This window comes from Ursus arctos, unplaced genomic scaffold (assembly GCF_023065955.2).
Source record: "Ursus arctos isolate Adak ecotype North America unplaced genomic scaffold, UrsArc2.0 scaffold_27, whole genome shotgun sequence".
Lineage (NCBI taxonomy): Eukaryota > Metazoa > Chordata > Mammalia > Carnivora > Ursidae > Ursus > Ursus arctos.
The window spans coordinates 7,573,314-7,714,354 of record NW_026622952.1 but is presented as its reverse complement, the minus strand read 5'-3'; the positions used below and the strand labels follow the sequence as shown (position 1 = coordinate 7,714,354).

General features: G+C 50.2%; 5 protein-coding genes and 1 non-coding gene across 8 annotated transcripts in view; 3 read left to right on the top strand and 3 right to left on the bottom strand.

The window, feature by feature from the left end:
- ERLIN2 (ER lipid raft associated 2) overlaps nucleotides 1–1,592 on the top strand; it is a 15,249-nt gene extending 13,657 nt beyond the window's left edge. For both annotated transcript variants that reach the window (XM_026508354.4, XM_026508355.4), the window contains exon 12: nucleotides 1–1,592. This exon is cut by the window's left edge and continues 1,854 nt beyond it. The gene's annotated coding sequence lies outside the window, so the exon portion shown is untranslated.
- Nucleotides 1,593–6,479: 4,887 nt separating this feature from the next.
- Nucleotides 6,480–24,140, top strand: PLPBP (pyridoxal phosphate binding protein). Its single transcript, XM_026508352.4, has 8 exons — nucleotides 6,480–6,648; nucleotides 9,123–9,230; nucleotides 9,309–9,344; nucleotides 9,963–10,038; nucleotides 18,946–19,080; nucleotides 20,765–20,907; nucleotides 21,322–21,420; nucleotides 22,788–24,140. Exons 1-8 carry the CDS (start codon nucleotides 6,550–6,552, stop codon nucleotides 22,917–22,919), a joined length of 828 nt encoding a protein of 275 aa, XP_026364137.1. The 5' UTR covers nucleotides 6,480–6,549; the 3' UTR covers nucleotides 22,920–24,140.
- TRNAE-CUC (transfer RNA glutamic acid (anticodon CUC)) lies at nucleotides 13,458–13,530 on the bottom strand. The gene has a single exon. It is a non-coding gene; the product is annotated as a tRNA-Glu (tRNA).
- Nucleotides 24,141–39,371: 15,231 nt separating the features above from the next.
- On the top strand, nucleotides 39,372–79,020 carry ADGRA2 (adhesion G protein-coupled receptor A2). Its single transcript, XM_026508350.4, is given in 21 exon segments — nucleotides 39,372–40,051; nucleotides 52,910–52,981; nucleotides 62,509–62,580; nucleotides 62,858–62,929; nucleotides 63,108–63,179; nucleotides 63,461–63,624; nucleotides 64,041–64,254; nucleotides 64,802–64,966; nucleotides 65,500–65,698; nucleotides 66,187–66,336; nucleotides 66,463–66,624; nucleotides 67,401–67,625; nucleotides 67,797–68,013; nucleotides 68,611–68,819; nucleotides 69,545–69,672; nucleotides 69,986–70,109; nucleotides 70,569–70,714; nucleotides 71,213–71,302; nucleotides 71,530–72,628; nucleotides 72,630–77,405; nucleotides 77,891–79,020. Coding segments are annotated over 20 exon segments (4,011 nt in total). The 5' UTR covers nucleotides 39,372–39,788; the 3' UTR covers nucleotides 72,798–77,405; nucleotides 77,891–79,020.
- On the bottom strand, nucleotides 74,318–78,152 carry BRF2 (BRF2 RNA polymerase III transcription initiation factor subunit). The gene is made up of 4 exons (XM_026508351.4): nucleotides 77,999–78,152; nucleotides 77,230–77,289; nucleotides 76,461–76,782; nucleotides 74,318–75,639 (listed from the first exon to the last, which is right to left on the bottom strand). The coding sequence occupies exons 1-4, from the start codon at nucleotides 78,150–78,152 to the stop codon at nucleotides 74,919–74,921; spliced, it is 1,257 nt and encodes a 418-aa protein (XP_026364136.1). The 3' UTR covers nucleotides 74,318–74,918.
- A 6,180-nt stretch (nucleotides 79,021–85,200) lies between the features above and the next one.
- On the bottom strand, nucleotides 85,201–116,064 carry RAB11FIP1 (RAB11 family interacting protein 1). 2 transcript variants are annotated; one of them, XM_026508348.4, is made up of 6 exons: nucleotides 115,628–116,064; nucleotides 100,312–100,754; nucleotides 98,536–99,319; nucleotides 95,599–97,467; nucleotides 94,722–94,830; nucleotides 85,201–88,369 (listed from the first exon to the last, which is right to left on the bottom strand). In XM_026508348.4, exons 1-6 carry the CDS (start codon nucleotides 116,002–116,004, stop codon nucleotides 88,151–88,153), a joined length of 3,801 nt encoding a protein of 1,266 aa, XP_026364133.2. In that variant the 5' UTR covers nucleotides 116,005–116,064; the 3' UTR covers nucleotides 85,201–88,150. The 2 variants fall into 2 exon arrangements, with proteins under 2 accessions (XP_026364133.2, XP_026364134.2); XM_026508349.4 differs by lacking the exon at nucleotides 95,599–97,467.
- Between the last annotated feature and the right edge of the window lie 24,977 nt (nucleotides 116,065–141,041).

Below are 141,041 nucleotides of genomic sequence, written 5' to 3'. Positions count from 1 at the left end.
ATTGCTGGGACTTAGAATTCTCAAACCACTGGTCCTGGTCACACTTTGTGCAAGCAGCCGGCCGTTCATGGGCATGATGGATTTTAATGTGCTCAGAAGTGCTTGCAGAAGACAGTCAGTCTCCCAAGGCCAACATAGGCTATCCATTGTTCAGATACACTCACCCTCCCATCCCAGTGCCATTAACCACTTGTAGGAGAACACGACCCATGACATCCGGCATCCCCGATTTTCGTACTTGCTCCCTGTACTCCGAGACTTGCTGCCTGGGCCTCAGAAAACACTACTTCAGTAGAATAAAAAGCACGCTGTCTCCGCCTCTGACTAGCACGTTTGCTCAGGCTCTTCGCTTGAAAGCCCACTACTAACATCCTGTGATGGCTTGTCCCTTGCACTAGATACACTCGAACCACCAAAGAGCCTCAATAAAGTAAAATCGCACTGCCCCTGCCTCCCTCAATGCTAATGTTGCCCCCTCTTGGAACAAAAAACAGAAATGTCATAGTGCCCCCTCAGTTTAAATTCCATGGTTATCTGTTCCTGCCTGAGTCGTCAAATCATGGAAGTCAGCGGTTTCCTCAGCATGGGACAACTAACGAATCTGTGCGACTCTGTGTCTTCAGCACTCACTAGAAAATCTGATCTTCAAACATTTGAATTCTAAACACGTAAAATGTGACAGCCTACACTTTTGTAGGTAGTAGTGTCATGGCTGCTATTTGTAAACAGAACTTCTATCAAAACAAGTAACTGTTTATAAAATTCAGTTTTTGTAGGATTTTTCCAAGGAAAAGTCACCTTGGTTGAATGTTTCTCATTAAACTTTACAGAAGTGGTTCATACTTAGTACTGTTTTTAATCACTTTTTTAATATAAGGACAGAATATTTGCAAGGAAGCCAAAGTTTGTTAATAATTTTTATATGACTAAAATAAAATAAATTTGAAGGGATCTGTGGTCATATTAACTTGAAGGAGGAAAAAAACATAATTGAAAGAATTTTGGCAATATATTGATCCCAAAAAAAGTTGTTTTCTAAATGATCTGTTGTAATTACTGTGGGTCTATGTATCTTTCAGCACTGATGACTTTGCCATTTCCAGAGAGTAAGTAGTGAAAGTAAGATCGTCGTCTTTACTGACTTACCAATTTAAGTTTGGTTGAAGATAATCCTCAGTTGAGAATAAACCTGTGTGTTGGCTGGTGGCTGCTCTGTGTCTGTGAACTTAACTGGCTACTTCATTAGTTCTGCTCAGTAGGGTTCGAGCCACTATTTCTATTGCTTCCTTAGAAAAGAGGTAATAGCCAACCAGTTTGTGTTTGTATTTCCATTTCTTTTTATTTCTGCTTTTGTGTAAGCTGGTGATTGAACAGTCAAAATCAGTTCTACTTTCAAAGAGCCCCAGCAGGTTAATGACCCCCTTTGTAAACGAGAAGTGATTTTTGTTACATTAATCACTCTATAAAAAATATGCTGGATTAATTACCTTGGGTTGATAGCTGGAGGAATTGTTTTAGACGACATGAAAGGTGTGAATTTATATCTCAGTTTTATTTTCAGTCTTGCTAAATAAAATCATTCTTCTTTGTAATTTACTTTTTTATTAAATGAAATTTAGCAACAGCTAATATTAGGATAGGTGATATAGAGAAATAAAATGTCCCTCCCTAGCGAGTGGAGTGCAAGATCACCCTAAAAATATATTCAGATGAATATCCCCATTATCAATGTAGAAACAATAAATAATTTGTAAACATGGCATGAGTCTTGGTAGGTGCTATGGAAATCGATCATTCTAAAGAAGCCATTCACTGCTGCAGTTCTGGCCCCAAGGGTAGAGACACTTTCACTTGACCCAAACTTTTTGATATCAATTCAGTGAGAAAGTCCCAGTCTCTACCCTGGAAAGATGCCCAGCCTAAAGCTGCCAAGTAAAATACACGACGCTCGGTTCAATTTGAATTTCATATAAACAACTAATAAATTGCAGTACAAGTATGTCTCAAATACTGCAGGAGACATACGAGAAAATTATTTGTTATTTATATGACACACACACATTGAACTGAATATCCTGTATTTTTATTTGCCAGATGTGGCAACCCAAGCCCAGGCTTTCTCAGATTTTTTAATGGTGCTCTCAAACTTTCTCTATTGGTCTGAGAGCCACTACCAAATAATACAAACTTACAGGTGAATAGGTAAGTTAAGAATGTAGTCCCTGAGGTTAGCCTGCCATGATTCAGATCCCTGCTCAACTACTTCCTATGTATATGGTCTTAAATAAATTATTTAACCTCTCTGAACTTCAGTTTCTGCACCTATAAAATGGGTTGAGTGGATTCAATGAAATCGTGCGTGTGAAGGGGTTAGCTCTGGGCCTGCTGTGTATAACGTTTTCAGTCATCTGGGAAAACAAGCTAAAAAGCGCACAGCTATTAAGCGGGTACCGCTAAGTGGAAAATCAAAAAGATGTGATAACACGGAATAAGATTACAGATTGCATAGCGCAGAGAGAGAAAAGGGAACTATTGGAATGCAGCACACAGTATTGAGAATACGTACATATACAGAAATGTCATATGTACAAAATAAGCAGATTTGTCCCTCGTGAGAGGAATTCCCAGTTTGGGGCTCCAGTTTGAAAAGAAAGACTTTTAAAAGGAGGCTAGCAAAACAAAAAGTAAAAAAATAAAGCCAGGGGCACCCGGGTGGCTCAGTTGGTTAAGTGTGTGCCTTCGGCTCAGGCCTAGATCATGTTCCCAGAGTCCTGGGATGGAGCCCTGTGTCCCCTGCATCAGGCAGGGGACGGTGGGCTCCCTGCTCAGGGGGGATTCTGCTTCTCCCTCTCCCTTTGCTCCCTGCCCCCCTCCCCCGCTCATGCTCTCTCTCAAATAAACTCTTTTAAAAATTAAGAAAAAAAAATGAAAGCCCATGGGTTGACCCCATAAAAGGCAGAAGGGGAATTTAATGACTTCACTTTATAAAAGTTGCATAAGGGTTGGCTAGGTATTCTCTAGCTCCTCCGAGACCAATGAAGAGGAAATTAGCTTGCAGAATAGAGCATTTTAAAAGATTTCACTTAAGATTGGCTAAAATTTGAAATCAGGGGAAGTAGTTGTGTGCAAATAGAAAATAAATCCAGGGATTAATATGAATAACATTTCCTTCTCTGATGGTCTTCAGAAATTGGAGAGAGTCTATGCTGTTTGGAATAGTTTAAATGTCATTCTTTCTATATGAAAGACCAAATGATCTCTGAAGGTCCTCCCCAGGTCTGTGGTTCTAGAATCTATATTCACATTTCAAAAGCCAAATGTGACAGCATGTTTGCTGAGGGATTGTTGTCATGGCTTCTCTACCTCAATTCATTTAAACTGGGACATGGGCATTATTTCTCCATTTCTCTTTAGAGCCAAGTAACCAAGCAACTGTAATTTTCTATTATTTTATCTTCTTTTATCCCCCAAAAGAATCACAGTAAGCTCAGAAGGAAGCAGTTTTAAAATCCATGAGTGTTTTTCTCATAATTCAGGGCCTCAGACAACAGAGGTGAATGTTTTAAATGCTTAATGGCATCTATGGGGAATAAGTATACTAGATTTTTATAAAAGTATACAATCTGTTCCTCTGGGTATTTGGCTTTTTAATCTTTCCCTCTTCCTCTTTGTCCTTGCAAACTGTTGGAGCAATTTGAAGACAGTTACAGGTGATGAAGTGATTGTGGACCTCCATTCCCAAGGATTAGGGAAGAATGAGGTATTAAATTAGATGGTTGATGTCCCAGGAAGTGGAAGAGAAGAAACTAAAAAAATAAGGAGAAAAAAGTGGAATAAAATTCATTCAAAAGGATAGCTGAGAAGTAAAGACATTGGAAAATGTGAAATGATGAGACCAGGGTCACCTTCATCTTTCTGTCTTTACTTTCATTTTCATAAGATTATAGAATGTTAGAGGTGAAAAGCATCTTAGAAGTGAATCCACAGTAAAGCCTGTCTTATTCATCCTGGTCTCCTCCCAAGTTATCTTTATAGAGAAATGCCCCTATGTATGTTGACTGAATAGATAGGGTGGGGGAACTAACATTTGTTGAACATTTGCAACTTGCTTTGGGGGAGCACTCTGCTAAGTGTCTTACACATGTTATCTTGATTGATCCCCACTGCACCTCTGAAGGAGATATTGACTTGGTTTTATAAAGGAAAAATTGAGTACTTCAGTAACTTACCCAAGATCACAGTTTAGGGAGGAAACCAAGATTCAATGTGTGTCAGTCCTATGCCACCACTACCCAGTCTTGGCACCACTGTCCTTATTAGCTTGAAATCTTAAGTCACTCTTCTGATGCCTTTCTGGGAGCCACACACCCATACAATATGGGGAATGGGGGTGGGGGAGGATGACCTTAAAATTCAAAGAAGACACCTGACCTATTAATTGAAATTAATTGAAGATTCCTGCTTGTTGTCATAATAACCCATCCCCTGGATTGTATGTACATTCTTTAGATCTGTTGAGGTATTTATGGTTTTTAAAATGTTTTCCAGGGGTGCCTGTGCGGCTCAGTCAGTGAAGCGTCCGACTCTTGATTTTGGCCCAGGTCATGATCTTAGGGTCATGGGATAGAGCCCCGAGTCAGACTCTGTGCTGGGTGTGGAGTCTGCTTAAAGATCCCCCCCCCCCACTGCCCTTCCCTGCTTGTGTACTCTGTCTAGAATGAATGAATGAATGAATGAATGAATGAATGTGTTTGAAGTACCCTGTCACTTTAAGTATCTCATGTTCACCCCATCTTTCTCTATACATCTCTTCACCATGGTCCTGGTCGCTGTAATCCCCTTTGCTCCTCCCACCGCTGACTGCTGCCTAGTGCCTTTCAATTTGCTATCTCTACAGCGAACTATTCACACCATGAAAGGCTGTTCTAGTCATTTTTTAATTGTTATCAGTAGAAATTATCAAGTGCAGAGCCATTTTATTTGAGCACAATTACTACTAATGTCTTTGGCAACCCAAATTTACAGATAACCCAGTTACCTCTACCTGGTAAAGAGAAACTTCCCAAAAAGTGGCCCTTGATGGCAAACACCCTAGGTTCTGCTCAAAAGTGATTTTCCCAGAGCACAACATATGAAATTTTATCTCAGTTCCTGGGGTCTGGGAAGATTGTGAGAGAAGAAAGAATATTGCCCTTTATTTCCTGAAGATTGGAAGTAAGCCAAGTCACCCCAAGACAACTTGAGGAACAAACTTTGGCCTTTTCTCCAACATAATAGCATCCCACTTCATTAAGTTGAAATGTTTGAGAATCTTTAAGCAGTACAGCCAAAAGCGCTTTCCTTTACACAATCCATCTCTTTCTACCTACCCACAGCACCTACTTTTTCACCATCTATCAAACTTTGCATTTTACTGTGTTAGACTTTATATTGTTTGGCTCCTGCTCACGTTTATGGCCTTCACATTGCCCAGAGCTGAACACATAGGATATTCCAAGAATTAGACTGAATGTGTGCCGAGGTCATGCTAGACCATTTAAGCTGTCTGTGCTCTCCGATAAGGGAGGGCTAGCGGCAGGTGGCTACGGAAACACGGATAGCCGGAACTGAGGCATGCTGTAAATCAAAATGACACACTGTTTTGTAAATTAAGTACAATAAAAAAAATCTCATGGCTCCTGGCTGACTCAATGGGTAGAGCATGCGACACTTGATCTTCGGATTCTTAAATTCAAGCCGCACTTGAGTGTAGAGATTACTTTAAACAAATCTTAAAAAAAAAAAAAAAAAAAAAACCTCAGTAAGTTTTCCTATTGGTTACATAGTGAAACCTTATTTTGGAGATACTGGGTTAAATGTATTCATTAAGACGTTTTACTTTTTACGCGCCTATTGGAAGTTCTTTAATTACTTGTGTGAATCGCATATTCTCATCGGACAGTACTGGTTTCAAGGACGACGAGAAGAAATAACCCTACATTTGAATCATGCTGTGTTCTTTAGAAACAGTTTTCATTTCTATCTCTTAACGGTTCCTCACGAGGCTCATCTGAGGCACTAAGAGCCAAGTCTCCCGCTCTAGCAGCTTCGAGTCCTGGTCCTCGCGCAGAAATCTCAGTTCACAGTTCTTTGAACGCCAGGGACAGGCAAATCTGTGGGGCATTTGGAAGAGGACGAGGACCCAGGAACAGGCCTATTTTTTTTTTCGTCAGAAAGCTCCCACAGGGGCGGGGGCGGGGGTTCAGGCAGCTGGACGTGGAAGGCTCGCCGGCCGGCAGCGGAACCACTTTACTGGGGCCTCCACACCGCGGACGCAGCGTCCAGAGCCCGGCCAGGTTGTCCCCAGCAAGGCCCCAGGGGCTCTCCTCGACATGGCCGCCGCCGCGAGGCGGGGCCGCCCGCCGTCCCGCCCCCGCCCCAGTGTCGATTGGGTGAGACGACTGGGTAGTGAACGGCGATTGGACCACACGAGACGCGAGCTGGGCGGGACCGGAAAGTGGTCTCAGCCCGGGGGTTCGGAGGGTCAGGGCTCGGCGTAGGTCCCTGGGGATGTGGAGAGCTGGCAGCATGTCGGCGGAGCTGGGAATCGGGTTCGCACTGCGGGCAGTGAACGAGCGCGTGCAGCAGGCGGTGGCACGGAGGCCGCGGGTGAGGAAGGAGACAGCGTGGGGACGGTGGGCGGCTGCTTTGAGGGGGGACACCTGCGTGGGAATGGGTCGTCACGGTGACGCAGAGGGGGCTCCCGGCGGGGCGGGAGCCGTCCTGCCGCCTTGGCTTCCGCGCGGCTTGCAGAGCCCCCAAAAGGCTAGGGAAGGGTTTCCTCCGCGACCTTGCGATGAGTCTGCCGGGTTTTCTGGAGGTTGGCTCACTTGGAGCAGAAGGTGTCCACTGCCCGAGAAAATGACCTGCCCCCCGACATCGCGACCATTGCCCATCCCACCTCGTGTAGGGGTCAACAGCCTTAGCGGACGGGAGCAGCGCCAGTCCTGTGCCCAGAGGGTGCAAGAGAAGACGTCTACTATAAGAGCACCCAAAGGAGGCCAGGTCGCCAGAGATCACCTGTGTGGCAGCGTCTCACAGCTAGTAGTTGCTCAGTAATTGTCGGCTCCACTTGTAGGTGAGAGAGAAGGTGAATTGGCCAGACTCTGGAGACACCAGAGCTGCACTAGGACGTTTGGGGCGGGAGGGAGCTAACATCCAATCCCAAGCAGTTTAAAGGGAGACTCCCCCCCCCCTTATATTCTGTCTCCTCTTGGAATTTAATAAGATCAAGGGTCGATATTTGCTCCCCTCCTTGTAAGTTTAAGCTGAATGGTGTGGAGTGAGACACAACTGAACAGAAAGGGCAAAGTTTCTCTGATCAAGCATTTATGGTGTCGGAATTCAGAATGCTGTCCTGGAGACAGAAGAGGTAGATTAGTGTAGTCTTTCCTTGGCTACAAATTAGATGTTACCTTGATCTAAGTCACTTAACTACTCTGGCTCGGAGTTTCCTCATCTGCCATAGGCAAGGAAATAAGCTCTGATTGCTTTAAGCTCACTGCTGGCGTTGATGTTCTATGATTCTCAGTGATTCTCCCTAATAAATGTCATTCTGGAAGGTTCTCCCAGCATAACTCCTCGGGCGGGTGAGCTGCCAGTTCACTTTTCTCTCTGGAAATCATCAATTCATCAACAGAATCATAGGAGTTATGACATAGTCTCGTAAGAGGCTGCTAAATGCATCCCTCAGAAGGAAGAGGAGACTTCTTGCTAATAGACCTGAGTCTTCAGGGCCTTTGAAAATACAGTGATTCTCATAAAATTAGCCATCACAATCATATTCGAAAAAAAGCATTCAAGGTTTCTTCGATGTCATGTTCAGAGACATGAGGTTATGTCTGTTTTAAGCCTGTTCAGTTATGGGTCTTTCTAAGCAGCAAAGTAATCCACATGAATGGGGGACCCACTGTGCCTGACATGACGTGTCCCTCATTCATTTCTACTGAATCACTCTGAGTGTATCATTGCTGCCCTCTCAGAAAAATGAGTCTCTGCTTGGTTTTATACACAGGCAATGAAAAAGATCTTTGGGGGAGAAAAAGAAAAAAGGAAATACAGTGATTCTGTAAAAATTGCAGAGGGTGATGGGGTACATGAAAACTGAGCTGTATGAGGGTAGGTGGATCTCTTGTTGCCTTTGTATAGATTTGGTTGCGGCAGAATGCAGGGAAGCCCTGCGTTTTATGTGATGGCCGTAACAGGGGTGTCATATGGGCCTAATCCTGAGTCCAGAGTTTTTGGTGTTCCTGCCTCAGTCCTGCTACTGGTTCTCGATTGGATTGCATGGAAAATTACATAGCTACCCCACAAAGGCCACTTTTGAAAGTGGGGGGGCAATATTAATGAATATACTAGGATCAGAATGAGTTTCCAAAACTAAACTTTGGAATTTCAGAAGCCAGAAGGAGCATCCGCTCTAGTCAGAGGGTAATGCCTTCCTTTAATGAAGTGATTCTTAAACCGCCAACCTTGGTATGCAAGAGCATCTTCTGGAGAGTTTGTTTACGAGGCAGATTCTCAGACTCTAGCCCCAGAGATTCAGATTCAGTAGGTCTGGAGTGGTACCCAGATGATGCTGATGCAGTTGGTCAAAGACCACAGTTTAAGGAAATACTGTTTTACTTACCTTCCCAGTTCTCCTGAGAGAGACTAGATATTAAAGTAGCTCACACAGGGCGCCGGGATGGCTCAGTAGGTTAAGTGTCTGCCTTCGGCCCAGGTCATGATCCCAGGGTCCCAGGTTCGAGCCCCACAGCCGGCTCCCTGCTCAGCAGAGAGTCTGCTTCTCCCTCTTCCTCTGCCCCTCCCCCTGCTTGTGCTCTCTCTGTCTCTCTTTCAAATGAATAAATAAAATCTTTAAAAAAAATAACGTAGCTAACGCACTAGATTTGGATGCCATACATTTGAACGACATCCGATCAACATTATTTGATACTGGTCTCCCTCCAGTATTGGAATAATGGAGCTTACCCAATGTCAGGTTAAGACCTATGCCGATTGATTCGATGGGATCTATCTTATAGAACTTATTGGGATAATATTCCTAAACATTCACTCATTTGGCTCTTTCCTCTTGGCAGGATCTCCCAGCCATCCAGCCCCGGCTAGTAGCAGTCAGCAAAACCAAACCTGCAGACATGGTGATGGAAGCCTACAGTCACGGCCAGCGCACTTTCGGGGAGAACTATGTAAGAGGCCTTTTCCAGTCTGCCTTTGAAAGAGTCATGATTGCCAGACTTCTGACTCATTCTGTTTTTACCCTTTAGGTTCAAGAGCTGCTAGAAAAAGCATCAAATCCTAAAGTAAGTGGATATCTGAACTCTTGAGTTTGTATCTAATCTTGGCCCTTCAGCTGAAAGTTAGACTCATTTTGGTGGTTGAGTTTTACAGGAGGATCAACTAGCGGTAGAAATGTCTACACTCACCTTGAGCTCCAAATATTTCTCAGCTACATTTTCTTCCTTTATTAAAACTAAGACTATAGTTTTCTCCTTTGCAGCTTTTTGGATGTGGTAATTTAGGAGCCTGCTATAATCCTGGGTCCTTTTGAGATTTGAAAGCTTTAATCAGTTCATCTTTTTTGGTTTGTTTTTTAAGTAAGCTCCACATTCAATGTGTGGCTTGAACTCATGACCCTGAGATCGAGAGTCACGTGCTCTGCCGACTGAGCCAGCCAGGTGCTTCATAATCAGTTCATCTTTAATGGATGATATCTAAAAGATGGAGGGAGCTGATGGGAACAAGGAAGAGAAACAGAGTAGAAACCTTAGGTCTTTCTCTAAGTATCCTTAGCCTGGCTGAAGATGGTGATAATGGTTTGTTGCATAGACATGAAAAGACAGAAGGGAGTGTGTAAGGTGTCTGGGCCAACAAGGCCTTCATAAATTCTAAGTCAAACATGGTTACCTTTTTCTCTTCAGATTCTGTCTTCATGTCCTGAGATCAAATGGCACTTCATTGGCCACCTACAGAAACAAAACGTCAACAAATTGATAGGTAAGATAAAATTCTAAATATGATGACAAAAATCTATCATTATATTACTTACACTACTTTCTGTGGAAAAGGGAATAGCTTTTAGAATGGTCCTAGTTCACCATTTGTGTTTTGGAGTATTTTGGGAAAAGAAATCTTAATTCTTAGTATAAGGAAAAAGCGTCATACGCAGAACAGAATGAATTCACTGTTGACTGGGTTGTTTATACTTGGAAACCTACCCTACTTGGAAATGTTAGGTATTATTTGGAGGTCTTTCAAATAAATTATAAGGAATTGTAGCCCACAAAATTTTTCACTTGACAAGGAAGACGTTTTTGTCCTTTCTCCTTTAAATGTAAAGCTATAGGGGTTCCTTGGTGGTTCAGTTGGTTGGGCGTCTGCCTTCAGCTCAGGTCGTGATCCCAGGGTTCTGGGATCGAGCCCCACGTCGGCCTCCTTGCTCAGCAGGGAGCCTGCTTCTCCCTCCGCTTGCTACTCCCCCTACTTGTGCTGTCTCTCTCTGTGTCAAATAAATGAATGAAATCTTAAAAAAAAAAAAAAAAAAGCTCTGTAAATAAAATACAATAAAATATAATAAAACAAATACAGTACATAATGATAAAATACAATATACAGTAAAATACAGTAAAGTAAATTAAGAATTAACTACATAAGGATTTAACCATCTGCTAATGACATGTGGAGGTCTGTTTGAGGAACTGAATACATATTCCTCTCAACATGTCAAAATTAAGATAACCTTTATTTTTTTAGGCAGCTTTATTGAAGTATAATTGACCTACAGTAAATTGTATATATTTAAAGTGCACGATTTGATTCGTTTCAACATATGATTGTACCTGTGACAGCATCACAGCAGTCAAGATAGTAAACACGTCCGTCACCTCAAAAAGTTTCCTCTTGCCCTTTGTAACTCCTTCCTCCCGTTACTCCCCCATCCCTCCTGCCGCACTCTTATTTTTTTTAAGATTTTATTCATTTATTCATTTATTCATTCATTCATTCAGAGATAGCGAGCATGAGCAGAGGGGAGGGGCAGAGGGAGAAGCAGACTCCCCACTGAGCAGGGAGCCTGATTTGGGACTTGATCCCAGGACCCCGGGATCATGATTTGAGCCGAAAGCAGACACTTACCCGACTGAGCCACCCAGGTGCCCCCCTCCTTCAGCACTACATACCTGCTTTCTGTCACTGTAGATTAGTTTACTTGTTAAGAGTTTTCCATAAGTGGAATCATGAAGTAGGTACTTTTTTGGTCTGACTTCTTCCACTGAGCATAATTATTTTAAGGTTCATCACGTTGATTTGTGCATCAGTAGTTCACTCCTTTTTGTTTAACCATTCACCTGTTGATGGCCATTTAGGTTGCTTCTAACTTGGGGTTATGACAAATAAAATGGTTATGGAGGTGAGGGGGAAAATTGTTAAGAACATCTTTGTAGGAATTATTTTTTTAAGATTTTTATTTATTTATTTATTTGAGAGAGAGAGAGCATGTGAGCGGTGGGGAGTGGGGGGGGAGGGAAAATCATACTCCATGCTGAGCCCGATGTGGGACTCGATCTCACAACCCTGAGATCATGACCTGAGCTGAAATCAAGAGGTAGATGCTTAACGGACTGAACCACCCAGGCACCCCTGGACTTTTTCTTACCTCTTGGAATAAATACCTAGGAGTAGAATGGCTGAATCACATGATAAATATATGTTTAACTTTTTTTTAAATTCTGATAAAATACACATAACATAAAATTTATCATCTTAACTATTTTTAAGTATACAGTTCAGTGGCATCAAGTACATCCACATTGTTTGCAACTGTTACTACTATCCATCCTCTAGAATTCTTTTCCTTTCTCAAAACTGAAACCCTCTACCCATCATGTATGTTTAACTTTTGAAGAAACTGCCAAACTGTCTTCCAAAGTGGTTGTGCCATTGTACATTCCCACCAGCAATGTATATTCATTTTCTATCCTGCCACTTTGTTAAACTCATGTTAGTAGTTCCACTTATTCTAGTAGCTTCTTAGTACTTTTTTAAGTTCTGCTTATTCTAGTAGGGTTTTTTTGTTTTTTTGTTTTTTTGTTTTTTTTTTTTTGCAGATTCCATATAATTTTCTACATAGACAATTATGTTACCTATGAACACAGACAATTTCCAGTCCGGATGCCAGATGCCTTTTATTTCTTTTTCTTGCCTTATTATACTAGCTCATACCTCTAATACAGTAATGAATAGAAATGCTACGAGTGTACATGCATGTTTTTCTTGATGTTCTTTATCAGAAGGAGGAATTACCCTTCTAATCCTAGCTTTCTGAGAGGCTTTATCAAGAATCAGTGTTGGATTTTGTCAAATGCCTTTAGTGCATCCATTGAAATGATCCTACAGTTTTTTCTTTTTCAGTTTATTAACATGTTGAATTACGTTTATTGATTTTTCAAATGTTAAACCAGCCCTACATTCCTAGGAATAAGCTCACTTGGTCAGGCAGTATTGTCCTTTTACTGTAATGTTGCATTCGATTTGTTAAGTTTTGCTTAGAATGTTTGCATCTACATTCATAAGGGACATTGGGCTGTCGTTTTCTTGTGATATCTTTTTTTAGGTTTGATAACAGAATAATGCTGACCTCATAGAATGAACTGGAAAGTATTCCCACCTCTTCAGTCTTTTGAAAGAGTTTTTGTGGAATTGGTATGGTCCCTTCTTTAACTGCTTAGTAGAGTTCACCAGTGAGGCCTGGAGTTTCTTTGTAGGAAGGTTTTTAACTATAGTTTCAATTTTGTTAATAGACTAGTCACATAATCTGTTTTTTCTTGGGTGAGCTTTGTTTATGTTTTTCGAGGAGTTTGCCCATTTCATCTAAAGTAATGAATTTATGAGCCCCACATCAGGCTCCTCCGCTAGGAGCCTGCTTCTTCCTCTCCCACTCCCCCTGCTTGTGTTCCCTCTCTCGCTGGCTGTCTCTCTCTGTCAAATAAATAAATAAAATCTTTAAAAAAAATAAATATGTGAAATGGTATCTCATTGTGGTTTGATTTGCATTTCCCTAACGGCAAATGAAGTTGAGCCATTTTTCATGTGTCTGTTGGCCATTTGTACATTTTCTTTGGAGAAATGTCTATTCAAATCCTTTGTGTGTTTTTTAATTGGATCTTTTTATTATTGAGTTGTAAAAGTTCTTTATATATATCCTAGGCACCAGTCCTTTATGCCGTATATGATTTGCAAATATTTCTCCCATTCCATAGGTTGTCTTTTCACTGTCTTTATGGTATCATTTGTAGCCCAGAAATCTTTCATTTTAATGTACTCCAGTCTATCTCTTTTTTCTTTTGTGGCATGTGCTTTTGGTACTATAGCTAAGAAATCCAAGGTCACAAAGTTGTTTGTTTTTTGAGTAATCTCTGTGCCCAGTGTGGGGCTTGAACTCACAACCCTGAGATCGAGAGTCTGATGCTCTACCAACTGAGCCAGCCAGGTGCCCCCAGGGTCACAACGATTTGCTCCTGTTTTCTTCTAAGCGTTTTATAGTGCTAGCTCTCACCTTTGGGTCTTTTTGAGTTGATTTTTATGTATAGCCTAAGGAAGAGGGAGGTGCAACTTCATTCTTTTCCATTGAACTTTTTTGCATCTTCGCCTTTATTTTTGAGAGAGATTTTTGCAGACTATAGAACTCTAGCTTGACAGTTTTTTGTTCAGTACTTTAAAGATGTTGCTCCACTGTCTTTACTTCCATTGTTTCCAATGAGAAATATAATGTCGCCCTTATCTTTGTTCCTCTGTATGTAATGTTTGTTTTTTTCCTTTAGCAGCTGACAAGATTTTCTCATTATCACTGGCTTTGAGCAATTTGATTATGATATGCCTTGGTGTGATTTTTTTTTCACATTTCTTGTGCTTGGGGTTCATTGAGCCTCTTGGATCTGGGGTTTACAGTTCTAATCAAGTTTAGAAATTTTTCAACTATTGTTTCTTCACATATATTTTCTGCCTCCCTCTTTCCCTTCTCTGACTCCAGTTACCTATTAGTCTGCTTGAGGTGATTCCACAGCCCACTCTTGCTCTTTTAATTTTTATGATTTTTTTTTCCCTCTCTGCATTTCATTTTGGATAATTTCTTCAAGGTAACTAAGCCTTTCTTTAGCGTTGTCTAATTTGCCATTAATCCCATCAGAGGATTTTTCATCTCCTCCATTGTAGCTTTCACACTAGAAGTTCAATTTGTCTTTTTTTATATCTTCCATGTCTCTCTATATTTTTTAATATATGGCACACAGTTATAGTACCTGTTTTAATGTGCTATCTACAGATTCTGTCATCTTTGATAGTCTGGAGCAGTTTCAACAGATTGATTTAACCCCTCATGTATCATATTTTCCTGCTTCTTTGAGTGCCTGATTTTTTTTTTTTAATAGCCGAACATTGTAAATTTTCTTGTTGGGAGCTGGTCATTTTCATATTCCTATAAATATTTTTGAGCTTCGTTGGAACACAGTTAAGTTAGTTGCGAACAGTCTGATCTTTTTAGGTCTTGCTTTTAAGATTAGTCAGAGTGACTAGAGCAGAGCTCAGTCCAGGGTTAATTATTCCCCATTACTGAGACAAGGCCCTCTGTGTACTCGACCCAGTGCCCCATGAATCCTAGCATTCCAGCCTGTCTGGTGGGAATAGGCACTGTTCCATGCCCTCTGTGAACATCAGGCACTGTTTCTTCTAATCTTTTCAAACAGTTCTGTCCTCAGCCAGGGCTGATTTCCTCACACGCACGTGCTGATCTGTACCCAGCTGAGTTCTGGAGGGGGGCCCTTCACAACTCACCAGTGATCTCTCTGTGTGCAGCTCTCTCCTCTCCCGAAGTCTGTCCTGGGAACTCTAGTTGCTTAGTCTTTGCAGATTCTCAGTTCATGTCCTCGACTCGGGTCTGCGCTCTTCCTGTGTTCCCCTTTCCCTTGCCACATTCTAGAAACTCTCCAGGCAGTAAGCTGGGGCAGTTGTAGGGCTCACTTCATTTGTTTCTCATCCCTCAGAGATCACGATCTTTCACTGCGGGATACCCAGTTCTTGTAAACATTCGTTTCATGTATTTGTCCATTTGGATGTTCAGGTGGGAGGGTGAGTCTGATGCCTGTACTTCATTTTGCTGGGAAGCAGGTCTGTTATATTATTTTTTAAAGCTATTTCATTTTGGTGTGGGGGAAGTAGGGAGCCTATTTCTACTTAATAAATGGCAGCAAGACAATCAGCTTTTTATTGGAGAAATAATTAAATTAGACTCCCTTCCTCACGGTGTAAATTCCAGCGAGATTAAAATCTTAACTTGAAAATCAAAGCTATGAGGTATTAGAAGAAAATATAGGAAAAAAAATTTTTTTTCAGGCTGGTGAAAGGCCTTTCTAAATAAAACATAAAATCTGGAAACCATAAAAGAAACAATTAGCATATTTGCTTATACAAAAATGAAAGCTTTCTATATGTCAAAGCAAAAGGGAAGCACAGATTGGTAGTAAAATAATATTTTTTTAAAAGGGGAAGGGGTTAATGTCCATAATGCATAAAGAACCATATGTATATATTTTTTAATGTATAAGGCAAACATAGGGAAAAACTAACAACAGGTCATTTATAAGGATAAAATATACGAAAGACCAATAATCAAATGAAAAACGCTTACCCTCAATAAGAGAAATGGAAAATACAACAATAAATTCTACTTTTCACTGATCAGGTTTACAAAAAATAAAGTCTGCTAATGTCCAGTGTCTTGAGAGCATGAGTAAATGAGCACTCCGCATTTTGCCAGGAAGATCCTAAAATGGTAGGGGTTTTTGGGATTTCTAGTATCTAACACAGTTTTAATTGTACTTCCTCCCTAACTAGTAATTTCAGTTCTTGGAACTCACGTGTCATATAGCAACTTGTGTAAGTGCACAAAGGTCTGCTTCTAAGCTTTGGTTTTGTAGTAAAAAAGAAACAATGTGTATTAATAAGAACAATGTTAAGTAAATTGTGATCATCTGTTCTGTGGAATGTTGCAGTTGTTAAAAGTAGTGGATTTATGGTACTGATGTAAAAAAAAACTCCAACATGTATTGCTAACTGGAAGCAAGCAAGCCGTAAAACATTTACTATGACCCAGGGTGCCTGGCTGGCTGTCAGTGGAGCATGCGACTCTTGATCTCAGGGTTAAAAGTTCAAGCCCCACATTGGGTGTAGAGATTACTTAAAAATAAAATCTTTAGGGGGAAAAAACATTTAGTATGATCCAATTTGTAATTTCTTTCAAAAAATAACAGAAAATTATACATCTGGGGTGTGTGTGTGTGTGTGTTTTTGATTGGCTAGAAATACACTAAAGTAGATCTGGAAGAATCTTCATCCCAACAGTAATAGTGGTAGTTTCTAGAGTAAGAGGCTTTGAGTTTTTACTGCATGTACTTATATATTGCCTTTTTTTTTTTTTTTTTACATCAAGCATGTCTACTTTTGGTCTCTTTTTAAATACATATTTTTGACTTTTTTTTTTTTTGAAAAAAATTTTTTTAAAGATTTTTTTATTTATTTATTCGACAGAGAGAGACAGCCAGTGAGAGAGGGAACACAAGCAGGGGGAGTGGGAGAGGAAGAAGCAGGCTCATAGAGGAAGAGCCTGATGTGGGGTTCGATCCCATAACGCCGGGATCACGCCCTGAGCCGAAGGCAGACGCTTAACCGCTGTGCCACCCAGGCGCCCCGACTTTTTTTTTTTTTAATTAACAATGTATTATTTGTTTCAGGAGTACAGGTCTGTGATTCATCAGTCTTATACAATTCATAGCGTTCACCATAGCACATACCCTCCATAATATCCATCACCCAGCCACCCCATCCCTCATCCCTCCCACCCCCTCTATTCCAGCAACCCTCAGTTTGTTTTCCTGAGATTAAGAGTCTGTTAAGGTTTATCTCCCTCTTTGGTTTTGTCTGTTTCATTTTTTCCTCTCTTTTTCTATGATCCTCTGCCTTGTTTCTCAAATTCCACATATTAGTGAGATCATATGATAATTGTCTTTCTCTGATTGACTTATTTCGTTTAGCGTAATACCCTCTAGTTCCATCCACACCGTTGCAAATGGCAAGATTTCATCTTTTGATGGCTGCATAATATTCCATTGTGTGTGTGTATATATATATATATATATATATATATATATACACACACCACATCTTCTTTATCCATTCATCTGTTGGTGGACATCTAGGCTCTTTCCATAGTTTGGCTATTGTGGACATTGCTGCTATAAACATTGGGGTGCAGGTGCCCCTTCAGATCGTTACATTTGTATCTTTGGGGTAAATACCCACTAGTGCAATTGCTCGGTTGTAGGATATCTCTATTTTCAACTTTTTGAGGAACCTCCATGCGGTTTCCAGAGTGGCTGCACCAGCTTGCCTTCCCACCAATAGTGTAGGAAGGTTCCCGTTTCTGCGCATACTCGTCAATATCTGTCGTTTCCTGACTTGTTAATTTTAGCCATTCTGACTGGTATGAGGTGGTATCTCTTTGTGGCTTTGATTTGTATTTCCCTGATGCCGAGTGATGTGGAACACTTTTTCATGTGTCTGTTGGCCGTTTGGATGTCTTTGCAGAAATGTCTGTTCATGTCTTCTGCCCATTTTTTGATTGGATTATTTGTTCTTTGGGTGTTGAGTTTGGTAAGTTCTTTATAGATTTTGGATACTAGCCCTTTATCTGATATGTCATTTGCAAATATCTTCTCCCATTCTGTTGGTTGTCTTTTGGTTTTGTTGACTGTTCCCTTTGCTATGCAAAAGCTTTTTATCTTGATGAAGTCCCAATAGTTCATTTTTGCCCTTGCTTCCCTTGCCTTTGGCAATGTGTCCAGGAAGAAGTTGCTGTAAATACATATTTTTTAAAGTGAAATAGCCTGAGCTCAAATTCAGCATTAAGAATATGGAGTCATGGGACACCTGGGTGGCTCAGTTGGTTAAGCATCTGCCTTCAGCTCAGGTCCTGATCTCAAGGTCCTGGGATGAAGCCCCATGTTGGGCACTCTGCTCAGCAGGGAGTCTGCTTCTCCCTCTCCCCTCCCCCTCCCCACCAACTCTCTCTCTCAAATAAATAAAATCTTTTTTAAAAAAATGGAGTCTGCCATCATTTAAAGCACAGCTATAGTATTTGTTAGTTTTGTTACTTGAATAAATGATCCTTTCTGAGCTTCAGCTTCCCCATCTGTAAGGTGGAGGTAATAATAGTGCTTCATGAACCATGGTAGAGATTAAAAAGCAGTAACGCATTTACACTGGTTAGCAAATCGCCTGTTTGACTAGAGCAAGCTGCTGGTGTTGCTGCTTCTGTCTTCATTGTTATGTGTCTAAGGTAAGAGGGATGGTGATACTTCATGTCACATGCATCTTTGGAAAAGGAGATGGTTTCAATGACCTCAGCGTCTCCCTTAGCTGTCATTCTGACATCCTTGTTGAATCAGAGCACCCCCATCCCACAGTTTAAGAACGTGGCGTTATCATGCCAGGGAAGTACTTTGGCCTCCATAGTTATCCTTACTTTATTGTTATCTTGACCCAGTTCTCGCAGTGTGAGCCGAGATGCAGTCCCATTGAGCCTGCTCTTGGGAATCTGCACAGTTGCCAGCCCTCTCAAATGCGTGTGCCGCCTGATCGCGGTAGGTCAGTTTCCCTGATTGGTCCTTTCAAATGATGAGATAGCAACGGGCCGACATTCAGACTGACATCTAGTAAAACCGTCACGTAAGTCTGAGCAGGACTGAGACTCCGCTGGGAAATAGTTCTTCCATCCGCCAAGTCAGAAAGATTGGTTGTATGTTGCTTACTGCGGTAGGTTGAGTGAAGAATTACCCTGCCTCTTTGTCGTTACAGCTGTTCCCAATCTGTTCATGCTGGAAACAGTGGATTCTGTGAAGTTGGCAGACAAAGTGAACAGTTCGTGGCAGAAAAAAGGTTCTCCTGAAAGGTTAAAGGTTATGGTCCAAGTTAACACCAGTGGGGAGGAGAGTAAGTGACCAGACCTGAATTGTAGATTTTTCTTCCCTAGGATGGTTGACGGTCAGGAAGAATGGCAGTCCTAAGTAACGGATGGCTAAGGTTCTAGAATGAAATCACAGGTCTTTATGTAAGCTGTTTTCCGTACAATCTAGATGGCACAGTGACATCTAAGCCAGCCCATGTATAATTCTTTCATACATTTGTGGTTTGTTAATTCTTAATTTTTTGGTGGCCCAGAATAGGACGAGTTGGGAAGGAGACTGTAATTTTGATCTGAAAATTCCTAAAAGTCCATCACTCCTGAAAGAGATGGCATAGTTACATGTATAACATTCAGGTGTTAAAAAAAATTACTCAGTGTTACATTGGGAGAGAATAGAAGAAAGTGAGCACCAGGTAATGAATATCTTTAAGGGGCTTGGGGTAACATTGTAACCTAGTGAACGGGGCAGGAGCTTTGAAATCAGACCTCGGGTTGGAGCCCCCACACTTTCCAACATTGTAACCTCGGGCAAGTCACCTAACCTCTCTGTACCTCAGTTTCCTCCGCACACAGTGATAATCATAATGGTGCCTACGTCAGGGGATGTTGCGAGCACTGAAAGTGGTCATGTGGCAGAGCTGTTGGCAGAGAACCGAACCCCACACATCTTGCTTGTTAGCGCTTGATAAGCAGAAGTGTTCACAGACCAGTCATTGCTTACGACCAGCAGAGCCCCAGTAGTCACCAAACCGGAACATGAATTAACACAGTGCAGGCTGTTTTCCAGATAGGTCCTCAGGCCAGGCGTCCTGGGTTTAAATCCCAGCTGCGTAGTTTCCAGTCGTGTGACCTTGGACAAGGTACTGAGCCTCCCCGTGCCTCAGTTTCCTCATTTCTAGAGTGGAGAGAGTAAGAGTACTTACTGCATGGTTAGCGTATTAAGTGAAAAGCTCTTAGCACTTGGCATGTGCCTGACGCGTAAGTGTTCTGTGAATTGTAACTATTATTACTTCTGCCCGCGCCTAGATTATAGATTACGTTATCAACGTAGGTACATCTGAAATTGGCTCCAGGGCAAGTCTATGACATCATTTCTTGATGATTAGCTATAATTTGCTGTAACTAAAGATGAAAGTGAACATTCACGGCATCTCCATTTGATAAACGAGAGAGAGGGATTATCCGTGTTCCTTGTAACTGCAGAACAAGTAACCATTCGCTGCAGAGTCCTCCTCCAGTTGTTAATTAGCAAGTTCCCGTAAATTCTGCAGATACAGAGTGAAAACGGTGATATACACTTTATTCTAAAATGTTTACTGTTCTAATAAATCGATGAAATTATAGAAATACCAGAGCTAGGAAAAGAATTCTCCAGTGAATCTGGCATTTTGGCAGTGTGAGTCTTCTTGGTGTCCCAGGAAGAGCAGTGTTTTTTTCCTCTTCCCTCTGCTCTAACTGTTCTCAGCTCAGATCACTGAGATTCAGACGATTATTACTCCATTCCTGACCAGAGGGAAGCAACATAGACAAAGACCTCAAAAATAAGTTTACTCTTTGGGACTTGAGGATATGTTTTTGGTTTTGTTTTTTTCAAGAAGTCCGCTAGCCCGAAAGTCACCTCCTTTGTTATAAGGAAGGGGTGAAAATGAAGCCTTCCGCTGGCTACTTCAAACACGTTGGTCCAGGTATCTTCTGTTCCTTTTTGTGAAGGTAAACACGGCCTTCTACCTTCCGAGACAGTAGCCGTGGTGGAACACATAAATACCAAGTGCCTCAGCCTGGAATTCGTGGGGCTCATGACCATAGGAAGCTTCGGCCATGATCTTAGTCAAGGACCAAATCCGGACTTCCAGGTACTGGGGGCCAAGGATGGGGGGATGGCTCGTGCGCCAAGGAAGCGTCCTAGCAAAATGCTGTTGCAGGACTGGCCGTCGTAACAAACTTCAGAGACATCCCAGATATTACCTGTCGGAAAGGAGAAAATAGGTTTCCAAAACCCCACAGACCTTTCTCAACCCTACATGAACATGGCTAAAACACAGTCTTCAGAGAAAACGAGTTCTTTCCTTCCTTTTCCAGTGGCTGATCAGTTTTTTTTAAAGTAAGAGCATTTGCCGAAAAAAACTGGGTAACTTCTGAAAATTGTGACAGGCCTTGAAACCACGAGGAATCAATAACCTTTGGCAGAGATGTTCAGATTCCGCCGCTTTCAGGCATCCTTAGAGAAGGCAGGGATAAAATAAATGCCACTCTTGTCTTCCTGTCAGGTGTTGCTGTCCCTCCGAGAGGAGCTGTGTGCGAAGCTGAACGTCCCCACTGAGCAGGTGGAGCTGAGCATGGGCATGTCCGCGGACTTCCAGCACGCGGTGAGTGTCCTCCTGGGGGCCCTTACCCGCCTCCAGGGGAGGGTCCTAAAGGCCACAGCAGGAAGCGGTTTTTGCCAGAGAAACCTTTGAAAACGCCTCATCGTAGTAGGGGAGCCCCAAAGAGCAGTGGCTCTCAACCAACCGTTCCAGCATCCCTCACCCCCTTCTTTTTTGAAATTAAATGTATAGAAACTAGAGCTTGACACATAACTTTTTTAAACTCCATATAATTGGGGCGCCTGGGTGGCTCAGTCATTAAGCGTCTGCCTTCGGCTCAGGGCGTGATCCCAGAGTCCTGGGATCAAGCCCCACATCAGGCTCCTCCGCTGGGAGTCTGCTTCTTCCTCTCCCACTCCACCTGCTGTGTTCCCTCTCTCACTGGCTGTCTCTCTCTCTGTCGAATAAATAAATAAAATCTTTAAAAAACATAAAATAAAATAAACTCCATATAATTCCCTAAGCGGATTCTGAAGAACTAAGAAGCAGCGCCTGGCTGGCCCAGTCCATAGAGCACGCGACTCTTGATCTCGGGGCCGTGAGGTCAAGCCCCATGGGGCGTGTAGAGATTACTAACAAAAAAAGAAATTAAACTATAATTTTTTTAAGTTTATTTATTATGTATGCTTTTCCGGAATAGTAAATAACTTGATATAGGGCTAAAAATCAAAGTTTAAACTTCACTCTGCATCCAGTAGTTGCATTCTTGGAAAATCAAAACAGTACAAAAATACTTTGTGTTGATAAGTACGACAGAATTCGATCCTGTGCTCAAACAATCAGGAGGAGGGTTCGGGTTAGTTTTCTTTCTTTCTTTTTTTTTTTTAATAAAGATTTTATATATTTATTTGTCAGAGAGAGAGAGCACAAGCGGCGGGGGCGGCAGGCAGGGGGAGATGCAGTCTCCCCGCTGAGCAGGGAGCCCGATGCGGGGCTCGATCCCAGGACCCCGGGATCATGACGTGAGCTGAAGGCAGACGCTTCACTGACTGAGCCCCCCAGGTGGCCCAGGAGGAGGTTTTCCCATCTACGTAATCATGGAGCATCCGGAAGGGCTGTGGGCTGTGAGACCTCTCCACTGTGCCACCGCATCTCAGTCGCACAGTGTGACCTCTCACATCCCCGGCCCCAAATAAACGGCCGTCGTCTCCCCTCGTCACGGTGACAGCCAAGGAAGTGCTTCCTGATTTCTCACGCACGCCCTAGAAGTAGGATCACCCCAAGGTTCCCCACTGCCCCGTAGCCCTCTGCAGCTGCCGCGTCATCGTTCTTCGTAGCGGCCGCTCGAGAGCCAGAGCGACAGGCACGGCTTCGGTGCTGGCTGCCTTCTTTTAAACTCGGGCCCCGGGACTTTCTCTTCTTTCCCACAGATCGAAGTAGGATCTACGAATGTCCGAGTAGGAAGCACCATTTTTGGAGAGCGAGATTACTCCAAGACACCCGCCCCGGACACGTCGGCAGCAGAGCTAAAGGCGCCGGTGGGGGTGGCGCAGGCACCCTGAGGCCGGCCCAGCCGGGAAGGCGAGCTCTGCACTCACCCGGATTTCCGTCTTGACAGTCCCAGCGTTGCGGCACCGCCGTGCGCTCCTCGGGACCTGCAGAGAGCACACCGATGACGACGTGCGTCGGTGGAAACCATCTGTACTTAGTACCTGAACTGAGAAGTTCACTTCAGGTAGCAGCTTTGGGTTGGATTTGAGAAATCCAGACATTTCTGCAGAACAGATATCAAGTCAGTAGCCGGGAACCGAGTTCAGTTTCGAATCCTGCCCAGGAGTAGCAACCAACCCGTGAATGCCTTCCCCAGGTGAAAACGTGGCCACTGGTGCCTCTGATCACCAAAGTGAGAGGGATTCACATTTGTCATCCCCGTGCATAGGAAATTCTCTTCGTACAAACCCCTGGTGAGTAACTGTCTTGGCTGCTCTGGAGCAGAGTGACTGCTGCCCCCAGTTTCCACCCCACGCAGTAAATATGTCTCTCTGCTGGAATGGCAGAACAGGTGACTTCCGGAACGGGCTCACGGTAGTGCTCCAAACCCAAGGCCTTGCTCATGAGAGTTTCTGGCATTGGCCACCTTGTGGGGTTGACCCTGAAAATGACAGAGGGAACAAATGGGTTTGGGCCTTTCTAACATCCTCCTGAAGAGACAGGGCTTTGAGCTTTTCCCCCTGGGCTCTCCAGTGAGGAGAATTCAATGCTGTGATTTCTTATGAAAGACCAGTGACTCTCATCACTTCCTAGAAATTCCTTCAAAGCCAGTTCAGGCTCACAGTTTCAACAAGGCCTGGCTTTGAGGTTCCCGCCCCTGCAGAGCATTTTCCAGGCACATCTGTACCATCCCCTCCCCTACCCTCCCCTCCACTCCCCTGCTATACAGATAAGCCAGAAATTTGCAACTTCTTGGTTGTTAATAAAGTGGCAGATCTTTAAAAACCAGAAAGCACAATTCTCAGATATTCATAACAGATGACTTCTGTCTGCCTTGTTGATTTTCTGGATATTTTTTCCTTATTTATTCAAGCCCCGGTCTTTCATGAAGTAACTTTCAGAACCTGTCACTGCTGCTGAATGTAATTTTGTAAAACTTAAAACCATTATGATTCCTATATTCTTTGAATCAGAGCTATAACATGATGTTTCAGAGCGTGTTAAATAAAAATGTGAGTTTGAATTATACCATCGGTGCCGATTACAAAGCAATTAAAAGATTTATTTTTTAAGACCTGGTGTAATGAGTGAGTGTAACAGGAGCGGGGCATCGGAGCCAACAGGTAGCAGCTGTGCCCATCACTGGACACCGTGCCAGCCCAGCTTTAGAGGAGGATTTGCTCTGGGTCAGATGTGCAGCCAAAGCCAGGCTGTGGATGAGAGAGGAATTCTGAACCTCTAAAGGCAAGAAAATGAAATGTCTGCATTTCAGGAATTAAGAAAGGAAAGAGGTTTACCTCTTGCCGCAAGAACCTCCATTTTAAGTGGCCTCTAGGTGGCGACATTGGCTAACCTGTGGGGCAAGCACTGGGACTCCACCGTCAGCAAATTTACTGGGAGGGGCCCCTCACCCGGAGTCTCACCCCTTCAGAGGGCAGGAAAGGAGGCCAAAGAGAACATGATTTTTCCAAGTGAGAGGAATGACTAGGTTCTTCCAGATATTTCGTTTCTTTGCTAACTGGACTAGGGGTCCACGGATGGTTGTGGAACACTTTGGGAGAGGTGAACTGGTCTAAACTTTTTAATTAAGAACTCTCTGGATTGTGCCTCTAGATTGAGAACAATGAAGGAGGCAAAGCCAGGGGAGGCTGAGTCAAACCCAGATAAGGAAAGGAAACCAAAGTAAGTCTGTCCTGTACCCACAGCAGGCCAGGACCTTTGGCAGAGAAAAAAGTGAGCAAAATAGTGACTTTGATTTAGGAACACGTGACAGGCAGCAGGTCCGAATCCTCCCAGATTTTCGTCAGATCAGTGCTAGCACCCACAGCAAGTTCCCTGAGTCACAACGGCGTGCTCTTCTGGGACAGACCCAGCATGCGGCCTAGCATTCTCTGTCTGCCATCAGCAGCCCGGGCCCTTGTCTGCCTGGTGCCCGCCCCAGAAGGTTCAGATGCTCAAAGGCTCCTGATAATCCCACCAGGCTTTGTCCCTGCAAACTTCCTCAGAGATTCCAACCATTGCCTCTCTTAATAAATCAACTCTCCCCCCTCCCTTTTTTAAACATTCCTGGCCCATAAAGCACCCTCCCCTATATTCTCTCATTTTGCCCTCATGAAAGTTGGCGGGATCATTTCGGCAACATGGTGCCTCCCTGTGGGGACAGGGCACGGAGTCCCAGAGAGGGTTCTGTGCTCCTTTTCTGAGGTCCCAGTGGGTTGGTGGCAGAACGAGACCTAAGCTCAAGGCTCTTCCTTCCCAGAGCCTCACTACAGCACTATCTTCTGTCGTCTCGGGCTTACAATAATTAGTAAGTGGCATATTCTTAGATTTATAGGTTTAAGTGAAGAGAAGCGTATTACCATAAGAGAAATGTATGTTTTTAGTCTATTGTAATTGTTGAGAACTGACACATCTTTACTGCAGAACAAGCTTTGAAACCGCAAGCAGTGGGGATGAGCAGAGCAGGGAGGAGAGAATTAAACCCAGCCTGAGTGGAATCAGGGTCCCCCTTCCGTCATCCTGTTTCCCTCACACACACATTCCTCCCCCAGATTCAAACTCTCCCACGGGCTGCGAGGCCCCATCATGCAGAGCTGTGCCCTTTTCCCCCTAGAGCCAGACTGGCAGACGATTCTGTTCCCCACAGCTACATGGGAGAAATGAGGTCAAATGGGACATTCTTAAAAGCCCAGACACCTCCGTCTCTCTGAAGGGAAGCGGCGCTGCGCTCTCCACCGAAGCTGCGGACAGGAAGGGCTCGCCCACCGACTCCAGGGGCTGCGATAAGGGTGGGCGTCGCCAGCGGTGCAATTGGACCCGCTTTGCTCTGGGAACTGTGACCGTCTTTACCATGAAATCAGTCGAATGCTATTACATCAGCCTCATGACTAAGGGCAAAAGAATCCAAACTGTCCACCAAGAAGCTTTACTAATCTGCCCTCTCCCCTCAAGAAGCACATAGGTAAAGAAAAGGGCTTCCTTTCCACGCAGTCTGCCTCGCCGGGCATCCGCTCTGGCAGCGTGCGGCTGGGTGGCTGGTCACAGGGTTGGGGAGCCCCTAACCTTCAGCTCCTCTCCTAAAATCCCTTCAAGGGCCCAAGGGACCTCAGAGCTAACCCTCTCTTCCCTTCGAAGTCCAACATGGACGAGCTGAAATGAAAAATGCTAGGGACAAAGGGGAGGGGGCTTTTGGCACCTTTCTTGTATTTAAAAGACGTTTTCCCAGCTCGCAAAGGAGCAGAAGCCACCCCATGGGGGCCGAAGTGTCTTCTCCAAGCTGGGGCTCCGGGGGCTCCCCACACACTCCCTGCCAGCGCCTGCCACACCCGTGCCCCAGCCCAGCTCCCCTGCTCTCGGGCTCCAGAGCAAAGCCTGACCCAGCTGCCAATCTCCCAAATAAAATCAATGTGTGACCTTACTCACCAGCTGTACCGAAGCAACTAGCAGAAACCAGGGCCAACTTTGAAGCCAAGAAGGGAAGATGAGAAGTTGGGAGAGAGAGAGAGAGAGAGAGAGAGAAAGAGGGGGGATAACTTGGCTGGACTTGAAAGGTGTCTTGTCTGTCTGTTCCCCATTAGGCGCAATTCTCTTGCAATCTGCAGCCTCGACATAATTCTCTTGACCAGATACTCTCCAGAGAGATAGTGTCAGAAGGAAAAACAAACAGAATAGCATCTCTGACAGCAAAGTCACTTAAAAACCTATCTGGGGGAGGGAGGGGAGAAAAGAGATGTCAGGCGGGGGAAGGCCCTGCACAGTGGGCCACGTGTGGAGACGCACTTACCCTGGGATGGGACAAGGACAAGGACAGGAGGCCGGGGAGCCCAGGCGAAGACAGCCCCAGGAAGGGAAGCTCCCAAGTCCTCCGCCCTAAAAGCCCCTTCACAGCAGAGGCGCGCTTTGTCTGGCTTTCTCACCTGTGCACTCAACACCAAAACCCACCGGGCTGGCTCTTTACAGCCTGGTGGTTGCCCCAAAAGGGGTTCAGAAGGACTGTCTTGGGGAAAAAAAGTGGTGCCCTGTCCTGCCTCACTGTCCCATTGCTGACCGGCCCCCAGCAGCAGCAGAAGGCCGAGGACCTAGCTCTCCCTGGAAGCTGGCAGCCAGCTCCCCAGGCAGCAAAGACCCTTCTCCCCGAGACCCTTTGACCTGCCTTTGAGCCAAGCCTCCTGGGGTTGGGGAAAGCAGGCGCCCCGCCCCCCTTGTCTGCAGGAGCCCAGGGGTTAAGGACTAGGGAGTGGGGGACACGGGATACAGGGCGGGAGAGGGCACAGCTCTGGGCTCAAGTTTCTGGGGCAGGCGTCCTGTTAGAGGAGAAAACTTTTTTTAAAGGAAGAAAAACTAATCAGAAGAAAGAAGCAAGAGCTTTTCCCTGCCTTTCGGACTTGTTTATTACTAGGATATCTGATTTCAGCAGAGGAAGCAGGCACCGAAGCAAGGTTTTTATTGGCCGTGAGCAAGAGGAATTCAGGGTTTGCCTCTGATTTGGCTTCCCCAGAACATGCAGCTGAAGAGTGCTCGCTGCTTTCAGGGAGCAGCTCGGTGGTGGTGGTGGGGGGGGCGGCAGAACTCCCACTTTCTGCAGCATGACTAAAATCGCCTTTGGAGGATGAGGACGGAGCAAGGGGCCCCGCGTGGGAGGTGGCCTCCCAAACATTTCGGAGAGGAGAGCAAAATAGGGGACAAAAGTTAAGAAGTTCAGAGATTGGCTCCAGGGGGGCGCGAGTGCGGCTGTGCTCACCACCCCCCTTCCCGCGAGGGGACCTGGAGGAGGGCAGGCCTGGTTTGGATGAAAGCGCAGTGTCTCTAGCTGACAGAGCCAGGCGGGCTGCAGTCGCGGGGCCGGGCCTGATGGTTTCAATGTGTGGGGAAGATGCAGCCAGGATGGGTCGAGGCAGCCCCTGCCAGCAGCTTCCCTCGGCTGGGGCGGCGGGCCTCTGGGGAGGGGATTACCAGCCCGGCCTCAGGCTCCGGAGCTGCTGCTGATGCCCCGGGGCTCCCTCCTCACACAGTCAGCCCGGCCTCCCTGCCTCCCGCTGGCTTCCAGAGAGGGATGTCTCCTCCATGCGGAAAGGGCAGGGGTGTCCCTCCATCTGGGGGCCTCTGGGGGAGCCCAGCCATCTCCCTCTCTTCCTTTTTCCCTCCCTGTATCCTCTTTCTAGCCACCTTTCCCTCTGAGCCCGCTCATGAACCTTTCCCCACAAACCACAGGGGCCAGGAAGAACCTCGGAGCTGAGATCTCAGCGTCCCCGCTTTGCTGTCCTGCTTGACCCATCAGGAGCAGGACTCTGCTGCACAGACTGCAGCCCCTCTGCCTGGGCATGCTCTCTTCCAGAGCTGGGGCTGAGAGCCACTTTCTTCCCCTGCCTGGGTGGGGGTCTCTGGGGCGTGGCCCTGGGCCGCGCTGTCCACTGTCCCCAGTTGGCTCCACTCACCTGTGAGGCTCAGGCCCACTTGGGCAGCCACTGTGCCCCTGGGAACTCTGAAGTGGGGCCCAGAGCATGGGGGAGGGTTGCGGGAGGGAGGAACAGGCTCTCGCTGTGTCAGTTCCAGGAGCCCAGGCATCAAAAGGACTTTATGCAGCCAGTTTGGGAACACGCTTGCAGGGAGAGGAGCTGTGGCAGTAAGAGCCGATGGCCCACACTAGGGCTGGGGAGCTGCTCCAGAGGGCAGGCACGCACACGTGCACACATGCGTCCATGCACACACACACACACACACACACACACAGCCAAAATGCGTGCTCCAAGACGAGGGCACCAATCTGTCTGGGTTTGACTCTTCACATCTGTTCCTCACCAGTCAAATCACCTTGGGCCAAAGACTTAAGCTTCTTGGTGCCTCAGTTTCCTCATCTGTAAATAGGGGGGCTATGAAGAGCGTCTGCCTCCCGGTGTTGTTGCGAAGTTTAAATGCGTTAAGCGCAGTGGCCCCTAGCCGGCTCAGTCGATGAGAGACCAAGACTCTTGATCTCAGGCTCGCGAGTTCGAGCCCCACGTGGCGCATAGAGATGACCTAAACATTACAAATCGAGGACACATTTTCTTTTAATGTGACAAAGCAGGTAAAGTTGTGTGGCGAGAACCTGGCACACGATAAAAGTTCAGTAAACGTCGGTGCCCTGCGCCGGGCCCAGCCTGGTTGGGCTTTGCAGGCTGCTGGAGTCTCCGTGGAGAAACGGGGTGGAGCTCCGATGGACCGAGCAGATAAGGGCTGTCGGGAAAGCTGTGGCCTTCCTTCATAAATGAAACATGATCCTCTAAGGCTGAGGAGGGAGGGTGGCCCTCGGAGAGGCAGCGAAGGCCCTGAGTGCCCACGGCAAGCTCTCCTCCCGGGCATCTCACTGAGCACCTAACGGGGCTGGACGCAGAGAGGTGGAAAGGTCCCCCTGCCCCTTAACGTGCTGCCCAAATACAGACGCCCAAGCCTTCCTCTCCTGTCCCCACAGCTTTTCACGAAAGACCTAGCCAGGGAGCGGGGCACAAAAACAGCGAAATCAGCCCAGAGTGAAAGCAAAACTAGATAGTCTGGCTCACAGCCCCTGGGCGTTGAGACGCTGGTGACACGCCCAAAGTCCCTGAGTGGAGTCCCCAGGAGGGAGGCCCAGGGAGGGGGCCCCTCCTTCTGCATTTCTCCCAACCTGCAGGTCCACGACCACCAAGGCAGCCGGCCAGGTCTTAGGGAACAGAGCCCAGCCTTCTCCCCAGAAGTCTGACCTTGCGCTTCCGGTGAGGTTGTTGTTGGGGGGGTTGGTTAGGGCACACAAAGTGCACAGGAGAGGAAAGGAGAAAGAAAGGACAGAGAGATGGAAAGAAGCAGAGGGAGATAAGAGAGACAAAGGCCAAAGGGCCGGCCCAGAACCCCCCCATGGCCAGCTAGGCATCAAGAGGACGGCCGCTCCGGGGACCGGGCTTCCACGCGGATTACAAATCCAACCCGGCCAGGCTGCGGGTCAGCCTCAGCTGTGCCCCATGGGGCTCCCCGAGACTGGAGGGGCTTCCCACAGGCTCCAAGTGCGCCAGAGTGCCCTTCGGGGACAGGCCGTGCTGTTGGGAGAGGGTGACAGTGACCCAGAGAATCAGGCTGGAGGATCTAGGGAGAGCCACTGCCCTGAAGGCCGCCCCCACCGCTGGGGAGCTGGAGGGGTGCTCCCCGAATGGGGACCTGCAAAGCCGCCCTCAGATGGGGACGTCCTCTGGGTTCTAAGGCTCCCTCAGTGGCTGTGTCCACAGAGAACACAGAACTCAGAGCAGACCAGGTGAAAGCCGCCCCTGGAGAGCTGGCTGGGGAGGAAAATGTTACTTTTCACTACAAGCGCTTCCATGCTATGTCATTTCTTTTTTTTTTTTTTTTTTAAGATTTTATTTATTTATTTGACAGAGATAGAGACAGCCAGCGAGAGAGGGAACACAAGCAGGGGGAGTGGGAGAGGAAGAAGCAGGCTCATAGCGGAGGAGCCTGATGTGGGGCTCGATCCCAGAACGCCGGGATCACGCCCTGAGCCGAAGGCAGACACTCAACCGCTGTGCCACCCAGGCGCCCCAATGCTATGTCATTTCTAACCATACGTGTGTACTCCTTTGACAAAAATAATTTTTATAAATAGTGGTGAGGGCTGGAAGCAGGCTTAACTCTAGACAAAGTTTGAGGTCGGCCTCAACCTGGGCCCCCTGCCACACGCCTTACAAAGGGAGAGCCCCGGCCCCCAACACTCCAGGCTTGTCTGGACCTCTCCTCCTGCCCAGAATAACATGAAAACCACTAAGCAGCCTTTTGCTCCTCTTCTGTTTTCTTCAGTGCTGCGTCAGGCCTCCCCTGGGGTGAGAGGGCCGCAGATGTGTGAACCTCAGCCCTGGGTCTTGGTGGAGACCAGAGAGTCACACCTACCCACATTCACCCATCATGTGCCAGGCAGCAGGTGGAGTGGGGGGGGGGTGTTGGGAGAGCCAGGGCCCCACCCAGCTGCTCCACTGAGTGACCCTGTCAGAGCACAGAAAGGAGTGAGGTCAGATGGGCCCTCTCCAGCCCCAACACACATCTGCGCGCGCGCACACACACACACACACACACACACACACACACACATCACTTAACCAGTCTGAGGTCCAGAGTCCTCATCTGTGAGAGAGGATAGCAGCCACATATGGGGCAGTGGTAAGGATTAAATGAAATACAGTTGACCCTTGAATATCATGGGGGGTTAGGGGCACTGAGTACAACTTTGGATTCCCCCAAACGCTTAACCAGTACTGGCCTACTGTTGACCAGAAACCTCACTGATAACATCAACAGTCACTGAACACACACCGGGTGTGTTACGTGTAGAATAGACCGTATTCTCACAATAAAGTGTGCTGGAAGAAAGAAAAAGTTATTAAGAAAGTCATGAAAAAGAGAAAAGACATTTACTGTACCGTAAAAAACCCACAGAGAAGTGGGCCTGCGTGGTTCCAGCCAGCGTGGTTCAAGGGTCAGGGGTATACACACGGCGCCCTCAGGGCCTTAGTGCCTCAGTAACCGTCACTCTTGTCCTCCTCTCCACTTCTTTTTCTACACCCTTGCAGCTGCATGTCCACACACCCTCCTAAAAACGTGGCCTCCTGCCACGGCCACCTCCGCCCATCCCACCCCCCACTGGCACACACACTCACACACACACACACACACACACACACACACGCTCTTCCGGCCTGTGTTGCCTGTCCTCCTTCCAGGATAGTCCGACTCCAGCACGGCTCAGGGAGAGAGGGGCGTCACCCTGTCACTGGTCTCATCCTCTCTACTGACTCGGGAGAAAAGACAATGCATGGAGCAGTTCCTTGAGGGGTGCCTAGAAGAAACGGGTCACAGACCCCCAAGGAGCCATGAAACCGGACGGGAAGCTAGGCCCTGAGGGGCTGGGCTACCTCAGTCCACCAGAAAAGGCCTTCCCTCTGCGACCTAATAAGGCTGTGAATCGAGAGGCTTCCTGAGTCCTGACGCATCTGTAGGACCCTGGGCAGGAGAGACACAGTCTATCCCCTGGGCTCTGAGGAGCCTAGGAGCCTACCTGTGAGGTGCCTCAGGGCCCGCCAGGGAGAGGAAAGAGGGGGGAGGAGAGCCCTCACCCCTCCGCCACCAGCCCCCTTCACTCCTCACACAACAGAGGTCTCCCCTCTGTCTAAGGCACTGAGCTTCTCCCTGCCCGGGGTGACGGAAGCTCCTGGCCTCCTCTTGGCTTGGCCGATGCCTGTTGATCCTCCGGGTTGCTTAGGCCGCTCTTCCTCCGAGAGGCCTTTCCTGGTCGGCAGTGGAAACTACGGGCTCTCTGTTCCCCATTATTCTATCTAACAGCCCCCTTCCCTTCACATGCATCACCCACATCACGGTTTGTAATTATAGTCATCTGTGCCCTTCTTTGTTCAATCACAGCCTCCTCATTAGACTCTCAACTCCCTGAGGGCGGCAACCATGGCTTTTTGTTTGTTTGTTTAACCATTGTATACCCAGCACAGAGGCCCACAGTGATGGGCCGAACTCTTGATTTTCTCCCCCAGTTTAAGCCTTCCGGAGTCTTCTCCAGCTTTGCAAATGGTGACTCCATTCTTCTCAAAGCTGAAGCCTAACACCTAGGGGGGCCAAATTTTTCTTCCTTTAATTGAATATAGTTAACACAAAATGCTATTATTAGTTTTACATTACAGTGCTAGGGGTCATTCTTGACAAATTTTTCTCACACCCCACTTTCAGTGTGTCAGGGAATCCCATTGGACTCGCTTTCCTCCCACACCCAGGATCCAACCTCTTTCCGCCTCCTTCACCACCCCCTTTGTCCAAGGTGCCACGGCGTCTCCACTGGACGGGCCCCCTAACTGGCCTCCTGCCCCCCTGCCTGGCATCCTCCATGCTCCAGATAGACAGGACATTTGAAAGTCTGATTCAGATGATATAACACCTCTTTTTTCAAACCCTCTAGGCTTCTCCTCACATTCAGAATAAAATTCAAAGTCCTTCCCAGGGTCTTCAGTACCCTGGTGATGGGGACAGGAGGTCCAAGGGCACTGTGACCACACCTGTCACTCTGCTCCAGCCGCATGGTCCCCAACTCTTCCTTGAGTGAGCACAGACAGTGCTCTCCTACCTTGCTGCCTCTGCTGTCCCCTCTGCATGAAATGCTCTGTCCCCCCAAATCCATGTGACCTGCTCCCTTCTGAGCTCTGCTCAAAGATCACCTAGCCAGAGAGGTCTTCCTCATTACACTTTATTCCCTTAACCGGCTTCATTTGGCTTCACTGCTCTTGTCCCCACCTACTCGATTATACACATTTGCTTATGTACATAGTATCTGTCTCCCTCTGCTATAACATTCGTGTCATGGAGCCACAGACTTTCTTTTGGTTTCATCGCTGTATCTCGAGTGCCAGAAACAGTATCTGGCACGTACTATGTGCTCCATAAACGTTGCTTAAATGAATGACTAAGATTTCAGTAACACGTTGTTGAACAAATTGAATAAATGTCTCTTCTATTTGTTGGGCACTAGAACAGGCTGGAAATCATAGAAATAAAGAAAAAAATTCCCTCCTCTGGGACCTTATGCGCTAATGGAGGAGTCAAATATGTAAACAGTGAACTCTAAGAGAGGACAGAACTAGGTAGGTACTGTGAAAAAAAAAATGAAATTCAACTGACTACACTTGAGGATCTCATTGGCTTTATTCACTGATTCGTGAATCAGGCAGCATGTCATCTAGCAAGTAGAACAGGCTCCTTGAAGCTGTGCAAAACTGAAGGCTTTGATAGGCAGAAGAGGGTGGGAAAAGGAAGTTCCTAGCAAACAGTGGATTGGTTCAGGCAAGATCTCCTTTCCTTGAGAAAAGGCTGGGGTCTATCAGGCAGATTATCTCGCTAGTGCTGACAAGGTAATTCCAGATTGACTGGTTAAAGGTCAGATTTCTGGGAGGGCTGAACTAAAATTAGGCTAGCTATTAAGTCTTGGTTTGCTGATGTGGGGCTTAGCACAAGTGACTCCATTTTGGATCTGTTGTTTCTTTTCAACAGTACCAATAAGGAAAACAGCAAGGAGGAGCCTAGCTAAAATGTACTGAATACGTGTGTGTGCCAGGCTGGGGTGGTCTCTGACACCAATCAATTCTCCACTGAGTGCCTACAATTCAATTCCTCTCAGAGGCAGTGCAAACCCCACAGGTTAAGTGCTCAGTCCCCCCACTTCAGATGTGAGTTGGGAGTTTTGGGCCACCCATACTTCTGACTGACTGGCTGTCATTCCAAGCTTCCCATGATCCCTTCTTCGGTTTCGGTAACTTGCTAGTATGGTTCATAGGACTCAAGAAAACACTTTACTTACATTAGCGGGTTTATTTTTAAGGATTCAACTCAGGAAGAGCCAAATGGAAGAGAAGCATAGGACAAGGTATGGAGAGGGGAGACAGAGCTTCCGTGCCCTCGTCAGGTGTGTGGCCCTCTCAGTACCTTGTTGTGCTCGCCAACCTGGAAGCGCTCTGAATCTCACTGTTGGAGCTTTTGTAGACCTCAGTCTCTGGTGCCCCTAACGCTTTGCCAGAGGCAGAGGCCAGTGGTGACGAATATTCCAACCCCCACCCCAGTCACGAGGTCGTTCTGGTGACCAGCCCCATCCTGAGGCTACCTAAGAGTCCCACGTCAGTCAGGAGCATAAACTCAGGGGTGATCAAAGAGGCTCCTTTCGATCAACAAAAGACGCTCCCAGCAGTCAGGCAATGCCAAGGGTGTGAGGGGCTCCGGGTCAGGGACCAGGACAAAGGCCAAGTGTATTTTCGTTTTCTACCACACAGGCATCATTTATATACAACTGACATCATCGGCACAATTTTCTGAAGTAAATACTATTTTTTTATCCCCCATTTGACAGGTGAGAAAACTGAGACTCTGGTAAAGGAAGTGATTTGCCCAAAGTCCCATGATCCATACCCTAGAGAGCCAGGATTTGAATCGAGCGGCAGAGTCCATGCCCTTAGTCACTGAACTCGAAGTGCGGGAGGCAGTCCATCAAATGAGGGAATGTGAGTAGATCTCACTTTAAGGGTGAGTCCAATTTTAATTTTAATAGACACAGAGATCATGACCACTTCCTGTGGGAGTGCCTAAATTATACCCAGGTACTTACCGTGTGGTAAAATCTGGCCCAAATATTTATCTGGGTAGTTTCTCACAATTCTTTTTTTTTTTTTTTAAGATTTTATTTATTTGAAAGAGAGAGTGCACAAGCAGGGGGAGCGGCCTGCTGAGCCACCCAGGCGCCCCAGCTTCTCACAATTCTTATTCATTCCTTCGGGCTGAGGCTCCAGAGCATTTCTCCCTCATGAATACCCAGTGTGAATGTGCCAACAGGACAGGCAGCTCAGCACCGTCCCCAGAGGAAGGTACAGGACAGGGAAGAGGACAGAGAGCCCAGAGGACTGACCAGCACAGCCATCCTGGGAGGGAGGGGAAAATGGGGCGGGGGGGTCACAGGCTCTGTGCCTCTGTCTAAGCTAACGGAGACCTGGAGAAACATCATATTTGCATTACCAACGCAGTTATGGGCCATTATCTCCTCTGCTGTGGTCCTGGGTCTGTGTTAGGATCCTGCTTCTGAAACGCAACAAGACACAGAGGGAGTTAGAAAACCCAAGAATTCATGGGGCGTTGGGTGGCTCAGTTGGCCTTCGGCTCAGGTCATGATCCCAGGGTCCTGGGATGAGCCCCGCATCGGGCTCGCTGCTCAGTGGGAAGCCTGCTTCTCCCTCTCCCATTGCCCTTCCCCTCGCTCATGCTCTCTCTCGCTCCCTCTCTATCTCAAATAAATAAACGAAATCTAAAAAAAAAAAAAAAAAAAAAAAAAAAAGGAAAAGAAAAGAAAACCTAAGAATTCAAAGGTGACCATCCAGGATGGGGCCACCAGACAGCTGGGGGGACAGCGTAGCACGTGGTGCTGAGAAATGCTAACTCCTGCTGTCTGAGTCTACACAGGTTACAGTGTTTCGTCACCCCTCCTATCTTCTAGCTGAGCAGCGAGGCTCCTTTGGAAAGTTTCTGCCCTCCTTGATTCTATTAGACTAGGGGACGGGGTCCTGGTTCTACTACCAGCTATGGTTTGGGAGTGGACGTCTGGAGAGGTTCAGCTCAGAAAGGGCCATGGAATCAAAATGAGAAAACCTCAAGGAGAAATAAAATTTGGGGGGAATTGTTGAGAGCCCTTCTCCTCCCTGCAAATTACAGAGCATGGTGGTTAAAAATTTGGACGCTAGAGCTCAGAGTGCCTGGGTTCAAATCCTGGTTCTATTACTTACCAGTTTGTATCCTTGGATTTCGAAGGTGCTTCTTCACGCCTCGGTTCCCTGTCTGCTAAAACAGTCGTCCTCACCCTGTTGGGAGGACTCCATGAGCAAACTCATCAACAAATGCCTGGCACGTAATAAGCACCCAGGAGATGTTAGCTCACATGTGAACGTCCTCCCGCGGGAGCTCTGCTCTGCTCCAGGCTTGGAGGGAGAGGGACCGACCATTACCCGACCCTCCACTCTCAGCTGCTGCTAGTGGAAAGGCTAGTCTACCATGGGGTAAGAGGCCCCAGCTCCTCCTTGACAAGGAACACTGGACCAGGACTGAAGCTGGGCGCAGAGAGAGGTTGGCCAACAGCTAGAACCTAGCAAAGGCAAACTTCTCTTGAGAGAGGCAGAGCGGACGTGAGCCGCAGATACTGAAGGGAATAGCGATGGGTCAGTAGAGTCAGGTGGGTTACACTTCTGCCCTAAACTGGACTAAAACTTTTGGTAAGCCCCCTCTCTCTTGCTTCAATAGGATCAGTCCAGCCTCCTCTCTAGGTACCTTATCCCTAGCCCATTAAAGAGCTTATCACACTATCAGGGTGTATGTAATTGGCCAAACTCCCTAGCCAGGTTTCTTGAGATTGGGACTAAGTTGGAGTTCTCCTTCTGACTCAAACAAGCTTCAGATCAAAAAGGCGTTCCTGTGGGCCACTTACCCATCCCACCCTGCGCCTCTGAGGACAGATAAGCCAGGGAGCTTCCTGCAGGAAAAGCGTTGAGTGGCTCAGAGGAAAGAGCACTCGAAAAGCAACCAAAGGGTAAATTCCCACCCCTGGCTCTTTACTGCTCACGCCCGAGTTTCCTCATCCACACTTGTAAAATGGGAAAGTAACTCCTGTCCCATTCACCTCTCCGGGTGGGTAGAGACGCCCAATGTGATGACATACAAGACAGGACAGCATTTTATTCTTTTTTTTTTTTAAGAGTTTTATTTATTTATTGACAGAGCACAAGCAAGGGGGAGCGGCAGAGGGAGAGGACGAAGCAGGCTCCCCGCCTAGCAGGGAGCCCCATGCGAGGGGGGGGGGGGGCTCAATCCCAGGGCTCCATCCCAGGACCCTGAGACCATGACCTGAGCTGAAGGCAGACGCTTAACCGACTGAGCCACCCAGATGCCGCAGGACAGTGTTTCATAAATGTCTCCAGGCAGCACCTCATTCCCACTGTGGGGAAGCTCTGCCTCACTGAATGTCATTTGGCCTCTGCACAGCCTCGCGGAGTGTACGTCCCAGTGCAATTCCTTTCCAGACTTTGGAGTGTCTTCATTTAGCAAAAAGAATTGCCAAAAGCCTGTGTGACCTAGGCCAGAGGCCTCTGCTCCTCCTCTCTGAGAATTTTCCCCTACCTAGGAGCAGAAGAGTTGAATGGCAGACACTGCCTGTGACCAGCTCCATCTCAGACCCTTCCAAAGGAATGCAGTCCTAGCCTGCCCTCCGCCTGCGGAGGGCTCCTGCTGGGAAGTCCATTCCCCTTCTCTCTTACTCCATTTGCAAGCACTATTTATTTATCTTTGGAAGTTGAAGGAACCAGAGCCTGCAGCTCGGAGAGACTGGTGGAGCCAGAGAGGGAAAGTGAAGTAGCCAGTGTCTGGGCCCAGTGTCTGCCTTTGACGGGCCAGGGAGAGAAGGCGGTTCCCTGCAAAGGGGGATGGGAGACTGGACTGAAGGCCACAGTGCTGGAAAAGGTGCCACATGCACCAGCAGGGCCAAGACCACAGAAAGGAGGTGGCAGTTAGCAAACTTCTTTGGCGATACCGTGAAAGATGAGGAAGAGGAGTTCTACCCAGGGATCCCCCAACCCAGGCAGCCTGCCCCTCAGCAGTGAAGGGTCTATTAAGTGTCAGAAAAGGCAGCCTTTGGGGGGAAACTGAGGGAGCAGACATACTGGGCCACACTTCGTTTCCCTCTTCCCCAGCCCTATTCCCAGCTTGCATCACAGTCCATCTAGGACCCTCAGGCAACTTTCATTCCTATTCCCCTTTGTCAAGGTCCGACACTACCCAAAGCCACTAGCCCTCTGCCTATGGAAACTGAGTGCCCTCTCTCTTTCACTCGCTCATTCAAATGCCACAACTGACATTCATAAACTAGGAGGCATGCAGAGCCCCATGTTGACCCCAGAGATTAGATACTCCAGGACGTTAGAGGCTGTGTCCAAAGTCAAACAGAGACATCTAGAATGAGGCTCTCCTGACTCACGGTGCAGTGCTCTTTCCACACCCTCACCCAGATCCCTGCTTTTCCTCTTCCCATTTCCCTCATTCCCACTGCCTCCCAAACACACACACACACACACACACACACACACACGCACGCACACACGCACTGGGATATGGAAAAGGTAGGAGGCCAGATCTAGCCTGTTGCCTTGGCCTTTGACCCCTCCGTGGCAGAGCGACATGCACCCCCCGCTGGGTGAGGTCACTGGCAGCAGAGGAGGGTCTGAGCCTTCCTAAGTCTCTGGTTTGTATCCTGCAGTGGCTAGAGCAGGGCTGCGGGAGGGAGGGTCGCCTTCCAGACTGGCCCATCAGGTCAGGGGCCAAGGGAAGCCAAGTGTCGGCAACGCCAGGGCGGTGAACAAAGTTCAATCCCAACCCCATACAGGGAGCACCAGACATCTCTGACCAAACCCGCAGGTCACTGAAAGACCCAGACATGGGGGTGCGGGCTGGATGAGCAAGAGCGAGGGAAGGTTTTGGGGAAAGTGATGGTGGTTGGCTTTGACGACTGAGATGGGAGAGGAAGAGTGCAGGCCCGGGGAAGGGGGGCGGGGAGGAAGAAGGAGTCTAGGCTCAGGGCGGGTTCGGGGACACGCGGGGCCTCGAGCCGCCTGGCCCGCGCTCGCTCCGAGGAGGGCAGCGGCCTGGCTGCGTAGCGGGAGGCGCTAGGGCCTCGCGGACGGGCGAGCTGGCGAGGGGAGGGCGCCCTCTCGGGAGCGCGGGCGGGGGCTGGCGGCGGCGGGAGCGGCGCAGCGCCGAGCTGCCTCCATCCATGGCACGGAGCGGCGGCGGCGGCGGCAGCAGGGGCCCGGCGCGATCCGCTAGGTCCCAGTCCAGCGCCGAGCAAGCAGGCGACGCGGAGGGCCCCCGCCTCAGGCGGCTCGGGAGCACGGCGCAGAGACTCGGGCCGCGCCGCCGGGGGCCGCCCGCGCCGCGCTGACAGCCGCGCCCGCGTCCTCCCCGCCGGGGCGCTCGCCGGACATGCCCCCGGGGCGCGGCGGCGGGGACCCCGGGGCTTGCCTCCGCCCAGGGCCCCCCGCCCCGCCCTCGGACGCCCGGGGCCCCCTCTGAGCACGCCTCCCGCAAGCCCAGGTCCCTCTGGCCGGCGCGCAGACGGGCCCCAGCGCTGTGGGTCCCCGCGGGGCGATGGGCTGATGGGCGCCGCGGGACGCAGGATGCGGGGGGCGCCAGCGCGCCTGCTGCTGCAGCTGCTGCCGTGGCTACTGCTCCTGGCGCCCGAGACCCGGGGCGCGCCCGGCTGCCCCGTCCCCATTCGCAGCTGCAAATGCTCAGGGGAGCGGCCCAAGGGGCTGAGCGGCGGTGCCCCTAACCCGGCGCGCAGGAGAGTGGTGTGCGGCGGCGGGGACCTCCCGGAGCCTCCCGAGCCCGGCCTTCTGCCTAACGGCACCGTTACCCTGTGAGTACCCTCCTCGGCCGGCCCGAGCCCCGACGAGGGGGCGAACCGAGACGGGACAAGAGGAGCGGGAGGAGGGGGACGGGGACGTTGCCGCCACCTCGGAGACTCTGGGACAGGCCTGAGTCCAGGCGCCGAGCAGGGAGACTTGGAGAAGTACGGGCAGGATTAGGGCTCCGGGGTGTGGAGGGAGGAAGGGGCTTCTGGGGGCGGCTGCGCCCGAGAGAGGGGCACCGCGGGCGCCCACTCACCTGCACAGGTGAAGGGAACGCGCGCTGGCGGGACGCCGACGCCCCTTGACTTTCCAGCCTGGGCTGGTGTTGCAGACTTCGGGGATCTGAGGTGGGTGGGCTGGGGGAAGGCTCAGGAAAGATTGACGCCCGCGGCCCCAGAGGTGACTGCGGTCGTCACCTCCGCGGACGCGTCCCTGGCCCGACTGCGGGAGTCTCCCGGGTTCACCTCGCGGGCCTGGCTTCTCCAGTGGGGGGCGCCCCATCCGCCCCCCCACCCCCACCCCGAGCCTGGCAGCCGCGCTGCCAGCCGGTCTCCGTAGGGGGGCGGGGTGTCGGAAAATCTGTCCTTGGGATTGCGGCGCTTCTGGCCTGCATGAGACCCCGGCGTCCCGGTTCGTCCCGGGCCCCTCTCCCTCCGCGCGCATCTGTGAAGGGAGCTGTGTGCCGGGCCCCGCACCCCGCCCTCTTCTTTGCCTCCCCGGGGTATAAGCCGAGCTTTGGCTGCTAATCGATTGACTTCTTCGCTCCGAGACTTCGAAGAAAGAAACCCGGCCGAGGGGAAGGCGGCTGCCAGCCAGCCTCCTTCCGTCATCCCCGTTTCCTTTCTCAGCCAGGGCCCTACTGAGCCCTCACTTCGCTGCCTGCGAGCGCGGCCCGTCGCGCCGCGACCCGGCCCCACGCCTCCTCGGTGGAGGTCTGGAGCCCCCACCACCGCAGGCGAATTCGCGACCCCAGCCCGCCACGGCGATTTCCTGCCCTGACCACGTGCTCCCAGCTCCACGCACGCCGTGGGGAGCAGGGTCCGGCCCGAGGGCGGCCCGTGCCTTTCCTGTCCCGGACCCAACCTGCGAGCGCTTCCCCTTTCCTGTCTTCCTGACCCCGGTGGCAACTGTTTCCCCACCGCCCCTTGCCCAGACTTGGGGCTGGCTCGCAGTCTATCCTGATTGTGTCCAGAACAATACCCTAATGCCTCTGGTTGGGTGAGTTCAGAGGCTGCCGGCTTCCTGACAGGACACGACTGGTCAGCCTCTGACGTTGGCTGCCTGGCCTGCATTTTCCCCAGCTGGGGTGTGAGTGTGTGCATGTGTGTGCATTAGGTGGGTGGAGGCCATGTGTCCGCTGTCTCCCGCGTCCCACCCCATACCTGGGGTATGGCCATGGCCTGGGAAGGCAGCCGGGGCTGCTCATTCCTGGTCTCTTTGATTGTCCACTGGCGTTGAAGGGTCCAGGCAGGCCTGGGCATTCCCCCAGCCCACTCAGATCTGGAGGAGAAATGTGCTTGCTGTGTGGAATGGTTGGGCTGGTGTCTATGTGAGCCCCCGCCGTGCAATGATAACTCAGCTCAAGAGAGGGGCGTGTGCGTGTATGTCTGCGCGTGTATGTCTGCGCGTGTAGACTCGATCTTGTGGCTGTACTCACACACGTATGTGGGACACCGACTCTCTGTATGTCTGCTTGTTGGGATTAGGGAATCCACACATACTAAAGGCAGAAAAGAGGGGGGAAACGTTAAAAGGTGGTTTTGCAGTACATCTTAGAATGATTTGGGAACTAATGCTTTCCAGCCATAGCTAATTCCCATCGACGCCACTCCAAGGAGTGAGCGCAGCCAACTCTTGGTGAGAATATATTGTGACAGGGTGGCAGCAGACGTGACTGCCAGCTCACCTTCCCATCCCGAACCACTCCCAGAGGAAGGGCCCCTTCTTTGTCCCAGACCACTGACCTAGCTGGTTTAAGATACCTTCCAAAGGAACAGCCCCTGAGCCTGGCTGGACCTCGCCACAGTGACGACAGGGCAGGCCCTAGAAGCTCCAGAGAGCCCTCTGGCCCCTCAGCCTGGAGTGTAGCTGAATCCCAGCCACAGACGTATTTCTTAGGCTCTCCCTCCAGGCGCCACCTAATCGTGACCCTGATTGCTGGCAGGGATTCCCTTCCCAGGGCTCAGCCCCTCCAGCCAGTCCCATCCCTACCCAGCATGCCTCTTGAGGGAAGAAGGAAGACAAGTGCTGGGAAGGGGCTTCAGCCTGGCAGCAAAACAGGAGGCCAAGAGCCCAAGAGCCCAAGAACCTTCTCCACACCCTCCTAGACTCCTCCTCCTTTTTCTTTTTGTTTCCACACAGATTTCCCCTTCCATCTTTTTGCCCGTCACGTGGTGCAAGCAACAAGACTTTCATGGATGGATTTTTGTGCCTGTGGCTTGATCTCCTTCCTCCTCCCTCCCCTCTTTTCCTCCAGAATGGGCCACCCGGTCCCATTCCCCTTCACAGCCCACCCTGCTCACTCGGGTCCTCCTGGGACCCAGGGCTCCACCTTGGGAAACCTTCGTAGCTGCCAGTGGTGGGACTCTTCAGGCAAAGAAAGTGCTAGAAAAGGTACCTGCCTGCAAGGAGCCTCCTGTCTGTGCTCAGAAAAAGCTTCCAGGCGGCTCTGAGGCAGTTCTGTGACTAGTCCTGTTTACTCCACTGAGAACCCTCCCACCCTATTATCTTGACTTGTACCTTCTGTTTTTGTACACTCTGTGCCCCCCTCCCCACCCTTTGCCTTTTCCCCTTCTAATGGATTTTCATTCGAAGTTTTCCAGGAAAGCAGAACTCGGCTTCCTTCCTGATCCATGTGTCCCACCCCTCAGCTCGTGGGCACCCGTGCTCCTGTCCAGTGTGGGAGCCTTTATGGCTCTCCCCTGAGGGGAAAGGTCTCATGGGGATGGCGAATTTCAGGGAGAGCCTGGGTATGGGAGGGAGATGAAGACCCCGTGTGCCCCCACCCATCCCTGGGCAGCAGCTGACCGGCCTGCCCTTCTGCTTCTCAGCTCTGGGAGTGAGAGTAAGGGGGAGGGGGAGGTACTAAGGAATTCTAGGAAAGGACTGATAATAGAGAACTCCAGAAGGAAATCTCCTACAAGGACCTTCTAGGACATCTGAGCAGCCCCTCAGAGGATTCCAGCCCGTGTCATAAATTCCTAGACCGGCTGCACTGAAAAGGCCCTTACAGATCAGCCAGTCCAGCCCCTGCTTCTTCATCCTAGAGCTGAGCGGACTGAGGCCAGGAGGGGAGGGCCTGGTGTCCTGACACTCACAGAGGAGCTGACTCCAGGATCAGCTGGTTGGGTTCTCTTACACTTCTCTCCCGTGAGGGACTCGCTATTTACCTGGCTGGATTTGGGACCCAATGGACACAAAGCCGCTTTTAAAAACCCAGTTCCTTCCCAGCGGAACCCAGGCCCTTTGACCTGGGAACCTTCCAAGGCTGGGTGGGGAGGGGGCAGGCAAGGTACCGCTCACTCTGGATTCTCCCAGAACCCACAAACTCTTGTCCGCGTCACCTCCCCTTTCTGGGGCAGAGGGTTGCCCCCCGCAGCAGCAGCCCACATGGGGGAGAAGGGGCACTTGCCGTTCAGATGCACCTACTGGAGGCCACATCCTTTCGCTGGGGCTTTGGTGGTCCTTAGAAGCAGCATGGGGGAAGGGGGAGGTCCTTCACAGCCCTTGTGCTTGCTCCAGCCCCAAGAAAGTGGTTCTTGAACACAGATCTCCCTCTGAGCCTCCAACTCTGGACGGGTCCCTCCCCTCAGCGCCCCTCACCCCAGCTGCCAGGCTCCAGTTAGGGGAGTTCGGGGCAAAGTGTGCCAACTGCCCTCCACACAGCCTGAGGGGAGTGGAAAGATGCTGGCTGGAGGGGCGGGTCCTTGCCAGCTTCCCCACCCCCTTCTCTTCCACCCTCTTTCCCCCATATGGTTCTCATAAGGTCTGGGCTCAGAGACAGCAGCCAGAGGAAGTGGCTGTGTACAGAGAGCTTTTGTGAGGGAGAGGAGGGGGAGGGGGAGAGAGCAGAGAGAAAGAAGGAAAGAAAAGAGGGAAGAGGCTGGGGAGAGAAGGTGGGAGAAGCTGGGAGACTCCAGCACAGTGCCTTACCCTCCCCATGCAGGGTCTCAGCCACAGCACGCCCATGTGGGCTCCTGACCCTGCCTATTGGAAGTGAGGGCCCAGAAAAAAATCCAGGCTCCCCTCTGACTTCGCAACTACCTGCAGGAGAAGCTGGAGGCAGCCGGCCCCTTCCCAGAGTTCTTGGGGACCCTTAGGGCTCCCTCACATGCGGATGTCAGGGTCCATGGTCCCATCTCAGGGCAAGCACTGGGCAGAGAACAGAGCCCTCTGGGGTTTACTGGTTGAGTCCTCACTGCGCCAAATAGACAGGAGAGGCCACCGCACTGAACTCCAAAGACAACCCCTATAATTCAGCATCCCAGTGGTGCCGGGACCCAGAGTGGGTAATTTGGCCTGAATTATTCGGAACATGTTCATGAACCCAGCCACTCGTGATCCCCAAGGAGGTCCCTTCCCACCAACTACCGAGACTACCATGGATCACCCTTTCTTGATGGGGGAGGGGGTGGCAAGCAATCCCTAGCCCTGGGGGGTGAGTCTGAGAATTTCCCCCAAAGGCACAGGCAAACCAGCGTAATTTGAACCTGACCATAAATTGACCCTTAAATTGGGGGTCATGTTTTTAAAGGGAGAGAGTTTCCAAGTTTATACCACAAGAGAATCATTGGGATAAGAATGCTTTCCTGAAGGAGAAAAACTTCCAACCACCTCTGGGTCCATCCATGGCCTTCTATTCAGTGGGCTCTCCTCACCAGAGCCCAGAGAGGGGAGGTGAGTTCCCCAAGGCCACACAGCCTGGACCAGTACTCCTCACTCCCTTGTGACCCTGAGACAGAGACCGCCCCCCCCCCCCCCCCCCCCCGGACCTGACAGAGAGCAGGGGAGAAGAGAGGAGGGAAATGGCCCTGGGCTGAGGAACTCGAAGGAAAGTCCGGTAACTGCTAGGAAGGGGCTGCTTGGAGGGGCTGTTTATTTTCATTCCCCCAGCCCAGCGCTCTGTTCTATTTAGAGCTCAGACACTGACAGGACAAAGCTGCCTCCTCCCCTTCCTCCCTCCTCTGGCGGGCCCCCATCCTTCCCAAACTCCAGAACATTCCTTTGCTTTTAGGACTGGGTAATGGGGGTGGGGGAGCAGAGAAACTGTGGAGTGTCGCTGACTCGGGCAACCTCCCAGGACCCAGCTTCCCGAGCCCTGGGAGAGGGGAGAGGCGGGATGGGGAGGCAAAGGGGTGTGCAAGATGGATGGGGCCAGGTGAGGGGCAGGGGAACCAATCTGTCACAGAGGAGCAGAGAACAGGACGGAGAGAGGCCGGAGGAGGGAGTTGCAGCCTGAACTTGAGGGGCCAGACATCTCCCAGCTGGAAAGGGAAGGGAAAGTCTGAGAGCCGCCCCCTCCTCCCACCCACCCACCTAGGGCTCTTAGCCTGCTGGGAACTGTGTGGCCAGGCAGAAACTTGAGACTTCAGGCTCCAGGAGACCCGGTGTCCAGGATGGGAAAAGCCATCAAATATAAGGAGTGGGAGTCTTCAGACCCTACTTTTACTGAGAAGAGACCTCCAGAAAGGATCTGACCTACTCAAGATCACACAGCAGCTAGCCAGATCCCAGGGCTCCTGGTCCCGGGTCAGCCTCTTCCCATGGTGACCTCATCCCTGGGGACAGAGCAAGGGAGATAGTGATCCACTTTCTCCGTATGGACACATGAGCCAGCGAAAAGGGGCAGATAACCTAATAAGCACTTGTGTACTTGGGGGACCTCTGTACAAGTCACTGCCCAGAGTATTAGAAATCAGATGGACCCAGGGTGAGCGGTATCTAAAGCATCCTTCCTGGTGTTTCTCTCCCTCTTCTTGCACCAGGAACAGCTTCAGGACTACACCCCCAGGAGGCAGGCGAAGTCTCAGGAGGGCTGTACCGTGGAGCTGAGGGATGGGTGCTGTCTCCAAGCTGTCAGGACTGAGCTCTCCCAAGACTGACCGGGTGGGGGCGGGGGGGGGGCAGTGGAAGTAGGAGGAAACTGCTCCATGACTTGAGAAGACCAGGGTTCAGCAGGAACCCTGTCGGTCGGCCACTGCCACCTTGCCTGGAGCTCTGTGCCTCCAGATACCGGTCCCCTCGTTCAGCCAGCACCTGCTGTGTCCAGCCCCGCACCAGTGCCGGGAGGGGAGAGATTTGGTGTCTGTCCTCAGGGCCCATACAGTCTCCTCGTGGAGACTGGATACAGGCTCACAAAGCAAGACAGGATCAGGGCCTCAGGCCTCCCAAGGAAAACTTCTGGGGTAGAAAGATTAAAGGACTAATTTATACTTGAGTATAAAAGACTGATAACAGGGCACCTGGGTGGCTCAGTCGGTTAAGCGTCTGCTTCTCCCTCTGCCCTTCCCCCTGCTCGTGATCTCTCTCTCTCTCAAAAAAAAAAAAAAAGAAAAAAGAAAAAGAAAAGAAAGGAAGAAAGAAAGACAGACTTATAACAAATTGATCCTTTCAGGTTTATTTGTATTTGAAAAGAAATCCACTTTCTTCACCCAAAATCACGGCTCCCCCGGGCTGAGATTTTAGGCCATGTTTGGAGAAGCACTTAAGGGGGATTGGGAGTAACTTCCCAGCTTCCTCGGATGGAGTAGACACATCACACACAAACACTCCATCCGGTCTGACACATGTCCCTCCGCCTTCCATGAATGGAGGGTTGTAGACCCCACGTCGCATTGATGTTTGCGGTGCCATTGTGTTACACGGGGCCGAGCACACAATGGGTGTCAGTGTAGACTTGAAGACTGAATGAGTACCTAGGTATGATCACAGCAGACTTGATTCCCTGTGCTCCGGCTAGGCTGCTGGGGCCCCAAATCCCCAGCGAGGCACCCCGACCACCCACCACAAACACCTGAGCCCCTTTGCTCAGGCTGCAAACCCCCTCAGAGTAGTTCTTTCCATCTCAGGCCCAATTTCGTGGTCCTGCCTGCTCACCACCAAGCTGGGGTGCCCCTGTAGGGAGGGTAGATTAGAGAAAAGGAGACAAGAGGGACCCCTGCATAGGAGCCATTCCAAGACTATTTTCTTCCCTGATCTTGACCTCAGGCCCCGCCCGGACAGTTCAGCTTCAAGGCTGTGGTCAGAGGCCATATCCAGACACAACCCCCCACAGCCTGGGGAAGGAAGGTCCTACAGGGGTGTCCTTCTAAGCAGGTAGTCAGGGCTGTGTGGACAGGCTTCCAGGCAAGGGAAGGTTTGGGGAGGAAGTTCGGGAGTGCCGTGTGTCCTCTCCACCTGTTAAGTCGACTGCCATTAGGCTAAATGGATATGAAGGGCAGACTGGAAGGGAAGGGAAGCCACAGGAGGGCAGCCTTTAGGCTGAGGCTGTGTGTCAGGGTGGGGCCCGTGGACGGGAGGCAGCTTCACTTTGGGAGACCCTATCGGTCATATCAAGCGTATCGGGATGCACCCACCTCCTTCTTGCTAATCGACGTAGTATGACGTTTGGTTGTTATTTAGCTAAGCGTTAATTGCAATTTTATAGCATTTATATTTCAGAGGCAGGGATTATTTTTGTAGGTTCAGACATCTCTGTGAGTCCTGGAAATGCTTGGAGGCCTTGGGCACTAGGCCTGCAGGAAAGGCTGGGAGTCCGTTTTCACTGGCTGGCTTGGAGTGGCTATGGGCCTGAGAGACCCCCTCACTGATGGTCTCCCTAAGACACTGCCAAGCTGCCAGCAACAGATGTTGGAGAGAGGTCCTTCTGAGCCCAGAGGGCCTGGCAGTGCCCTGAGCTCCAGGCTCAGCCTCGCTGGAGAAGCTAAATCCCCAAGTGTCCAGGCATGTGGTCCTCGCATCTGTGCGTGTTATGGGGGGGGCGCTAACACGTATGAGTCTTCCAGTACATGAGAGAACAATTTGGTTCAGGCATGTTTTGGCCCCATGTCCCACGGAGTGATGCCCACATGACCCCTCCAGGGTCATCTCTGATGTGGGGCTGGGATCTGGTGAGTTCCTGTGGCTGCCCAAAGGCCACAGGGCCTCTCTCTAGACGCCAGCCACTCGCTCCCTTGGCCTCCAGCCTCATTAGTGGTAACTCGGCTTGCTTGCTTCTCTTCCCTAAAATAGGACCCTAGCTGGGAGAGAGTTCTGGAATGGACTCAGTGTGCCCCCTCTCCTTGGCCAGATTCCAGACTCTAGGGTAAGAGAACAGGGGACTCCAGGGACCGGCCCCCCTTCCTGTGAAAATCTGATGTTGGACGGTAGACAGGGAGGGAGGGAAGAAAGCTGGGGATGCCGGGCTGGGTGAGCCAGAGGTCTGAGAGGCGGGGCTGGCGCGGTCGGGAAGGAGGTCCACCTGGCAGGCTCCCTGTGCTGTCGCAGGGCGAGGGGTTGGAATAGGCTGAGCAAGTAGCTGTCGGATAGGGGCGGCAGGGCAGTTAAGAGGGGGCCAGGCTGGCACTGTGTCGATGAAGCTGGACAGAACCTCGGGGCCGAGGCGCCCTCCTTCCCGGCCCAGTGGTTGGGGCCGCCCTGCCTGCTCCCGTCCATGTGACAGCCTAGCGTGGTGGGGACATTCTCCTTCCTATTGGGTGAGGCTGTGTGTGTTTCTCTCCTACTGCCAGTAACTTCCGGCTCCCTACCTGCCCCGAACAGCGCCAGACCCAAGCACTTCTACCCCAAATCACTGCCCTCCCTGCCCCCCAGACCCGCAAGGGGCAGCTCTGAGAGCTGAACCACTGAACCCAGAGACACGATTGAAGCCATTTTCTGGACAGTCTGGGTCTCAAGCAGAATTTCCTCAGCCACGGCTAGGTTGTAAAGGCCAAAAGATCCAATTCTGGGTATCTGGGGACTCGGATCGTACAGATATCTGCCTGAAGTCTGTCCAAGAACGGGAAATGAGGCCAGAAGGGGGGCCATGGGAGGAGAAGGACAAACGGCCATTTGCCTGGCGCCCCTGCTTTTGCGAATGGCTTATAGAGAGTGGGGGATCACGGATATGCTCCCTGCCGCGGAAAAGTCTCTCGTTTCAAGACTTTCTGGACTGGTGTTCGCACCAGGCTAGTCAAGCTGGAAATGTGGGCTGCAGCTGACCCCCAAAAACAGCGGCTACCTGGGAAGGGGCTCTGCCAGAGGGGGTAGGACACCAAGAGATGAACTGTGCGCTGTTCTGGGCCACGAGCTCATCTTCACCTGCGTGGGGGCTGCCCGCCAATCCTATCCTGTGCTCTGCACCCACACCGCTCACACACACACACACACACACACACACACACACACACACACATCCCCACCCCACCCCGGTTGCCTCCTATCTCACAGGCACCCCAGACTTCCTCCTGGGGAGGCGCAGGCCACGAGGAAACTAGATAAGGGTTAAGCCACTGGCCACACGTGGCTCCTGAGCTCCTGTCACATGGCTGGTCCGAACTGAGATGTGCTGGAACGGTAGAACACACGCAGATTCCAAAGCTTCAGTACAAAAAAAAAAGAAAAGGAAGCTATCTCATTAATAATTTTGCATATTGATTACATATGGAAATGATAACTTTAATACATTGGGTTAACTATAACACATTATTAGAATTAATGTTTTAACTTTAAAAAAATGTGGTTACTAGAACATTTGAAATTACATACTCCACTCACATCGTCGTACTCCCACTGACCAGCTCTGGGTTAAAGAATTTGGGGTATGCAAAAGGTGTTCAAGGGTTAAAGGCTGAAGAGTCTGAAGAATGTGGGGTGTACCCCAACACCAGTTCTAGGCCTGTCTGGACAGGACTCTCAAGTTAGGATCCCAGGTTTTAATCTCAGGAGTTTGAGAGTTGGAGGGTTTTTTAAAATTCTCTGTTTTCAATTCAGTGATTTTTTTAAAAAAGATTTTATGTATTTATTTGAGAGAGGGAGACAGCGTGAGAGAAGAGCACTTGTGTTAGCACACGAGCAGGGGGGAAGGGTAGAGGGAGAGGAAGAAGCAGACTCCCCACTGAGCGGGGATCCATCCCAGGACCCCAGGATCCTGACCTGAGCCGAAGACAGATGCTTAACTGATTGAGCCACCCAGGAGCCCCTCAGTTCAGTGATCTTTAAACAAAAGTCTTTTGCAGATAATTTTGAGATAATTATTTATTAGAAGGTATTTTCCTAGCATAAGATTTTCATTTCTAAAGTCAATGTTTCTCACACTAGAATCCTCAGACATAGTCTCAGGAAATAAGATACTTTTTTCCCTCCCTTTAACAGGTCTCTACTCAAATTTAGGAAATAATATTCTCGGGCTTCCTCCTTCATGAACGGGGCTGTGATAATCTGGCAGCCCTGTCCCCCTCTCCTTCCATACCTCCTCCCTCCCCTGTACCCCCAGCCTCATCAGCCTCCCTGCCCCACAGCCTCATCAGCCTCCCTGCCCCACAAACCCAGGAGGAGGCAGTCCCTGGGAGAGACCCTTGGGACTGGTGAACGGGGGAGGTTGAAACACATGCCCTTTCTCCACCCTCCTTCCTGACACTTCAGGACCCCTCTCTGACATTACTGAAAGTACGGAGGGGTCTCTCACCCTCTTTGACATTTAATGCAAACTCGGAGCCTCAAACTCTGGAGGCATATGAAGGGGATGAAGCAGAGATGAGGTGAGACGGGCTTTGATTTAAAAGTCACACTGTCCAGGGGCGCCTGGGTGGCGCAGTTGTTAAGCGTCTGCCTTCAGCTCAGGGCGTGATCCCAGCGTTCCGGGATTAGGATCGAGTACCACATTGGGCTCCTCTGCTGGGAGCCTGCTTCTTCCTCTCCCACTCCCCTGCTGTGTTCCCTCTCTCACTGGCTGTCTCTCTGTCACATAAATAAATAAAATCTTCAAATAAAATAAAATAAAATAAAATAAAATAAAATAAAATAAAAGTCACACTGTCCAGAGCCTGTCACCACTGAGGGGGCCACCGCAGCCCCCCCAGGGCCCGAATGAGACCATTAGATGCCCTAGGAACTGACATGATTACTTATGGTTACCACCACCATGGGGAATGCGAATTAAAATTCTCCTAATCCATAAAATGAGAATAAACGGGGGCCATGTGAGTTCTAACTGTTATACAGTGACAACTGTGATGAACTTTTTGAAATGTCAAGATTGCGTGCGTGTGTGTGTATGTGTGTGTGTGTGTGTGAGAGAGAGAGAGAGAGAGAGAGCGAGCGCAGGTGCCATTTGGAAACCCAGCAACCCCCGCCCCAACCCATTCACACAATCACTCTTCAGGGGCTGCTAGGAAGTGTCAGGGTTGGAGGTACATTTATGTGGGGACTAGAAGGGAGGAGGGGTCTCTCTAGAAAGCAGAGAAGGGAGGATGCCCCCTTCCTCTCTTGCCTCCATCCTGGCCATTGTCTGTTCTCTGTGAGCCTCCCGAAGAGGGACTAACTGGAACGTCAGATGTCTGGGGTCCTCTCACTGCCTGTCTTGTTTGTTTGTTTTGTTTTTTAAGATTTTATTTATTTATTTGAGACAGAGAGAGAGAGAGCACGGCAGGGAGGAGGGTCAGAGGGAGAGGGAGAAGCAGACTCCCCGCTGAGCAGGGAGCCCGATGTGGGGCTTGATCCCAGGACCCCAGGATTATGACCTGAGCTGAAGGCAGATGCTGAACCGACTGAGCCCCCCAGGCGCCCCCCCCCCCCGTGTTATATTCACCAGTAAGCTTGGGGGCAGAACTCCAGACAGCTGCTTGCATGCCTTGTCCCCATCCCCCACCTGAGATCTCCTTTACTCTTCATCCCAGAGACTGCCCACTCGAGAAAAGCTTCCAGACCTGTACCTCTGGTCTTCCCATGTCCACCAATGAGAGCAGTAGAAGTGAAACCCTTTGTCTCGGCCCAGAGCAGCCAAGAGTTTGGGCTGCGAGGCTCATTAAAGCATTTTAATAAGCAATTAACTCAAAGGATGAGCCCTTTGGCTGGTCTGGAACTTCCTCCTCCCGGGGGAGGGGGCGGGGAGTCTGGCAGAGGAAGGCTGAGTGGGTGGGCAGAGTGGGTTTAGTCAGTAGCTTGGGGCCTCTTTCCTCCCCCTCTAAGTACAAATAAATAAACAGAACCTCCGAGTGGGCAGAGGCAAAGGCTGAGGCCTGGGCCTCCACCAGGCCCCAGGGCTCTATCAGTCTTCTGTCAAGGCCGCAGACAGGCTTGGGGAGGCAAGGGTGCTCAGTCCCTCTGAACCGGGGGCCTTTGAGGGCTGGGAAGAGTCCCCTTCTGTGAAGTCGTTGCTCACAGAGTGGGGCCTGAGGAAGGGCCGCTCCCCTCACCTGCCTCCACCCCTGCTGGGCCTCCTGTTCCACCTGCCAGAGCCCTGACCTGAGGCGGGCCATTCTCCCTACCACTCTGCTCATGATATGGGACTGAAGGCCTGGGAAACACAGAGCCCCGGAGGGCACTGTGGCTCAGGCCTGTGGTTCCAAGGTGTAAAGGGGGCATCGCAACTTGACCCCCTGGCTCAGCCCACTTGCCTGCAGTGCCCTAAGTCAGATCCAGGCCATGGGGGGACCCAGGGCAGGTGAAATGTCTGTTTAGGGGCTCATAACCGGTCTGCCTGAACTATTCACTGGCTCTTTCCTATAATCTGGAGCAGAGGGTGGGGCTGCTGCCTTGCACAACTTCAGGGGGCGCCATTGATACAGAAAACAACATGGTCGTACTGGGGAACCCGTCTCCCCTCTCCGTCCACACTTTCTGGCTTGTCACAGCGCGTTCTCCTGTCCGTGTTCTCCCTGTTCCTCCAGGCTCCTGAGCAACAACAAGATTACCGGGCTCCGGAATGGATCCTTCTTGGGACTGTCCCTGCTGGAGAAGCTGTAAGTGCTGGGGCAAAGTGGGGGGAGCTGGGGGCCGGTGGTCATGGGCAAGAAGTCAGTCTAGGCAGGATGAGGACCGCTGGGTGCTGAGGGACCCCTCCACCCCAGAGCCTGCTGGCTAAGTAGGGCGCAGAGTCAGACCCACGGGAACCATTTTCAGGACTTGGTTACGGAGGGTAGAGGGTACGGAGAGAGGGACCAGCTCCTTCCCCAGCAACGGCAGGGAGAAGTAGGGGAACCTCGCTGGTCTAGGCAAGGATGGGGCTCAGGGAAGTTCATTAACGCTCTTTAATGAGCAATTAGCTGTGAGGGCAGAGCCCCTTAGCTGGCTAGATGCCACCCCCAGGCTCCAGCTGGGGGCCCAGCATAAAGGGCTGAGGAGGGGTTCCTGTGACTGAGGCCTCTTTCCTCCTCCCCTGCAAACAAATCAACAAAGCCCCAAGGGGCCAGAGCCCTGGGCTGAGGGTGGGGAAAGTGGATCCCATCCAAAGGGCCCCCAGCCCACCTGCCCCAGGCAGGTTGCAGGTTCGGAGCTGTACCCTCTGGGCTGCCCTGCGGGCTCAGGCAGGCTGGCTCTGGGCTCAGGACTGCAAGGGCCTGGCTGGCCAGGAGGGACAGAGTTGGGGGCCTGACTCAGTCGAGGGCAAGTCACTTAAGCTGCCGAATGAGGGGACTGAACCAGCCTCTCTCAATTCCCTGTTCATCTGGCGTGCTCCAGGGACCACAGCCTGTACGACAGCTCTGGGTCCTATCTCCTCCACAGGACACCTGGACCTCCGTCCCTCCTGGAGCCTGTTCCTTGCTTTCTCCCCTGCCTCCAGCACCCTCTCTCCTACCTCTGCTCCCACCCTGCGGGCCATTCCCAAATCCTTCGACAGGGCCCTTGCCCCTCGACTACCATTTTGCCTGACAGGCGTGGGTCAGTGTGATGGAGGATACAGAAAAATAAGGTGGAAGCCTGCCCTCCCAGAGCCTGCGATTGTGGTCTAGTCTCCACCGCCAGTGCTGTGTGTGTTAGAACTCAGTAGGTTGGGGTTTCCGTAAAGCCCAAAGGCGGGACGTCACTGACCAGTGAAAGTTGGAAAATTCGAGGGTAATTGGGATGCAATCTCTCCATGACATGGAGTGTAGATCTTCGACCACGACAACAGTCTTACGAGGTCATCTCTATTACAGCCCACTTCACAGGCGAAGCTCAGTGGCCTGGCTGGCTTTGCAGCACTGGGAAGGGGCCAAGCCATGTTTGGGGTGGAAAGGCAGAGCGCGTTCTCTGTGATCCGAGCGTGTTGGGGTGGGAGGGGGTGTCGGGATGTTGGCGGTGGTGAGTGCGCACAGCTCCGCGACCAGGTCCCTGGACCATCTGCTCTGCCGCTCACGGACCGGGTGGCCCAGACGAGGAGAAAGGGCTGCCACCGTGCTGCTATTAAAGTCTCCTTGGGTCCCAACAGATCGGGAGAGTTTTTCTCACCCACGAGCAGTTCAGCGTGCGGGAGCTCTGGTTCCTGCCCTCAGCACAAGCTTGGGCTCCGAGGGCCGAGTGGCAGGAACCACACGCTCCTTCCAGGGATCTTTTGGCGGATGACAGCAGCTGCCTCCAGCCCTGTGCCCTGCCCCACCAGAGCCCGTCACCGCCCGGAGTCGCTGTCCCTTCTCCTTACTATGAGGGACACGGCTCTGAGCCTCTCATGGCTCCACTGACATCTTCCCATCTTTAGCCTCGCACTTTCTCAGCCGAAGACCCCCTGGGGCTCCCCGCTTCTCCTCCTCTAGTCTCACGAGGGTCAGCTTCCTGAGGAAGAAGAAAAGATGGCCCTTTCCTTCCCACGCATGCCCACGTACTGAATCTCCCCAGCACCGGGGACCCGGGTCGCCGCGCAGCAAGTGCTTTCAAAGCATGGGAAGCGATCAGAGAAAAATGAGAGGGTGGTCAAGGAAGAATGACTAGAAGCTGAATCACGTGGCGTGGCAGGGGCGCGGGGCGGGAGACTGATGAGCATTCAGAATCCTGAGTGTGAGGCCTGCTCTGCTCGGAATCACCCAAGGCCTTCCTTCTAGAGATACTTACTGAGCCCGCGTTGTGTGCCGAGCTCTGTTCTAGGCATTGGGGGTGAACACGGTAGACCCAGTGCCTGACCTCATGGAACTCGCCCTCTACCGAGGGGACCCAAAAAATAGCAAGTAAATGTATAAGGTCTCAGGAGATAAGTCTGCCAAGAAAAACAGCAGGGTAAAGGGGCGAGAAAGCAATGGCGGTAGGGGAGGCTGCCGTTTTATGTAGCGAGGTCAAGGAAGGCCTCGCCGACAAGGTGACAGAGCCCAAGGTCTAAGGGAGAGAGGAATCTGGAGGGGAAGACTGTCGGGTCCACCATATGCCTGGTGGGTCTGAGGAACGGAAGAAGGACCTGTTGATGGGAAGTGGTAGGAGATGAGATCAGAGTGATGCCGGGGTGGGGGCCAGGTCTGGGATCTCCGTTTCCTCATCTGTAAAAAGCGGGGGGTGGGGGGAGGGAATACAGGGTGATTTGTAAGCTACATTATGGATTTTAAATTCTATGATCCTTGGCTGTGTACGCATGTGATAGCCACAAGTGCTGCTTGAGAAGGAAAAAGATCAGAGCACCCAAGGATGCAGCCAGGCTTTCCAGAAGAGGGGAGGCCTCGGGGCAGAGGGGTGTGCCGTACTCAGCAGGTGCGATGCTTCCCAGGGATAGAAAGGCAAGGCAGGGGCAGGAGAAGCCCGGGATCTCCAGCCTGGCAGAGCACCACTGTATCAGTTGGGTTCTCCCGAGAAAGACCACCAATAGGAGATGTGCGTGTGTGTGTCTTTATATAAATATATAAAGAAATTATTTTATATTTGTTCTTTATAAAGAAATTGATCTGAAGGAAATGGTTCGTGTGATTGTGGGGACTGGCCAACCCACATTCTGTAGGGCAGGCCAGCGGGCTGGGAAGGCAGGCAGACGCTGATGCTCTAGTCTCCAGACAGCATTTCTTCTTCAGGAAACCTGTTTTTGCTCTTAAGCCCTTCACCTGCTTGGATGAGGCCCACCCATGTTATCCGAGATGATCTTTATTTAAAGTCAACTGCTTGTAGATGTCCAGCACACCTGCAAATTACCTTCACAGCAACACCTCCGTTAGTGTTTAAGTTACAAGGTGCTATCGCCTGGCCAAGTGGACACATAAAACTAGTCATCAAAACCACTGTCCCCCTATCCCAGGGATGGGGAGAGATCCTGTGCCCCGCTCCCAGAGACGCTAATTCATCAGGTCGGAAGGGGCCTGGGAATTTTTTACAAGGTATGCAGACGATTCTCATGCTTATCCGGGGTTGGGAACCAGTGGACCAGATGACCCCGAGACTGTGGGCCTATTCATCACAAACGAGACGCTGTGGCCTGGCGTGCACTTGGTGCCAGGAAACACTGATCTCTCTGTCCTGTCAAGCTCCGACATCCAGGCTTGGGCAATGAGTCCATGGCAGCTTAACATCCCACAGTCTGTGAGCGACAAGTCCCGTGGGAGGCTTGGGGCCTAGCCTAGTAACTGAAATGGTAGGTCTGGGCTGCGGAGAATGCCAGCATTGCCTCCTTGTGCTGAGCGACCCTCTGGCCTTTGCAAATGGGTCAAGTATAAGCGTCTGGGGGGAGGAGGTCTGCCTGGTCCCTGCTGATGCGTGGCAGGGCCTCGAGGCTGGGAGGGGATACAGAGAGGGTGCCGCATGGAATGTGCCTAGATGATCTCAGGGCAGCACAGGTGCTCCAGGGAGGCTGGGGGGAGAGTGGAATGGGGGACATACCTTGTGGGGCTCTGTCAGCCAAACAGGATGGACAAGAAAACCTGAAACGGCCTGGCAGAGAAGTTCACGGCCAGTCCGTGGCGGATACAGAATCATCCAGATGTGCGGGAGGCCCTGTCTCTGAGCCCTCCCTCTGTATCCCACCAGTGTGGACAAGCCTGTCTGTTACCCAGAGGAAAGACTTCTGGGGTGGAGGAGACGGGGCAGGTGAGGAAGGGCACGGAACTCCACTCTGGAGTCAAAGAGGCCTGGGATTGAATACTGCCTCTGTCATTTACTTTCGGGGTACCTCTCCAAGCCTGGGGTTTCTCCCCTGGAAAAGGGGGCAGTGCGGGACTCCTGGACAGGCTGTCGTGGGGACAGCATGGGCTTTCAGTAAATGCCTGTTGCATTCCCTTCTCCTTGGAAGAGTTTGAAGTTGCAGCAAGATGTTATATGGGCAGCCCCTCGTTGCATGGGATTTGCCCAGAGCTCCCCAGCCTTGGGCGGGCAGTCCTGGAGCTGAAACTGCGTGCTTGCCGAAAGTACTCGTGGATGGCCCACTCCTCTGGTCCCTGGCATCTCCACCCACATCCCCCACCCCACGCGTTCCATAGGGAGCAGGCCACCAGAAGACCTTCCCAGGCTCCCAGAGTGCCCCGGTCACAGTGAGAAGCCCCCAAGACTGGGGACCAAGTGGGCCGCAGGACAGACGGCCCCCAGAAGAGGCCAAGGGAGACAGACTGGGCATGCATGCGAGCCAGTGGCTCTGTGTGGACATATGCCCCCAGAGGCCTGTGCATGCCTGGAGGAGAGGGCCTGGTGAGGGGAGCCTGGTCAGCCCCAGGATGATTTGTCATTGCCTAATGAGATTAATGAGCCCCGGGGGCTGGTATGCAGCGGTGCTGGGGCACTCATTAGAAGCAGATGCTCATGGGAATGATGGCAAGGGGAGGGGGGTTTTGGGGGTGGAGTGCTTCTCACCCGCCAGGTGGTTTCCATTAATCTGTGGGCGGGGCCACGAGCAAGGCCGCCTGGCCCGTCCTCCTCCCCTTCCCATCCCCACTTGCACTGGGGAGGAATGCAAAAGAGAGACTGCTGACGCTGGGGGCAGCTGAGGGCTGGGAAGGAAGGCTTGTGGGCTTGGGGACAGCCCTCGTGCCTGCTCTCATAGCCCGGTGCTGGCGTAGTGTACATGCTGGATTAATACCTGTTGGATGATATCAGAGACAAGAGGGGCCCAGCCCGGGGTGGGACCCTCTCAGGTTTTCTCCCACCAGATCCTCTCCCTGCCCTCCCCCACACACCCTCCATACCTGCGTGGGGGTCTGGCGGGCTTCCCCGCCAGCCCCGCTTTCTCGAAAGAACCTTGGAAGTCCTGGAGGGCCCAGGGAAAGCGGCTCTGTGGCCTCCGAACCTATAATTTGGTTTCTAAACCCACAAGCAGGGAGGTCTGTGGGGGCCAGAGGGAGCCAACTTGGGGCCACCCCACCCTGTCCCAACGCGGTGCACTGCTCGCCCTCACGCCGCCAGCTCAGGCGCACAGGCTCACGCCTTAACAGCTTTCCTGAGACAGAATGAACACCCCGGAACGCTCACCCACTTCAAGCGTGCCATCCAATGGCTCGGAGTCTATTTACACAGTTGTGCAGCCATCACCGTCTAATTTTAGAACATTTTCATCATCTCCAAAAGCAACCCTGCATCATTAGCCGCTCCCCACTCCCCCTCCCGCTCCCAGTCCTAGGCAACCACTAATCTCGCTGCCTCTCTACATTTGCCGATTCTGGACATTTCCTCCAAATGGAATCATATCGTATGTGATCTTTTATAACTGGGCTGCTTTCCCTTAGCATAATGGTTCAGGCTCCATCCAGATGATAGCGGAGATCAGCAGCTCATGCCATAAACTACGGCCGGGTGACATTCTGTTGTGTGACTACAGCACAGATGCGTTAGCGGGTGACGGGCACTTGGGGTGTTTCCACTTTGGGGCTGTGACCGTTCCAGCCCAGGTTTTCGTGCACACATACCCCCGCTTCTCCTGGATATGTACCTGCGAGTGCCGAGTGCCGTTGCTGGCTCCCTTGGTTAACTCTGCCGCACTGGTTCTCACGGTGGCTGCCCACTTTACACCAGTCATGTATAAGGGGTCCCGTCTTTCCACACCCTCATCCACTCTTGATGTGGCCCGTTTTTCTGTCATCACCATCTTGGCGCCTATGGGGTGATGGCTCACAGTGGTTTCGCTTGCATTTCCCTAATGACTGATGGTGTCGACCATCTTTTCGTGCATCATTTGGTCATTTGTATCTGCTCTTTGAAGAAATGTCTCTGCAAATCGTTCGCCCATTTTTTTCCAGCTGGTTTGTCTTTTTAGTATTAAGTTGGACAAGTTCTTTGTATATTCTAGATAGGAGTCCCTTATCAGATATATGACTCGCAAACATTTTCTCTCATTCCTTGGGTTGCCTTTCACTTTCTTGATGGTGTCCTTCAGAGAGCAGAAGTTTTAAGTTTTTATTAAGTCCACTTGACTAATCTGCTCTTTTCTGCTTATGCTCACACACTCACTCTTACACTCAGCTTCCTGAGCTCCAGCTTTCCCAAGAAGGGTATAGGGTATGATTTGCTCTCAGGAACACCCCCCTCCCCGACTTCTGCCATAGAGTCCTTCTCCTCCATACTGGCATAGATACAGGGAGGGGGTATGCCTTCAGTCGGGGAAGCCTGCTCTGCGCTGGGCCAGGGCTGGTGGGGAGGAGAGGCTCCATTCACACACCACACCTTTCCCGGCTTCCAAGACCTGCGGTCTATGGAAGCAGGGAGAAGACGAGAGATTCTACACCATAGAAACATCTGTTCGCCCTCATGACCTCCCCTAAGAAATGAAGGGATCTTGGGGTGCCTCGCTGGCTCAGTCGGTGGAGTGTGCATCTCTTGATCTTGGGGTTGTGAGTTCGTGCCCCACACTGGGTTGGAAATTCCTTTTAAAAATCTAAAAATCTCAAAAGAAAAGAAAAGGGATCAGATTAGACAATCAGGGCAGGGGTTCATCACCTGGGTTCCACAAGCCCCCTGAAATCATGGACACAGTGTTGGGTAGGGTGCATTTTTCCGAGGCAGGAGTCCATAGCCGTCATCAGATTTTCAAAGGTTGTGCAAAGCAAGAAGCACCAACCTATGGGGACCTCACTGGTCCAAAAAAAAAGGAAAATCCAAGTTCTATGATGGCATTTCCTCCTGCTGCTAGGGAGGGTAGAGCCCCAGACCTGCTTCCCCTCCCTTAGGGACCAGGACCCAACGGGGCTCTCAGAGCTCAGCCCGGTGAGCAGCCCCTGGCCCGAGCCCCTCAGGAGAAGACCCAGGACTGGCCTGTCTGGGCACTCGAGGGGCTGCCTGGGTCACCCCTGCAGCCACTCTGTGGGCGTGAGGCAAGGGGGCAGGAATGCCAGCGCTTGGTGGGAGCTCCCCTCTCTGAGGGCCTCTGGGCTGCAGGAAATCCAGGGCAGGAAGGGGCTGGGGCCCAAGTGGCCGCCTTGCTCCCATCTGCAGAGCATCAGTGGGGCAGGCGGGGTGGGGGTTCTCAAGGGGGGCCGGGGAGGAAATGAGAATAAACACAGCGAGCGGAGAGGGAAGGGGCGGGGGGCTGCGGCCTCAGCCCCTTGGCAGCCCATGAAGGGAAGTGACACAATGAGGAATGTGTTTCCCTCTGCCCGTTCCCCGCGTGGGGGTGGGAGGCAGAGCCCTGAGAATGGCCAGACCCCAACCGGGGCCAGGGGGCACATGCTGGAACAGCACCAGAGGGGGTGCTGGGAGAGCGGGGAACCAAAACGGGTGCCGGCAGGAGGGGCACCCCAGGGCAGGCGGGGCGCTCCCCACCTTCCTGTCCATCTCCAGTCTCCATGCTGCATGAGTATCTAGTGTCTGCGTTCTTGCACGTTCCCTGCTGGGTCACCACCAGCACGCCTGGGTATGGACGCCATCCCTCCTCTAGGAAGCTGGCCCCTTCTGGTGGCCTTCTCTTCTCTCTCAAGGAACTCGGGGTTATGGAGGCCAAGTCCTTGGTATGAGGGTGTTTCATTTCTCTCCCTCTCTTTCTCTCTCTCTCTCTCTCTGGGTGTTTTTGTCCCCAGCTGGGACTGGCTGTGCAAAAACAGGCCCCCTGGTGGGATGGCACCTCCCCATCCTGGACACCCATTTCCTCTCCCAGAGCTGGGAGTGACTAGTTAACCCCCTCCTGCCCATTTTCCAGACATGTCCCTGAGACTTTGGCAGGCAGGGTCAGGTGCCCCGCATGTTGGCCTGGGCTGGAGGGTCACAGGGCCTTGGAAAACAGTTTAACCCCAGATATCTCTGTAGTCTCCTCCTTCCTGTACAGGCTCTTTCCAACAGGTTGGTTATTCCAAGAATCCCCCATGCCAGCCCCCTGCCTCCTAAGCCCCTGGGTGGAGAGCAGAGAGCAAGCAAGGAGGCTGCAGCCACCGTCCCAGGGGCCAGGAGGGGAGGCAGGCGGGCCGAGCAGGGAGGCTTCCTGGTACGTTGCTGTGTGGGGCTGCAAGCGTGCTGCTTGGGCTCAGGAAGGACTCAGGTGGTCCTTGAGTAGTTGGGTGAGTGGCCAGCTGGTGGCCTAAGCCCCTCTTCCAGTGGCTGTGCTCAGGAAGCAGAGGATGGGAGGTCACCCAGTGGGCCAGCACTCATCTTGGTCCTTCGTGGTCCCAGAAGGCTGCCAGTCTGGCCTTGAGCTGGGGCCCGGTGGGCACCAGTGGGTCCCCAACGGGCAGGAACTGCCCCTTCAGCTCTGCCCCCGCCACCGCTGGGGTGGTGGGGGATGAAAGGAAGGAGGGTTGCCGTCTGGTCATGTGGTTGCGTTTGAGCAACCAGATCCTGGGACAGATGCTGCTCTGATGACTCACGTGCACTTCACGCCTCCGGGTGGGAGGCCCTGGGCCCCCTGGAGCCCTGGGGGGACCCCACCTTCTTCTATTGGACCTGCCGGAGCTCAGCCCAGACATGGCATTTCCCTCGCCACCTCCCCTCAGCACTGCGGGCTCCTAGGAGACCCTGGGGGGAAGGCAGGTGAGCAAGCCTTTACCCCCTCAGCCTTGCCTTCCTCATCTGAAGAATGAGGGGCCTCTGAGGGCTTTGCACTTCGGCCCTGGGGCCAGAGACCCAGGTCAGCCTCCAGGCAGTCATTAGCCGCAAGACCTGTTTCCTCAGCTGTCAGCTGGCGAGCAGCATGGACAGACAGCTATGGCAATACCTCCCCCAGGGCTGGGCTCCAGAAGACCTTACCTTTGTATAGCCATCTACAAAAGACTTAACAGAAAGACTTAAGCACCCATTTTCAAAAGGTTCTCATAGCAGCCCCTGTGAGATCCTTGGCAGCTGGGATTGGGAGCAACATGGGCGAGGCTTCCCGGCTCCTAGTTCGGTGCTGGCTCCACTCCTTGTTTCCACCGGGTTCTACTTCCTCACCCAAGGGGCCCCCATCCCATCTCTTGTCTTCCGTATTCTTCCTGACATCTTTCTGACCAGCACCCTTGCTGGCAGCCGGGGCGGAGGTGGGGGCAGCAAGTGGACCTGAGAGGTGGGGTCCTTCATCCAACCTCCCCACCAGGGCTGAGGGGATTTAGAAGAAAATCCAGTTCCCAGCACTGCTGGTAAAAAGCAGCTTCCCCACCGCAGGGGAGCACGTGGCCCCCAGAGTGGGAGAGGTGTGAGGGCTCCCACTTGCCTCCCACAGGGACCTAAGGAACAATGTCATCAGCACGGTGCAGCCTGGTGCCTTCCTGGGCCTGGGGGAGCTGAAGCGCTTGTGAGTGGCCTGTCTTGCTCCCCAAGCCCTCCCAGCCCTCCCCCGTCCCTGGAGATGGTCCCCTGGATCCCATGACCAACTATCCCTTCTTGTCTCCCCACTCACAGCGCCCCTGTCCCCACAGAGTGTATGGGGGGGCAGATGGGGGAGACACTTCAAGCCCATCTCCTTGTTCGTGCTGCCCCCACACAAGCCCCAGCCACACAGGTGTGTCCCGCACAAGCGGATCCGTGTGCTACCATGTGGCCAGCTTGCTGAGGTTGTGTGTCCCCCCTAGAGATCTCTCCAACAACCGGATTGGCTGTCTCACGCCTGAGACCTTCCAGGGCCTCCCCAGGCTTCTCCGACTGTGAGTGAGGGGCAGTTAGTGGGTAGGTGGGAGGAGGAAGGCTCACCTCGAAGGAGGGGTCGGGAGGAAGGAGGCAGCATGAGACCCTCCTAGGCCCTGCGTTCCCTTCACTCACTCCTCCCTCCTCTGGCCCAGGGAGACCCTAAGATCCCGGCTCACTGTTCCCTGCCCCCTGCAGAAACATATCTGGAAACATCTTCTCCAGTCTGCAACCTGGGGTCTTTGATGAGCTGCCAGCCCTTAAGGTTCTGTGAGTATCTGTTCCCAGCCCAAGGACTCGGAGCCCTGCTTCCTTTCTCTGCCCGGGAAGGACACACCATGTATCATGACCACCGTGGCCGGCCTTACGAGTAGGCAGGACCGGACAACGGCTGAAACCGCCGTGTTAGCCTTCCCACTGTTGCCAGGCTGGTGGTGCGCATGTGCCCCAAGTGTGCCTCTTCCAACCGCAGGCTCTCCCGGGGCCACATCCCCACCCCAGAGCCCACACTCCCTGTGCTCTACTCTGCGCCCCCTCTCCCCATTCTGCAGGGATCTCGGCACCGAGTACCTGACGTGTGACTGCCGCCTGCGCTGGCTGCTGTCCTGGGCCCGGAATCGCTCCCTGCAGCTGTCGGAGCACACGCTCTGTGTCTACCCCAGAGCCCTACATGCCCAGGCCCTGGGGGGCCTCCAGGAGGCCCAGCTGCGCTGCGGTGAGCACATCCTCAGCCTGCACACCTGGCCCTAGGGCCACTGCTCTGGCTGTAGGCTCCCCGTGCCTGAAGCGTTCCGGGTGGTGAGCGCGGTCTCCAGGGTATGCGTCCTCTCCCTCAGATCCACGGGGGCCTTCTGCAGCCATCAGCCTTCCTAGACTTTCTTTGGGCCCGCTGCTTTATGTTTTCATCTGGTCCCATTCTTGGGGTCACAAGTGTGCCGTGGAAAGGAGCACTTGTATCTGCCCGTCCAAAGCCTGCCTGTTCCCCTCTGTGCTCTCATCTCCAGAGGCTTTCTCCTGCGCCCCCTTTCCCCAGCTCGAGTGGCCCCCAGGCAGAGGGGGCCTGGCCCTACCCCTGCTGGCATCTCCCACCCCAGTACATGAACGCCTCCCCGCCCCTGTCTCCTCCCACAGAAGGGGCCCTGGAGCTGCACACGCACCACCTCATCCCGTCCCTGCGCCAAGTGGTGTTCCAGGGTGACCGACTGCCCTTCCAGTGCTCTGCCAGCTACCTGGGCAATGACACCCGCATCCGCTGGTACCACAACCGGGCCCCCCTGGAGGGTGACGAGCAGGCGGGCATCCTCCTGGCCGAGAGCCTCATCCATGACTGCACCTTCATCACCAGGTATGGGCCCTGCTGCCCCTTACCAGCCCGGGGGTGGGGGAGGCCACAGTACCCATCCCCCCCCCCAAAGGAGCCTGCTCAGACATGTTCTGGAGCGTGTGTTCCTGTGCGTGAGAGCGCACGTGTGTGTTTATGGAAGTCCAGGACTGAGTCATAGATGGTCTGGCTAGGGAAAGTCGACGCCTGGTAGAAGAAAAATGATTTTATCTGACGTTTCTTTAGCGCTTTAACAATGTCTATAGTGACTCTCACCTACGTTATGGCACTGAATCTCTCCAATAGACTTGCAAGGGAGGTATTATTAGCTCCATGATAAAGGTGGGGAAACGGAAGCTCAGGAAAACAATACCGTAAGGCCAATCGGAATTAAAGGAGTATGTACTTGTATCCCTCGCTCCGTTGAAGAGAACGGAACCCCGAAGCCCCTGCCCTACACGGTCTAAGTCAGGGCGCGGCGGGTGTAAGGGGCCAGGGCGCTTAGGGCGGGTGGCGCGGCCGCCGAGAGCGCCTCGCCCAGCCAGCCCTCCCTCCGCCCGCCCGCCCACAGCGAGCTGACCCTGTCTCACATCGGCGTGTGGGCGTCGGGGGAGTGGGAGTGCTCCGTGTCCACGGCCCAGGGCAACGCCAGCAAGAAGGTGGAGATTGTGGTGCTGGAGACCTCTGCCTCCTACTGCCCCGCTGAGCGAGTCGCCAACAACCGCGGGGACTTCAGGTGCGGTGCCCTCGGCCGCCCCGGGGCCCAGCCACCACCTGGCCACGCCCCCACGCCCCCACGCCCCCACCCCCGCTCCTGCGTCCTGGTTGTCGTTGAACACGGGTTTGGGGGGGGGGGCGGAGCTCCCCATCTGCTGCAAGTCCCAGCCCCAAGCCTCACTGTCCCTTGGGTGGTTGTTTCTTTGTCTTGTTTCCTTGCATTAAAGCTTACGAAACTCTCCCACAAGGAGCATCAGATTTTAATATCCCCATGGGCGTCTCAGTGAGGAAGGGCGGGGCACTATCCTCCCCAGGGACAGCTGAGAACACTCAGGCCCAGAAAGGGTAAGGGGCTTGAAGTCAGGGCTCCAAGTCTGAACAAACACGGACTCAGAAGGTGGAGCTCAGGAGCCCCTAGAAGGCCAGTCTGAAGCCTCTTTCTGAATCCCTCCCCCAGTCCCAAGGGGTTCAGCATCACAGTTCTCAGGGCAGAGGAGGGACCCTTGCTCTGAGGAGCCTGGGGTATCAGCAGCCTCCTGCCTCTGCCCTCAGGTGGCCTCGAACTCTGGCTGGCATCACGGCCTACCAGTCCTGCCTACAGTACCCCTTCACCTCGGTGCCCCTCAGCGAGGGCGCCCCAGGCACCCGAGCCTCCCGCCGGTGTGACCGAGCTGGCCGCTGGGAGCCAGGGGACTACTCCCACTGTCTGTATACCAACGACATCACCCGGGTGCTCTACACCTTCGTGCTGGTGAGGCCAAGAGAGGAGAGGGGCAGGGGGTATCCCATCAGCTCTGGTGACGGGGAATGGGAAGGGGAGCCCCCTCATGACTGTGGGCTCTGCTGCTCCTCCATTCTGTGGGCGAGAGCAGTGAGGGGCTCTTGCTCCTCTCATCTAGCTTTTCTCCTTCTAGGGCATTCAGATCCCTCCCCCTCCAGGGCCACCCCAAGCATCTTTATTCCCACACTCGGCAAGGGCAGCCTGAAGGGGGAAAACAAGGACAACGTGAGGTCGCCCCGTTATCCTTAGGCCAGTGGTGTTAGAAGTGGGCGGCCTTGAGTCCTGATGAGTTCATTCTTTCCGTGTGCCTCCTGTCTTGATGAGACCCAGCTGGGGGGCTAGACCCCTCTCCCCAGGCACTGTGGCCCTGAGCATCAGCACAGACGAGGGGGCCCCCTAGGGGCAGCCCAGGGGAGAAGGCGCAGACTGGACGATCTTTCTTCCTTCAATTCTCCCAGATGCCCATCAACGCCTCCAACGCGCTGACCCTGGCTCACCAGCTGCGTGTGTACACGGCGGAGGCAGCCAGCTTCTCGGACATGATGGACGTTGTCTATGTGGCTCAGATGATCCAGAAATTTTTGGGTTATGTCGACCAGATCAAAGAGGTGAGATTCAACCCTCTGGGGCCCCTGGAAACCACCCTCCATTTGCTCAAGCTTCTCGTGCCCCAGCGGCTGGGCCCCAAACCCCACTCCTGCTCTCAGTGACTCCCTACCTCCCCCCACCCCCAGCTGGTGGAGGTGATGGTGGACATGGCCAGCAACCTGATGCTGGTGGACGAGCACCTGCTGTGGTTGGCCCAGCGCGAGGACAAGGCCTGCAGTGGCATTGTGGGTGCCCTGGAGCGCATTGGGGGGGCTGCCCTCAGCCCCCATGCCCAGCACATCTCTGTGGTAATATGGATCAGCTGGGAGGGAGCTCCTTGGGGAGCCTAGAGCTGGGAGGGACCTTAGGGTCAACTGGGGCTGGCCCTCGCTTGCCAGGAGGGAAATACTCCTGTCTTTGGCCACCAAGTCCTCCAAGTATGCACCTGCTATGCACCCAGCTTGCAAGAACCCCGAGCATGACTCAGTTGTGTGGAATCCGATTCCGAGTCGTCAGGGGCAGTGCAAAGGAGAGGGAGGGGGCCAGTGATAGGGACAAGTTCTGCAAGACTTCATGGTGGGGAACCAAGTTGTAATGCTAGCCCAATAGAAATAAAAGGGAAGAAGGGCAAAAGGAGTCGAAGGAATGAATAAGAGGAAGCTTGGAAGCAGGGCGACAGCACTGGGATGGAATGAGGACTCATGGGGACCCCTCCCTAAGAAGAGGGTGACATTGCCAATGGTGGGTTGTGAACCACTTAACCACCACTGCAGGCACTTTGAGCAGTGTAAGGAGGTTGGACAAGGACCCTGCTCTGTGGCTTGGTTGGGGCAGAACTAGTATCTGCTAAGAGGCGAGCAAGGTACAAGGTAGGGTGTGAGTGGGAGGAAGGGTCTCAGGAGAAGGTGGCCAGGGGCTGGAGAGACTCCACAGCAGACATATGCTGCCAGGCCTTGAAAAGACAGGACTAACGTGTAGGGGGCACAGCCTGAGCCAGTCTGCGGAGGGACTGGGAAGTGGCAGGTGAGAGGCCAAGAGAGAGCCGCTGGACTCAGGTGGGGGGTGACAAGTTCCCTGTCCCTAGAACTCGAGGAACGTGGCACTGGAGGCCTACCTCATCAAGCCACACAGCTACGTGGGGCTGACCTGCACAGCCTTCCAGAGAAGGGAGGCAGGAGCGGCAGGCGTGCGGCCCGGGGGCCCTGGCCAGAACCCCTCTCCGGAGCCCGAGCCCCTGACTGATCAGCAGCTCCGCTTCCGCTGTACCACAGGGAGACCCAGCATTTCTCTGTCGTCTTTCCACATCAAGGTGGGCACCGGGGGAGGGACGTGGGGGCAGACGCGCCTCAACGCAGGTGACTGGTGGGGCTGGGAAGCAGATCCAGAAAAGGGGTTCAGGGGAGGTGGGAGGAGGGGACCGGAAGGCCTCAGAGTCCTAGGGGTTCCCAGATGTCTCTGAGGAACTCCGATGTCCCCCCAGAACAGCGTGGCCCTGGCGTCCATCCAGCTGCCGCCCAGTCTGTTCTCGTCCCTTCCGGCTGCCCTGGCTCCCCCTGTCCCCCCAGACTGCACCCTGCAACTGCTGGTCTTCCGAAATGGCCGCCTCTTCCGCAGCCACGGCAACACTTCCCGCCCTGGAGCCGCTGGGCCTGGCAAGAGGCGCGGTGTGGCCACCCCGGTCATCTTTGCAGGAACCAGTAAGGGACTGAACTCCCCACACAGAGCGCTCCCAAATGTCTGCCTGGTGCCCCTTCCCCCTACCCTTCCCTCACCCACAGCGTCCCCTAACCCTGGGGGAGGTGGCTGAGCACAGTGGCCCCTCCCCATTTCCCAGGAGGATAAGGGACAGAGACATCCTCCCAAGGAAGGGACTGCTGGAGAAAAGACTCTGGAAGACATTGGAATTTATACCCCAGATTTGTCGAATTTCAGAAGGGTTACAAACACCACCCCCACCACCCCAGCCCTCTCTTCACCTTCCTCTCCCTCAATAGTACCTTCTGCCTTCCTTTCCCCGACCCCAGCCACCACTCATTTGGCATTTAGAATGGGCCACCTCCCAGTGCTTTATTTTGATTCATCCTTGGGTCACCCCGTGAGACTGACAACCCGGAAGGCAGGGCCCGAAATGGAATCTAACTATTTCCAGAAGCCCAGCACATGCCGTGCCCCCGGGGCGGGGGGGGGGGGGTTAATGGGACCTCGGCCGTTGTGGTCTTGCTGCTGCTTAATTCTGTAGGGCGAGCCTCCCCACGGCCTCGTCCTACCTGTGTGGACTTCCCTCTCCCCTGCAGGTGGCTGTGGTGTGGGCAACCTGACCGAGCCAGTGGCCATTTCGCTTCGGCATTGGGCTGAGGGGGCTGAACCTGTGGCAGCTTGGTGGAGCCAGGACGGGCCGGGGGGCCCCGGGGGTTGGAGCTCCGAGGGCTGCCAGCTCCGCTCCAGCCAGCCCAATGTCAGCTCTCTGCACTGCCAGCACTTGGGCAATGTGGCCGTGCTCATGGTGAGCGGAATGGGGGCTGGGAGCTCGGGAGAACCAGGCAGGTGGGAACGGGGGTGAGGTGGGGGTGAGGATGGGGCTATTCTGACCACCTGGGGCCACAGAGAACTACAGAAAGGAGAGCAGCCTCGTCGGGCCTCGTGACTGTAGGTTTCATGGGGAAATGCCCCTCTGGTCTTCCCCACACCTTTTCATCTTTCAGGAGACAGGGAGGTCCTGCCTCCACTCATGGAGAGAGATGGATCTGGAACTACCCAGCCTGGTCTTCACATCCTACACTCTCTGAGACCCAGATTGTTAAAGTGGAAAAAAAAAATCTGGGAACATTTCTCCTTTCTGGTCACCCTCGTCACTCACTCCTGTCCAGTTCACCCTCCCTCACCACATTTTGCACCCCACTTTCCCAGATCCTGAGCAGGCATGCAGCTGGATTATAGACAAAAACCTCCCCCTCTTTGGTCATCTCCGATATTTAGGCCGAGAAAAGTCCCCAGAGGGGCAAGAGACGAGGAGGGAGGAACTGGCCAGCGGTCGATTATTAACACTACCAGGGGCTGACTTGCTAAGAGTGGCTGTCTCAGCACTTACGTCTTTGCCCACCTGGATGGACAGGGGCCAAAGCTAAGGACCATAGCTGTCTGGGCTTGAGAAGAAGGGACGGGCCAGGACTCCATGGGGCGGCCTCTACCCCTGGCTTCCTAATACTTCCCCTGTCCTACTCTTTCCAGGAGCTGAGTGCCTTCCCCAGGGAGGTGGGGGGCCCCGGGGCGGGGCTGCACCCCGTCGTGTACCCCTGTACGGCCGTGCTGCTGCTCTGCCTCTTCTCCACCATCATCACCTACATCCTCAGCCACAGGTGGGAGCTCCTGTGGGAAGCGAGGATGTGGAGGGAAGGCTGTGGGTCTCACTGAGTACTGGCCACGTGCTTCTTTCCCAAGGGGGTCCACATGACGTTCCCGGGCTCTTGCCTAGCATTTTATTTGAAGGTCCTAGGGCTGGAAAACACATTTTGGGGGTTAAGCCCTTCCCGCCCTGGGGCCTCTATTACATTCACACACATGCACGCACACAGATATCTGCCTCCCCCTTTGCTGTCCCAATGGCCTTGAGACCCCATGGGCCTGACCTTGGGTGGGTGGCCCATTAATTAAAGACTGTTTCTGGGGCAGCTCCATCCACGTGTCCCGGAAGGGCTGGCACATGCTGCTGAACCTGTGCTTCCACATGGCCATGACCTCCGCCGTCTTTGCAGGAGGCATCACACTCACCAACTACCACATGGTCTGCCAGGCAGTAAGATGGAGAAGGGGCTGGGGTGGGGGTGGGGGGCACTCCAAGATGAGTGATGGCAGCCTAGGCACAGAGTTGGGAGGTGCAGGGGGAAAGACGAGGACTCATGTTAATATGCCCCAGCTTCACTGTTGAATCCAGCCCTGCTGGGGGTGGGGGCCATGGAAGTACAGGTGGTAAGAAGTAGAGAAACCAGGAGATGGGTCTTCAAAGTGGAGAGTGGGGATCTGCAATGAAGGAGAGGTCAGGGCCAGGGCAGACAGCAATGGCAGGGTTGCGAAAAGTCTCCCGAGTGGGAGAGAAGCGTGGGGTGGAAGGAGCGAGAGTGACAGCAGGAGGACCAGGGTAGAGCTGCGGGTGGGACTGTGGGAGCGGTGGGGGAGTAGCACTATGGACTGGGGCTCTGGCGTGGCTCCAGCAGTAGCCGCCCGGTCCCCCAGCCTCTGTGGCTTGACCCCGCAGGTGGGCATCACTCTGCACTACTCTTCGCTGTCCACACTGCTCTGGATGGGTGTGAAGGCCCGCGTCCTCCACAAGGAGCTCACCGGGAGAGAGCCCCCTCCCCAAGAAGGGGACGCAGCCCCACCCGCGCCCCGCCCCATGCTCCGGTACTTGCCTCCAGCTGTCAGCTTTGCAAGGGTGAAGGGCTCCCAAGGCGGGTGGAGGCCCCCACCATCTGTTCTCCCAGGGTGGAGGCAGGGCGGGTACAAGGTGCTGGGAGAGCACTCTCCCAAGACAGAAGAGGCGCAGCCCCAGGTGGCGCCAGGTTGCCCAAGGCCATGGCGTGGGTGCATCCTTAGGGCTTTTCAGGGACGACGAGGCCAGGGAAAGGAGGGACTCCAAGGGGCACTGGGTAGAGATCCTGGGAACCCGCGTGGCACCCTGACTTCTGTACTGTTTCAGGTGAGAGAGCAATTCTGGCCTCTGTCCCTTAGAACAGTCAGTCATGGCCAAGTTCCCTGGGAACCTACTGAGCCTGCAAAAAATTGACAGAATTTTAAGAGGAAGAGGTTGGGACAGAGACCCCGAGTCAAGGTTTCTGAGCATCTGGCCCCAACCCCCTTGGTTCTCCATCTCTCTGACCCCCAAACCCCATTCGTTTCCAGGTTCTATCTGATCGCGGGAGGGATCCCACTCATTATCTGTGGCATCACAGCTGCGGTCAACATCCACAACTACCGGGACCACAGCCCCTAGTAAGCGTCGCTGCCTGCCTGCCCCAGACCTACCCGCCCCGACGCAGGGTGCCTTCTGCTTCACTGGCAGGGGCACCTGCAGGCCCACCCCGCCCGTGACCCAGCCCAAACCCATGCATGTTGCCTAAACCAGTGTCTGCCTTGCCACGCACCATGTGCTATCTCCCCAGCCACCCAGCCACCTGACACGCTCTCCCTCCTCATCCGCTGCCTGTGTCTCCCCTCAGCTGCTGGCTGGTGTGGCGTCCAAGCCTGGGAGCCTTCTACATCCCGGTGGCTTTGATCCTGCTGATCACCTGGATCTATTTCCTGTGTGCAGGGCTGCGCTTGCGGGGTCCTCTGGCACAGAGTCCAAAGGGGGGGACCAGCAGGGTCTCCCTGGAGACAGGGGAGGAGCTGAGGGGTTCCACCAGGCTCAGAAGCAGCGGCCCCCTCCTCAATGACTCAGGTTCCCTTCTGGCTACTGGGAGCGCTGGGGTGGTGACACCAGGGCCCCCGGAGGATGGTGACGGCCTCTATTCTCCGGGAGTCCAGCTGGGGGCGCTGGTGACCACGCATTTCCTGTACCTGGCCATGTGGGCCTGTGGGGCTCTGGCCGTGTCCCAGCGCTGGCTGCCCCGGGTGGTGTGCAGCTGCCTGTACGGGGCGGCGGCCTCCGCCCTGGGACTCTTCGTCTTCACCCACCACTGTGCCCGGCGCCGGGACGTCAGGGCCTCCTGGCGTGCTTGCTGCCCCCAGGCCTCGGCCTCCCGCGCCTCACCCCGGGCCGTGCCCGCCGCCCCAGAGGACACTTCGCCCGTATTCGGAGAGGGCCCGCCCTCCCTGAAGTCGTCCCCGAGCGGCAGCAGCGGCCACGCGCCGCCCCTGGGCCCCTGCAAACTCACCAACCTGCAGCTGGCCCAGAGTCAGGTGTGCGAGGCGGGGGTGGTGGCCCGCGGGGAAGGGGAGCTTGAGCCCACAGGCTCCCGGGGCAGCCTGGCTCCCCGCCACCCCAACAACTTGCACCACGGGCGCCGAGCGCACAAGAGTCGGGCCAAGGGGCACCGCGCGGGAGAGGCCGGCGCCAAGAACCGGCTCAAGGCACTGCGCGCGGGCGCGGCGGCCGGGGCGCCCGAGCTGCTGTCCAGCGAGAGCGGCAGCCTGCACAACAGCCCGTCCGACAGCTACCCGGGCAGCAGCCGCAACAGCCCGGGCCTGCAGCTCGAGGGTGAGCCCATGCTCACGCCGTCGGAGGGCAGCGACACGAGCGCCGCGCCGCCCCCCGATGCCGGCCGGCCGGGCCAGCGCCACAGCGCCAGTCGCGACAACCTCAAGGGCGGCGGGGGCCGGCGCGCCCGAGCGGGACAGCAAGAGGCGCTCGTACCCGCTCAACGCCGCCAGTCTCAACGGCGCGCCCAAGGGGGCCAAGTACGACGACCTCGGCGGGCCGGGCGCCGACGCGGCCGGAGGCGCCTGCATGAAGACGGGGCTCTGGAAGAGCGAGACCACCGTCTAGGGCGGGGGCGGGCGACGCTGTGGGACACGCCGGCTTCTCCGGGGCCCTCAAAGACGTCCAGCGGTACGTCAGCAGGTTTGAGGGAGAGGTGCCTGGGTCTGCCGCTGGGTACACCGCTTTAGGCCCGGAGGCTGGGGAAAAGGACAGGCGGGAGGCCTGCCACTGCCAAGAGGGCCGTCTCTGGGGTAGCGACGATCCCAGGACTGCGAGCAGGACACATTTCCGTCCCAGCCCACGCTAGTTTTGGCAGTCGACTCGGTGCCGTCCAGGGTAGTGGGGGAAGGTCCTGTCGGCCTGTGGGAGGTGGGCTCCTCCTTAGGTACTCCCCACATCTTATGCGCCCTGCCTCACTGGTGGCCCTCCACCTTATCAGGAAAACACAGATGGGAGTTTGAGAACCGTGTTCTCTCCTCACTGCCCTCTGAAGTCAGCCATCTGTGCCTAGATCCTAGGGCCTCTCCCCCACCCAGCTTTCAGCCAACTAGGGGCCAGTCTAGCAGATGAGCCAGGGGACCGGGACCCACAGGTGCTGCTTTGAAGATAAACTATGCAAGAGAAGGTGAACAGTGTGAAAGGCAGCCCTGGAGATAGTGTTCTAGGGAAAAGGTGCACGATCAGGGACGGCACGTCCCACAGGAGTGGTACACAAACCCTACAGCAGGGCTTTCGAGGTGGTGGCTCGAGACGAAGCCGGGGCCGGCACCTAAGCAGCGGACTCTGCCAGATACCCAGGGGAGATCTGAGGCAAGCAGCGAGGACTGCTTAGACTTGGAGCGGAAGCAATCATGCCCTAAACCGGGCCCTGTAAACAGTGCTCTGAAGAGAGGCGCCACCACAAGGCCACAGATGGTGCTGGAGAAGCACTTACAGTTCAGTTACAAGACCCACGGCCCCAGTCTCCACCTACCAACACGAAGGGACTGAGCAAGAGCACTTCCCTGCCTCCATGAGGCCATACGTAAGAACCATTACAAGAATCTGATCTCTAGCTCCAGGTTAGGGAGAAACGTCTAAACATTGAACCGGCTTCCTGCCTCACAAAAGCCAAGCTGAATCCCCCAGGGCAGCAGGTAGGGTCCCTGCAGCTCATGTGGGGCCTGTGCCTTCACTACTTTTAAACACCAGCACCCAGATTTCCCCCAACCTAAAAAGCAACCACCAGCCTTTTATTACAGGACCCAATGAAAAGTGGAGGGAAAGCTGAGCCTGGTGAAGAGGAACAGGAAAACCAGACCTGGTCCAGGTCCCCTCTCAGTGTCCCTGTCCCCATAGTCTGATCACCAAGGCAAAAGACAAAAGGGAGGGGAGAAAACCCACACACCTTGGGATGAATCCTGTTATTTATGCTTGCTGCACAGACAATATTAGACCAGAAAAAAAAAAAAAAAAAAGCTTCGTATTATTCTTCCACAATGCTGGCTGCTGTTTACGTACCCTGCCAATGCCTTAGCACTGGAGAGCTTTCTGCAATACGCTGGGGAAAAGGGAGGGAGGGGATGAAAAGTGCCAAAGAAAACATGTTTTTAAAAGCTCGGGTTTTATACAATAGAATGTTTTCTAGCAGATGCCTCTTGTTTTAATATATTAAAATTTTGCAAAGCCCTTTGAGCTATGTAACTTTAGTCCACCCACGGTCCTTTTCTTATGAGGTAGAGGATTTTATGACCCCGTACACGAGAACCGGCCAACGCCTGTGGATGGACACAGGGCCAAGAGCTGCCCAGTTCCCATCCTCTGAGGGCTGATACCACTTGAAATGGCAACCCAACCGCTCCACACCAGCAGGGAGGGCCCATGAGGCCCACAGCAGCAGTGTGTCCAGTCCAAACCAGAAGCAAGCCCGACATGCCCCAACCAGTCCAGGAGGAAAGCCATCCCTCATAATATGACTGTGTGCACCTTCCTCTCAGGGACGGGATTCTCTCCAACCCCGTTGTCCCTGCATCACTCCCGACTTCTGCTCCAGGACCCAGGGTCCAATGAACTGCAGAGCCCTTGGTTCCTTTAAATAAGAAGGAAAAACAGAACAAAACACCTCAGGGCTCACACTTATTTCTCTGAATATGACAGGCCTATGATCAAGCTGCTGTCAGAATGGTGGGAGTGCTCCCTGGAGGCACATCAGGGAGGGTTAGAAAGCCCCGTGGCAGCCTGAGCTTTCTGAAAGTCCCGGACTTCCTGAGGGGTACGCAAATACTGCTCTATTTCGCTGTCAGAAATGTCCTCATCTCCGGTGACCGTGGAGATAGGGGGTGGGGGACAGATCCGCTTTGGGGGCTTCAACATGCAAGGTGGGAGGAGAAGGGCAGGACTGGCTGGCCGCTTGCCCTCAGGCAACCTCAAGGAACTACTCGCCGCCACCTCCTCGTTTCCCTGCCCTGGCCCCTGGCCCCGTCCCTGCAGTTCCTTCTCCCCGGCTTCCTGCTCTGCCGTTCCGTCTCGAAAGGCTTTGCGGACCAATGTGCGGCGGTGCTGCAGAAGGTCGCCGATGTGCTTCACCACAGACCGTCTGTCAAGCCCCAGCACCTGCAGCCACGCCAGCTGCTCCGCCATCCGCAGCAGCACAGCCAGCAGCTCCTGCAGGCGGGATGGAGCAGGGCAGGGCAGGTCCACATCCGCCAGTTTACAAAACCGGGCAAGGGAGCATGTCAGACGCGCCGAAGGCTGCAGCGACTGCCAAGCCAGGAAGGTGGCAGCCGTGATGACGGGCAAGGGGTGCCGCCCAGTCACCAGCCACGTCTCGTCTGCCAGCTCCACCAACTGCAGTGTTCGCGATAGCAACTTCTCTTTGTCTTCCACGTATTTGGCTGGCACGGACGGGGAGGCCTGGAACAGTTTGAAGCTGAAAGAACCAAAATGAGGGTCTGGTCTCCATACCTTTGGGGGAGGGGGCTGCTCTGGCAAAGTGAGGAAAAGCAGTCCCCTCGCACCGGGAGGGCTCTTCCCTCCTCTCGGAAGACTCAAGTGCGCTGGGCAGCGCGTTCCTACAGGTGCTGAGAGAAGACCGGTGGAGTCTTCTACCTGTGCGGTGAAGGGCAGGAGAACGCGCAAGGAAGCTCATGTTTGTCAGCACCCCGGTCAGCCATATTCTGAGCGCTTCCCAAATGTTCTTTCGTCTCCTCTACACCCCATTATATGCGCTTATAGTTAAAAAAAAAACCAGCCCAGAGTCATCCAGCTAGCAAGTAACTGAGCAAACCCAGCGCCACTGGACACTGACAGCCTTTGCTTTCGACCTTATTTTTCAGAAAAAAAAGAAAAGAACACAGCTACTTAGAAAAAGAAAAAGCTTTAGCTTCTAGCTCCAGCCCCATCACTAACATCCTTTCACCCGCATTCACAGATGACCCTGCTGAGGCAGGGCCGTGGCACACAGCCACGCGGGCCACGCACAACGCAAGGGCCGCAACTCAGCAGCCCTGAGCCAAGGCTAACACCTGCTTTGCTATGGCATTAGGCTGCAGTAAGGGCAAAGGGATTTGGAAATGCCAGCAGTTTAGAACTGTGAAACGGATTTAACCTTATGATTACTAGGCACAAGGGAGGGAGAATTCGTTGCTCTCCCAATCCCTTTCGAGGGGCTTTGGTGAAAAAGAGACAGCCAAAGGTCGAAGGAGTCAGGTCTAAGGCGCACCACACCCCAGGGTTCCCAGCGGGCGGTACCTGCTACAGTACGTCTTCACCAGGTCTGCCAAGCACAGCGACGGCACATCCAGCCCCAGGAGCTTCACTATCTGCATGTAGGTGCCGGCGAACACATCCAGATCTGCGTACAACAGGGTGCAGACGGTTCCCATGGTGAGGGGCCAGTTATGCTGCCGGCACGTGACTAAGACGCAGCAGCCAACCAACACCTCCTTCTTCTGCAGCCTGGCAGCACGGATGCCTGCGTGCCGGTGTGCCTGCTGGTAGTAGGCAACGGCCGTGTCCTCAAACGTCGCCGGCAGCTGCAGAACTCGGCAGAGGTCTCTCACTCGGCGGAGACCTGAGAAAGCCCACAGTAGGAGTTAGAGGGGTCACAGGCGCTACTGGGCAGCTCCTAGCAATTTCTGCTAAACTTGCCCCTGACACCAGATGCACGAATAATGCACCTTTCTACGATGACAAGAGTGGCATTTGGTGAGGTCATTCTAAAGGCACAAAAAAATCTGTGGAAAGCGGTCACATTTCAACCCACCATTCTTTGGCGGCTGGCTTGATTCAGAGCCAAGCCAAAGTATGATCTGGGATGCGTGGTTCTACCTCTAACGCAACCCCGACAAACCCAAACTGTAAACTGAGTTCGAACCACCTCCATTCTTTACTTCTAATTACCATCCTCTTCTGCTCTACCTTACACAGTAATGCTGAAAGGAGGAAAAGCAAGAGGATGGGCTGGACCATCGACAGAATTTTCTTTAAGGTCACCGTATCACAAAAGGTTGATTCTCACCTCGTTGCTGGCTGCGACTAACTTGTTCGTTTTCCCCGGTGCTTCGGGAATAAGTTACTTCTGTAAGATAATGGACAACAAACAGCTTGTTTTGCCTTCATTCACCAGATCCCTGGCCTCTCACCACACAAAACTGGGGAGAATTCATCTCATTAGGCTCTGCTCCCTGTCTCACAGTAGGTACCCATTTTTGCACATTAAAAGTCTATCCTGTTTTCTATGTCCACAAGCATTATCAAATACAGAGACTGAGGAAGGTCAGGAATACACTAAAGTGACTTTGAGTGTTCCAAATTTTCAGCCCTCCCCCCTGTATATCCAATCCAGGCAATTCTCCTAACTGCTGACTTGGAGGGCTCCACTGGCCAGGGACTCGGGAAGCAAAGAAAAAGATGTTTTTGCCAATTAGTGCTAAAGACCACTTCGGGGTTAATAATCTGGCCGTATTTGTAAAGAACTGACCCACAACACTTCCGTCACATCCAGACTAGGTAAACTGAGTGGAACTTTCTCTTTGTTTCACTTGGTCAAAGTTTATTATACCTTCTCTCTCTCCATATAAATATATATATGGATGCCAGATACCGTACTAGGTGCTAGAAAAACAAATGAATGGCAGTCCCTGACCTCCCGCAGCTCACTCGGTCACTTTCTCCCGTAGTTTACCGCATACGTGCCAAGAGGGAGCGAAAGGAATCCGAGGACTCTGGCGTCAATCCCTCACCACCCCAGGCTATACCCACGGCCCCGGAAAGGCCGGCACAGTTACCTCGGAGGTTGCCTTCGTCGCTGAAGGTGGTAGTAAGGACCCCCTCGGTGACCACGCAGCCACAGTCTGAGCACACCAGCTGGCTCTGCGAATAGTGCGAGTCTTCCACGAGCTCAGTGGACCCGCAATCGGGGCAGCGGCCTCCGCCCGGCATCTCACAACCCAGAGCCGCGGAAGCTTTCAGGTATCTACTCCTACGTCGGCAACAGCAACAGTGGAGAAGCAGGCACTAGGAGGGGAGCCTTCTAAGCGCTGCACCCTTTTCTTCCGGCCAGAGCAACCACGGTATACGTAGGTGATTCTGTGGGCCTGCTGCACGTCACTTCCGGTCCGTTTCTCTTTGGGCTCGGGTAGAAACATGAGCTAGGAAAGGAGGTTCCGGGTGCGGACCCCGTCTTCCCGGGTATCTGTGGTCAGTTTGACGGGGTTGAATTTGGGTGAGATTTCTACCTACGTGGACACACGTAACACACGAGAAATTGTTGCTGTTCCCGCAACTCTCCTTTCTGAAATGCTAGGGGAGTCATAGATTCTCCATTTCTCTTAGGTAACAAACGTTGATTTTGGCCATAGTACAGAGTTTGCCTAAAAGGAAGAATATTGTAGTGAGAGAGCAGGAAATTGTGTTCTACTCTCCAGAGCGGCTTTCCTGGGCGAGTTGTTTCCTCTCTTTGCAGTCTATTTTTCTCAACTATAGAGTGAGGGAGTTGAATGAAAATCCAGAGTGGCAAACACAAATGCTTTCAGAGACTAGGCAAGGATTCTCTAAGGGAGGTGGGAGTGAAGGAATATGGGGGTGGTGGGGCTTTGGGCAAACTGGAGGCTTCAAGCAGATTTAGATGTTTTTAAAAGCTGAGCTTTAAGATTCTCCAAGATTCTGGCTCCAAAGTTCCTAACTCGGTACAGTATAGATCAAAGAATCTTGAGCAAAATTGTGCCTCCAGTGATGCTATCACAGAAACCAAGCTTACACATTTAAATTCTGCATGTTATGTTTGAATAAAAACTAAAAGTCACCAAAAGAGAGTATTTTCTAAGTAAATCCTAACTGCACTCATTAAGAATGAAGATTTTAATGCTTGAAAGTTTTAGAATCAGCTATGTCTGAAAAACAAGAACATTGAGTTAACTGACAAGTACCACCAGAAGTCTGTCCCTTATGACTCCAAGAAAGCAGATGGGAGTCAGCAAGTGCCTAAAGTGTGTGTGGAGAATTTGTTTCCCAGGCTGAAAGTGAAGAATTTCAGGTAGGCTCTTGGCATTAGCAGATTTTAGGAACTGTTGTGGGCTCAATTTCAACCTTACATTGGAGGGTTGAGGTTGGAAAGGTAAGGTTCTACTGAGAATAGAAAATGATTGGACAGCTCTATGCAGAATGAATTGAGGAACAGGATGTTTTGTCAGACCTTAACAAATCAGGATACTCCCTTGAGGAATAAGATACAGTTTACAGCTGCCTTCCTTAGAAGACTAATAAATTATGCATTCTAGAGCATTTTCAAAATAAAAAGTGGAGCTTATTAGTCTGAAGAGACAGGTGACACAATGACCATGTACCCAGAGAGTCTTCAGAGGATTTGAGCCTCAAGAAGAACGGGATCTGATCGACAAGGCTGTAGGTGCTTTTGAAACAGCTGTAATCAGTGGTCAGGTACACAGGATTCCCTGAATGCCTAACGAGACTGAGTTCCCTGGACCACAGTGGGGAAGCAGGGCATTTCTGACACAAAGATTGCATTTTGTCTATAATCCAAGCATCAGCTCTCTCTGCTTCAGATGTCACTTACCTCTAGTAGAAAGTGGAAAAGAGGTGCTGTGCCTTACAAGAATTGTCCATTCAGCAGAAGCCCCTCTGGATCACAAGTTCCTCCCCTCTGCTCACAGCTATTCCAGAAACCTCCCCTGCTTTCCTACTGCACAACAGAATTCCCTGCACCTCGGACCTCGTGAGCTGGCAGGATGCTGTTCCACTGACCAGCTGTTAGTTGACCTGTGAACACAAAGCAGCCCGATTTCCATTTTCTCGTTTTCCACACCAGCATCACGAGACCATCAATGCACCTTGCCAAAGGGTTGAGGAACTTAAGGTGATTGTAATAGAAATGAAAATATGTTTGTAAAATGGGAAATTTCATAAGACTCTCCTCACAGTTCAAGAGGAAAGCATTAAGAAAAACAAGCAAACCAAACCAAAATACCTTCAAAAGCTGTCAGCCCCTTCTTTTCCAGTTTCTGTCCTTGATACCCAAACCTAAAGACACCACGCCTTCCCCAGGAGATTGCTTTCTCAGAGCATAGAACCTCTTCTCCTTTTCAGGGAAGTCCCACCTACTATCACAGGACTTATCACACTGGGGCATTCACTCCCTCCCCCCAACCAAGGGACGCAGTGATCCCCAACAGTCCATTCCCTTACCTTTGAATTACTCGTTCTAGTCCCACCCCACGAGGGGGCGTCAGCACAACAGCTTTGGGTGGGCACTGGCATTCCAAGTCCCCTTTCTTCTAGACTTGCCCACTACTGTGAGGTATGCGATAAGGATTTGCTTGCGGCTACCTAGCAGATAAATATTGAGACACACTTGTCTGCTTGTGAGTGCACACACACAGCCGTCAGAGTCATCCATTAGTTATAGACAGTACCGTCGACATCCCAATTGGGGTGGAGAAATATGTCTCCAAAAGCAACATAATTGCACTGGGAGTGCGTCTTCACGTTATCATACAGAACAGCATCAGACTCCTCTCATCCCCGATTTTGTGCAGATCTTGACCCTAACTGCGATTTAAAAAAAAAAAGTGGGATTTTATTAGAATCCTCTACCCATGATAGAAGCCATAAAATTCTGCTTTCCCCAACATCACTCATTATAAAGTGGAAGAGCGGCTTTATGATCCTCCAACCAGCACCTCTAAGGGGTAGAGAGGAGGGATTCTCTTGTAGTCATCAGTGTGTGATACCATCAGAGAGCCAGGCCCTCAGATGCAGGCTGGGAGGTAGGCAGGACCCAGGCCAGAAGATGGCGCACTCTATTAAGACTTGTACGTCGAGGGGCCCCTGGTTGGCTCAGTCACCTGGCTGGCTCAGTCGGTAGAGTACGTGACTCTTGATCTTGGGGTTGTGAGTTGGGGCCCCATGTTGGGGGGTAAATTGTACTCAAAATTTAAAAAAAAATAATAAAAAAAAGACTTGTAAGTCTGGGGTTCTCTACTTTCTCAGGAAGAAATTGATTTATTTAGGAAATGGATTTGCCTTCCTCTGGAAATCAGGACAGACACAGCATCCTTGGTGCCCTTCCTGCCACTACAGACTCTTCTAAGAATTACCATCATTCAGTGATAGTGATGATCTGTTTACCAGGCGTTCCTCAAACCCCTCTCCCCCACGCCAGCCCCCCAGCTTGTGAAACTGGAATCATGTTTCTTGTCTCTGTATCACCAGTGCCCACATGGTGCCTGGCACACAGGCTTTTGGCATGCCGAGTGCCCAGAATGTGGGGGATTGAAAACTCCTGGGGAGGGGAGGCTTTTGGAAAGGCTGTGCCAGCCACAGTCCAGATGTGAAATACTGACCTCAAGCGCAGAGAGGAAGGGGAAGCAGAAGAAGGGTTTTCTGATGGACAGGGAAGATACTGACGGTGTGGGATGGAAAGGAAGCTCTCACCAATCCTCCCTCGGTTAGATGTGCGTACTCGAGTTAGTTGTTCGCCTGTCTGGCTCTCCCTCCACTTGCAAGTCTCTGTGGGCATGACGTGGCTCTCCCGGCCCCGTGTGGGGAGCCCCTCCTACAGTGAGGGCTGGCCCTCAGCAAAGAGCTAGTCAACTCCCATGACTACCTGTCCCCAGTGCCTGTCAGGAGCAACAAATAGACTAAATTTCTCAGAGGCAAGAGGATTCTGATTGAAAATAAGTAACCGAGGAGAGCTGGTCCGCCACAGGTCCTTAATCTGGCCTCACCCCTGGGCTCCTCCCAGCTCAGTTGACTGAAATATTGTCACTCTAAACCAGTTTCACTCGGAGCGCCGAGGACACTCTGTCCTTGTCACACTAAGCCAGGCCACGGCTCAGGCCGTGCAGTCCCTTCTGACTGGATTTCCTTCCCATCACCTCAGCTCTTTGGTGAATACTCCTTCCCCTCTACCGCTCATGGTGAGACCGCCGTGGCATAGAGCACGGTTGGGATGACCTAAAGCCTGGCACCAGCCAACTTCCCTGGCTCATCTCCACTGTGCCCTTTTGCGTGGCTCATCCACCCCCACTACCCACTTTGCCTTTCCCGGGCTGAGGATTAATGTGTTCAATTTCTTGAACCCCTAGGAACAAAGGCATCTGATAACTCGAAGAAGGTGGTCACAGGCTGCCCAGACTAAGAGCGTGAATACCACCCAGTTTACTTACCTGGAACTTCCCTCCCCAGGGAGGCTGCGGCTTCGCTGGGCTCATCTTGAGGGGAAATTGAGTCACATCATCTTCCCTGCCTGCTCCAATCCTCTAGCATTCCAAGAGAATCAGAACAGTATCTCCTTGACTTCCAAAGTGACCCTAGACTAGGGGTGAGCAAACTCTTTCTGTAAAGAGCCAGACAGCAAATATTTAGGCTTGGCAGGTGATAAGGTCTCTGTTACAACTACTCAGGTCTACACCAGCCATAGACCATGACGTAAACGAATGAGCATGGCTGTATTCCAGAACTACTGTGTGGACACTGAGACAAATTTCATGTCATTTTCATGGGTCATGAAATATTGTTATTTTGACTTTTCTGTTTAAAAATGTAAAAATGCCGGTATTCAGTGTGGTGTTGTTGACAGGTGGTCATCATTCCATACATTAGATCCCCAGACTCATTGATTTGATGTTTTAAAAAAAATAAAAATCATTCTTGCCTCAAGGGCCATACAAAACCAGGAGGCAGGCCATACGTGCTGACCTCCGCTCTTGATGTCCAGGTCAGACTGATGAGCAGTTCAAATCCATTCTTAAGTACTCACTCTGTGACCCTAGGGGAACTAAAGTTCTGACGCCTAAGACTCAGTTTCCTCATCTGCATAATGGAGATATTATCTACTTTGATGAGGATTAGAAAGAGTACCTGTCTGTGCTTAGTGAATAGTAATCATGCAGGAAACCAGCCTTCCTTTTGCAGTCAAGGCTCAGCCTGAGGTTCACTTGCTGGGCGCAGACAGAAGCAGCTTTCTCTCACCTCTGTGAGGGCTTACCAATGACACCTGGGTGACTCTTTCCAGGGCTCTGATACAGGTTTCCGTGTACAATAGCCGAACACTGAGAGGCTGAGGACGGTGTCCCTCAGCAGTGTTCGGGCCGTTGGAGCGCGCTGGCCCCACAGAGCCCAAGGAAGCCTGTTTTGAATGCAAAGAGAAAGCTCCTGCCTTCCCAGGAGGGCAGGACTGCAGAGTCCCCAAGGTGACACCCAAAGAGAAGCCAAGAGAACAGGGTCCATCTGCTTAGAGCCTGGATTCCAGGGCCAAGGGACCCTGTGATGTTTGGGCCACAGCTGAGGAGTCCTACCCACACCCTGTGGCTGTTTTCCCTGGGGGTGGGGGGGTGGGGGATGGGGCCGGAAGTAACCTGGATTGTGTCTGCAGCCACCAGGGCTCCTGTGTGTGTGTGTGTGTGTGTGTGTGTGTGTGTGTGTGTGTGTGTGTCTGAGGGGCAGCGGGAGGGGTTGGTTGGCTGGGGCACCTTCTCCCCCAGAATCACTGTCTGTCCCTGTTGCAGAACAGTACCCAAAGGCATGCAGAAATGTTCAAAGCAATCCCTGCTGTGCACTGCCTGTTCCCATCGTCATTTTAAAATGTATCTAAATACGTAAGACATGGGGATGCGCGGCAGAGGGAGTATAGTGAATACCGTCGGAGCTGTAGATGGAGACAGCTGGGAACTGGACCGACCGTGGTGATCACTCGGTAAGGTATACAAATGTCGAATCACTATGTTGTACACCTGAGACAAATATAATAGTGGAGGTCAAGTACGCCTCAATTTTAAAAAATCCAAATTAAATTTCTTTAAAAAAAATTAAGTGTATCTGTTTGCATGAGGGGGGAACATGCCAGGCAGGGAATCAAAATAAAAATGGTTAGTTACCTCTCTGTAGTGGGGAATTTAGAATCTTTTTCCTGAGAATAAGCACGTATGACGTTACTTTGAAATATCTACAGACCAAGGGAGTGGACAACGGAGTGGAGGGGGACAGGAGATGACACACTCCTTCAGAGGCAGACGAGGAGAGGCCTTTACACTGACTGAGAAGCCAAGACAGGAACCTGAAGGGACCAGACAGGAGTGGGCGATTTCCCAGGGGAGGGCTTTTTTTTCTTTTCCTTAAGCTGAATCTGGAGGGCTGCTCTCACATCACTTTACATGCTGGCCCCCCGTTGACCACCAGTTGGGGTTACCAGGGAGGCCTGAGGGGAGCTCCCCTATCCCACCCGGGGGGCTTCACAGGCTCTGCCTGCCTCTGTCCCTCTACAGTGTGACTTTTGTCACCGAGCAAGAAAAAATGTTTCCTCCCTTTCAAGAGTTTGGGGCCCTTGGAGCACGGACTATGGTTCGGAGGCAGACAGACCTCTCACCTCATCAGGAAAGGCTCAGAGTTCCGGGAGAGCTGAGCTCAGGAGAAGATTCTCAGTGCTTCCCTAATACCCTCTCAGGGTGTGTATATATATATATATACTCAGAATATTTAAATACTCAGAAATGAATAAACAAAGTTGACTGAACCAGGGATTTGGCTCCCAGATCTGGGGCAGTCTGAAGCCAACCTGAATTTAAATCGTGTCCCCACAGTGAAACTTTTACTCTCTAGGAAATCGGGGGTGGGGGTGGGGGAGTGGAGGGATCAAGGAAGGGACCTTGTTCATATGCTCAGCCAAAAGTGCCCGGTGCCAAGGAAAAGGTGGCAGCTCTTCGCAGTGGGGGCAGAAAATTCAACTGATGTTCTTCTGGTAAATGCCATGGTCCCTGCAGGGCAAGATGAGGGACATGTCACAGGGATCAGAGATGCCCCATCCTCTGCAGGAGAAAGGACATTGGGACCTCTGGGCACCAGGCAAGGTGGCAGCCACAGGAATCCAGGTGAGAGGCGCTCATGAGGTGACTCCTGGTCACTTCCCAGGAAAGGTTTTCCAGGCGACAGAAGACATTTTTATTGCACCCACATGAAAGTACAGACACAAATCTTTGGAAAGTAGTACCATTTTATTTAGTGTTGTAGAAATTTCAGGTTACTTCTTAAAAACAAAACCAAAGAAATTAAAAACTCCCAAACTAACACAACAGGCAATCCTTTTATGATCCAAAAATGCCGGGCGACCTTTCAGTCAGAGGGTGGAAGAGGTCAAGTTAGTAGCTCATATAACAGACACTGAGAAACCACAGAGTGGAGGTCGGTAGGACTACTAGGAGACCAAGTTCTCCACCGAAGGCAGTTAACCTGTCAGCCTTGAGAGGTCATTCATTCGTAGTTCTCAAAAAGAAAAGAAAAAGATGGAGTGGGAGAAGGGACTCAGGGAGGGAAGATCCTCCCTAGTTTAACAGTAAATTGCCTCCAGCCTTCAATTCGGTATGTGGCTGAGGGTCTGGGTCCTCCTGCCTCTCTGCCCTTTTGAGCTCCCGCTGTTAGCAAAGCTGGAAACCACACACACACACACACACACACACACACACACGCTCCCTATTCGAGTGCACACACCTTCACTCAGGGTCAACAGCTCTTCCGCATGGCAAAGGGCAGACTTTCTCGTTCCTGCATTCTGATGTGTTAACACACAGGGATAAAATGGAGGGCAGGAAACCTGTCAAAGTCCAAGGAATGAGATGATAGGAAATAGGCAAAGGACTGACATTTTTTCAGGAGGCTGACCTCCAACCGAAGTTCACTGCAAGGTGTTCAGTGTTTTAATCTGATGCTTCCCGAAAGTACTGACTGCTCCTTCTGGAGGCAGCCAGGCAAGGCCAGGACAGAGCTGCTCCTGCTTCCCCAGAACACAGCTTCCTCCCAACGTCCTTCAGTCAGGTTCGCAGTTAGAGCAGCGGGAGGCAAGTCCCAACTCTCCTCGTGTAGGTGGGTACGCGCCCTCCGACACGTGCCAGGCAGAGGCGCCCCAAGGCTCTGATTCACCAACCCCCGCTAATGGCTCAGGGCAGACTGAAGCTTTTCCTGGATAAAGCCTCCCCCCAGGCAGAGTCCTCAAGGATAGTCATGACCTCACACCCCCCAGGCTAGCTACCTCGAGACGTGCTGCGGGAATGCTATAAATTGGATTTTTCTTTCCCAGCAGTGGTAGGAGCCAGACACCCTTGAAGTGAATTGTCCTTCATTCCCCAGAGTCTCCAAGTGGCACTTCAGAGCACAGGAATTCCCTCTTCCACCCAGACGTCCCTCTCAAACACTGACCGAGTTACGCACCCGAGGTCCTAGCCGCAGACAGGATCTCCAGACCAAGCACCAGCTCGTCTAAGGAGCAATCATTCAGAGCACGCCTGCCCCCCCTGCCCTTGGGTTATCACAGTCAGAATACGTTTTTAAGTAAAAAACCTATTGCGGAACGAATATATACATGTACGTTCTCTGAGTTGAGGTGAATATATGGTTCTCTTTATAGGTATGTAAATAACTCTCACAGCACTGCAAAAATACAAGTCGTCTGGAAAGTTTACAGCGGTCCCCACTACTGTATGAGAGTATTAAATAAAACAGCTAGAGATAATCAAAAGCTGATTAATCAAGTTACAGTATCACCCTTTAGATTAAAGTGCTCCAACATAACTAACATTGCAGCAAACGTGTGGTCCTGAAAACGGGTTCTGCTGCCAACCGTCCTGCCTCTTACCCTCCATAGAACAAGAACGTACGGAGAAGACACCCCAATCTCCTAACTGTTGTGGCCTCAAGCCCTGCCCACCGCACTGGCCTGGGATCTTCTTCCCCCCTGGAGAGAGGTCAAGGTTTGATAAGGTTTTGTCACAACCAGGAGGAAAAAAAAATGAGCAACACAGAAACATTCTAATTCCAGTATTAGGTTCCCAACAATGAAACTACCTGAGGAATCCAACCCGGGGCTATTAGTTCAGAAGTGTCTTAGCTTTAAAAAAAAAAAAAAAAAAAAAAAAGGTGTGTTCTTCTAGATTTAAAAATACAGCCAACCAAAACAAAGTGTTCTCTTCTTGCTGTTCGTAATTTTATAACAAGGGTAGGCGGGAAGTGCTAGAAAGTGTTGCTGAGGAAATCGGGGAGCCACGCCAAGGCACTGAGGAGAGCAGGCCACAGGAGTCCTACTGAGATCACTCCATACCTGATGGAACCAAGGTAGTAAATGCTTGGGCCACCCGATCCCTTCTCAAGGCACTGACGAGGCCACTCGAGCCAGCAGGAAGCCGGCTGCCGGGAGACTTTGACCAACCCCCACTGAGTGAGTGCAAAGGGACCAGACTCCCTCTTGTACGTCTCAGTGTCCACAGACAGGCCCCACGGATCGGGCAGGAGCTCACTGTAAGGCTAAAGACTAGTGGCAGCCGGGGTTCAGAAAAGGCAGCCGATTCAAAATCTACAAGGCACACTCGGAGGCTCCCTTTAACCCCCTGCTTCGGTCAGATCAACAAGACCAAGTCCAAGAAGCCCAGAAGGTTTACACGGTATCGAAACTTAGCACCTGCAGCCAAACGCCATCCCGACCTCCTCAAAAGCCAAGCAAGTGTGTGCCCGGTCCTTCTCATTTCACCCCACACCTTACTGATGGGGTGGGGTGGGGGTGGGAGGACGTAGTTTTAAATGTCAATATCGAAGAAAGAAAATCCCAGTGTTAACTACACGAGTAGCCCTGCGCCATCTGAACCTCTGGGCCGGGAGCAGATCTTATGACCACATCTCTGGTCAGAGCATAAAATATTTACAATATAGTTAAAGGCACAGTGGCATTTAAAAATAAAACCCTGGGAATGTACAGTAAAAGATTCACTGTAATAATTAACCTGGCTTCAGTTGGTGGAACTGACTCCTGCCAGATAACACGCAAGGGAGGCAGCTGGTGAGTTTGAGCCTGTAAGCTGGTTATCGGGCACACGGAGTCCTTGGCCTCAGGAGCAGGTGGAAACAAACTCACAAAATCGTCTCTCTCCTAGGCTGACGATTCACATCTTTCCTGCCTTTTTGCCGGCCTGAGCCGGAATGCGGAGGATGTTGGGGGTTTCTTCCATGACCCTGACGAGCAGATTGTCAATGTAGTCCTCCAGTTCGCGAACCTGAAACTCCTTCTTGCTTATCGTCTCCTTCTGTTTGAGGACCAACTGGATCAGCTCATCGTGGGTTAGCTGTGCGTAAGCAAAGGCGGGGTCCGAGGGGTTGTATTTCTTTAGAAGGGGAGAGAAGGGGGAGAAAAAGTGGTAAAGTCAGCAAAGAAGGCAAACATCGAAAAGAAATATAAAAGAGGAAAATATTATTAGCAATCGGAGTCTCCTGGGAACGTGTTTTCAGTTCAGGGGGAAAACCGGTTTATTGACAAAGTGGTCGGTTAAGGACCAGAGAGTAAATATTTTAGGCTTTGCAGGCCGCACGTGGCCTGTGTTGTCTGTTCTTTGTTGTTTCATGTGTTCATTCTGTTTTATGACTTTTTAAAAATGTAAAAACCATACTTGATCCTTGGCTCATAGGCTACAAACCCCTCGATTAGACTCTGGATCTGAGGTTTCGGGAAATGTAATGATTGGAGGTCTCTGAACACTACGAGCCGGCACAACGAAATATCGATACGAAGCCGAGAGCCCCAAGCGAAGGTGGCCCGTGAAGAAATCCCTGTGACAGAAGGTGCGGGAGACGATGCTCGCCCATCAGCACCCCACGCAGCTGTCATCCCGGACCACTTGCTACTTCCTCGGCTACCCTCAGAAGGATTCCACTGGCACTCAGAGACCCCCCTTTCAGTCATGTGCTACTCAAGAAATATGCAGAGTCAGAGCTAAGTGCCACCACAGCGCACCACGCGGTCCTCACGCTCAGACATCATGGCGGCCAGTGCCAGGGCCGGGTGGCGCCACTCGTGCCAAGAGCAGGAGCCCTACGGAGTTACTCCAGCAGCATTTATAATCTGGGATGACTGGGGTCCAGCTGCAAAGTGACCAGGCCCACACCGTGAAGAAATGGTACCGAGGAAATGGTGCGACATGGTACCAAGTCTCCAGTTGGAGAAGCTAAGTCAAGAGCAGAATCGTCATTCCCTCTTTCGATGACAGCACGACAGAAGGAGCTGCCCGTACACTAGCCAGAAATCAGAGAGAAAGCCCACCCGTCTTGTCCTGGCTCGGAAGGAAAGCACAGGGCTCGCAGTCCCGGCTTCGAAGCACATGCCATCTCCATGCACGGAGCGGGTTTTCACCCAACACAGACTGCACAGGAACAGGCGAGATGTTGGACCACTTTTTCGAAAAACCACTTCTCCCTTAATCCTTTTGTTGCTTTTGTTCTTTAACTTGTTGAAGGCACACATTCCTCTGGACCTCAATCACCCTATTAGTAATTCTAAAACCATCTTCCACCAAAAAAGTGGAGTGTCTAGAAAAGGATTCCGGAGACTGGTTGTACAAGGCGAGTGTACGTGACACGACTGATCTGGACACTTAAAAATGCTTATGATCCCTCGTGCACGGCTGCTGGGAATGCAAGCTGGTACAGCCACTGTGGAAAACAGTACGGAGGCTCCTTAAAAAATTAAAAACAGAATTGATCCAGTAATCCTGCTACTAGGTATTTACCCAAAGAATACAAAAACACTAATTCGAAAAGATACATGCACCCCTATGCCTGTTGCATTATTTATAAGAGCTGAACTATGGAAGCAGTCCAAGTGTCCCTCGACTGATGAATGGATAAAGAAGTGGTACGTACACACACACACACACACACACACACACACACACACACTGGAATATTACTCAGCCATAAAAGAACGACATCTCGCCATTTGCAACAACGTGGATGGATCTAGAGAGTATTATGTTAAGCAAAATAAGTCAGTCTGAGAAAGACAAATACCACAGGATTCCATTCATATGGGGAATTTAAGAAACAAAACAGATGGACAAAGAAAAAAAAAGCGACAAACCAAGAAACAGACTCTTAACTGTAGCGAACAAACTGATGGTTACCACAGGGGAGGTTGGGGGAGGGGGTGAAACAGGTGAGGAGAATGAAAAATACACTTACGATGAGCACAGTAATGTATCAAATTGTGAAATCACTAAACTGTACACCTGAAACTAACATTACAGTACATGTTAATTGTGTTTGAATTGAAAATATTTTTTTTTAATTTTTAAGCGTTTAAGATGGTAAACGTTTTATGTTATGTTTATTTTACCACAATTTTTTAAAAAGGAGTTGCATGTCTGTTGATGTATCCTATCAAGAAAAAAAAGTACTCTTTGGAAACAATAGCCAAGAATGATGTCCTCAAGGGTTTTTAGATTATATCTCTGTCATACAAGGATTTTATTTATTGAAAAATGTGGATCGTATAAGATACGGTGCAAGACAGTTTGTGAGACAGAAAGATGAAGGGGCGTCGCCTGGAGGCAGGAGCAGCAGGTGCTCCCCGAGAGGAGAGACAGGTCCCTACAGTGCCTCACACACCAGGGCTCAGGGACTCGGGGGAGCTGGACAACCCAGAGCCCACTGCTACACAGGAGATCAGGACAACCTGCAAAGATGGGGAGTGACAGCTCAACTAGACTTTGAAGACGAATTAAAATTAATTTTCCCCAGGGGCGCCTGGGTGGCTCATTTGGTGAAGCGTCTGCCTTCAGCTCAGGTCATGATCTCAGAGTCCTGGGATGGAGGCCCATGTCGGGCTCTCTGCTCAGTGGGGAGCCTGCTTCTCCCTCTACCTCTGTGCTCTCTCTCTCAAGTAAATAAATAAAATCTTTTAAAAAATTAATTTATCCCCAAAATAACAGAATTCTGTTTTCACTATAAAGGGAATATTTCCTCATAATGGAAAATCTCAAATACAAAAGAAGGAAAAAATTATTAACTGGAACTCCAACACATAACATTTGGTTCTCTTATCTCTTCCTTGGTTTCTTTATGGTATGTTTTACAACTTTAAGCATCATACAGAATATGGTTTTCAAGCGTTTTTAAAATTATTACTTTGTGAGCATTTTCCCATCATTAAATTTTAGCAAAATTCATTTTTTTAAAGTTTTTATTTATTTATTTGACAGAGAGAGAGAACACAAGCATGGGGAGCAGGAGAGGAAGAAGCAGGCTCCCTGCTGAGCAGGGAGCCCGATGCGGGGCTCGATCCCAGGACCCTGGGATCATGACAGGAGCTGAAGGCAGATGCTTAACGGACTGAGTCACCCAGGCGCCCCCCCAACTTTTTTTTTTTTTTTAGCAAAAATCATTTTTAATGGTTGCTTAAAATGTCATTATATTTTACCTATCTCTCTATTGCTAGATATTTAGGTTTTTTCAGTTTTCACAATTATATATAACATTTTTATTAAAATGCATGAGCATAAATCTTTGATCACATCTCTAAAATATTTCCTTACAATAAAAGCCTAGGGTTGAAAGGGCATGTACACTTCATACCTTACAAACCATGAAACAGCTATTCAATTCGGATTTCATAATCCAAAGGGGAAAGTATGTAAGACTTTGGAAATCATTAGGCAATCCTAGATATGTGATGATTTAAAAAATTATAAAAGAATCCAGCATTACAGAAAGTGAGCAACAGCCAGGGCCAGGTACAAAGAAAATAACCATTAATTCAAGAAAAAACAGTGCCCATTGTCCCATGTTTCCTTCCAGGATTTTTACATTGGATGTTCCCACCATAATTGTAATAATAATGACGTAATTCAAATTTGTGTCTAACTTTTTCCATATTAACAGGACAGATGATTTTTGGATCTAGTTGGCTGTATTATTTTTAAAGGGAAGTGTTAAAGCCACCTGGGTAAATAATACGCTCTTAAGTTAAAAATCATCTATAAGGGATGGGCGCCAAAAAATAGCAATCAAACAAAACAAAACAAAACCCAAACCCCAAAAACCCATTATGGTAATGATTCAGCTAGCTTTTCCTAACTTTAGCTAATGCAATTTCTTTCCCTAACTTCTCTCGTCCTTTGCAACATTCCAAAGAGTAGTTACTTTTATAAATATTATTTATGGCTTGGTACAAAGCATCTGTTAGGAGTCTCTAGGAAACCTTCCATATTTGCTCCGAATATTTACTAGGTATGGTCCAGGACCAAGGGCTTTGTTGCAGGCAGCCAGAGGGACAGCCTCCGGGCAGACAAATCATGAGCAAAATAAGCAGCAGTTGCCTTTGTTTTAAGGCAAGTTATTCTCTCAGTCAGGGCCAGGAGATAAGGCCCTGATTAAACGAGCTTTGAAGAATAAATAAAATAGGAGCCAAGGGGCTTGCTCACTTCCTGATGGCTAGGTGTTTGTTTCTCTTTGGAGCCCGGCTGCATTCCACAGTACAAGGAAGAGGGGATGGGAGGCTGCTCTGTGACCCTGGTCTTCATTACTGTCCCTTTCATGCTGTTCTTTCGCCTGGTTTCCTGGTAAATGTCGTTAACTCCAGGAAGGTAAGTGCTGCCTCTTCTCCACACCCTCAGAGGCCCACCAAGCTGAGCTTTTTTCTACTGACAGAAGTCCCCAGTAGTCAGTAAGGAAATTCCTCTCCACATGTTTGAAACTCAACACATCCTTGCCCACCAGTCCCTCCGTAAATCATTCTCCTCCAGCCCAGGTGATAATGAGTCAAAGACCAGAGGTTTGCAACGAGGCAGTTGTAAATCCTCTTCATTTTAGAAGCAGAAAGGGCAGGACGGAGGCGCTCCACAGCAGAGATCATCTGGGAGGTTGGTTTGGTTTGGTTGGTGGGCAGGAGTTCTTTTTAAAGTTAGCCCAAGCTTTTGAAAGAGAAGAGATCCTCTAATCAAGCACTATTCTTCCTGGAAATTTAGCTTAAGAAGGGGAACAGTTCTATGCAAGATATTGTTGACTATAGCATTATTCCTATTGAAAAACAGAAAACAACCCAAATACCCGATAACAAGGGAATAGTTAAGTAAATACTGGTATAACCATTTCAAAGAATAATGAAGTAGCAACATGCAAAAAATGCTTCTGACCTACCACTAAATGAAGAAGACAATAGAACAGTGTTTCCATGCGGGCGATGGAACTGAAAAATCACCATTTCGCCGCTGCCGTAGTCACCAATGAATGAGAAAGCTTGCAAACAAATGGTCGGTGAGAAACAGGATACTTACAGTCAGAAATTAACTCCCCATGAATTTCGTACTGATTGTAAAGGGGGAAAATAGCAACTTTATTTTTTTTTTTTAAACAACGATTTTATTTATTTATTTGACAGAGACAGCCAGTGAGAGAGGGAACACAAGCAGGGGGAGTGGGAGAGGAAGAAGCAGGCTTCCAGCGTAGGAGCCTGATGTGGGGCTCGATCCCAGAACGCCAGGATCACGCCAGGATCACGCCCTGAGCCGAAGGCAGACGCTTAACGACTGCGCTACCCAGGTGCCCCGAAAATAGCCACTTTACCCTAGGGAACCTACTGGACACCACCTAAAGTCAGTCATCAGAGTTAACACTCCCACTACCACGACGAGCGGATATAACGTGCCCCCTTCTACAATGCACTGAGAAGGACGCGTGATTTGCACGGTTCATTCCTGCCAGGAATGCGTGACCTCAACCGAGCCATGAGGAGATAGCAGACAAATCCAAACAGAGGAAAATTCTACAAAACAACTGATCTAAAGTCTTAGAGACTGTCAAGGTCTTGAGAGACTTCAAGAAGGCTGAGGAACTATTCCAGGATCGAGGAGCCTAGGGAGAGACGACGACAAAACAGCGAGAGATCCTGGATTGGATCCTGGACTGGAAAGAAAACAGGAAAGCTAAGGAGCATGCTCGTGAGACAACAGGTGAAGCTCAAGCAGGGGCTAAAGATGGGAAAAGAGGGTTACACTGACTTTAATGCCTTGACCTTGATTAAGTGTCCTCATTCTTAGGAATTACACGCTTAAGTATTTAGTGGTCAATGGGGCATGAGGTAGGCAACTTACCCTCCAATGGTTCAGACAAAAAAAAAAAAAGTTTGTATCTACAAAGAGAGAACGGACAGGGAAGGGGAGAGAGAAAGGGTGAAAACGATAAAGCAAATGTGATAAAATGTCAACAACTGATGAATCGGGATGAAAGGTTTATAGCAGTCCTTTGTGCTGTTCTTGCAACTTTTTTGAAGTTTGAAATGAAGTTTGAAGATTGAAATGAAAAGTTTGAAGTTTCAAAAAAGTACATCTAGGCAATGACGACACCCACAAGAATTTTACATTCTTGCCAAAAGATAAGAAAGGATACACGGGGGAATGAAAATATCCAACTGGAATGGACCAGATGGTGGGTGACATTTTCTTCTCACTAAAAAGCAGCACCGGTGAGACCCAAGCAATTCAATAACTAAGTCACCCTCAGGAGAACAGTAGTAATCCCCTGAGAAGTGTAGAGGCTTCCAAAGATTATCTGCAGACCCAGCTGTAGGTACGGTCAAGTCATTCCTGGCATTACCTGCTGCCCAAGAAGGTGTATGCGATGGTGACTCTAGAAACGGGTTTTTTATAGATCCCTAACCAGCACGCCTGCTTCCTGGAGGAGACTTACCTTCATCGTGGTTTCATTGATCAAGTTCTCACTGATGATGGTGGCAGTGCCCAAGCTGGAGTTAGCAGTCTTGGTGGCTGTTGTGTTCATTGGCTTCACGGGCTGAAGTCTAAAGAGAAGGGGATAGGATCTTTAGACCTTTCAGTAATGACGAAACCGAGAAACTGTCCATCTCATGGATGGCAGCCGGCGAGACAGACAAGAGGGCAGAGTGGTGATACGTTCTGTTCACACCTCCAGTCCAACACGTGCCAGCGTTCCTGTGGAAACGAGGGCAGTCGGCATGAGGCAGCCACGTGCAGGCCCACCAAGCACACCTGAGAGCCCCGCGTCCTGATGCTCCCACAAGAGCCCTGGTCTCATTATCGGCGTCAGAAGAACATTAGTCAGCCTCTTACTTTTGAGGCAACTACAGCCTAGGACCCGCACCGGGGGAGTCCCTACAGAGCCTCCCATTCCTCAACAATAAAGAAGAGTCCAGAACAACCCGCTTCACATCGGGCAGTGCTCGGAGCAAACTTTCAACGCCGCTATGCTCTATCACTCCGTGTCGCTTGGTTTCTGATTCTAGGAAGATACGGGTCACAAGACATCGCTGCAGCGGGAGGGCCCCAAAACTGACTGTGCAGAGCGATTCCTAAGCTATCTCTGAAGACCGTCACTGTGTTCCCCCTACAAACCCGGGAGTGTCTTGAGGACGTACTCCCACCACGGGGGGGACCCTTTGAAAACAGGCCCTACCAGCAACATACGCGGGATGGACCTTCGGGACAGCCGTGCAGTTAGAAAGCCGGCACCTCTGCGGGCAAAAGGCAAAGGGTTGGGGGGCAGGGGCGGACGGCATCGCTCCCACGGATCAATCTTCCCCGACTCTCACCTGTGCTTGGCTGACCCCGTTCCCGCGCTCGGCTGAGCGGAGACTGGATGTGTCTCTGAGGGTGAGACCCAGGCCTGAAGAAGCGGCTTCCTCTTGCCAGAATTTTCCACTCTACCAGCGGAGCCCTCTGCTGTTGCTTTTTTTTGAGATTCTGCTGTTCTGGTGTGGTGAGTGTCAGCGTGTGGGTGGCCGGGGAAAGAGTGTGTAACAGGAAAGGTCGCAGAAAAGGAGGGGCTGGATACAGGAGAATCCAGGGCCGTATCAGGAGGCTGGCCTGGCCTCCCATTTCCCATCAGCTTTTCCTTCTCGCCGCCGCCAGGACCTGGCGGCTGTTTATCCAAGCGTGAGCTCCTGCCAAGATCTGCGTTATGAATTCCCAAAGCTGCACCGGGCTCTGGAGAGGCTGTAACAGATGTGTTGGGTGCTTCTGACCTGAGGTCGTGCGGGCTCTCTGCGGGCGCTGCCCACCCGTCTGCCTCGCCCCTCGGCCCCTTTTCCACCTCAGGACAGGCAGGTGACACACTCACGGAAGGAGGTCCTCCTTCCAGGGCTGCCACCTGGGCGGTCTCTCCGTCCTCTTCAACCTGATCCACTCTCTCGTCATCCGATGCCACTTCGGGAATGGAAGGAAGGGTTAAGGCCAGCTCAGCCGTGACTGGAGAGTTAACACCTGGGGTAGAGTGAAGGCCACTCAGGGGATCGGACAGCAAACCTTCGTGATCATTGGCTTTGCTCTGATTTTGAGCCGTAAGTGTATCGTCTGGCTCGATCCTCAAGAGTGGAACGTTTATCCCCGAGCTTGCTTCACTCACAGGGCCTTCGGAGCCGCTCTCGTGGCAGGAGGAGCGGGGACGGGGGTCTGCCACGGGGGCCGGCGCACCATACTCTGCAGGCCCGCGTGGGGATACGGCCTCCCTCTCTGCGTCCTCTGCGAGGAGAGACCCGGCGGCCTCCCCGTCTGACATGTCTCCTTCACGTGTCAGCTCCTGGGGATGACTTCTGTCCTCTTCCACCGACCCGGCGGGCTTCTCCAGCTCCTCTTCCATGAAGAACTGCTCAGAAAATGACACATGCTTCTTGATTTTCTTTTGACTCTCGCCGACATTCTCTTCGTGTCTCTGCGTCACGGAGCCAAGAGTGGGAAACGATTCTTCCATCTGAAGAGGGGGCCCGGCTTCCTTCGTGGCAGAAGTCGTGCTGCCTTCCTGCAGTCTGCTCTCCCCTAATGATGCAGACAGACTCCCCGAGGCTGTGTTTGCCCCCATCAGAGGCTTCCCTGCTGGGCTTTCCATCTGGCCACTTCTGAGAGAAAGGGCGAATGTTACTTCTTGGGTCTCTTGAGATGAGGGGACGTAGTCTCGTCCTGAGGGCGGATACCCCAGAACTTCTTCCCGGTGCCCAGTTTCAGGCTGCTGCAGGAGAGACTTTTCTGAGTCGTTACCGATGGTGCTCTCTGGGCCGATCTCACTGGTCTTCCTCGTTGGAGAATCTTCCATCCCTTCACACGCTGGAGCGGGCAGCTTTTTGGAAAGTGACCCTGAGGCACCAGAAATAGTCTTTGGAACTTGTGTTAAACTCTCCCTTGGCAATTCTGCTTTAAGGAGCAGAGATGGTTCTTCAGGACTGGCCTGGCCCTTGTCTGTGGAAGGCCAGTTTTCAACCGGCGTGGATGTGGAAATGGGAGCCGCTATGGGAGACGAGAAAGAGAAGACAGAGGGAGACTCAGAGGACGGTGTCTCTGCACCATGCCCCGATTTAGCAGGGACAGGTGTGTGGCCAGAACTGGAAAGAAGAGCAGAAAGAAAGAGAGGAGAGGCAGGGGAGGAAGGAAGCCTGGCTGTGGGTTGAGCCTCTGGAGACACGTCCAGTCTGCAAAAAGGACAAAATAAAATCTGCAGGTCAGTTGCAGATGCAACGTGAGAGGCGAGAAACACTTACAAATAAAGTTGTTCCAAAGGGGAGAACGCTTTTATATTTGGGGCAGGATCGTAGGAAGTTAAAGAAGGAACATCAAGTACTTCACGTACAAAAGGGACACTTTGATCACCAACACATCTGCCACGCGAGGGGCTGTTGCAACACAAACAGAAAGCTCCGGGTAAAGCAACAGCCCACGGTTTCTTTTGGTGATAAACAAAAACAAAGAGCATCTACAAGGTTCGAGGCAATAGACGATGAACCTCACGGCAACAGGCACCAGTGCTGAAGAGGGACAGTCCGTGTGTGTGTGTGTGTGTGTGTGTGTGTGTGTGTCTGTGTGTGTCTGTGTGTGTGTCTGTCTGTGTGTGTGTGTGTGTGTGTGTGTGTGTCGGTGTGTGAAATCAAAGTAAGCAGAATCTCAAAAAAAGTCTCCCCACCCCAGACCACAGAAACACTGTGAGTGTGCATGCGGGTCAGGCTGAAAGAAGAAAGCCCCCCACGCTCACTCAGGCTCTTGCAATGAGAGGCACACTGAACACGCAGAGCACTGTCGCAGGCACGCGTGAGAGGGGACCAGGGGTCTCCCGTGCCCGCACACCAACGCCAAATTGCAAGGGGAAAGAGATCATCTGCCTCAAAGGGATATCTGTGACAGGAACTTTAAATAAACACATGTTCTGCCCAGACCACAACCAAAACCCGGCATGCCCAACTCGCCATAGTCGGAATCTGCTGCAAACCAGGGCGCTCCGCTGGGGGCGGCTTATCGTACTGAGATGGACAGAGCAGGCCTGCTGGCCGCGGCTCTGGGCTGAGACACATCACTGTAATCTGTGCAGGGTGGGCCGGCCAGGCAGCCAGGCAGGCAGGATGGGCTGGTAAAAATAACTCAGGCCGTTAAATGCTTGCCACACCCAGGTACCACCCTGCAACCACATGCAAGATGTGCTCCGCCGGCAGGCCTTGCTATGACCGAACAGCGAGGTGCAGGCCCGCACGGGGGCGGCTAGGACTCACCGAGGCTTGACAGCTTTGGTCTGTGGCGCCCTCGCGGAGCTGGCGGGTGGTGTAGGCTCCGACCTGGGCTCTGGGTCAGCTTCCGGTTCTGTGATCTGCACTTCCTCAAAGGGATTCAGGGATGTCCCCCGTCCCGAGACGACAGGCCGTGTGTCCTTCTCAGATCTTTTCACTAGGTCTTCGTCAGGCCCCGGCTGGTCCTCCCTCGGCGCGCCTTCCCTCTCCTTCCCCGGGAAGACAGGCGGGCTTCCGCCCTCACCGCCCTTAGCCACATCCTTCTTTCCCGTCACCAGAGAAAGCAAAGAGGACTTCTTGTTCTCCTGCTTCTTGCTCTCTTTGGTTTCCTTTACAGCCTCCAAGCTCACCGGAGCCACATTCTCCCGCACATCCCCGCTGCCCTGCGGCCGGTAGGACGGCAGCGACATGGACTTCGGACAGTCCTTTGGGGAAGACTCAGAGAACCGCCTGTCGGAAGACACCACCCCTCCATCCCCAGGCCCCTTCCAAGACCGAGGAGCCAGGTTCTCAGTGGAGGAGAACAAATGCTTCTTCCTGAAGCCCTGGGGGGACGGGGAAGAGGAGGGGGTGCTGTCCTTGGTCTCGCTCTTGGCTTCCGGCTGCTCCATGTAAACGTGGTTCCCGTTGATACAGACATTAGAGCGAGAAAGGACGTCGTTCTTAGACCGAAGTCCGCCAAGAAAGAGTCCTTCCTTCTTGGGAAGGTTGAAATTGATCTGGTTCAGTTGCTTAAGATCTGCACTCTCTGTTCTCTTGTGAGACATGACTGTGGGAAGAAAAAGATCAAAAGGAAACAAGAAATTAAATGGCCGGTTCACAACTGGAAGGGGGTGACCCTCATTCGTGTCTAAATGCATCTTTGGTTACAGGCGTGGGGGTGCGTTACTGGCATCTAAGAGGCGGAGGCCAGGGATGTTGCTAACGACCCTACGAGGCACGGGGCAGCCCCCACAACAGGGATTACCTGGCCCCAGCTGCCCACAGTGCCGAGGTTGAGAAGCCCTGCAGTAAACCAATGAGAAAGGCAGAATCTGGCCAACAGTAAGGATGTGGTCATTGAAGTTGAAGTTCAAATGCACAGGTAATTCACAGTTAAAGGAACGAAGTTCCTCCACTTTCATTAAGGATGATTCCCATGAGGGTTAAACGCATTAATAGAATCTCAATAAATACCTGATGAGTTCATAAAATGTCGGAATTACTCTAAGGTTCTATGATTTTACCCTTAATTAAAAAAAAAAAAAAAGCCTGGATACATTCATTCTGTTAACTCCAAAAGCTTTTCTAATGTACATCAGTTACAGAGCCAGACATTTTATTTTTTTTATTCTTTATTTTTTTTAAAGATTTTATTTATTTATTTGAGAGAGAGCACAAGCAGGGAGAGTGGCAGAGGGAGAGGGAGAAGCAGGCTCCCTGCTGAGCAGGGAGCCCAGCGTTGGGCTCAATCCCAGGACCCCGGGATCATGACCTGAGTCGAAGGCAGATGCTTAACGGAGCCACCCAGGTGCCCTGAGCCAGACATTTTAGAAAGGGAATTTATACAGTCTTAGAAACCAGAGGACTTAGAAATAGAGAAGCCTTTCTAACCCAGATTTCTAACCACCATCACAGCCATCGTCACAATCATCACCACCATCACCATTTCGGTGACCAAGGAACTGAATTAAAATCTTTCTCTTTAAGACTTGCTTCTTCTCTCTTAAACCAAAGTAGGCTGAGAGAGCGAGCCCAAGGAAGGAGGACGAGACAACTTACCATCTGACGCAGAGGAGGACTCATTCTCATTGTCGTCGTCCTCCCACCGGGACTGAAAGTCCCCGGGACTAAGCAGCACTCGGTCTGACTTTGAAGCAGGCAGGACGGACATGGACTGGGAAAGCGGCGTCCTCTGCAAGTTCGACTTGGAAAACAAGGTCTTGATCTTGGATTTCTTTTTCTTGTCTTTGGAAGGAGACTCCTCATCACTGTCAGCAGAGGGTGTCACGCTGGGAATGATGGCTGAAGCGGTATCCGACGTGCTATCCTTGTTCTTCCCCTTGATCTTGTCCTTCAGTTTCCCAAATGGATTCCGGGACTTGTCTTTCATGGAGAGGTCAAACATGCTAGCAGTCATGTTGTTTCTCATAAACTGGATGTCAACCTCAATTTCTCCTCGCTCTTTATCCTTCTTTCCTGGTTTGGATTTCAAGGTATACCACCTACAAGGAGAAAGGCTGAGAGGTTACCTTTGAATCAAAGAGCCTAAAACAACGTTCACCATCCCCATTAACCAGCCTCTCTTCTCTGCTACCACCAACCTCTCCTGTAAACACATTCCTGGGCTTTCTTCTTTGGAGTAGAGGGTGGGGTAGGGGGATGAGGGCAGAATTTACAGTTTCGTGTTTGAGAAGACACCCACTAGGCAAAGATAGGATCTGATTCTGTACTTAATGTATAGTCACTTAAAATCTTGATTCAATAGCTATTTCTTTTTTTTTTTTTTTAAGATTTTATTTATTTATTTGACAGAGAGACAGCCAGCGAGAGAGGGAACACAGCAGGGGGAGTGGGAGAGAAAGAAGCAGGCTCCAAGAAGCAGGCTCCTAGCGGAGAAGCCTGATGTGGGGTTCGATCCCAGAACGCCAGGATCATGCCCTGAGCCGAAGGCAGATGCTTAACGACTGCACCACCCAGGCGCCCCTCAATAGCTATTTCTTTTTTTTTTTAATTTTAATTTTATTTTTATTTATTTTTTTTATTATATTATGTTAGTCACCATACAGTACATCCCCGGTTCTCAATAGCTATTTCTAACAATAAAATAAATCAAACAAATATTCCATCCAATCATTTCCTGTGACTGCTATTTTCTGTCAATAAGGTAAAAATAGATCATACACAAACAGTTAAGAAGGCAGAATGCAAATTTACACATACATCTCAGAAAAAAAGGCAAGAGTTTGTAGAACAGTCCCTGCCAGGGAATAATAGAAAATATAAGACAGAATAAATATACATATGTATTTTTTTTTTCCAAAGAGAATGAAATACGCCAGTTACAAAATGACAAACATTGTGGGACATCTGGGTGGCTCAGTCAGTTAAAAGTCTGCCTTCTGCTCAGGTCCTCAGGTCGTGGTCCAGCATCAGGCAGACGCCTGTCTCAGCAGGGAGTCTGCCCCTCCCTCTGCCTGCCGCTCCCCCTGCTTGTGCACTTTCTCTGTCAGATAAATAAATAAAATCTTTTTAAAAAATGTCATTGTACAATTCCACTTCTATGAGGTACCTAACGCAATCTAATTCATAGAGTGGAGCGGCCGTTGCCAGGGGCCGGGGGCAGCAGTGAATGAAGAATTAGTCAATTTAATGGGTACAGTTTCAGTTGGGGAGATAAAAACGTTCTGGACAGGGATGGTGGTGACAGTGGCACAAATGTGAATGTACTTAATGCCACAGAGCTATACACTAAAAAAATGGTGAAAATGGTAAATTTTGTGATGTGTATTTTACCACCCTAAAAAATAAAATTGGAAATTGAAGGAAGGCATTCTTTCCTAGCTTAATAATCTGAAAAAGGGATATTCCAAACATTATTCAAGTATTTCAACTGGTCACTTGCAAACTACTTCAAGATACGACAAATATTCTATGCGTCCAACTCTCCTGAAGGACAAACGTCAGAAAAAGGAACTCTCCCGTGGGCGTTTTCCATCTGGTGAACTGCAAGAATGTGAGCCCGATTAGTGGCACGACCACTCCAGAGCAGAAAAGTCTGCATACCTGGTCCACGGACGGCCATCCCCAGGGTTACCGTCACAGGCTGAGAAACCACAGTGGGATGTTCTGTGTACTGACCTACTTAAGAGCCGAGGGCCGTGGACGGTGAGGAAATGATAGGTTTGCTCAAATGAGCACAGCTTCCTCTTTCACCCTCAGCCGGTCTTGCTCACAGGGCAGAGGGCTGCCCCACTACAGCAGCTTACTGTGCACTGAAAGCAAAGGGGCAGAGGGAAGCAGACGCCTAACACTTAAAGAGCACCGATAGCATACCTGGCACTGTGCACACTTAGGGGCGTCCTCATCTAAGTCTCGCAAGAATGACACGGAGTGGACATTACACCCATTTTACAAAGACACTGAGGCTCACAAGTGAGGTGATTCGTCCAAGGTTTTGCAACTGGTAAAGGGCACGGGCAGATTCTGAGTCAGTTCTGCATTTCTCCAAAGTTCCTATTCTTTCTCTTACACCAAAATTCCTGCTTTGCATTCTCTCCTAATTCACCTCCCCTCTGCAACACTCCAGAGGAGGGCTCAAATTTAAATTCTTTCTGAGGCCAGCTTAAGCTTTGCATTTAAAAGTCCTATCGTAAGAAAAAAAAAAAGTGTTCTCGGAAGAAAGGGGGAAAACCCGCCATAGCTGGCCACCCATCATAAATCGTAAGATTACAGATAAAGTCCAGTTTGCAAAGCCATCGAGAAGAACTCAGACTGGATTTAAAAAAATAAAGCCAGTATCGGAGAAAATGCTGAGAGCTATGATTCTGGACCTTTAGAGGGAAACCTTTTATGGTTTTTAAAACCACAGGCCGCAGCTGGAGGTGGGGGGGGGGGGAGATGCAAGGTGTTTATACACCACCTCACCCCTGCCAGTCTGGTGTCTTTCCAATTTATTTTCCAAGACGGAGCCCGGAAGTGTTGGCATATTTGTCACTTAGATGTCCAGAGGACTATTTGTAGTTTTCTCTCCAGTAACGTGGCTCAAGGGTAGCCCGGGTGATGAAGGGTGGTTAGCTTTTGTAAATACCCACTGCACGCACCTGGAAAGGGGAAGCTGCTGAAAGCTGCCTGCGGAGCTCAGATGACCACACCAGCCGCAAGGAGTTTCACCTCTTCACCCTGGGGAGGCCAGTGGGTCAGGCCGCCTCCCCAAGCTCTTCCCCGAATCTCAGTCCCTTAGCCTCGTGGGGGATGCAGAGACGAACTTCAAAGCAGGCTGTCAACAGTTCCTGGGACATGCCCGCCTCTCCAAAAGTATCCTGTTTGCTTTGAGTGATGCTACAACCAACTCTAGAATCCTCCCTGGGGGGCCTATTATTACCTGATACATAGGTTCAGTCCCCCAGCACCAAAGTGGGATTTGTTTGGGGAACCCCCAAAACCACTAGGAGGTGTGAATAGACGCTTCGTCAACTGTTCCTATCATGTATTTTTCACAGGCAAACCTAAAACCGAACACCAGGTAGCCAAGAACGGGCACAGGGCTATTTAAGGATGTGAAAAGCAGACCAACTCACAGGGAAGTGTCCCATGCAAACGTTCAGAATTTTTAAAAATCCATGCTGGATTTATCAAAGCTGGAAAAGAAGACAGGAATTGCTTCTTCTGACAGTATTACACGCGTCATTAAACATTCAAACGGTTTGAGCAAGGGTCCTTTTGGCATATGCATAATTCAGCAATAAATGAAAGCCTGGATTTGTGAATGTCTCACGCTAAGAAATCCCAAACCAGACATGTTTGTGGGTTTCAACATTCAAGCATCAATTCGATTTCAAGTGTTTCTATTCACTTGGTTGTGTGCATTTTTCCCCCCCTCACTTAATTCCATCCCCTCGAGGAAGTAGTTCATCAATCATGAAGTCCCAGCATAGCCACACAGCCTCTGTTGGCAGAACGGGTGTGTTCCTGCATTACCTTTCATGTAGGCCCAGAAAGCTTCAATTATCTCAGAAATCAGGGCTAGGTTCATTTTCCTAGTCCAAAGGGCAGAGCACAGAAAGAAAGCCATCATCCCAAGGTAGTGAGTTTGTTTTTAAGCCCATATTCTGGAAAAATCCTGCAACCGATCAAGAAAATCAAACAATCCCTTCTCTAATCAAATAATTATTTCAACTTATGATTAAAAACCCAGTTCTTCAAAAATCAAAAGGATCTCTGAATACGTAGAAAGTGACAGAGGACTTATATAAACTATATTTTAAAGTAATAACAGGCATAAGGTAAAAATGCAAATCATACAAAACGGTACAAAATGAAAACTTCAATCTTCCTACCCCTCTACGCCCCTCACTCAAGTAATGGTCCTGGGCATATATAGGCAAAAATGCCTGTTACCCAAATAGGCTGCCCTGCTGTTTTATTTTTTATTTTTATTTTTTTTTAAAGATTTTATTTATTTGACAGAGATAGAGACAGCCAGCGAGAGAGGGAACACAAGCAGGGGGAGTGGGAGAGGAAGAAGCAGGCTCATAGCGGAGGAGCCTGATGTGGGGCTCGATCCCATAATGCCAGGATCACGCCCTGAGCCAAAGGCAGACGCTTAACCGCTGTGCCACCCAGGCGCCCCTGCCCTGCTGTTTTAGAGTTTTTTTGGGTTTGGGGTTTTGTTTGGTCAAACACAAGACAAGGCAATAGCTAAAAATACAGAAAAAATCATTTATGTCTTTTATTGCCTGGATCTGCATTGTCAAATCTCCTGGGCTTTTTTTTTAAACAGTCATTTTGAGAAGAGCTTAAATTATCCAACCATGCCCAATTCTCAGGGCCAGTCTGCCTCCCAGCGCACCATTTCTCACTATGCAGCTCAAACACATGGAAAATTGATCACAGGGGGTCTTCCCTCGGAATGTGACAGGTTGAGGGCCGTGTGGTTCCTGCTCTTGGGAAATGAAAAGTCTCACAGCAATGCAGACTTTTGGGATTATACTTGTAAAGGACTGGCCGGTATGTCTCAAAAATAATCTTTCTGAAGCTGAAACAAACATGTTTTTCCTTTAAAACATTCCAGAGGGCAAACACGTACAGGGAAATGCTGGCTTCAAAGATTCAGTTCAAACATTTTTACATAGCACGCACTGGAAATACAAAATGAAAGGGCCAGATTCTGCCCTTAAAAGCGTACCCTCCGGTGGGAGAAAGAGACCAAGCTCACCAAACATCACCGAGTGTCACATTAGGACCATTGCTGCCTTTTCTTTCTGACTTTGAAGCATGAGAAAATAATTAGACACGGGAAGAAATGCCTGCTAAAGGATACAGTTTCATCCCAAGTAAGGACTCTCACACACAAATAAGGTCCTCAGCAAAATTAAATCCCAAGGGGCTATGCGAACCACCTACTCAGGGGCTCCAGCAAAACGAATACTGTATACTTGTATGAGACACGGGAGGCTCCCAGGAAAGGGAGGGGAAGAAAGACCACTAGCTCTACAAGTGACTTCAACATCTTCATGTGTGTTAATTTCAAGGGGTCCTTGTCTGGGGGTCTTGTTGGACCCCAGGGTCAGTGGTGGACTGCCTATTTCCCTCCCCCTACGAAATCTCTACCTGCCTTGTAGCGCGAGTCACCTCCGTGGCAACCAAGCATTGTGACCCAGGGGATTATGGCCTCAGGTGAGGGAAGAAGCAGGAAGAACAGAACAGCACCTGCTATGGTATTTGACAGAGAGGACACTCCCAATCTTTCTCAGACGAAGGATTTTTCTTTCAAAGCGATTCCTTAGTTGGCTTCGCCAGGAAATAAAAATAAGGCTGAAAATCACATGGGGTTAGCAGTTGAGAATGTCTAAAAGGGGTTCTGAAGAGGGGTGAGTCCATATGGGTGAAATGTCTGGACTCTTCACTTGGTAGCCTAGAAGCAGTGTATAGCAAACAGGGACAGAAACGTTTACGACCTATAAAACAGTTGTGGTGTGTACCCTGCAGAGGCGAAGTAGTTTAACAAGTTTTGTCATTGCCCTTGGTAGCTGGTCATCGTTACCTAACTCGGAACACAGAATGATGGATCGGCCGAACTTGCCTCCTTAGGTGGCCCTCTCTGCCCACTGTCAACAATTTGGAAGAATTTGTAGTCAATCATGAGAGAAGTAAATGGCTCGTTTTTTTTTGTTTTGTTTTGTTTTGTTTTTAACCCCAATCCCTAAGACAGCCATCCTGGCAGCACTGAAAAGCTATCTGTAGACACCAAACTCAACCCTAAAAGCTGGTAAGTGCCATGCTACAGGAGAGAGAACAGAAAAATCGGGTTGAAAATGCTTTGGGTCCTTTCCATATTATTTGCTCTACGGAAATTCTCTTAGAAAGTCAGCACAACAGGTTACAGAAATTTTTTGTTAGGGCACCTGGGTGGCTCAGTTGATTAAGTATCTGACTCTTGATCTCAGCTCAGGTTTTGATCTCAGGGTTGGGAGATCCAGTCCCATGTAAAGAGAAAGAAGAGAGGAGAGGAGAGAGGAGAGGAGAGGAGAAAAGAGGAGAAGAGAGGAGAGAAAAAGGAAGAAAGGGAAGGAAGGGAGGAAAGAAGGAAGAAAAAAAGAAAAGAGAAAAGAAAAACTTTTTTTTTACTTTTTTTAAATGAACTCACTTGCATGCTAATCTGACCATTATTACCTTTTCATGTATCTTCTTAAAGTCTTTTTCCGGTACATTTTAACAATCACTAGCTGAGAGATTTTAGGCAAGTTACTTAACCTCTCTGTGGCTCAGCCTCCTCTGAAACAGAGCTAAAAGCACCTACCTCATCAGGATGTTATGAAGATAAAACGACCCGATATATGTCAAGCGCTCAGAACAGTGCCTGGCACTTAGGAAGCATTCGGTAAGTATCAGCTATAATCCTTACTCAGCTGTAACCGGAGCAGACATGCCATTTTATTTATAGTGTTGTACACATTACTGCCCTCCGGTCTTCGTACCTGCCATTTCTAATGGCTGCACGACCCTCTGCAGAGTGCACGTATACCACGGTCTATACGTGAGCTATTCAGATAGCTCTCGGAAGGGAATTCAAGGCATTAACATTTCTGACGGGCTATACTTCTAGTTACCTGACCTTATCCATCAAATCCGAACAATGGTTTGCGTGTGAAGGGAGGAGGAAAAAACTCAGTTACAAAATCAGTTTGTATTACACAATTTCTAAAATTAAGAAGTATATAAGAGTTTTAAAAATACCATGATCGGTGTATATTTTCTGTCACTTACTGAGAGGTTTACCGACCCCCAGATATAACTCTTTAGTGTTTCTACATAGCAGGGACAAGAAACAGAGGGCTTCCAAACCCTTGTGGAGATACGGCAGGATGGCATAACTGACTGAAGTATCAGCATCAAGACCTGTGTTTTATTTTATTTCACAAACTTTATTTTTTAAGAATTAAAAAAAATTTTTAAATTTATTTTTGCGAGAGAGCGCAGGCATGAGGGGGGGCGGTTGAGGGAGAAGCAGACTCCCCCCCTGAGCAAGGATTCCCCGATGTGGGACTCAATCCCAGGACCCTGGGATCATGACCTGAGCTAAAGGCAGACACTTAACCAACTGAGCCACCCAGGTGCCCAAGACCTGTGTTTTAAGTGGAAAGTAATCACTCAGTGCCAAATTCCTTGTAGGTGAGGACTATAGAGAGAGCAAGCATCAGTATTTCAAGATTCTCTAAAAATTCGAAAAATCAGGGCGCCTGGGTGGCTTGGTTGGTTGGGTGCCTGCCTTCCGCTCAGGTCATGATCCCAGGGTCTTGAGATTGAGCCCCCCCAAGTCATCATCAGGCTCCCTGCTCAGTGGGGAGCCTGCTTCTCCCTCTCGCTCTACCCCTCCCCCCCTTGTGTGTGCACACACGCGTGCTCGCTCTCTCTCAAATAAATAGAATCTCTAAAAATAAATAAATACATAAATAAAAATTAGAAAAATCAACATGTTTTTAAACATGGAAGTCTACCCCTCCTATAATCATTTACTTGTCAATTCCTTTTTTTTACTTGATCATATCTCAAAAAGCCACAAATGCTAATACTCTACCATCTGATCCAGCATCTCACCTCTTGCCCAATGGGTCTGTCAAAGCACAATCTCCTAGCAATCACGGGGTCCTTTATCACTCATGCAGAGACTTGACGAATGGGACAAAAATGCAGTGGCCTTGTTCCCCATCTCTTGAATGGGATAAAAGAAAACAAACACACCCTAGCATAAGGGACCTACCAGTCCACTCCCCACCCCACAGACAGATTCGCACTCTTTCAGCGAGAGCTCCTGGCAAGGAAGCAGAGTATCGATGATTTATCTTGCAATCAAGCTGAGACTCAGGAAGGAGAGGGGAAAAACCCCCACATTTTTAAATCTTGTTTTAACAACCAATGATTAGTAAAAATGAGAAGTGCCACTGGCATACAAGGAAAACCCCACAAGACCGCTGCTAGAGGAGGCAACACCCCCGAAGAACTATCCTGGGGTGCAGCCTGCGCTGGGGCCCTTCGCACAGGACACCCATTCTTCATGATCACAAGAGGCCTTTTCAGACCAGGCTTTCTGGAAGCCTTAACTGGTCTACCTAGCTTAGCTGCGTCCTTTCTCATCAGAGTTTTTAAAAATTGAAGTGCACAGCAGCCACACCTCTAGAAACATTTTTCTGGGATTTCTTATAAATGCCTCCCCTCTACTCCATTCAAAGGCCAGCATTGAAAGGACACTTCATCACCACCGCCTTTTTTCTCTCCACAGCCACATTCCTAAATGTGTCCCTCGGGGCCACCCTGGAGACTAAAATCCTTGATTTTTCTCTAACAGATTCTCCACAGACTTCTCCCTGCAGGAAAGGAATTTCTCATCTCATTAGGAGCTAAAAGCAGCTCCTTTGCCAAAGGCATGGTTAGCAGGAGGCAACCTGCTTCTGCAGTGCTAAGAAAAGCAGTGGCCAGCGAGCCACAGCCAAAACCGAGAGACAGAAGCAGAGCTCTGCCTTCACGCCTCAGACGCCCCTGGTCTTTAATCCACTGGGCTGACCGTCAGATTAAGCCCTTCTCCACATCCACCCCGTGCCGACAGGGACCTCAGCCAATCACCATCATCACTCACTCACTCACGCAGTCGTTCTGAGCGCCTGCCCTGGGTCACATGGCAAAGAACAAGACCAAAGTGGTCCCGGCCAAGGGAAAAGCAGGCGAAGCCAGGCGTGGTCTCCTGAGCCCACTGGGGCACCGGATCGGACTCAGGACACCTTCAGAGGAGCAGTTCTCACTGCCAAGGCTTTTCCAAAACAAATGATCTTGGCGGGGGACTGATTTTCTTCAAAGACCAATACAAGGGTCTGGGTGTTGATTTTGTTGGAATTCAAAGGCCCGGAGGCTTAGAGATCTGCACAAGACCCAGAATCAAAGGCCACCCAGGGCACTGCTCTGGGGAGAAGATAAGGCCTGAAATGACCTCTTATCACTTTCTCCATTAGGCTAGGGCTTCTTAATCCCTCTGGAGCTAAGCCAGAGCTAGGTCTCCAAGAGTACAGAGCCCGGAGCACAGTTTTCTAGGATGTATGGCAACTAAAATTGTCGTATTTTAATAGATATCTGAGATTACTGTTAAGGGGGAAAAGAGTAAGGTCAGCAAATGCGTGCTGGGGTGGGCAACATTTTAATAAGCACATGTATTGCTTTTAATGTAATGAGAACATTTTTTGATTTATCACTACAATTAAAAGGACATATCAGATACTACTTCTAAAAACCTCCCTCTGACGGTAGTTACAGAAATACAATAGAGGTCTTTGTAACCAAAGGGAAGTTTAAGCAAAGTGAGAAAGGCACAAGACTCCTTTGTACACCTACCTTCCCTAATGTGAAAAGCATGTAAATGGGTGACTTACTTGCCTCCACAGTTTTATTTTTCATTTACGGGTTTATTTTTCCTAGTGTTATATATTATTTTCTCCTTTTCTGGGTCCTGTATTCCTTGAGCAGTGACTTCATCCACTGTGTCTGAGCATACCAGTGAGATTTCATTAGCTACATACACTATTACAAAACAAAGACTCGGCCTGTATTAAAACTATAAATACTTGGACACACACACACAGACACCCTGGTTTCAGTGGCGTTTCTCTGGACTCAAAGGTGTCACTGCCCAAAGCTGTCTTTGTAATGGTGACCTCACTCCAGTATCACGGTGGCTGCTGGGGAAAGAAAGCGCCACCACTTCCTGGTTCATTTTCAACAGCAAGCTCTCCCTACTTTATTAACTCATTTTTATCACTTCCTCTCTCTCACCCCCACCCACATGCGACCCATCACAAACCAGGCCAACTGAACCTCCAAGATATTTCTGAAATCCACCACCTCTGTCTACCTCCAGGGCCGTCACCCTGGAGCAAGCCACCACCATCGGTGGCCTAGATTAGGAGGCCTCCCGTTTTGTCTGTCTGATTCCAGGCTAGGCCTGCCTCAGATCCATTCTCCACCCAAGAGCCACAGTGATTTTTTTAAACGGGGATCACAACACCCCTCTGCTTTTAATACTCGGGGACTTCCCACTGCTCTTAAATAAAGCCCTGCCTTCCTCTTCAGCCTCAATCTACACAATCTTTCCAGCTTCCCAGGCAGTCCCACCTCAGGGCCTTTGCACAGGCGGCTCCCGCTCCCTCAGGTCCCGTTCCTCTACTTTTCACCAGAAAAATCTCTTCGTCCTTCAGGTTTCTGCCTCAGAGAAGCTATTTGCCATCTCCTTCTTTAAGTCATGTCTTTCCCCCTCCATCCTCTTTATGATACCTGTTCTCTTCCTCCACAGTACTTATCACAATACATGCTTATTTATTTACGTGTTCATTTGTTTAATGTCTATCTTCCCCACAGGGCTCTGAGCTTCCTGAAAGTAAGGATCGTGTCTGTTTTGGTCACTGTTGTTTACACCCCAGTGCTTGGCACACAGTAGGTATTAAAAAATATTTACTAAAAATATAAGAATGAGATCTTGCCATCTGCAACAACGTGGATGGGCCTAGAGGGTATTATGCCAAGTGTAATAAGAGAGAGAAAGACAAATACCATATGATTTCACTCATATCTGGAGTCAAAAAACCAAAACAAATAGCAGAAACAGACTCATCAATACAGAGAACAAAGTGGGTGATCACCAGGGGAGGAGGAAGTGGGGGATGGGCAAAAATGGGTCAAAGGCAGTGGGAGGTACGGGCTTCCAGGCATGGAATGAGTAAGTCACGGGGATGAAAGGCACAGCACAGGGAGCAGTCAGTGGGACTGTAATAGTCTTGTATGTGACACACGGTAGCGACACTTGCAGTGGGCGTAGCATAAAATCACTATGTTGTTCACCTGAAACTTAGTGTAATACTGAATGTCAACTATACTTCAATTAAAAAAATTACTAAAAATATAGGTTTTAGGGGCACCTGGGTGGCTCAGTCATTAAGCATCTGCCTTCAGCTCAGGTGTCGATGAAGCCCCGCATTGGGCTCCTTGCTCAGCAGGAAGCCTGTTTCTCCCTCTCACTCCCCCTGCTTGTGTTTCTTCCCTCACTGTGCCTCTCTCTGTCAAATAAACAAATAAAATCTTTAAAAAACATATATGTACAGACTTTAAAGACAAAAAAAAAAAAAAAGCAGTTGAAACTTTCCCCAAGCTAACTGAATGTCTTACAGATGAAATCATAGTCAAATAATACCATGAGGGTGTTTCTCTCTCATCCGTGGAACAATGACTCTAAAGTACCCTCCCTCTTCTTAGTCACTTCATTCCACGGCTGTAAGCAGGCTAGGGTTACTTCTTCCAGAGCTGAGAGTCTCAGTCCCTGGCATCTCCAGCACCCAGCAACCAGTTTACTTCACAGGAGTGGGAGGGAACTGTGGCCCCGTGAGAGGCGGGACCGTTTCCAGTAAGGCCCAATGTTATCTTTAAGGGGAGTCCCAAGAAAGGAAAAACTTAATCAGTAACATTGCTCCAATTTTTCAATTTGTTACAAAAAAACCTAAATGAACTTAGGAGACTTGACAGTACAAGCACAAGCACCGGCTGCTTAGTACCTATCTCTCTGCTCATTTAAATCATTTGTCTGCATCCGACGCTTAAGGAAAACAACTATTGAGCCCTTATTTCTTTTTAATAACCCGCATTTCCTTTGACAACTTACTACGGTATCTTACTACAGTTCTTCAAAGTCTCTAACCTTTATTAATATCCAATTCCTTCCATATGCAACCAAATTCCCTCTTGCATCTTCAAGAGATGTAAGAAAATGACTCTCCATCACTCACTCTCTCTTCATGGCGGGAAGACTATTACAGTATTAAGTTTCATGATATTAGTTACTCAGTGGCCTTCCGGCCGCCAACCTGAACGGAGGTTTATTTTAATCTGTCCTAAACAGATTACTTCCCCACATCTTGTTGCTCGTAGTATCCCAAAAAGGTTTTTTTTTCCTTAGACCAATCTAGGATCCCAAACTACATGAGACTAGAGAGCTGAGCAGAGAATCCCACGTGTTGCACCTGTTTTTGCCTCGCAGATTCATGTCTGTTTTATGATCATGAGACTTAACTGGTTCCCATTTAACCAAGGCCCCACTATGACCCGGGGTCTTTAACAGGTAAGGATAAGAGCAAAATCAATGCATTTCAGTTTCCTCTTAACGACGGGGTCATGCACTCCTCCCTATTCAAATTATCCTACCTCTAGGTCAGCCTCCGTGTGGTGTTTTAAAGATGTGCGTCATCACGCTAAATTTAAGGTCCGCAAAATGTGAGTCCCGAAAAGCATATTCTCTTGCCTCCAAATATATGACAGATGAGGGCTTATCAAGAGGACAAAAGGAAATTCTAGCACAGTTAGCTCTTGATGTCTTGAGTTTCTGGACCCACGACAAGAGTCATACTCTACAGCAACTCTTCTTTGCTCAAGATTAACACACATGCATGGGCGCGCACACACACACAGACACACACACACACACAAACCTAGAGACCAAAATTTAAGCTTTTGTTTTGTTGCTGGTTTTTAATACCTAAGGTGGAGTCAAACCATTAATAACTAGTTCAAATGACTTTCCTAGCCCAACCAGTTTCTTTCTGGTAAACTTCCGCCTCTCGGTATATATCTCACCCTCCAAATCTCGGCTATCTTGAGCACCCAAGTGGTGTACCAGGGCAGCAGACAGCCTTGGTTTAACTAGGTTCCCCGGCACCTTGGAAAGTCCCAGGAAGCGGGAGATGGAAAGCTTGCAATTTCACCTACTGCTGAGGGGGCAAAAAAGACTTCGTTTGCAATTATGGGGGGGGAAAAAACCCAACACATCAACTAAGCATCACTTTCCTACAGGTTGATACTGTGACTAAGTGGTAATCAGCTCATACAATAGAGACAGGAGTAACCGTCTCGGTTTAGGATTACACTGGAGAGGAGCACAGAAATGAAGATGCAGACTTCTGAATCCTTCCTGAAATAGGGAACTTAAGGTTTTCATTTCTCACAAAGCAGTAACAGAACGTTTTGAGTCTATACACAGGCCCCAGTAATCCAGGAACCCAGAAACATCCTCCAAATATCAATTAAGCCCGGCAAGAAGCTCCATGTATAAATAGGGAAATGTGGGTGTTTAGAGACCAAGCAGCCCAAAGCCTAACAATGAGTCAGGACCACAGTGGGCACCAGACCCAGGAATCTGGAAGCCTCATCTCTGGCGGGGACATGCGATCTTTCAAGGGAATAAAATGTTCACATAAGAAACAGACGGCAGAGACAGATGATAATACCCGAGCATCTTGGGACGGAACAAGACAAGGGATGGCCAAATGGCACCCAGTTGAAGCTGGAAAGGAGGCCAACCCAAGGCCCCAAATGTCATTTAATCAAATGGAAAATTAGCATTGCTTCAGCGCCTCCTTAGCAAAGGCACTGCTCACCTTATGGCTTGTAAGCTAATGCCAAGAGATACCCTACCCATCCTCACCTCAAGGCTCTCTATTTTTATCTGATTTGAATTCAGAAACACCTATTCATCTTTGGCCAGATAAGTGAATCAGGTATTGCATTTGCAAGCATGCAAGCTGAAATTGGACCCACGATGCAGAAAAGGGAGTCTGGTAACTTCAAACCCTCTGGTTTTTCCTGTCCCCCTCACAAGGGAAAGTTAAAATACCATTTATATCTAAAACACCCCACGTGAATCCATGTGCTTCACAAACCGTGGGAGTTGGGGTAATATGACTGACTGCATATTTAAAGTTCAGCAAAGTAACCAATTAAGCTAAGGAGGCCAGCTTTTGGGACAGTACTCGAGCATAATCAAATGTTCCATAATCAAACGCTCCATGACAAACACCTGCGAAAGAGAATAAATAAATGGGTGACAGCTTGAAGTGACCTGGGTGGTGCCCAGCTTTCCCTGTGGGAGTGAGATACCCTAGCACACAACTCTAGACTGAGAAGTTACAGGTGAGCGGCCATCCATTCCGAGTAGGACCAGAGAGAACCCGACAAAGTGCCAAAAAGAAACAATGCCTACCTCCCACTTCAGCTGGGCCAAGGGCAGGCGCTGGCTCCAACCAGCATTGGGAAATCCTTACTAACCTGGGGTTCAGGGCAAACAGGGTTAATAATTCTCAGTCTGAAAGTGAAGACCAAACTGTTCTAGCATGCTGGGGGGCGGGGGTGGGGGAGGAAAAGGAGAAGAGGGAGAAGCGGATTCTCTTCACCAACCCCATAGGCAGTAGCTGAGGTGGGGGTGAGGGATAGCCATCTCTGGGCAGCCTCCACCCCGCACTGTAATGCCCCAGCTCTGTCCCTGGGTGAGCCTCTAAGGCCAGACAGTGTCAGTGGGGTTCACCCTCCACTTGACCCTCCGCCTTCCGGGCCCAGCCCTTCCCAGCTCAGAGTCTAGGACAGTGAAATACCCAGGAGGCGTTCCACAGAAGCTAATGAGCGTATCAAACACCCACACTACCCACACTAGGAAGAAGAATTCGTCAGCCCACATGTATTTTCAATTCATTGAAAATCCATTAAGTGCTTACTAAGTTCCGGGCGCTGAGAGACGTCCCGCAGATTCAAAAACACCCCAGGTACTCCCCCACCCCCACCCCAGCGCCGGCTTCAAAGAGCCCACACCCTGGGAGGGCTGGGGCGGGACCGCCGAAGGAGAAGTTGAAGCTAGGTGAGAATATGATTATCGGCCAGGGGGAGCCCTGTCCAAAGGCCTCTCTCCGTCCGTCCCCTTGGGACACAGCGGCGCGGGGACCGCCGCTCTCGCTTTAGAAGGATCTCAGCACCCAGCCGCATTTTCCCCACCCGCACTGCCCCGCTCCCCGGCCGCACTCACTGGGTCTTCCTGCGGCCCTGGTCCCGGTGTAGCTCCCGCAGGTCCACCTCGGCGCGGCCCAGGAATTTGTCGAGGCCGAGCAGCGCGCGGTGCAGCACGGTGAGCTGCAGGGTGGCGGCGGCCGCAGGCGCGGCCTCGGCGGACAGCAGCGGCGGCAGCTCGAAGGTGGCCTCCTCCCGCCACACTGGCGCGCCCAGGCTGCGCTCCGACACCGAGGTGGCGTACTTCTCCTTGCCCACCTGGATCACCGCGTACGCGTCGCTCGTGCCCCCGGGGCCCTTGGCCCGCAGGCCCCGCGCCTGCAGCACCGTCACCTGCACGTGCGTTGGGGACCACACGGCCCCCGGGCCCCGGCCCGCCGAGGCCGCCAGGGACATGGTGACGGCACCGCGATCGGCTGGGAAGCGAGGAGAAGATCGCCGCGGTCCGCGGGCTGTGCGGCCCGCCCCCCCGCCACAGCCTCTTTAAGGCTTCCGGCCACGCCCCCGCCAGGGCCCGCCTCTCCCCGCCTGCACCGCCCCTCCCGCCCCACCTGCCCGCGCCGCGCGCGCCCCTGCGGCTCAGGCTGGCGAGCACCCGGCGCCGGAGGCTGGAGCGGCTGGGGCGGGGGCGGGGGCTTGGAGAATTCCGGTGCGAGGGGTGTTGGTTAAGGCTCTGGGTCCCCAACCGCCAAAGGTCGCACGGCCCTACCGGAACTGACCGGGGCACGGCCTTGAGAGTCAGACCTCATTTCCAATCTTGCACCGCCAACTGGCAGGTGTGTGAGCTGGCACAGATTACTTAACATCTTTTGGTCTCAGTTTCTTCACCCATAAAATGAGATAACAATCTCCTCGTAGTATTGCTGTAAAAAAGATAATGTAGCCTCGCACACGGTGAGTCCTCAATCAAGAGTAGCTATGAGAGTGATAATGAACGCGATCCCAAATTCAGGGCTCTTGATTTTGACCAGCCGGTGGTTTACTCTGGAGGACGGTGCGTCTGGGATGGCGCTAGGTGGGTGCGGAAGAAGGAGGATCATTTGAGGGCCTGAAAAGGGGAAGGTAAGGGGGTGGGGGGCGGTCATGGGGTGGTGTGGGAGTGTCCTATTTTGCCCTGCCCTCGCCAAATAAGGTGAGGCTAAGAGGCTCAATTAGGGAAGGGGAATAAAGGAGGAACTGAAAATAGGATTGCCAAACCAGACATCGGGAGAACAGAGTGCCCTCCCGCCCCCCCCCCCCCCCCCCCCGTTCCCCAGCTCTCCCCGGCTGGATCCTCATCAGTCTCTCCCTGCTTCTTATCTCTGGGCTTCCAATCATCACTTCCTTGTTCCAGATGTCCGTTCGATTGGCAGACTCCCTTCATTCCCAAGTCCTGCTGACTGTAAGACTTTGTTCGTATTTCCCCATGGGTAAGTTCCCAGTAGTCCCTGTCAGGGCAGGGACCAGGTGGTGACTTATTTAACTTGTCCCTTCCATAGCCCCTGGCAGAAACCTGGGTACACAGTAGGTCCTCAGGAAGTGCTATGGAATTGAAGAGTGTGCGGGTTATACTAGCCAACCATGAGTACGTAGAGTTTCTTTTTCCCACGGAGAAAATTAGAAGATGCATGATGCCTTGGGTTTGCGACTGAGGGTGCCTCCCGTGTGGGAAAGACCTGTTCGGTATGTTGTAAATATGTAATGGTGAAAGAAAGGGAAAGAAAGGAGGGACCAGACAGGTAAGTGATGGGAAAGCCCTAATAGAACTCTGCTGTTTGGGTGCCATTTCCGCTTCTTGGCCATCTGTTGGTGTCATTCAAACCCATGGCTCCATTCGTTACCATAAAGATTTACTGAGAACTTCATTGGTGCCCATGCTAGGAGCTACGGAGAGCACAAAGCCCCCTGAACAAGATCCCGTTCCAAGGCACACCATGGCAAATGCTATAAAGCAAGTCCTACACTAATAAAATGCTTTGGGGGTTTTGAGGTTGGAGTGATTTCTCTAAGCAGGTAGATTTTTTATGAAGGAAGTGACCTTGAGCTGGGCCCTAAAGCGTATACCAGATTTGACAGGCCGAGAGGAGGACGTGGGGGAAGAGCATTTCAGGAAGAGAGAACAGAACAGCTTAAGCAAGTATGGGGGCCGGAGAGTTCATGGCATGTTTAGGGGTTATGAGCGCCCCATTGGGGCTGGAATGTGGGACATTTTAGGAGGGCACTGGGGGCGGAGGGTAGAGAGAAGACCGCCACGGCAGGTGGGCCCGATCACGTAGATCATGATTGCCAGGCTTAGGAGTTGATCCCACAGCGTCAGACCAGGGCGAGCCAGCTTCAGAGGATTTTGAGCAGTGGTGGGATGAGGCTTGCTTCACGTTGTAAGGCAGGTATGAGCGGGATTCACCCGGCAGCCAATATCATGGCGGGTCACAGCCAGATGCCTGCATGCCCACCCGGGGCCTGTCTGCCTCTGGCCCTACTCTACCCCGCCCCTGACCCAACCTTGATGTCTATTCCAAGTTGGTCCTGTATTCAACAAGGCGTTGACTTCCCTCCGGGTTTTCCTACCTGTGCACTGCTCCACTACATCCCAGCTGGACAAAGTCAGAGATCTGGGGTCCCCGCTGATACTGGGAGTAAAGTTTTTCAGCTCTCCTCTCCCATCCGCCCCCACACTCACATTGTTAGTGCTGCCCCACAATAAAGATAGCAAGGAATGAACCCTAGCCAGACAGCCTCACAGGCTGAGTAGGACGCCAAGCGTCCCTTCCATTCATGGAAAGGATTAGAGGACAACGGGGGGGGGGGGGCGAGAGGGAAGGGAAAATGATGAGTACCTTGTGACCGCATGTGTTTGCGTTTCTGTCAGACACACATAGGCTCTGTGGTTAAAGCAGAGGTGGCGGTTTGGGGGAGGGTAAGGCTGTCCCACCACCACCAGGACATCAAGATCGAGATCCTTCCAGACACTGGACGCTGGCAGGGGTTAACTCAGAGGAGTGGGGGCTCACTAGAGGCAGGAACTGGAAATACGTCAGGGGAGAGAGAAGCCAGGAGCTAGAGCACCGGATGTACTTGGTGCTAGAATGCCCGGGTGGCGGTTTTCTCCCTTCCTCCAGCCAGAGCACGTTGTCCCTCAAGCCTCACTTGCTGACCACCCCTGAGTGAGTCTGTCTTCTCCCAATTTTATAGCCCCACAGTCCAGGCTGGCGGGGTGCAGGTGCAACGACAAGGACCACGACAGGGCTGGCGCTCCACCCGGCCCTGTTCCCTACCTGCCCTCAGAGGAATCCACCTGGGCATCCCTCCACCCTCTCCCACAGGCCAGACAGTCTTGGGGTGGCTGACCCCTCGCAGGTTCACTGCATTCCAGGAGTGCTTATAAACACCTCCCACAGCCAGGGTGCGGCGAGTTGACTTCTCGTTCCTCTCACCGGCCCGCCTCTAGCCCTGACTGAGAGAGAAGAGGAGTTTCTGTTGGCCCTGAGCACGTGGACAAGGCGCCTGGCAGGTTGGACTGGACAGGTTAGCCACCTGTCCTCCTCCCAAAGCAGCAGAGTAGAGCGTGCCAGGACTCCCAGACCCCAGCTGTGCAGTTAGAGGACCAGCGCGGGTTTGCTTTTGGGAGCAACCAGAACAATCCCCCAGGATAAGACATTGTGTAGAGCCATGCTAGGGGTGGGGAGGAAGGGCCAGCGGAGGGAGAGACGTTGACCACCCTGCCGCTGCCAATCACTCCTGTCCCCAGCTCCCCAACTGCAAGAGAACTAACTCAAAAACCACCTCTGGGGGGGGCACTTGGGGGGCTCAGTCAGTTAAGCTTCTGACTTTTGGTTTCAGCTCAGGTCATGATCTCAGGGGTGTGAGATTCAGCCCCTGCATCAGGCTCCACGCTCAGTGCGAGCCTGCTTGTCCCTCTCCCTCTGCTCCTCCCCCTGCCACAAAAAAACCAAACCACCCCTGGGTGCTCTGAATGAGCTAATGTGCAGTCCCAAGGGAGGAGCGGAAAGAGGCTAGTAATGGTTGCTTGTCTTTCTCCTTTGCCTTGGACTCTGGGGTGTGGTGACAAACGTCCACACACATGACTCATTCACTGCAGTGCTTGTAAACAGCCTTCTGGCTTCTCCAGGTCCAGCTGCCTCGGACTCTTACCCACTCAGCTGACCAAAGAGACTACTTTCCAGGTGTCAGCCTTGGGAGCAAGGGGCTCCTGCCTCAGGGCTCAGCGAGTCAGGGGGACAAGTCCCCAACATCAAGCTCTCTTTCCATTGGCCCCGGTGGGTGTGGCCATGTGGAAGTTAAAACTACAGTCACACCGGGGGCCCTTGGGGGGCTCAGTTGGTTAAGCGTCTGATTCTTGGTTTCTGCTCGGTCATGATCTCATGGGTTGTGGGACTGAGCCCCGTGTTGGGCCCCACGTGCAGCGGGGAGTCTGTTGGAGATTCTCTCCCCCTGACCCTCCTCCCACATGCATGCACGTTCTCCTCTTTCAAATACATCAAAAAACACAAAAAACAAAAAGCAACTATAGCCACACTGGACGGTGGATGGTCTCAAGAGGCCAATGACTAACATTTCCCCCTTTCCCCCATTACTTTGTTTAACAAAACTTGCATCATAGATAACACTAAGCTATTATCATTCAAATTTATCTAGGCTCTTCAGAGAAGGCCCTTGAAGCTTACAACTACAGTCTTAACAGACTGTAGAGAGAGAACTCGGACCCCTCACCTTCCGCTTTCTCCACTAAGCCTTCCGCTGTGCCTCTCGCATTCAGAATGGCTTCTGGTTGCCTAGCTTCTTTCTTAGGCTCTGATTCAGCACCTGTTTTATTCCCCTGTGAGCATCTCAAAGGCAGGAAACATGGTCCTCATCATTTCTGGCTCTCCCCGTGCCTTGCAAACAGAAGGCAGGTCAGGTTAAGTGGGAGAGGCATAGACGACTCTGAAGCCTTTTAGCACCACCCGATATAACCATCTTTTGAAAATCGAGGCTTAATTTTTTCTGATTATAAAAGAAATACGTGTTCCTCATTGGTGCAAGCTGTACTTCACCTTTCTGGAATCGGTTTCATGACATACAAGAGGAGACCAGAAGTTCTGAGCCTTTATTCCTCCTTGAATTGTCCCATTGGAAACCACCCCTCAGGGTCTTGTTCTCCTTCTGGACTCTTCCATGTAAGGCACGAGCCTCCCCTTTCTCAACTGCAGGGACCCCTGGACACAGACCCGCAGAGGCAGAGCTGGCCAAGAGGTGGTGTAAGCGGCCCCACCACCCCTTCCTTCTCTTCCCTTTTGACGCAACAGCACATGGCGTGAGGCTGTTGGGAATGCTGACTTTTGACCCTAAGGAATTATAATATAGGCCTAAAAGCCTCAAGGCAAGCCCAGTGTTTGACATTTCACCAGTTCCAAGGCTGGGGTGGGGGTGGGCACAGCCAGAATCAGACTCTTTACCGAGGGGTCCCCCTAGGAAGCAACCCAGGTTCTAACCAGGTTCTATCCTTAATACCCTCTTCTTTTTTTTTTTTCAAGATTTTATTTATTTATTTGACAGAGAGAGACAGCCAGCGAGAGAGGGAACACAGGCAGGGGGAGTGGGAGAGGAAGAAGCAGGCTCCCAGTGGAGGAGCCTGATGTGGGGCTCGATCCCAAGACTCTGGGATCACGCCCTGAGCCGAAGGCAGACGCTTAACGACTGAGCCACCCAGGCGCCCCCTTAATACCCTCTTCTTACCTGCCCTTATGGTCCCTCTGATGAATTTCTGCCCGCCTTCGGGAAATGCTATCCCTTACCTATCCTGGGATGTATAACGCTTTTCCTAAGTCTGAGCCCTTTTCCTAAGTCTAATCATTCACCGTGGAGTAACTTCCTGTTGCCATCCCAACCACTGGCACTCCAAATTGGGAGACGCCTTCAGCCAGGAAAGTCAGTGACACTAAGGGCTTATAGAGCAGTTTGGGAACGAATTACAAGACAGCACATTTTGTGACACCATTGGGTTCCCCGATTCGAGGTTCCATCAAAACCCATTAGACTAAAAAATATATATACATGTCCCCAAAACAGACATTCCTGAGAGATGGTAGTGCCTAAACCCAGAGTGAGAAAGAAAATATTGTCAATAATCATAATATTTAATAACCCATAGGTATTGAAATCTAATGTATACGGGAAGTAGAAGAAAATGTGAACAAGGTGAAAAGGAAAATGTCCTATAAACATTATCTGCAGGAAAGTGCATAAAAGCATTCAGCGTGGTGAGACTTCGCCACCCATATCAGGAAATAGAGCAGTATTGGCACATGCAGAAACCATGCCTGCGTCCCTCTTGGTCACCGGGCCCCCTTCTTTCCATAGGGTAGCAAGCACCATCCCAGCTCCTGTCCCCTAGGTTAGTCTTTTGCTATTTTTGAACATGATATATATGAATCATACGTTAGGTATTTATTTGGGGTCTGGCTCCTTTCACTCACCATATAAGAGTCACCCATGGTGTGCGTGGAGCAGTAATGTGGTCATCTTTATTGTTTTATGGTCATCTATCACAATTTTTCATTCTACAGTTGTAGACATTTAGGTTGTTTCTGGTTTGGGGCTGGTAGTGTGCTGAATGACGCCCCCAACACACAAATATATGCACATCCTAATCCCCGGAACCTGTGAATACTACTTGTTTAGAAATCGAGTTTTTGCAGGGGCACCTGGGTGGCTCAGTCAAGGGTCTGACTCTTGGTTTCGGCTCAGGTCATGATCTCATGGGTCATGACATCGAATTCCACCCTGGGCCCCATGGTCCGTAGCGAGTCTGCTTGAAGATTCTCTCCCTCTGCCCCTCCCTCCAGTCTCTCACTTTCTCAAATAAGTACATCTTAAAAAAAAAAAAGAAGTGAGTTCTTGCAGATCTAATCAAGAATCTTGAGATGAGGAGATCATCCTGGATTGTCCAAGCGGGCCCTAGATCCGATGACAGGCATCCTGAAAGGAATGAGTCAGAGAGGTTACGTGGAAGGGGACAAGGCCATGACAAGGAGCCAAAGGCTGGAGGAATGGATCCCCACGCCGTCAAACGCCCATAGCCACCAGAAGCTGGAAGAGACCAGGAACAGAATCTCCCCTAGAGCCTCTGGAGGGAGTGGAGCCCTGACGCTTTGATTTCAGACTTCTGACGTCCGGAACTGACAGAGAATTAATCACTGTTTTAAATCACCGAGTTTAAGTTAGTTTGTCACGGCAGCTACAGGGATCGAACACAGAGCCATTAAGAATAAATTGCTGTACATCCTCGTATGTCTTTTTGTACGTCTACACATACATAAACATACAGACACACACACACCTATGAATGGAATTACTGGATCGGGTTGGGTATGTGTTTAGCACTAAGAGGTATTGCCAAATAATTTTTCAAAGCGGTTATACCAATTTATACTCCCACCTGCGATGTTTGAGAAATCCAGTTTCTCCACAGGTTTGGCAGCCGTGGCATCGTCCGTCTTTTGTATTTGCTCTTCTGGTAGACGGCCCGCAGTTTTCATTTGCATTTCCCTGAGGACTCACAAGCTTCGACACTTCTTTACTGGCCATTTGGATGGGGCCTTTTGTGATGTGCCGTTCAGGTGTTTTGTCCATTTTTCTTTTCTGTTGTCTATGTTCTTATTGACTTGAAATATTTATATATTTGTATTATATATAATATATAATTTCTATGTTTCTATTACATATATATATATATTAAATACCTTTGTTTAAAAATGCTTTGCAAATATATTCTCCCACCCTGTGGCTTGCCTTTTCACTCTCCGTGGTGTTCCTGGGTGAAAAGCACTTAGTTTTAATGAAATTTGAGTTATTCGTCTTTTCTTTTATGCTTAGTGCTTTTGTGTCCTGTTTAAGAAAATTTTGCTGCCCCAAGGTCATGAATATAGTCTCCTTCATAATCTTCTAGAAGCTTTATTGCTTTAGCTTTCACGTTTAGGTTAGCAATCCACCTGGAATTAATTTGTATGAATTGTTAAAAGATAATTTTTTATTTTTTTAAAGATTGTGTTTATTTATTTGACAGATCACAAATAGGCAGAGTGGCAAAAAAGATAACTTTTTTAAAAGATAAAATCATGGGGGCGCCTGGGTGGCACAGCGGTTAAGCGTCTGCCTTCGGCTCAGGGCGTGATCCCAGCGTTATGGGATCGAGCCCCACATCAGGCTCCTCCGCTATGAGCCTGCTTCTTCCTCTCCCACTCCCCCTGCTTGTGTTCTCTCTCTCGCTGGCTGTCTCTATCTCTGTCAAATAAATAAATAAAATTTAAAAAATAAATAAAAGATAAAATCATGACTCTCATACAGATATAAAAATGAACACGTTAAAAATTTACTTATTAAGAAGAAAAACTGGCAAGGTGTTTCAACCTGTTCAAAAGTGAGTCCAAAGAACAGACACATTCATAGATCAGGAATATTGAAATGAATATGCAAATTGAGGCAAAATAAGTTTTTCCACGGGGGCGGGGGGATGGTGTCCCTCCACCACACAGAATTTATTTTCATGAATTTTGCTTTGCTATCAGCTATCTACAAAGATATAAAATAGTTGCCATAAAATCACAATCAGATAATCCAGACGCCATGCTACAAAAATGCAGTTTTCCATGGAAGCATAAATTTTTCCAACTGTATAGTAACAGATAGGAATCAAGATTCTTTTGGTTTTACACAAACATATCCCATAGACCCAGCACCATTTATTGAAGAACCTAGCTCCCCCCCCCCACCAGCTCTTCACTGTCACGGTTATGTGTGGATTTGTTTCTCACTTCTACTCTGGTCCATTGGTCTACTGGTCTGTTCTTGAACCGATGCCACACTGTCTGACTATTATAGCTTTCTAATACTTCTTGATATCTACCAATGTAAAGCCTTCAGCTTTGTCCTTCATCCGTCTAGATTTCTTGGCTGTTCTTGGCCCTTTGCGTTTTCATATTCATTTTAGAATCAACTGTTCATTTCTTTTTTTAAAAGATTTTATTTGAGAGAGAGAGAAAGTGCACAAGCAGGGGGGAGGGGCAGAGGGAGAGGGAGAAGCAGAGCTCCTGCTGAGCAGGGAGCCCAATGTGGGGCTGGATCCCAGGACCTCGGGATCATGATCTGAACTGGAGGCAGACGCTCAACGAACTGAGCCACCCAGATGCCCTCAACTTGCTCATTTCTAAAATGCAACAAGACAAAACAACAAAAACCTGCTCACATTTCGATTGGGATTGCATTGAATTTATAGGTCAGCTTGGGGGAAATTGCACATCTTTACAACATTGAATCTTTCAAACAATGAGCAAGATAGATTCTTATTAAATTTGATTTCTCTCAACATTTGTAGTTTTCCACGTAGGTCTCGTACGTCTTTTGTTAGATTTATTCCTATGCATTTGATGTTTTTGATGCCATTGTAAACAGTTATCATTTTACATTTTCATTTTTTTAAAAGATTTTATTTATCTGCCAGAGAGAGAGCACGCACAAGCAGGGGGAGCAGCAGGCAGAGGGAGAAGCAGGCTCCCTCCTGAGCAAGGATCCCGATGTGGGGCTTGATCCCAGGACCCCAGGATCATGACCTGAGCCAAAGGTGGACGCTTAACTGACTGAGCCACCCAGCATCCCTTCATTTTTGTTTTTAATAACCATTCATAATTTGTAAAACCTCTCTGATCCTGGGGCACCTTGCTGGCTCAGTTGGTAGAGCATACAACTCTTCATCTCAGGATTATAAGTTCAAGCCCCACACTGGGTGTAGAGATTACTTAAAAATAAAATCAGTGTTTGGTCCTTCTCCTTCATTTTCCCTCTCTTCTTCTCTGCCATATATACCAGCCAGTGAGATCCTTGAGGCCCACCAGGAAAAAGAGGGCTCACTTAAGAATGCAAAGGGCTGACCCTTTGAAAAAGGACTTTATTTTTGTTTTTTTTAAGATTTTATTTATTTATTTGACAGAGATAGAGACAGGCAGCGAGAGAGGGAACACAAGCAGGGGGAGTGGGAGAGGAAGAAGCAGGCACCCAGCAGAGAAGCCTGATGCGGGGCTCGATCCCAGAACGCCGGGATCACGCCCTGAGCTGAAGGCAGACGCTTAACGACTGAGCCACCCAGGTGCCCCGAAAAAGGACTTTATTAAATTCTTAACCTAAAGCCTTCATTTACCTCAATTTCTTTCTTTAATACCAAGCCTTCCTTTATTTATGTATTTATTTGAGTTTTTATTTCCATCACATAAAATTCACCACTTTAAAGTGTGCAGTGCAGTGTTTTTTAAGACCTTCACTATGTTGTGCAATCATCACCACCATTTAATTCCAGAACATGTCCATCACCCGAGAAAGAAACCCCATGCCTCTGAGCAATCAGTCCCAGTTCCTCCTCCCCAGCCCCTGGTGACCACTAATCTGCTTTCTGTCTCTATGGACTTGCCTTTTCTGGACATTTCATGTAAATGGAATCATATAATCTGTGGCCTTTTGTGTCTGGCTTCCTTCATTTAGTCTCAGGTTATCGAGGTTCATCCAAGTCTTAGCATATGTGTCAGTACTTGATTTATTTCTATGGCATTGCCTCTGTGTTCACATAGGAAGGGAGTGAGGATTGGTTCATAGGAAACCTGGAAAACAAAGACAAGTAGAAAAAGGTAAAAACAGGGGCGCCTGGGTGGCGCAGTCGTTAAGCGTCTGCCTTCGGCTCAGGGCGTGATCCTGGCGTTCCGGGATCGAGTCCCACATCAGGCTCCTCCGCTGGGAGCCTGCTTCTTCCTCTCCTACTCCCCCTGCTGTGTTCCCTCTCTCGCTGGCTGTCTCCCTGTCACATAAATAAATAAAATCTTTAAAAAAAAAGAAAGGAAAAAGGTAAAAACAAAAAAAAATCCCACTTATATTCTCCTTTGGAAAAATAACAACAGAAAACATGTGCTTTTCTTTTAAGATTTTATTTATTTGAGAGACAGAGAGAGCGTGCGTGAGATAGCGAGATAGAGCAGGAGGAGGAAGGAGGGAGAAGCAGGCTCCCCACGGAGCAGGGAGTGTGACGTAGGACTCGATCGCAGGACCCTGAGATCATGACCTGAGCTGAAGGCAGATGCCTAACCGACTGAGCCACCCTGGCGTCCCAACAACGTGTTTTCTATGCACACCTGTCTTCACATGAAGTTGAGACTATACTGCATACACACTTTGTATCGTATTTTCCCCCACGTTTTCTCATTTTATTGGAAAATCTCATATTCTTCATTTCCAACGTTTATTTAATTTCATCATGTGAATGGACACTAGTTTTTTAACGATCTCCTTATTATTAAACATAATGCTATCAATAATACCTCCATGAAAATCTTTGTGCCGAAAACACTGCTCATACCTAGATTTATTTCCTTAACACATTACCTGATGACATGTTCTGGGAAATAGGTCAAAAGCTGTGAACATTTTTGATATTTGTTATTCATAATGACAAATATCACTCCCCTCCCGAGCAATGTATTGCAAAAGCGATTTCCCCAGCCTTCTCTCCAATACTGAGTATTATACACTTTTTATTTTTGTTAATTTGATAGATTAAAACAGCGATGCTTGCATTTATGCGATTATGAATAGTGTGATTTGCATTCCTTTGATTTCCGACAAGGCTGAATATTTTTTCAGGTGTCAATTATTATATTCCACACGTGAGGTGTCGGTTCATATCCTTTGCCCGATTTCTTCCCTGGGGTCTTAGCACTGGTTTACTAATTGATAAACATCCTGATGTAATACGGATATTAACCTTTTGTATAGTTTCTGATCATCTATTTTCCCTCCATTTTGTTGTTTACCTTTTAACATCATTAATTTTTCATTTTTATGTGATCAAACAGTTTCTTTTGGGGGAGTGGGAATAATGTTTTCCATTGCCCTTAAGCTGAGAATGTCTTCCCCCCTCTGGATATGAGATAAATATTCACTTATGTTTTCATACAGCCCTTTTTGGCTTGAATTTTTACCATTTTGCATGTTAATCTTTCTGGAACTTCTATTGGCACATGACACGTGGTTTAAAAATAAATTTTACTTTTTCCCACAAACTGCTAACTAAATATTAAAAGATAATTTGTTGAATAAACTGACCCTTCCCTCATTGGATTTATAATCCTTCCTTATCATGTAATAAGTGCCTATATTTCCAGGGTCTGCTCGAAACACCTAGACTGCCTGAGTGATTCTAACCATCTTAATATATAAGATTCCATCACCTTACACGTTTCGGGGACTTTCAAGAAAAAAGAAGATATGCATTGGAGAAGATAACCTGGAAAAGCCCTTCTTTGCTTGATTTTATTGAATCCTGATATCACAGGCAAAGGCAATATCTTCCAAAGGTCCATACCCTGTCTCCAGGCTAAACTACACTTAAATCATCCCCTAAGGCATTCATGAACTAAGGAGGACCTCGCTGAGATGACAGCATCCTGGAATATTTTTTTTTAAAGATTTTATTTATGTGACAGAGAGACAGCCAGCGAGAGAGGGAACACAAGCAGGGGAGCGAGAGAGGGAACACAAGCAGGGGGAGTGGGAGAGGAAGAAGCAGGCTCCCATTGGAGGAGCCCGATGTGGGGCTCGATCCCGGAACGCCGGGATCACGCCCTGAGCCGAAGGCAGACGCTTAACGACTGCGCCACCCAGGCGCCCCGCATCCTGGAATATTTTTTATCAAACATTAGTAATCCTCTGAGGATTTATATCTAATAGGGGGGAAAAAAGAATACAGGTAAATGTATTCGATGGTACTTCCCAAAAACACATGAAGAAAGAAATGATGACTTATATGTTAATGGTCCTTGACCAGGTCCTTGACTTCATGTAGGAAGACAGACAAAAAACATTTATAAGTTGTGAAAAGTTTCGTGCAGAAAACAATTATACAAACAAATGTAAAAATTGAACCATGACAAGTGCTACAGAGCTATCTCTTTTTGGTATTTTTAAAGTTATTTTGATTATGACTTGTCTGTCAAATACATTTGACATCAGGACCTACAAGAACTAGTACTCTAAGCTCTGAGAATGACATCAGGAGGATCAGTAGAAATTAAGTGGGTGAAGAGGAGAAGAATGGTCCAAGAAGAGAAAGCAATATGTGCAAAGGCCCTGTGGCAGGACAGAGCAAGTGATCATAGGCATTGTAAAAAAGGCTACCTGGCTGGGATCTAAAGAACCAAGGTGATCATGATATGAGACGAGGCTACAAGAGTCCTAGGATACAGACCATGTACGACCTCAGAGGCCACGGCAAAAGCACTTGTCTCAGATTCAGATTTGTTTTGAAAAGATCACTGGCTACGGTGGAAGATATATAGAAATCGGGCTGAGCATGGATGAAGGGAGATTAGTCCGGAGGCCATTGCTGTAGTGCCAGTGAGAGGTTATGGCAGCCCGGACTGAACAGTAATGGTGGAGATGGAGGAAAATGAATGCAATCCACAGATTGTAATTCCATAGGACATAATCTGCACCCTCTCTGCACTGTTCTAGGTCGTGAAGACACCCCAGAAAACAAGACAGGCCGGGTCCTAGCTCCAGGTTTCTGGCTTGCATAACTGTGCTCACAATGATGCCATTGACTGAGATAAGGAATCCTGGAAGAAGGATCAGGGGCTCTTTCGGACATGCTGACCTTTGGGTACTTTTGAGACACCCCAAGACGATGGCAAACACACCGTTGGAAATATGAGTCTGGAGCTCAGAGGAGAGGTCTGGCCTGGAAATATAAGTGTATCTTCTTCATCAGACCTAGACCCAAACCAAGAGATAAGAGACACACCATGTACACACATCTTTGTACACATAAAGCTAAGCAGAAATTGTGTTCATCTCAACTGATGCCCTCCTTGCTTCCTGGATACTTACAATACACGGAAAATCACATGTATGTGCACGGGCAGCTACTATGTATCTGTACACATGTGTACACACACCTGTGACATACCCGCACATTGTGTGTGGGTATGTGTCTTGTATCTCAAAAGTAATTTGTTTGTACTTAGGGAGAAGTTTCCCTGTTTGTGTTACTATTTTTTTTTTCACATACAGTGATCCTAAACTCCTTACTAAATTGTGACAATAATGATCAAGGTCAGCTGTATATTAGAATTATTTAAGCCTACGTCCACCCGTCATGAACTTCTAAAGGGTAGGACCTTGACTAGATTTCATCGTTTGCCCTAGAGTTCTGCATTCAATGGATAAAATTAAAATTTTTTTCTCCCTCAGACTCATTCACTCCTTCCATTTATTAGGGTCCAGATTTGCATCTGTGCATACCTTAAGACACTCATCACCAACAGCTAAAATTGTGCACACAGCACAAATAACCATTCCTCTGTTACGTTACTTCCTAATTCTACTAACTTGCCTGTGTGTGTACACGTGTGTGTGTGTGTGTACACGTGTGTGTGTGTGTGTTTGCATCTATATAGATCTACTTCTGTAAAGAAAGCCCCAGTCACGATTATACTTCTATGTAGATATGCAAGACGCCAATCTGGGTAGAGCAGTGAGAAAAAGAGTGGCCTGGCTACCAATAGGCATAAATCTTAGTTTATGCTCTTCAGCTCTGGGACCGTCAGCAAGCCATTGAATCACTTCCAGCCTGAATACTCTGCACGAATGGCAGTAAATGGTCTCTATGGTCTCTTACATCCCCAAGATCCTTTGAAATCCAATTTGATAGTAAAAAATGGCTTTTCAACACTGAGATGTCTCCGACCACAAACCTTTGCTGAAATACCTCAGAGAAAGTGGGAAATACTTCTAAGTATTGGGTATGGCTACATTCATCTTCTAAGATGGCAGGGGGGCGGGCGGGGGATGTGTGAGTTAAACTGAAAGCCAGCGTTGGTGCTGGAGTTATGAAGCATCATCTGGTTTGCAAGTTGCTCTAGAAAGGGGTGCTAGAAGGACCACCCTCTAGGGGTGGGGAACACGGGGTCCTGCCCTTTGAGAATTGTTTAGGTTTGTAGCTAGTGTAGGAATATGACCTCCGGGGGCACCTGGGTGGCTCAGTTGGTTAAGCATCAGCCTTCTGCTCAGGTCATGATCTCAGGGTCCTGGGATCGAGCCCAGCATCAGGCTCTCTGCTCAGTGGGGAGCCTGCTTCTCCCTCTACCTCTGTGCTCTCCCTCTCTCTCTCAAATAAAATATTTTTTAAAAGGGGGGGCAAGCCTGGGTGGCTCAGTTGGTTAAGTGTCTGCCTTCGGCTCAGGTCATGATCCCGGGGTCCTGGGATGGAGCCCCAAATCGAGATCCCTGCTCAGCAGGGAGCCTGCTTCTCTCTCTCTCTCTACCCCACCCCCCTGCTCATTCTGCTCTCTCTCTCTCTCTCTTGCTCTCAAATAAATAAAAAAATATGACCACCAGCCTGATCAGCTTTCTTATGAATGTTGAAGTCACCACGCGGTGCGTAATGGAAAATATCAGGAACTATCGCTTAGATGACCTAGTTTCGTGTTATTTTCTGCTTACGTTTTGCTCATCTGATAGTCTTTTTAGAAGTTATTTCAAATGTTCCGGTCTTATGAGTTTAGAGCTCTGCAGGGAGCATTAGGGAAAGGTCATGAGTCCACAGCAGCAAATGGTTAAAGGGGCACAGCCTCCCCAGCCCTCACCCCATCCTAAAGCTTGGCAGTAACAGCAGCAACTCTAGGAAGATGCTGGGGCTGGGGGGGCGGGGAGGCACCAGGAATGCCAGAAACAAAACTCCAGTCTGTGGCCCTGTCACTTCTTTCCATGAGGAGACAGATCCTTTCTCTATTGTGAGTTGTGGAAGATTCTGGATGTTATGGTCACTAAGGGGTGTAGTCATTTTCTTAAGTTAGCACAAAGTTTAGCCAATATCAAAACATCTGACCTTTCCGAGTCGTGTTTTCCTTTCTATTTATTTGTACCATGCCCGATCTCAAAAAGGATTTAAGACTGTTTACAAAATCACGTAAGTGAAGTCAAAGAGCATAAATTAGAACACCCCAGAAAGGTGAGGCCGAGGAAAAACAAGGATAGGGACAGAAACGCATGTCGAGAGCGAGGCTGGCAAGTGGGGAGTTCCAAAGGCGCACTGGGCTTTGGTGTGTTGGGCTTTTTAAAAACTTGCTGAAGCTGTCGAACCAGTGTTGTGTTTGCATTCCCCAGAATCCTGTCATTGTTGGGGACAAAGCCCAACGACACAATCAAATCCAGACTCACTGGATAGAAGGAGACCTCCTCCCTAATCCAGTGCCCTAACCCAGCGCCAAGCACCGGTTCGCCAACGAGTCGCCATGGATGCTTTCTGGAACCTGAGCTCACGGGATAAAAGCCCCATATTTAAAACTACAGTTCAGGAGAGGTTTCCCAAGTGTTTGGTCTGTTTTACTGCGGAGTCCCAGGCTCCTCAGAGCAGTTTGAGCTTTCTAAGGAGAGGGGGGCACAGGGGAGTCTCAGGAGCGGGAGTTGCAGGGAAAGCCTTCGGAGCTGCCCTGAGCTGGGTCCAGGGTGAGTCAGCCTGGCTGAGGGAGGGGTGTGTAAGAATGCCTCCGAATTTCTTGACCCGTCCCAGACAGACTGCTGCTGGCCACCACCCAGGATTTCACCTGAGCTGCATTCCAGAAACATTTGGGATACCAGCACACGTGGGAACCACGAGAGAGAACAGATCCCAGCCCTCCCTGCTCCCAGGGCCAGCTGAGGAGCCCGAACGAGCTCGAAGAGGAAGATGATTCCCATCTCCCACACCCTTCTCTGCTCAGGTCCAAGGAAGGGAGAGAGTTACCAGGGTAGAGACGCCGGACTTCTCAAGTTCAAAGTTCAGGTTTTGTCTTCTCGGCTCCCAAGTTTACTCCACAGCACCACCTGCTGTCTCCGAAGTCAGGAGACTGGCCAGAGTCTCCGGTGGAGCACGTCTCCCCCTCACAGCGCCTGCAAGAAGACTCTTAGAAAAGGCAGAGGGAGGGCAGGACACCCCTGCAGGCCAGCTTTATGCTCTGTCCTGCATGGCCCCCCCGCCTCCCCCCTCCACACCGGCCCTCCCCTCTCAAAATCCACCAATTTCCCACAGCTTCCGGCTAATTCCACCACCAGCACCACCTCAACCATCCCTCTGACAACCACTTAACCATTGCTAAAGCAGGTCCTGGACCCAAATTCAGTCCCTGGCTTCTGCACTTCCTGGTAGGAAGGGGTCGTTAACTGCTGAGGGTCTGGTAGGGCGATAGACCCCTAAACGTTCTCGTGGGGGACATGCTGCCCAGTAATTTTTTTTAAATTGTGGTAAAACACACGTAACATAAAATTTACATTTTCTTTTTCTTTTTTTAAAAATTTTATTTATTTGAGAGAGATAGCGAGAGAAAGCATGAACAGGGGGGAGAGGGAGAAGCAGGCTCCCTGTTGAGAGGGAGCCCGATGTGGGGGCTGATCCCAGGACCCTGGGATTATGACCTGAGCCGAAGGCACTTAACCCACTGAGCCACCCAGGCGCCCCTAAAACTTAAATTTTTCATGTGTATAGTTCAGTACACTCAGGGGTAATTCCCCGTGTCCAGAACTCTTGACACCTTAACCGTGGTAACATTCTCAATACCTTTCTGCCCCCACTCCCACCCCTCCTGTCCCCTCTCTTATCCCAAGGTCGTCTTCATTGGCATATATTTTTAAATAGATCTCATGAATCCTCATCCATCTCTCAATTTCCCACCAGCTGTCTTTAAACACTGGTTTGTTTCAATTTTCCTTCTGCCCTCCTTAAAGCAGTTTTAGTTCCTCGTTTTGACGGCTCCTGACAAAGAGAAGGCAGGAAAGAGAAAGGAGCTGAGGTGTGCTCACTTTTCTGCTGGTGCCGCACCGTGAGAGTCAGCCCAGGAAAGAGCTAAAGAACTAGTCTCCCGGGGCGCTGGAGAAACAGGCTTCCCTGAACATTGTATGCAAACTGCACGTGCCTCTGGGAATATACTTATATTTAGGGAGACATTCTCTACGTTTCCTCAGATTCTCAAAGGCTTCCCTGGCCCAGAAAAAGCTAAGAGCCACGGACAGGCACCGTTGGCGATTAGCATCTGGAGCTTTCATTAATCCAGCTCCTTCCTTGAACAATCAGTGGCTGTGAACCACATGACACCCAACAGTATCCTTGCCTTGTATTGACCACAGTTGTGGACTGAGTGAGTAAGGACATCAAAGAGTGGCAAGGACATCACAGAAGGAAAATTGGAGCAAAGCGCTCAGAAGAAAGATTGAAGTGGAATCCTGAGAGGAGGGTTATAATCTGCAGACATTCCTAGGAAGCCAGAGAGATAAGGAGGCTAGTCAGAGGCCTTTCATACCCCACCATGGCCTTGGGTGGTTCCTTGAGTTCTCACCTAGTCACTTTAGTGACCATAGAAACTTCTGGAAGATTTCTCCTAATAATAACTCTTACTGAGCACTTATTATGGTCTTTACAGACATGACCTTATTCATCCTCACCACAACCCATAAAAGTGGGTATTTTAATCTTCATTTTACAGAGAGAAAACCGAGCCTTGGGGATAATAGGTAATTTTCCCAAGGTCAAAGCACAGATTGAAATCCAGGTTTGCCTCGCTTCAAACACATCCTCGTGCACTAGGCTATCCCTTAGTTGTTTTTTTTTTAATTGTAATAAAATGGAGAAAAGCTCAGTATGGAATACACCCTTATCTCCTCCCCCCTCCCTACAGGGAAGTCCATTTTCATTGGGGAAATACTCAATAAGCTGCTCAGGTGTGTGTAGAGGGAGATGATACCCCCAGGTACACCCCCAGGTATACCCCCCCCCCGTACTCCAGTAACCAGAGGTGCTTTCTAAACTGCCTTCTAAACGCTGGACCCCTCTGAATGGAGAGTATAAGCTCCAGGTCTGAACTAAGCTGCTTAAGATCATTCAAAATTTGTGAGGTGTAAATAGGAAAGAGGAAGGGGAGGAAAAGGAGGCAGTCAGTAACCAGCCAGAGAATTTCAGGCAACAACAGGGAGGTCTAAAAGGGAATTTACTAAGTTTGCCACGTGGGATACCAAAACCAGATAAAGACACCACAAAAAAAGAGGCCAATATTTTTGATGAACATAGATTCAAAATCCTCAACAAAATACTAGCTAATGGAATTCAACAATACATTTTAAAAAATCATACACCATGATGAAGTGGGATTTATTCCCGGATGCAAAGGTAATTCAATAGTCACAAATCGATCAACGTGATACATCCCACCAGTAAGAGAAAGGATAAAAACCATCTGATCATTTCAATAGACACAGTAAAAGCATTTGACAAAATACAACATCCATTCATGATAAAAACCCCCAACAAGGTAGGTGTAGAGAGAAAATACCTCACCATAATAAAGGCCATGTCTGAAAAACCCGCAGCGAACATCATACTCGATGGGGAAACTGGGAGCTTTCCCCCTAAGGTCAGGAACAAGAAAAGGATGTCTACTCTCACCACGTTTAGTCAGCCTAGTACTGGAGGTCCTAGCCACAGCAATCAGGCAACATAAAGACATAAAAGGCATCCGAATTGCTAAGGAAGAAGTAAAAGTCTCACTATTTGCAGAGGACATGATACTATATATAGAAAACCCTAAAGACGTCACCAGAAAACTACTAGAACTGATGAATGAATTCAGTAAAGTCGCAGGATACAATATGGATGGTTCAGAAATCTGTTGCTTTCCCGTACACCAATAATGATGCAGCGGAAAGAGAAATTAGGAAAACAATCCCATTTACAACTGCACCAAAAATAATGAGATATCTAGGAAGAAACTTAACCAAAGAGGTGAAAGACCTGTAATCTGAAATCTATAAAACACTGACAAAAGAAATTGAGGATGACACAAAGAAACGGAAAGACATTCCACGCTCATGGACTGGAAGAACAAATACTGTTAAAATGTCTATACTACCCAAAACAACCTACAGATTTAACGCAATCCCTATCAAAATACCAACAGCATTTTCACAGAACTAGAACAAAGAATCCTAAAGTTTGTATGGAACCACAAAGGACCCCAAATAGCCAAAGCAATCTTGAAAAAGAAAAACAAAACTGGAGGGGGTCACAATTTCAGACTTCAAGTTCTATTACAAAGCTGTAGGCATCCAAACAGTAGGTGCTGGAACAAAAACAGACACATAGATCAATGGAACAGAAGAGAAACCCAGAAATAAACCTACAGCTATATGGCCAATTAATTTTTGACAAAGCAGGAAAGAATATCCAATGGGAAAAAGACAGTCTCTTCAACAAATGTTGTTGGGAAACCTGGACAGCCACATGCAAAAGAATAAAACAGAACCACTTTCTTACACCATACACAAAAATAAACTCAAAATGGATTAAAGACCTAAATATGAGACCTGAAACCACAGAAATCCTGGAAGAGAACACAGCCAGTAATGTCTCTGACATTAGCTTTAGCAGCATTTTTCTAGATACGTCTCTTGGGGCAAGGGAAATAAAAGCAAAGATAAATTATTGGGACTACATCAAAATAAAAAGCTTCTGCACAGCAAAGGAAACAGTCAACAAAACTAAAAGGCAACCTACTGAACGGGAGAAGATATTTGCGAATGACATATCTGATAAAGGGTTAGTATCCAAAATAAATAAAGAACCTACACGACTCAACACCCAAAACAAATAATACAATTAAAAAATGGGCAGAAGACATAAACAGACATTCTCCAAAGAAGGCATCCAGATAGCCAACAGACACATGAAAAGTTGCTCAACGTTACTCATCATCAGGGAAATGCAAATCAAAACTACTATGAGATACCGCCTCACACCTGTCAGAATGGCTAAAATAAAAAACACAAGAAATAACAGGTGTTGGCGAGGATGTGGAGAAAAAGGAACCCTCGTGCACTGTTGGTGGGAATGCAAGCTGGTGCAGCCACTGTGGAAAAGAGTATAGAGGTTCCTCAAAAATGTAAAAATAAAACCACCCTATGATCTAGTAATCACACTACTGGGTATCTACCCAAAAAATACAAACACTAATTCAAAGGGATACAGGCACCCCTATGTTTATGGCATCATTATCAACAATAGCCAAACTAAGGAAGCAGCCCAAGTGTCCGTTGATAGATGAATTGGTAAAGGAGAGGCGGTATACATAGATACACAATGGAATATTATTCAGCCGTAAAAGGAATATAATCTTGCCATTTGCAACAACATGGATGGAATTAATGAGTATAACGCTAAGTGAAATAAGTCGGAAAAAGAAAAATACCATTTGATTTCACTCATATGTCAAATTTCAGAAACAAAACAAATGAGCAAAGGGAAGAAAAAAGAGAGAGACAAACAAAGAAACAGACTCTTAACTATAGGGAACACACTGCTGGCTACCAGACGGGAGGTGGGTGGAGGAATGGATTACACAGGTGATAGAAATTAAGGGCACACTCACCATGATGAGCACTGAGTGATGTATTGATGAATCACTATATTGTACACCTGAAACTAATACAACGCTGTGCATTAACTATATTGGATTACAATTGTAAAATTAATTTTAGATATAAAGGTTTGTAAACTTAAACTCAAAAAGACAAAAAGGATTTTAGGTAGATCAATGATGTTTTGTATTGTAAGAAAATGCTGCTCAACTATATCTTGGCCTTTCAAGGCCAAAAAAAAAAAAAAAATTCCATATGGGGTAAATTCACTTCTCTGTCCCCATGACAGCTTCAGCTTTGTGGTGTAAGATCAGTTTTGAAGAAATGGGGTGATGTGCTGAATTTGCCTCAAAGGGAGAACGGTGAAAAGCCAAGGCTGGGGGGTGGGGGACGGCCCACCCAGACTCACTGTCCCCTATTTATTGAGCTGCTGAGTGCCAGACCCTGTATGAGGTCCCAGGAATACTGGTAGCTGCCTTAGGTCTCTAAAGGAGCTACAGGGAATGAAGAGGACACCTAGGCGCCAAACTTACATATGGACAGACCGGAGCTGCTGCAAAAGCCCAGGTCTCTGCAGAGCTGGGGAGGCTGCCCTGTCCCGGAGGCATTTTCCGGCTCCAATGTTCTATGGAGCCGGGAGTCAATTAATTAATAAAAGTGCGATCACAAAAATTTCAGAACCTGTCACGTGCCGGCCACAGGCTTGACAAGGCAAATATGTTCCCTTCCTTATGTTACATTAAATTGTCAAAGTCAGAGAAGAAAATAAAAGAAACACGAAGTATACACGACGAGGTATAAAGGAAACAAGAAAGAGGAAATAAATATGTTTGTGGGGAGAGGAGACCTTACTTTGTAGGTGGGTTAGATAACAGCTTTTCTGAGGGGGAGACATTTACGCCGAGAAGTGAGACCCACACGATGAGAAAGAGTTGACCTTGCAAAAAGCAGAGAAAAGTGTTACTGGCATAAGAGAGAGCGTGTGCAAAGGGCCTGAGACAGGAAGACCTGTGGATGTTCCAAGAACTGAAAGAAGACCCGGTGTGGCTGCAGCGTGGTGAACAAGCGAGAGAAGGCACGTAAATCTTGTACCACAGAGTAGGGTGAAGGTCTCTATTACAGGTCCCTGGGAGAGGAGTAGGCGCGTACACAGATTTGGAGGCCCAGGAGGATCCTAGAGCCGAACAGGATGGAAACCTCAAGCAAAGGCGAAGAAGGCCTGCTGGGGGCGCTCAAGTCCCTCCTCCACCCCGACCCCTAACCCCCAGCCCTCCCGCGAGCCAGCTGTGGGGCTTCCTTCGCGGTTCGCTCTCCCATCCTTGTTCGGAGACGGGAGCCCCAGCCCTGGCTAGTCCAGGGCTCTAGGGCGAGGCCGGGGTAGAGAACCCCTTCCTCCCACCCCTGGGCTCCCACCTACGCGGCAGGCTGGTTGTCGGCCCCGGCGCCCGAGGTCGGAAGCGCGGTCAAAAGTCACGCCTTCAGTCCCCAGGGTCCGTGCGGTCCTGGGGGCCGTGCCCTTGCTCCGCCCCAGAACCCCATCCTCAGCTTTTCTCAGCTGAAGCTCGGGGTCACCCCCACCAACACAACACACACGCGCGCGCGCACACACAGGGGATTTGGGGCCCGAGCCTGGGGCCATCTCTGCCTGCAGAGAGCGGAGAACGGGGTCCCCGCGTGGAAAAAGCGCCCCAGTGCTGGGCTTTCCTCCAGCTGCCTTCGCAGCCATCTGTTGACGCGGCCCCCACCTCCTTTTCTTTTACGACGAGGTCTTGCTCGGACCCACTGCCGATGAAAAAGGGGAGAAGGCGGCCGAAGAAATGCTGGGTCAAGCTCAGCGTGCGCACCCACAAACTGCTGGGCTCAAGCGCCCGCACCCGTGAATTAACACAAGGGCGCACGTTTGGGGGATGCATGGAACCTTCTGGAATCTCCGCGTGCCCCTACGGGGAGAACTTCGCCGTTGCCAGGCCCCTTCAGAGGCGGATTCACGTAAAGATCCGGCTCCCCGACGGCAGGTCAGGGCTCATGGCAGTGCGTCGATAACTGCCCTTTGGAATGCTTCCTCCGGGGCGCGTCCTACCCAAAGCACGTACGCACCAGATGCGAGAAGAAGCCGGTCCTAGCGTAGTCCCGGCGGCCGTCAGCAATACCGGGGAGGAGCCCGACTGCCCCCAGAACGGGCGGAGCCGCAGAACCTGTGCAGACACCGCCTGGAGCCTCGGCCGCGAAACCCGGCGTCTTTGCAGCCACGCCGCCCACAGCTGCGGCCGAGCAGCTGGTGGCGCCGCGCGCACTTTCACCCGGCTTTCCCCGGCAGAAGAAAGCCTGTTGACCCTTCCTTGCCGCCTACCTGTTCCTTTATCTCTTTGTCCCTACCAGCCCTCTGAGCGCCAAGTTTTCCTCGGGCGCAGAGGACTGTATCTGCCCCGAGGGGACGCAGTTGTGCAGCCCTTCGTTCTCCAAAAGGCTCAGGGGGGTACCGTGGGCTCCCAGCGCGCAGAGCTTGGAGGCTCCTCTCGGCTGGAACAGTCTCCTTCTGGACCCTGTTCTGCGTGCTTAGTACCTCCTCAGAGTTAGATGCAGCAGCCCTTGGGGGGCAGGAGTGAAGGAGTGATAGGAGCAGCCTGGATGCCTAGCAGGGGTCAAGGCACTATGCTCCTGGACCCCTCACCCCTGACTAGCTGTGTGACCTGGGCTGGGCACGTTATGATGCCCAGCAAGACGCGAGATGTTGGACGTAAAGTGCTTAGAACTACAGCTCCAGACAAGCATTCGACGTCGGTTAGCTATGACAGTAATGGTCATTATTACAGTCTGGACTCATTGGAAGAACCAGATGCATATACGAACAATTTACTCAACCTAAGGACCCATATTTCCAGTGTCCTAGTCTGGGTTACAAAGGACAACAGGCTCCTAAGAACAAAAAGTGCAAATGCATTCCTTTCCATGTTAACTCCACCAGAAAATGCACCATTACTGAAATCCTGTCTAACTTCCCACCTGCAGACTGTCACCTTCTACATTTCTCTGATTCCGAGACTTCTGATTCACTGGCTCCCATGGCTTTTTCACTTTTTATCACTCCTCCCATATATTTTCTTTTAAGTGGACTATAATCGACATAATAATCTGCACATATTTAAAGTATACAATTTGATAGGCTTTGACATACGTACACACCTGTGAAATCATTACTATGGTCAAGATACCTCCAAAAGCTTTCTTGTGTCCAATGGTAATCCCTCCCTCTCAGGCAACCACTGATCTTTTTGTTGCTATAGCTTAGTTTGCATTTCTAGAATGTTATACAAATGGAATCATACAGTATGCACTTTCTTGTGTAGCTTCCTTTACTCAGCATAACTGTTTTGTGACTCATCCATGTTCATGTATCTCGATACGGACATTCAGTTTGCATCTCCAGGTCGTGTTCCATCGCATAGCTGTACCACAATTTGTTAATCTGTTCGAATCCATTCACCTGTTCGCGGGCATTTCAGTTGTTTCTAGTTATTGGCTATTACAAATAAAACTGCCATGAACATTCATGCACAAGATTCTATATGGATGTCTATTTCTTTTTCCCTTGGGTAAATACCTAATAATGGAATAACTGGATCATATGATAAGTGGTGTTTAACTCTAAACCACTGCCAAAATGTTTTCCAAAGTCGATGTGTCATTTCACATCCCCCGCAGCACTGTAGGAGAGTTTCCGTTTCTCCACATCCTCACCAACACTTAGTGTGGTCAGTCTTTTAATATGTATTTCCTTATTGGCTCTCCTTATTGACTCCTTATCAACTACTGATATTGAGCACATCTTTTCGTATGCTTTATTTTGCCATTTGTATATCTTGTTTTTTTCTTGGTGAAGTATCTGTTCAAATCTTCCCCATTTAAAAAATTGTGTTGCTTTCTTATTACTAAATTTATAGTTATTTAATATTCTAGACACAAGTCCTTTATCGGATATA

Bases quoted from the DNA above. Each gene is read 5' to 3' on its own strand.
- BRF2 (XM_026508351.4), bottom strand. From the start codon at position 78,152: ATGCCGGGCGGAGGCCGCTGCCCCGATTGCGGGTCCACTGAGCTCGTG. The intron at 77,290-77,998 runs GTAACTGTGCCG...ATTATCTTACAG, and splicing joins CGACGAAGGCAACCTCCGAG to AAGTAACTTATTCCCGAAGC. The intron at 76,783-77,229 runs GTGAGAATCAAC...GGGCTTTCTCAG, and splicing joins TAGTCGCAGCCAGCAACGAG to GTCTCCGCCGAGTGAGAGAC.
- PLPBP (XM_026508352.4), top strand. From the start codon at position 6,550: ATGTGGAGAGCTGGCAGCATGTCGGCGGAGCTGGGAATCGGGTTCGCA. The intron at 19,081-20,764 runs GTAAGTGACCAG...CTTTTTGTGAAG, and splicing joins TAACACCAGTGGGGAGGAGA to GTAAACACGGCCTTCTACCT. The intron at 21,421-22,787 runs GTGAGTGTCCTC...TCTTTCCCACAG, and splicing joins CCGCGGACTTCCAGCACGCG to ATCGAAGTAGGATCTACGAA.
- RAB11FIP1 (XM_026508348.4), bottom strand. From the start codon at position 116,004: ATGTCCCTGGCGGCCTCGGCGGGCCGGGGCCCGGGGGCCGTGTGGTCC. The intron at 94,831-95,598 runs GTGAGAGTCGGG...CCTTCTCTTTAG, and splicing joins ACGGGGTCAGCCAAGCACAG to ACTTCAGCCCGTGAAGCCAA. The intron at 88,370-94,721 runs GTAAGTCTCCTC...CCCCTTCTAAAG, and splicing joins TCAATGAAACCACGATGAAG to AAATACAACCCCTCGGACCC.